This window comes from Chelonoidis abingdonii, chromosome 25, assembly GCF_003597395.2.
Source record: "Chelonoidis abingdonii isolate Lonesome George chromosome 25, CheloAbing_2.0, whole genome shotgun sequence".
Lineage (NCBI taxonomy): Eukaryota > Metazoa > Chordata > Testudines > Testudinidae > Chelonoidis > Chelonoidis abingdonii.
This window is the reverse complement of record NC_133793.1, coordinates 1,144,277-1,288,455: the sequence shown is the minus strand read 5'-3', so window position 1 is coordinate 1,288,455 and position 144,179 is coordinate 1,144,277. Positions and strand designations below refer to the sequence as shown.

At 48.6% G+C, this 144,179-nt stretch overlaps 1 protein-coding gene across 1 annotated transcript; it reads right to left on the bottom strand.

Annotated features, from left to right (window-relative positions):
* Positions 1-37,922: 37,922 nt before the first annotated feature.
* Positions 37,923-138,126, bottom strand: EPHA10 (EPH receptor A10). The gene is made up of 17 exons (XM_032796273.2): positions 138,021-138,126; positions 121,648-121,712; positions 118,860-119,529; positions 85,335-85,490; positions 83,769-84,110; positions 70,893-71,017; positions 66,860-67,022; positions 63,231-63,339; positions 60,612-60,667; positions 57,742-57,867; positions 53,839-54,024; positions 46,080-46,141; positions 45,724-45,927; positions 42,876-43,025; positions 42,041-42,234; positions 40,179-40,343; positions 37,923-39,406 (listed from the first exon to the last, which is right to left on the bottom strand). The coding sequence occupies exons 3-17, from the start codon at positions 119,461-119,463 to the stop codon at positions 39,292-39,294; spliced, it is 2,757 nt and encodes a 918-aa protein (XP_032652164.1). The 5' UTR covers positions 119,464-119,529; positions 121,648-121,712; positions 138,021-138,126; the 3' UTR covers positions 37,923-39,291.
* Between the last annotated feature and the right edge of the window lie 6,053 nt (positions 138,127-144,179).

The following is a 144,179-nucleotide window of genomic DNA, read 5'->3' as shown; positions in this document are numbered from 1 at the left end:
TTCGTTAACTTATGCCTTTCAGCAGCATTTCTCAAACCAGGGGTCCCAACCCAAAAGGGGATCTCAAGGATATTGTAGGTGGTTGTGAAAGCAGCGGCTGCTGGCCGGGCACCAAGCTCTGAAGGCAGAGCCGCCACCAGCAGCAGTGCAGAAGTAAGGGTGCCATGGTGTGGTATTAAGTTTCAGAGGGGGAGCTGTGTTAATCTGTATCAGTAAAGACAACGAGGAGTCCTTGTGGCACCTTAGAGACTAACAAACTTATTTGGGCATAAGCTTTTGTGGGCTATAACCACTTCATCAGATGCATGGAGTGGAAACTACAGGAGCAGGTATAAATACACAGCACATGAAAAGATGGGAGTTGCCTTACCAAGTGGGGGGTCAGTGCTAACAAGGCCAATTGAATCATAGTGGATGTAGCCCATTCCCAACAGCTACAAGAAGGTAAATTAGGCCTGAATTAAGACTGGGAGTGGCTGGGTCACTACAAAAAATTATTTTCCCTCTGTGGATACTCACACCATCTCATCAGCTGCTGGGAATGGGCCACATCCACTTGTCCATATGGAGAACTTCATCTGTGTCTGTCTGTTGTGACAAAGTTCCTCCTTTACCTTGGTGGGTCCTGCGCTTATTGACGGATTTGCTTACCTCAGTGATCTTCCCCTCTTGTGCAACCCACAGTCTGGGTCAGCTCCTCCTGTGTCTGATCAGGAGTTGAGAGGTTTGGGGGAAACCCAGGCCCACCCTCTACTCCGGGTTCCAGCCCAGGGTCCTGTGGATTGCAGCTGTCTATAGTGCCTCCTGTAACAGCTGCATGCACAGCTACAAACTCCTGGGCTAATTCCTAATGGCCTCCTCCAAAACACACCTTCTTTATCCCTCACCACAGGACCTTCCTCCTGGGTCTGATAACATTGTACTCCTCGAATCTCAACAGTTCTCCGCTCACTGCTCTCAAGCTCCTCACACACGCTCCTTCTCCTCTAGCTCCTCCGCTACCTGACTGGAGTGAAGCTCCTTTCAAACCCAGGTGCCCTGATTAGCCTGCCTTGATTGGGCTGAATGGTGTTCTAATTACAAGTATCTATCTCTAACTGCCGTCTAGAAAAGATCTAATTGGGCTTCCAGTGGCCTTGATTAACCTGGAGCAACTGCCATTTGGTTACCAGGGTCCTAGGGATTTGTTTAGCCTGGGGCTAACACACCTGTTTCTCAGTACTTTACTGTAGCCATCTGGCCTTGCCCCATCACACTGTCCTTTCCTGCAGCTGATATGACTGAAGAGAAAAGAAAGACCCTGTCGTCTTTGCAGCAAGGAAGCAGAGCTGTGGAGGAGTTCAGTTTACTGATTTGCAAATGTCATTTGATTTCCATAGCAAAGTGAATGATGTAGTGGAGCACAGGTTGCCAGCTGGGAAAAGCCCATTGTATCTGATTCTGAACAGTCTAATATTGCGCCATCCCTGCCCTGCAAATGTAGCCAGGGGAGACCTGCCCCTCAGTGTTTGCAGGGTTCAGGCAGCCTGACAGGAGAACTAACCATCTTCATGGGGAAGCAGCACTGCGAGTAAGAGCCCAAAGCAGACAACAGGCCGAGCACGGGCCAAAAGGGATGGTGAAGCAGTTGTGCAGGGGCGTTAGGTGGGCCAGTGGGACATGGGAGGGGAATAAAGGGTCTGGGATTCAGGTGTTGCCAACGGCTAAGGAAGAGAAGAGGTGGCTTCAGGAAAGCGCTGCCTTGTCATTCTGTCAGGACATGTGAGGAGGGCGGAGTGGATGCTTGTGCACTGATGTGATGTCCCATGGCTAATGTATGAGCATAACGCTGCCAGGGAGGGCTACTCTTCTCTCGCAGGTTCCATTCTCAGCTAGTTTAGTGCCTTCCAGGAACAAAACGTGCTTAGCTGGGTTATAGCCTCCAGCAGCACCTCAGCAGGGGATGAGCACGTCCCACTACAGAACGGCTGCTGTGTCATGGGAGCCATTTCTTCTCCCCCCTTTTCCCAGAACACGGTCACCTTTCCTTTCCCGGGGGGATGGTGCAAGCTGAGCGGCTGGCGACAAGCACCGCTGCCTGCAAATAGGTGATATTTCTGATATATTGACTCGTAAATTGGTGCCTGGTATAAACTCTGCCCAGGGGTTAAATGCTTCCTTGTTCCTGGATCAGTTAGATTCCAGCAAACATTTTGCTCTCCCTTGGCAAGCTGCTAACCTCATCAGACAGTTATAACAATGCTTCCTGGCCCGACTGGAATGCGGAGATACAGTGAGGTGGAGTTCAGGGGGTCAGTTGATAGAGCACTGAAGCATGGCGCTCATATGGCTGACTTCATAAAAGTGTGAATAAATGAAGTCTTCTGTTCACCCAAGAAGAGAAGCGAGTGTGTGGGTGGTATGTGTGTGTACAGGATTGCATACACAGACCTACAGCATTTCAAAAGCCTGTACGGCTGGCAGGGTGGCAGAACCTACCCACCTGCCTGGCTTTGAGTGGGTTCCCTTCCCTTGGAGGCACTCAAAGCTTTGTGGAAGGGAAGGGTTTGGTGCAGGAGGCTGCGTGAGACCCTCTCATGGTCCGTGCAGCACTCAGCTAGCATTCACACAAAGCTTTCCATGGTGGTGCTGCAGAGGCCCTCAGACAAGAGCCTCACTGCATGTTTGAAGTCTTCTAGTAACAGCACCTCCCTGTTTGCCCTCCACCTCCTTTCCCACTCATCGGTTCTCCCACTGCCTGAGCCCTGCCATCCGCTGGCCTGCTGGGAAGTGAGTTTGTTAATATTACAGTAGCATCTAAAGGCTCCAACGAGGATTGGGACCCTACTTCACTAGGGGTGGCACATACATATAGTGCCTGACCTGAAGAGTTTACGTAGGAACATTGCAACTGTCCAGCTGAATTGCTCCTGGGGTCCCATCTCCAGCAGTGACTGGCACCACCTGCTTCAGAGGAAGGGGCAAGAAAAGCTGCAGTTGGCACTTATGGGATAATCTGCCCCAGGGAAGTTTGCTCTCAACTCCTAATGTTTAGCGATTGGCTTATGCCCTGAAGCATGAGATTTTCTCTCCGTTCCAAAATTCTCTATCAGCACTCAGTATTCTAACTGGATAGTCTCATCTACAGAGATATTCAGTCCCTCTTTGAATCTTACTAAGGTCTTGGTCTCAGCAGCTTCATGTGGCAATGAGTTCCACAGTCCAGTTATGAGTTGTGTGAAAAACTATTGCCTTTCATCAGTTTTGAATTTGTCATTTTTCAGTCTTGTGGACTGTCCCCTTGTTCTTGTGCTGTGGGACAAGGACAACAGAAGCTCCTGATCTCTCATCTCTAGACCAGCCACTATTTGATAAACTTTTATCATGGCTCCTCTTGTCCAGCTCCTTTCTCAGGTAACTATCCCAGTCTTTTCAGTCTCTCTTCATATGAGAATTCTTCCAGGTCTTTAGTCATTCTAACCTAAATAGACAAAGAGTGGTTCTCCACATTTTACAGAAGGAGAATTGAAGCACAGAGAGTGAGTCCAGGGACACAGAGTGAGGCTTTTGCAGAGCTGGAGAAGGACCCAGATCTTTTGAAGCCCTGGGAAGTAGCTTAAGCCCATGGCAGCATTCTTCTCCCAGAAGATACATTAGGACATTGTAAGTAATACAGGAGCCAGAGCTTAAATCCATCTGTGCTTGAAGTGAAGCTGTGGGTATAGTAACTGTATCTGTTAGCTCTGATAGTGTATGGAAGTGAGAATGGATACTGACGGGTTGTAATTGATGGGGTGAGCTTTGAAATGAGCACACACCAAGTGGTGAGCATGGGGATGCTGTACTCTGCAGAGGTGTGTCATAACTTCTGTGCCCACCTTGTAATGAACTGGATGATAAATAGCATGCAAGGTTATTATGGGGACTGTGTGCACACAGTAATAAATAGAGTTTAATGAATTCAATGTTGTTATAATGAATGCAGGGATAATGTCATGAACGTGTGTGTGCTGTGGGGATTAGGACACTGGAGTGATGAATATTGTCTATGCACCATGATAAAAAGCCTGTCTCCAATATATAGGTCCAGAAACTACTTGAAGGCTGAGAGCAGCTTATTAAAAACGAGGAGTGGAAATTGTCAGGGATCTATTTAGAATCCCTTGGAAGTTAAGACAAGCACTAGAAATGAAACTGCTGTGCTTTGGGGTGAAAAGCTGGGTGTGCCTGGGTGTGGGATAGGAGGGCTAGGGCTGGGGCTGGCACTCTGCAGGGAGAATGGCAACAGAGCCCTTGTTTAAGCCTAGCAGGTGGTTTCCAATATTGTACGAAGCCAGCTGAGTGCAGGCTGCTTTCTGGTTATTTACTCCTTCCAATCACACAGGAACGAGGGGTCACCAAATGAAATTAACAGGCAGCAGTTTTAAAACAAACAAACAGGAGTATTTCTTCACACAACGCAGAGTCAGCCTGTGGAACTCCTTTCCAGAGGATGTTGTGAAGGCCAAGACTACAACCAGATTCAAAAAAGAACTAGATAAATTAATGGAGGATATGTCCATCAATGGCTATTAGCCAGGATGAGCAGTGATGGTGTCCCTAGTCTCTGTTTGCCAGAAGCTGGGAATGGGTGACAGGGGATGGATCACTTGGTGATTCCTTGTTCTGTTCATTCCCTCTGGGGCACCTGGCATTGGCCATTGTCGGAAGGCAGGATACTGGGATAGATGGACCTTTGGTCTGACCCAGTATGGCGGATCTTATGTTCTTATATCTTAGCCCTGGCAAAAAGCCCTTGTCACAGTCACAGGGATAGCTGCACCTCTACCCTGCTCAGGGTTTTCTGAGCTCTTCCCCTTAGATGATAGGCCCCTGCCTTTCCTGCCACGTGATTCCCCCACTCTGGGACCTGGCTACTGCACCCTGTGTCCGCCAGCTGCTCAGTGCCCTGCAGGTGCGGCTGGGTTCTGGGCCCCTGTGTCTTCTGCCCCCAGAAAGCTAGCGCCGGTGGCAGTGAGCAATGGGCCCTTAGAGAAAAGTGTGGTCCTTACCTACCGCCCTATAAAGGAAAACTCATTAGGCCTCGCCTCTTGAGCCACTGCAATGGGTTCTTGTGTCTGAGTGTCTGCTCACAGCTTGCACTCGCAATAAAACATCTTATAAACCCTCCAAGGTTCACTGGCTTTGTCCTTCCTGGTCAAACCCACTCTAATGGCTGGCAGGAGACTGTGCCAGGGGGCCTCAGAGCTGGGAGGTCTGGCATTGTCCCTTAGCCCAAGGGGGCTGGTAGGTGACCACTGAACTCTCTTTCCTGCCAGGACCACTCCAGATGCTTCATTTAAACACCTGTGTACGGAAAGGAGGCCAGAGGCAGGCCCACATACAGTATCACACTATCGCAGCCGGCTCCACGTTGCTCATGCCCTGCCCTTCAGAGATAAACTGTCTCCTCCAGAGATGCAGACTGGCCTGCTTTGAAACATACCAAATGAATCGCTGGCTTCAGGAGCCATGGGATCAATGAGAACCAAAGGAATCACTCTCACCCAGCTGGATTCTTTGCTCTTTTCCAAGCTCAGTTTTTGGTAGGAGTTTTTTGCAACTCTGGAGAGAGAGAGTTGGACACTCCAGTTCCCTTCTTGAATAAAATGGGGCAGGTCACCCAGCATCAGCGGCTCCCCAGAATACAATTCAAAGCCCTAACTGCACCCAGGTTCCAACTGACCCAGACAAACAGCTTTGTGCCATCCAGCAGCTGTTTTGCTGACGTCCCTGAAGCCGAATGCCCCGATTGTGTCATTTTACCTCAGTTCATTTCCCATATCTCTGAGCAGTTTGTGTCTGTGTGATGAAGCAGTTGGATGTTGTAAGCACTAATAAACGCACTCTCGGATTTCTTTGGGGGGCAAATTGGCTTCCTCAGAACAGGGTCTAAGTTTTACTTTTATCCTGCATAATAAAGGAAAGAATCCCCGAGCCCCTTTGAAAATTGATGATCTTTGCTTCTGCCTCTTTATATTTTATTCTCTTTCATTAGATCAAATTAATTTTTCTTTTAATCCTGGCCAATATGCCGTGTGGAATATACACTAAATTATGCTAACAGATTCCTGCCATAGGTAAACAGAGGAAACTAATTATCTATTGTTATGTTGTGGAAAAGAACACACACACACACACCCCTGGCGTGTCACACTTGGTCTCAGTTAGGGTTGTGCTGGCTGGATTGGCAGAAATAATGCCAAGGTCAGTTCCGTTCATGTTAGATCACTTGGTCGCACTTCCACTGGCCCAACCTCCAGAAGGTAACAGGCATAGCAGGAGGTTTGCCAGCTTTAGTGGAGAGGAGCTGCCTGGTGCAGGACAGCAGATGCTCCTGTGTCCAGGACTGAGCCCAACAAAGGCACAGTCTGTCTCCCAGTCGGTGGGATCCAGGCAAGGCTTGGTGAGCTGAGAATACAGCCACAAAGGATCAGCAGGGCTCTTCCCTCTTCAGCAGGCAGTTGAAACCAGCACACATGTAGGGAGCGAGTTTCTGGTAAATGGGTAGTGTCCATAGAAAGAGGGACCGACGGTGCTGGTTAGAGCTAGGCAGAGCGCAGGACGGGGCTGCCTACACTTCCCACTTGCAGCTCTGCTGGTGCACCTCATTCCTGACCAGTTCTCCCAGTACAGTGCTCAAGACAGATACCCCACAGCACCGACTTGGCACCTGCTGCTATGCTGGGCCTAGGCTTTCTGAGAGGGGCCATTTGTGCTGATGAGTAATCGAACTGCTGTCGAGCTTTGTGCTCTGAGCAAGCCTCCAACTTGTGTTTCTTTTCCTGGTAACAAAAGTGTGTGGTTAAATCACGTGTTATTCAGAACATATAAGAGCTCTCTCTGGACTTGGTCCCCTTTCTTACTCTCACATCCGAATGGTCATTTCCTTTATCATAACCTGACAGGGAACCTAGCTTGATTGCAATAGCCTTTCGCCTCACAGATCTTTCTATCTGACATTTTGCTGGACTTTCATTCTTTGTCCCACTCTGGAAGCAGCTGGTGGGCCCCAGGGATATGTGGATTATTATTTAATGTGCGTTACTATGGTAATGGCTAAGGACCAGCCAAGAATGGGGCCCCAATGCACTGGGCATTGTGCAAACAGAGTAGAAGACAGTCTTTGCCCTGAAGAATAAATAACAGCCCTCTGGGGTGTGGCTAAGATGTGCATTCCCCAGGTACTAGCTAGTCCCCTCAGGATTCTTGTAAATGCAATATATAATCTTCATCCTTCAAAGATTCACTGCATGTTAATGAGTCACATTTCAGAAATGTCGTCCCCGCCAGATTTCTACTAGACCTGATCTAACTACTAGCTGTAGCCCACTCGTCCCTCTCTTTTTCTCACGGGTGAATTTGTTTGCTGTAGGGAATGATTCTTACCAATGTAGCAGGCAGATGGGTGTGCCATGCTGCCATGGCTATTACATATCCAGGTGGTGTGACTGGTCACCCAAGTCACGTGGTATGGCATCTGTTCCCTGATTGGGTGTTGTAACTTTGATTAAACAGAAGCCTTGGGCGGTGGCTCCCCTCCGGGGAGGTGGGAAGCATGTGACGGAGCTGCAGGCCTAGGGCATGGTAACCCTTCCTTGTCCCTTTGCACTGGGCGAGGGCTCCATCTGGCATTTATATGGGGCTCCATGCAGATTTACAGAGTGCTGGGCTCTTTCCCGAGGGCGAGAGAGGGACAGGCGTAAACCGGATTCACTGGCTGTCTAGTGGAGTTTGCTCTCGGCTTGCTTTGGGGACATTCTCTCCAAGTTCCTGCTGTGCTTGCTGAGACCAGGTCCCTGGCTCTGCTGCTTTCTCCAGGCACTTGGAAATCAAAACTTTGATTTTGACTATTTCCCTGGCCGGTCACTGAATCTCGCCATGCTGTTTGCTATGGCAGTATCGCTGAAAACCAAGTTTCTGTGGCAAAGCTCTTCCTTCTAAGCAGTGTGTAACCACACATGGCCGATGCCTCCAAGACATTGGAGTTAATTGTGTTCTGTCAATATCCTGGGGCATGTCAGCTGTGTCAGATTTAAAGCCAGGATGTGTGGGGGTGGGAATGCACCTCCATTACTCACCCCGGCTGAATGAGGTTTCAGTCTTATTATCTCCTGAACTAGCCACTGCCTGGAATGTTCTGATTCAAGCCATTTGAAAACATGACAACATTCTCAGGACAATGGGTGGCTAATTTCATGAAGCCAGAATGCATTAGCTACATGCTGCATAAAGCGAGGAAAATGCAATTAACGCATTCCCGAGGACAGATGTTGTCCTACATAGGGGACACTGCAATGAAGACGTCTGCAGAAGCCTAATGAAAATAAATGATAAATTTGAAATATTCCTCCAATCAATAATGGCTCCTAAGCTGCCCCCACTTCTCCCCCATCCTCAGACACCTACGTCTAATGACAGTCACTTTGACCAGCTGCATTGTGTGATTTATACAACAGAGGGCTTGGGATGATTCAGAATAGCTGAACAGCTCTTTGGAAATGAATATGGAACGTAACAATAAAATATAAGAACAGGAAGGTTTGCACAGAGCTCTGTTCTTGCTACCACCTCCCCAGCAGTCTTCCATTCCTCTGTCCCCACTCTTCCCCACTTCCTAGCTGAGATCACCATCACAGCAACATTTGCCTTGTAACTGTGCAGAGAGCGTCATCCTGGATGTGCTAAAGTCCTGCCTGATGCGTTACTCACAACAGGCCAAGTCTCCACTAGCTGGAGCAAGACAGGATCCCTCCTGTGCCCCCATGGCTGAGCAAAGTCCCTGAAAGACTGGACTAAATGAGCTGAGCTGTGTTTCCAGCCTGGGACTACCCCAGGACTCCACCCCACCACCGAGCCTGCCTCCCTTGCTCACGCAGGATGGATGGGACTCGTGTGTTGGGGGTGGAATCAGGTCTGAGACATGGAGAAATGGGGACGCGGCAGCAAGCCTGCTCCTGAACATCCCTTTACACAGTTATTACGACTAACATACAAACAGTGACCATATGGTGAGAGCAGCTGGGCTGAGACTCGGGAGATCTGGGGTCTGTCCTTGCCTCTGCTGCAGATCTCTCGGGGTGACAGGCTGAATGCTTCCTACCCCAAGGGGCAGAGGGGAGGAGGCTATAACCTGGGGACAATTGTAAGGTCAGGTGGGTGCCTAGCTATTCCCCCTTGCCAGCAGCCAGCAGTAGACCAGCTCTCCGCGCTGTCCCACTCCAGCTGTGTTTTGGAGATTACATGGTGCCAGAGCCTTGTACATCTGTCCAGAGGGGAGTCACCTGGCTGGTGAATGACAGCTGGATGCCGGCAAGGGGCCAAGGTGCAATCGGGAAGTTTGGTAGGACCAAGCGCTGCTCAGATCTATTTCCAGTGCTTCTCAGCCGCAGTCCATCCAGGACTCTGTTCTTTTTCATTAGAGCTGATGAAAAAATGGGGGCAGCTGCAGGGGTTGTCCAAGTTCCCTTTGGAAACCATGAGCAGCCTATTTCCGCACATCAGGGGGCGGGACATGGGAACCCTCCCCAGAGGGGCTGAGAGGTTGCTTAGTTTGCATGAAGCCCAGTCAGTCTGGGCCTCTGGCAATAGGAGGAATCAATGAAGAAGTGGAGCTGAAGTGTGATGTCTGTGCAGGCCAGTTTCCATTTCAGAGCTTTTTGGCAGTGGTTCTCAAACTAGGGCCACCGCTTGTTCAGGGAAAGCCCCTGGCGGGCTGGGCTGGTTTGTTTACCTGCTGCCTCTGCAGGTCCGGCCGATCTCAGCTCCCACTGGCTGCGGTTTGCCATCCCAGGTCAATGGGAGCTGCAGGAAGTGGCGCAGGACAAGGTACGTGCTGGCTGCCCTTCCTGCAGCCCCCACTGGCCTCAAGCGGTGAACCGCGGCCAGTGGGAGCCACGATCGGCTGGACCTGCAGATGCGGCAGGTAAACAAACTGCCTTGGCCCACCAGGGGCTTTCCCTGAAGAAGTGGTGGCCCTAGTTTGAGAACTGCTGCTCTATGGGATAACATGATGCTGAAGGCAGCAGAAGGCACATTAGGGTGAAGTTCACACTGAGTGAGTCCGAATCAGGGGAGTTTCTCCCAGGGCCTGTTTTGCTGAAGGAATAAGGGTGCTGAGCTTTGGTGCTGCCTGTAGGCTGTAGTCTCAGGTATTACTGCCAACTGGCCCTGCAGATTGTCTGTTACCATCATGAACAATGAGGAGACCCCACAGCTGCGAGATCTGTGCATGTGCAGCATGGAGGCATGAGGTGTATGTGTGCTGAAGATTCAGGCTCCTTGAAACAAGTGTTGCCTGTTTGGGGTGATGTCATGGAGGGTTATGGTAACCCCCACTCTGCAGTCTATGTTGATCAACTACCCCCTTGGAATGACATCTGCTGGTGGCATCTCTGTGGATGCCGGTGGCTGTAAGACAGGAATGGCGGATGCGCCCTGGTTGTCTGATCATTGCGAGGGCTAATGGAGGCCTGACGCTGACTCTCAGGTTGCTCAGTGTGAATGTGTTGGGGTGAAATCCTCATGCTCCCTTGCAAAGCTTGAGTAACTGGACTTTGTGCAGCAGACTGGAGGTGGAACATAAACCTCCCTCCCAACCAGCCCAGCTGTTATCATAGTCCACAGAGACGCTGTGAGCCGTCTGGGCCAGCCACTGTCATTTATTATACGGGTGTATCTGTATGTATCTAGCACAATGGGGCTCTGCTTTGGCTGAGGTCTCCGGCTGCTGCCTTGCCATAGGCAAGGATGGCCCTAATGAGCATGGCCTGCTGCCTTCCTGTGCTTGTGGAGGAGACTGATGAAGTTGTAACTGTGTCCTGACCTAACCTGACAGCAGTTAAGTTCCCGCAGGCCTTGGGGGGTCGGCCCCAAGCTCAGTGCGGTGGCTCTGTGCCTTCCTCATATACCTGGGGCTGTAAGTGGAGCCTCTGCCATTGTACAGTGGCAAGAAGTAGCATGTTAAGCAGAAGCTGTGCTGCAAGAGGTGAGAAATTTCTGACCTACATGTTCTCAGCGGGTATAAACCAGAAACTCGATCCCAGCCAAGACTGCTCTGCTAATGTGCGCAACTGCAAAGCTGGCTCCTGTTCTAACTCTCCTTCCAACACATGCCACAACTATGACTTCCCTTAGTTCAAATGTCCAGACAGGACTGTAGCTCATTTCCAGTTGAGCTTTGAGACACCAGCCATATACAGCCAGCTCAGCCCCAGTGAGCAGTCAGCTGAAATGACATTTACCACATAGAGTTGATTGCATGAGCGTCTCGGTGACAGCTGTGATCAGAGCAAAAGGCCATGCAACAAAATCCATCCTGGTGACACATCACTTTAGGATATTTCCCCTGTGATTAAAGTGCAATTATCTCTTTATTTTCTGCATGTGCTGAGGACTGAGCCAGTCTGATTACATCCCCCACTGATAGGGCTGAAAAATCAGCACCATGGACAGATCAGACACTTCCAATCAACCCTTCTATCTCTGTGCAAGGTGGGGAAATGTTCCTCTCCACCAGTTTGATAAGAAACAGTAACTTCTCTCTCTCTGAAATTATATTTTTATGGCTTTCTTCTCTAACTAAACTGCATCCTGCTTTAAAATAAAATCCCATATGCTGCTGTCTTGTAACCAGTGCTCCTGTTTTTAAGATGAAATCAGAAAAGAACACAGTAATCCCTCAGTGCAGGTAGATATCAATGCATGGGAGTTATACGGCGTGCCTGCTTACTGTGTGTAATATTCAAAGCTCTCATACTTTCCCTGTGATTTTTTTCCCTTTTAATTCCCTGTTCCTCACTGACAAGAGAAGTCTGACAATTTTTATCTGAGCCTATACATCCCTCTTTATCCTTTTTCATCCTTTGGCATTGCTTTAAAAGCCACCATGTACTAATCCACTGCAGACCCACATCAAAATACATTCTTTTCCACACTGACACCACTAATAAATGTCAAGCAGATAGACAGCACCTCATCCAGTGTTTATTCCATGAATCTCTGTGCTGAAATTGCACTGAGTACAGTTGAGCCTGTATATATTTATCCAGTGAGCAAGACTTCTTAGATGAGAAGTGAGATGTAGGAAAATTCCTCCTTTGCATTACGATGTGCCTGATATAAACAGCTGAATGATTCATAATCAATAGACTGCTTACAAAACACAACCCTATTACAAATTCACCCGTGCCCAAAGGGGCTGCTATGCTGGGTGGTGCAGTCTCTATTTGTTTTCATAGATTTAGCTCATGGAAACCTAAGCCATTTAGTTCTAGGAAATTTCCTGTGATGTCGCATTAGTAATCTTGGCCCAAATTAATTTATTTTAATTTTTGCTACTCTGCAATAGTATGACACCCAGCCAAGACTCTGGTCACCCTTTAAAATACACAAAGAAATAAACAGGTCATCGGTTACTCCAGCTCACGTAAAGCAGCTACAATATGGATATAACAAAGTGACAAACTCCCACCTGCTCACAAACTCAGCCTATAACAGTCGGTGGGGAAAGCAAGTGAACCAGAAATCGATGCCTGTTTGCAGAGGAGTGTTGTGTGGATCTTACTATTTATCCTTTTCTTGGTCTTCCGCCCCCAAGTGCCTGTAGTCTAAGGATCTCAATTCCCGCTGCCCTTCAATGGGATGTGGGGGTTTTACGCATACTTTCCTCCCCCAACATCCATACACCATCCCTCCCTCCTTTCACAGCACACACCAGCTCTCCCCAACCCCCTGCAGCACAAGCACCTCTCTCCTCTTTGTCCCAGCACAGCAAGGGTTGAATGTTAATGAAAACCTGACTGTCCTGGCCAATCCCTCCTAAAGAGGGTTACCGAGAAATCACTTGTGCACAGTTTCCCAGAGCCAGGGAGCAAGAGTCTATCCAGAAACAGCAAACAGCTGAGAAGTCCCTTGGTGCCTTCTCCTGGGTACGAAGGTCAGGAATGTCTAGCTCACTACGACAGACTAACAGGGCAGGGCTGTGCTCTGCTTGAGCCCAGGCAGGATTCAGTGCTGCTGCTTGCTTGGGTCCAGGAGCCAGCATCCTTCCCAGGAGCAGCACAGAATTTGTGTGTAACTAAAGCCCTCTGCAGCCATGGTGCTCACAGTGCAGCTATCACAGAGCAACAGCCCAGGAGATCTAAGTTACTGGCCATCAGCTAAGCCTACTCCCCCCTCTGCAGAGCATCTCCAACATGTTTAGCCATTGCAGAGCTCATTTCATACCTCTTCCATTAAGTGAATGAGCTGTAATGGAGCTCCCTGCTCCTGTATGTTGGCCGGGCAGCGCCGGTGTGTAATGCTGTGGGATCGTACAACTGTCATTCACAGTGATCTGTGTCTGTTTAAAACCACATGCTCAGCTCAGGACATTTATTTCTCAAGAATCACCCAGCTGAGACCCAGCGCAGCCTGGCAGCGCCACCCTCTCCTCCGAGAGTGGAGTTCTAGCACCTCATTCGCACCCTCCCTGATCCCAAGACTGGGCTGTCGGTATCATAGCAAGAGGCTACGCCTGTGCCCCTGGCATGAGCAGGCCAAGCCTGGCCAGGTTCTAGTGGGAGAGGGAAGAATGCCCAGAACGTGCCTGGCAATCCAGCCCCCAGCAAATGCTGAGTGTGCGTCCATCTGGGGAGGGGCACCAGAAGCTGCCTGCTGAAGAAGCAGCTCAGTTCCATCTGCCAGGCCTGGCAGAGGGTCCTGGGGTGGGTGTGCAAAGCAGGGCCTGCTGCTCGGGGAGAGCGCCAGGGTTGGCCTGCCTCACAGGGATATTGGGCAGTGCCTGAGGCTGTTACCCAGCACCCACCCTGGCAGGTCCTGCCTGTTCTCAGCAGGAAAAGACCTTCTGCCAACAGCTGTCGCCCTGCCACATAAGAACAGGGAGAGGCCATCTGCTGTCTTGTCGTAATCCCTCCACCCAGCGCACTCCTTCCAGCCTCACCCCTGCAGAGGTAAAGCCAGGTGCCTCCTCAGCTCCTTTGCTAGGATTTAGTCTTTGCAGTATGCTGGGGCGAGAGGCCACGTTGCACTCTGCCCTGTGCGGACACCTAATCAGAGCCAGTCCCTGCCCCAAAGAGCTCACAGGCTAAGGGGTAGGGCAGACAAGGGTGGGAGAAAGTATTTCACCCCATTTCATGCAGGGGAAAGCGACAAGGCTGTGGTCACACAGGGAGTCCATGGCAGAGCTGAGACTATATGCCAGTTCTCCGGAGCCACCAGCCAGTGCCGCCTCCAGAAGGCCAAACTGCCTTTCACGGCTGGCTCTCCCGTCTATTCGCCCTCCCTGGCAAGGTGGCAGCATCGCTCCTTAGCAGGGTGACATCCAGCTGAATTCAGTTGCCACGTCCACTGGGCAGACCCAAGCGGTTGCAAAGATCCTTTCTCACAATGGGCCCTGAGCTCCAGCTCCAAGCCCCCACCAAGCTCCTGCATGTTGGGTCAGGCCTGTGTTAACCAAGCCTTGCCCTGGTGGAGGGTGACGCCTGGGGAAGTGGGTGTGGGAGCCTGGGGGAGAGGCAGCAGCTGTCACTTGGTGCATGTCTGGGTGAGCATGAAAGTTCTGCCTCCGAGTCTGCTCAAGCTCCTGTCGGCATCTACAAATATATTCCGGAATCCAGCCTCCCCATCCCCAGACTAGAACTGTCTTTCCCCGCCTTGGCTGTATGAAAACCACCTCCGTCTGTATTCCAAGCCCTTTGATGCTGCTGGCTCAGCAGCCACACTGAAAATGAAGATGCTGTTAAACTTTGCCCTCCTGTCCCCTTCTCCATAGCAATCTGGGACGTGCTGCCATTTGATGCAAGTTCTGATCACGCTCTGTGCAAACATAGCCTGCAATTTGTTCCAGCTTGGAAATTACTACGTAATTGTAGGGGGGGCGGAGAGAGCAGGACTAGGGTATGGCTACACTGCAATAAAAGACCTTTGGCTGGCCCAGGTCAGCTGACTCAGGCTAGCAGGGCCCCCACGAGCGGGGAGGGTCCCAGAGTCATGGCTCTGAACATCTCCATTGCCCCACAAGCCTGGGCCAGCCTCAGCTGTGCAGCAAGTCTGGTATCACGGTGCAGCTGTACCCTTAAGTGCAAAGATTAAACAAGCAGGCGGTCTTTTTTTTTTTTTAGAATGACTTCATGCACGCTGATTCGGGTGGGTATTGTTTAAAAATAAATTGTCATTCAAAAATGTTGTTTTTCAATGCTGACTGTTAAATTATTCATCAAATCTCCCCTCGTTAATTATCTTGTTTTACAGGAGACAACAACAGCAAAATGCACTAAAGCCTCATTTAGTTCTTCATTCATGGTTAAAATACCATGAACAATTTACTCTCCCATTTAAACACGTTTTATAGAATGCAGGGATTTTACCCAGTAGCTGTACTGTAATATTCATGTGCAAGTGCAAAGAATGATCTTTCCACGTCTGTCTCTAATTCACCACCTTCGCCTTGCATCGCCCTTTTTTGTGACTAAAATGAAATGTATAAAAACAAACTAAAGCTCCCAAGACATGAAATGCCAGAGCCTGTGTCACTGCGCAATGCTAATGCTGAGGAATCCAGCAGCTAAAGTGAAGGGGTCTTGAAGCCAGGAGCAAAGTGCTCCTCAGGATTGAGCGCACATGACCAGACATCCCCAGGTACTGAGCACCCTCACCTCCTGCTGGCTTACAAAAACCAGACCCCTAATTTCCCTTGCAACCTTTATTCAGCCATATTGCTTATATGTAGGGCCAGATTCTCAGCTGCTGTAAATTGGTATATCTCCATTGAAGTTAATGGAGCTGTACTGATTTTCACCAGCTAAAGATCTGGTAAATTTTCTAGTCCTCTTTTACTCATTGTACTTTAATGTACAATACTGACTCTTTGTTATGTTAAGCGATGCCATATTCATGCAGAGTGCCCAGTGTGGCACAGCCCGTGTCATGACAGGCACCCCAGCAAAGGCAGCACTGTGTATATGGATTGGACTGGGGTTTTTCCATTGTCTTTGTAACACGTACTTGGGTAGCGATGTCTTTCCCTCCCTTCTGCAGCCCCACCCATGTTATAAATAGCAATGGAAAACATCCACTTCTGCAAGTTGCTGGCAAAAGTAATTTGCATTAAATGGCCATTGTGTGGCAGACTATAAATTGACAGTGATGGGTCTGTTCAGAGAAGAAAGTTTATTTTCGGAAGTTTGATTCATTATGGCCGCATCACATTTTGACAGAATGTGATGTGACATTTGACACATCACATTTCCATGCAAGACAATGTAACGATTTAATGTACAACTCCGCTTTATACAGCAACACAATGGGTCAACATCTGAAAACAAATTAAAGAGCTGAGGGCCACCCCAAGCTTACCAGGCAATGCAATTAATACATCCTAAAGATGAAAATGTAACAGGCCCTTGGAAAACTTTCTTTCTTCTTTGCAGACAAATGCAGCAGTTCTCATGGCACTTTAGAAAACAAGATTCAGACATCATCAATTTAGACATAACCCTGAGGACCTGGCCCAAGTGCAGACATTAAACATACCATTATGTATCTTAACAGAAAATGGAAAACTTTCAGGAAGCTATAAAACTGCTATGTATCAAATAGTCTGCCCCACTGAGACTGCTGTCCTCAGGGTACCCGTGGCTCGGCTAATAAATTCCGGCCTGCTGGAAAGCGGTAGAGTGGACCAGTTGCCAGGCACTGGACTGGACTCAGGAGATCTGAAGTGCAGCTCTGCCACTGCTTGGCTTTGTGGCTCTGGGTGAGTCTGTTCTCTCTGATCCTTTGCCTGTCTTATTGGCTAGACAGGCAAATCTCACACTATGTGACGGTGGAAGGACCTTCAGTTGGTGGGTGAAATTATTAATTCTGGGTACCAAGGAGAGAGATTCAAACCGTACCCTTGTGCACCCCTGGAACTCCAGGATCTCTCTTGGGCAGTGGAGTGGGGTTGTTTTCTTATTGTTTTGCCAAAAGCTATTTTAATGCGAGCAACTGCATTTCCTGATGCTGATTGATAGACAGTGGAGATCAAAGAGATCTTCCCAAACGGCAGGTATTAGGCTAGTCCCTTCCACTTAGGCATGACATTTTGCCACGTGTTTCTAACACAATGAGTGAAGTGTACGGGCTACACCACTGCAAGGGCCATTCTGCATTCCGGGCAATTCCAGCACCAATGTCCCTCGCTGGTAATGTCAGGACTGAGACTTCCAAGGCTACAAATGAGAAGGGCTCAGGACGTGTCTTGTGTGGCTGAGGAAAGCTGGGGAGTTGCATAACATGCTTCAGCCTCCCGAAACGGCCAGGTCTGATCTGGGTCATGTGAGTTCCTCTCCCAGCAAGGCACATGCTGAATCAGTCCTGCCATGTTTTCATTCATGGAGATGCTCGGGGATGCCAAAGCCACAGCTGCTGTTTGAAACGACTCCAGCTTACTGTGCCACGTTGGAGGGGCTTCCCGCAGTGTAGAGGCTAGCGTTGCCTGGCCACAGGATATGGTGGGAAATTGAACATGGAATTATTATCTGACAGGACTAGGACTTCAGCAGATCTGATGTCTTTGTTACCAGTCCCTTGAGCCACAGCTGGAAGATCATCAGAGCTCCTGTAACTTGTCAAGTTAACGACCTTCTTCACATACATGTGTGTTTGCAACCTGATGACTTTAGACTATAGCTCATGGGCTTTTATTACCCAAATTCCTCTTTTTGCCAGTGTACTTGGGATGGTGCCATTGTGCAGTTACTGGAGAGGGAGTGAGCAAACGTGTGTGACCCTGCTGCACCTGTATCACACAAACCCCAGTGACCTGAAAGAAGAGAGTGGTCCCATCCTGGCTGCCAGCCTGAGCCTCACCTCTGCAGGGCAAGGTTAGAGCAGCAATAAATTAATTAGCACAACTAAACCAATAGCAGGCACAATGTGATAGCTGTCCAGAGTCAGTTCTCACTCACAGTATTACACACACAATCGCATCCTCCCTTAGGGCTGGCGCTTCACCCCAACAGGAACTTCTAGGTGTGTGAACAAACTCCTGACCCACACTCCATGCAGTCAGGGTAGCTGGTAGGTCAGGGGCCCCACATATCTGCTGAGTGACAGACTATAGCCTGGAAGAGCCGACATTCAAGTTCAGACTGTACTATACAGGCATATCGACTTCTGAGTGAGGTAACAAAGGCAGCTGCATCATAGCCTGAGCATCACTAATATCAAGTATGCACATGCACAAAACACACAAAGAAATTGCTTCAGAGCTCCTGGTTATGAGTTCATGCAGAGGGAATAACTCTGTTGCTCTTGCTCACATGAGCCATTGTAATAAATTCAACTTCTCCCCACAGAAACTGCATTATATCTTCACTTAATTTAACTCTGTCCAGAAACAGGCAAAATGAATGCAATCTGGGTCCCAGAGTCTATTCTTCTCAGGAGATGTACAATATTGCCAATTTACATACCACTTATCCTGGGAAGTTTATATTTACAGCCTCCAATGGCTATTTATTCAGAGGTGCAATTGCCATGGCTCCAGAGCACCTAAATCTCACAAAAAGCATTTTCATTGCCCCATCAATCTCGCCTCTTCCTGAGGTTTAATAGGATTCGCTTAAAAATATTTAACAGAATAAAAACACCAGGACTGAATATCATTCCCCGCACCGCCTTGAAATACAAACCACAAGCATATCTCAGCACTGGACCTGCAGCTCCGGCTGCCCTTTGCTTCGCACAGTTAGCTCCTCTGGCCCTGGGTCTTTGGAATCCATTACCTCGAGACAGGTGTGAGTCTCTCATCAATTACTGCCCAGCTGTCCTGGTGATGCTGAGCACCTGCCCCTCTTCGCCTCCTCCAGCAGTGAATGCAAGGGCTCTGCATCTATCAGGGGCTCATCCATCCCCCCTCCTGCCATGCACAATAACCTCTACTCATGGGTGGGTTTGATCTGAACATTTGGCTGCACAGGGGAGGGTTCTCTGGATAACCAGGGCATGGTTGGCAGTAGCTGGGCCCAATGCCTGAGTGAGGGGCTGGCACTCAAGGGCAGATGCTGGCTGCTGCAGAACTGCTCTGGAGCTGAATAGCTGATAGATCAGGTAGCAGCAGCTGGGTTTTGGTAGGTCCCAGTAAAAGCAGCTGCTGATGCAAATGGCAGCCTCTGCGCCACTCTTTACCGCCACGCTTGGCTTAGCTCTGGCTTTTACCATCTCAGAGAAACTGCCAAAGTGCAGTGTCGGCTTCTTGTGCGCTGGCCTGTGTGCACTGCACTGGGGTTTGAGTCCCAGAAGGGGATATGCATGCACTGTGCTTTGGGGATAGGGGGTGATACTATGGGCACATGCTGCAGGGCTGCCTCATACAGAGCCCAGCGTTCAGGGGAATCCTTGGAGGCTCGTCACCCCTCCTGAGCAACTGCGGCTTTGAGGTTTTGCCAAGCTGTGGTGAGTGACACAGCATCAATGAGCCAGTTGCCTGACAGTTCCTGAGTATCACTCAGTATTAGGGGGCTGTTTGGTCCCCATTCCGCGGGGGAGGCAGCCTGCTATCGAACGCCAGGCACCAGGCTCCAATGAGGAAAGCAGCAACAGGAGTGGGCATCATTAAAGCAAAAGATTATTCCAAGCAAAACCTGAACTGCCTGGTTGTAAATTCATCCTGGAAACGTGCAGTATTGCGAAGCGGTGACTCCATAACGTATGATCTGCGATTCTAACTCAGATACGAGACCGCCACTTTAGTTCAAGCCCATTATGGAATTTAAATACTGTGCAACTTAATGGAGACATTTATGATTGTACATAAAGCAGTGAACTGCTCTCCTGTTATGCCATACGGGGACTGTAATTGCATTTGGCTGTGTGCTGTCTGGCCATAAAACCCCTGGAAGATGAGGTTTATCTTCGGAGCATGCTGAGCAGGATGTCTACCCAGCCAGCCCCAGGCTGTGTAAGGGCTGCACTCCGCCACGCATGAGCTACCGCTCCCCTCACGCCGCACTGAAAGATCAGGCAAGCCCAAAAACATTGATACTTGTGTTTAAATCAGGCTGCACCACTGAAAAACAGCCTTTAACTGCTCATCACAGGATACCAGCTTTGCAATCCTGAGTCGGCATTTTTAATGCCATGTGGTGATTGTGATGGTGATGTGTGTGTGTAGCAGCCTGAGAGGTTGGAAAAGTGCAGGAAACTGCAACAAGCTTCCCCTCCCACAACTGCCCTTCAGCCCTGGCTGGCCCCCTCTGCCCTCATCCTTCAAAAGCCAAGGCAGCCAGGCCACACACAGCAGGAATAAACCCAGGAGTGGGCTGGTCTGTCACAGAGGCTGGGCCAGCCAGGTCCTCTCATTGGTGCATCCACACCAGCTGCAAGTGAGCTGAGCCTGCAGGGACCCCCACTTCCTGCAGGGCTAGTGCCAGCATCTCCCCAGAGCTGCACACACCAGCTGACAGCACCACCCTTGTGACCCGGGGGTAAATAGTTCATGGCCCATTTGTCCAATGTAACTTAGTGTCAAACTGCCCCCACCACCCCTGAGCCCGATGCCTCACTGCTCACTGGATTCCCTCAGGTGCCGCAGGCCCCTGGCCCTCCATGGAACCGCTTGTGTCTAATGCCAGGTTTATGCGCTGTGCCAGGTGATGACGCTGGCCAAGCCCAGCTCTCGCTGGCGAATGGTCCATTCCAGTGTGGCGTGGCTGCATCCCAGCCCCCGAGGAGTCTAGCTCAAGCTCCCATGCCCTAATGTTTTCCTCCAGTGGAGCTGCAGGTGCTCCTACGAATCCAAGAACAGCCATATGGGGTCAGCCCAATGGTCCAGCTAGGCCAGTATCCCGTCTTCCGCTTTGGGATCATAAACCTATTTCATTGCAACGCTGAGAACAGCAATACCTCGATCCCTTTAAAGCCCTGGGCCCTCGTGCTCTGTGAGCTGGGCTGCAGAGGGAAGGAGCTCACTGATGGAATGTCTCCACTGCTCCCCCTCCATTCAGCAGTTGCTTTGGCTGGTGGTTCAATGTGCCATATGACAATGGGTTTTATACTAGAGCCCATGAGGTGGCTAGAAATTGGCCCCCCTCTTCTCCCAGGGGTGCTGCTGCCCTTGTGACCAGACAGTGCATGGGAGTGAGTTGCTGTGTCAAAGGCACAGGCCCCTGGGCAAGGGGCCCAGTCGTTAGGGTTGGAACCGAGTGTGCTATGGGGGTGAGAATGGAGAGGAGGTGGAGGATGCTGCTATGTAGCGCACTGGCATGAACACAGACTCCAAGCCTGCTGCAGCATTAGCTACCTCTGCCCCTCTGCGTGCGCAGCCAGCACGAAGCCGAGGGGCACAGGGCCTCTTTTTGCCTTTGTTAAGAATGTCCGAGCCTGAAAAAAACCCAGCCAAGTGGGGGTTGGACATGGTGAGCTGGGGAAAGGGCACAGCTTGGCCGGTGGAGAGAAGGGGCAGGACTAGGCTATAGAGAAAGCAGCAGACAGTAAAGCCTGCAAGGCCAGTGTCTTTGCCACGCTAAGGAAAGCCGCTGCTTCCCCCAAAGGCTTTGATCCAGGGAGAGGCTGGGTCAGTTTCTTGGGGGCGTAGGGCTCACATCTCCCCAGGTGACTATTCCCCTGGGATGTGCCCAGGCGGGCCAGGCCCTGGCTGTCGGCCCTGCTGTTTGCGGCTCCAGTGCTGGTTCTGCAGCGTTGCATTGAGCTCCTGGCAGGACTGAGCCCTAACAGTCTGGGCTTGTTAATAAATCAGAGGCTCCTAAAGGTCATTTTTAATTATGTTCCGTAAATTAGATGCTGCTTTTTAAAAATTTGGATTGACGAGCTGTCTTATCTCTGCTTTTATTAAAACCTATAAATAACCCACTGTGCCTCTCCTCTGCTCCCCTTGTCACCGCAGATATATTGCTGGCTTCCACATGCGTCTTTATTACAGCTCAGTGCACCAGCCATCTGGCGAGCTGGGTGCACCCCAGCGCCACTGCACCACCCCAGGGATCCTGTGCTCCTGGCAGCGCCACTGGGCTCATTATGCAGCAGATTGTTGTAATTCAACAAAAAAATAAGGTCTGGAACAAACAGAAACACGGTCCTCGAGCTGTATCTGTGTAACAGAGCCCATGGCACCACGCCTGCCAGCTGCATGACCCGCCATCCCTCCCCCGGTGCCATCAAATGCAGCCTCAATCCCATACTGCAGCTGGCTTTTGTTTACACCCATTCACAGCCACTCCGCTGCCCTGCCCTGGCGGCTGTGTGTGCTAGTGATAAAGGCCTCCCTTTGTTGGATGTGGAAGATGCTTTTCAAGCTCATTGTGATAAAACCTCATTTCTAATTGTGCAGTTAAATAGCTCCTGTGCTCGAAGGGCATCTCCCGCTGCCAGGCTTATTGTCAACCATCGGTAGGAAATGGCAAGACCCCCAAGGCTCCCTCTGCCCTGCAAGGGTTGATAGCGCAGATGCCCGGCACACCAGCTCCCCTGCAAAGGCCACCTGCCCTGCTACGCACATTGCAGACATCAGATGAGCCCCAGAGAGTCACTTCAGATTTGGCCTCCACTGGCTGCTTCATCCAGGAAGGCCAAGGGCCCCCACTCCCCCTCGCCCAGCCAGCAGAGATCCAGGCTGTGCACAGAGTCAGCAGGGCAGGGAGATGCAGCAGCTTGGGCCTGATGCTAACACCACAGAGCTATGTGTTAATCAGGAACACGGTGGCTCCCAAATGACACTGCTTCAGGGACGTTGCTTTGTTCGCTCAAAGAGGACCCATCTGTAGTGAGAGCTGCAGGGGTCTTTTTTTTTTTAAACCTACTCCCTGCTTCCCGTCATGCCAGGCGTTCGATCACTGGTCTGGGAGCAGCCATGCTGTTGGCCTGGGCATTCGCCAGGTGTGTGTTGTCAATGCAGACGGCCTGGTCCCTCTTTGCAGTGTCACAATGGAAGCAGAGAGCACGAAGCTTCATTCATTAGCCAAATGCAGTTAGCAGCTTGAAAGCTGGCCGTAAAAAAAGCTCTGAAGTACTAGCCACTGCCCCCAATCCCAGAGCCACAGAGCAGGGGCAAAGGGTGGGGGGGCTGGAAAGCAGCTGGCTAGGATCCAGCGAGTGATGCGCTTGCTTCATTAGCATGGAGATGCTGGGAGATTAATACGAATAGGAAAGACGCAGCCATTTCCCTGACACTTGCATTGACAAATCGCTGATTAGGATGATGGATGATGCAGGATCTTCATGATAATTAGCGATTGTTCATATTTAAATGTTACGCTCCCTCCAGACCTGGGCTCATTAATAGTCTGCGGAATCACGTCTCCTTCTATCCTGTCCCCGTATGGGGCCACTTCCCAGGGTCCAACTCGAGTGACCTTTGTGTGGAACTCTTCCTTGTCCCCCCCACAAACCCTGAGTGCAGCCAAGGAGCCGCGGCGACAGCTCTTCCAGCGACGGCAGGCGTAGCCCTCCTGCAGTGCCTTGTAAAACGCAGCCTGCCCTCCCTGCACTCTCCTGCCATGGCCCCACAGAGCCGAGACGGGGCAGTAATCCGACCGGCCCCACTGCTGCCTTCCAGGAGCCAGGGGCCAGTCTGTCCACACTCATCATTCCTCATTTCCAAGGGTCTCTGCTACTCAAACAGGCCTAGGCATGTGGTGTTGCAGCAAGATTAGGAGGAAGAAGCCCATTTCCTGTACTTCCGGGGGGAGGGGGGTGTTCCGATGGGGAGACCAGCTGAATTCCTTCTTCGGGAGCAGGTGTATCTCCCCCTCTCCCCCCGCCACCCCTTTTGTCAGCCTTGGCCTCTGTTCTAAGGCCATTCCTGCCTCCCCCAGCAAACCCGCCCATGGTTCTGGGCAGCTGGCAGCAAGCTCTGTGCCCTGCTAGTGTTTAAACATGAATGTTCCCCAGCAGCGGTGACTTAGCCACACTGCCAGGTATAGAGCAACGATAGCAGCCAAGAGCCTGGGACAGTCCCACCGACAGACCACGTCCAGCCTGGGCAGAGCGCGGTACCTGCGTGTGCCGCCCGAGAGCAACGGAGCTGGGCATCCAGAGGCTACTGCAACAAATGCAATTCAACAGAACGGTGTAAAGGAAATCCGATGGTTTGCCCTTCCTCCACTTTGCAGATCTTCAGCCTGGCTGTTGTTGTCTCATGCTCAAAGCATTTGCATTTGCCTGGGCATTTAATCTTGACTGATCAGAAATCTCAGAGGCTGCAACCACAGTATTTCTCTTCCTCATTGTTTGTCATTTTTCTGAGGACGTTTCTACTGTATCTTTAACATTTTCAGGTAGCTTGTTTTTTGTCCCGGTTTCCTGTGAATTCCAGGACTTGACAGGGAAACCGAGTTAGGAAATCGATGCATCTGGAATAAATAAAACTGTTGCAGAGGGAAGAACCACAGAACACACTTTTACAATATTTAATAACAACAACTATAATAATTCCACCTTTGGGAAGTGAAATTCCAAACTCCCTTCTGTTGCCAGGTGTCAAACAGACTGTCCCTGCGAACAATGGTCCAGTTCCTCAGCATGCTCTGCTGGTGTCAGGAGGTCAGTACAGCCACTGAAAAGCTGTGTCTCACTTGAAGACACCTTTTTCTGGACACTAGAACGTGATTTAGTCAAGCTGCTGTGTGTGACAATGAAATCATTACAGTCTGGTTTACTCCTCCGCACAAACCATGGAGGTGGTGCATCAGAGTCTGTACAGGGGGAGAACTGAGGCACAGGGAGGTTAAGGGACTTGCCCAAGGTCACACAGTGAATCTGTGGCAGAACTGGGACTTGAACCCACTTCACCAGAACCCCAGGCCACAGCACAAGACCAGCCTGCATCTCTCTGCTTAGACTGGAACTTGTCCTTCCACAGCCAAGCCACATGCCCACAAGGACACTGGTTCCAGCCTTTGCTCCAGGTGGAAGAGGTGACAGACATTTATTTCCCCTTACTGCAGGGAACCCCCATTTCTGCTCCTGCAGCACAGCCCACTCTGACTGAGAGAGGCCTCCTCTTCCTGCCTTTCTCTGCATGGACCATTCAGCAAAGCCCAGCACATGAGCACACACGGAGCGCCATCCCAGCAAATTACTCTGCTTGTTCAGACAATCAGATTGCACAGTCCATTTGCAGGAGTGGCAGGGGAAGCACGACTTACCCATATAATCGCCCATGGCTCATTACAGGTCTTGTACTAAGGCAGCGTGCTGTGGAACGGGTCAAATACCGGTCATGGGACAGGCCCAGCAAGTCCAGAAACTTAGGCAAATATCCCTGTTTGTTGCAATTGGCCAATTAACAAGCTGGAACTTCAAAGACAGGGCAGTTCATCTCCAGCTAATGGGTTAATAGATTCTCACTGTGAAAATATCACAGCGCCTTTCTGGACAATGATTATTAATGAGGCCATAAAGCCAGTGATAATGGCTCAGGTAATTGCTAGTAACTTACTGTGAGCGCTGATTAGGAACTGGAGCTGAGGGTTTCTCATTGCGAGGAAGTTATGGCAAGGGAGAGGCCGGCCTGGCTCCTCTCTCTGCCTCCCTGGCCACAGTCTCAGCATCCAATTAGTGAGAGGAGTTCACACCCCTCCACACAGAGCAACCCCGAGGGTCAGTGGCAATAACGCTGGGCAATGCCCTTCCAGAGGAGAGCTCCTGGCAGGTTCACCTGGGTACCCTGGTCAGCAGCCCTAGCTGAGCGTGTTGGGCCCTCATCCCCGCGCAAGCCGACTCCACAAAGGAGTGAGCAGAGGGCAATAGTCGCAGGGCTCTCGGGGCACTTCATGGAGTTTCAGGCAGAAGGGACCATTAGCCCAACCACTCTGATCTCCTGCACAGCCACCCAGTCACCCCTGCGCTGAGCCCAGTGACTCGTCTCTGACTAATGCATCTTGCAGAAAGGAAGCCAGACCTGTCAGGAGCTGGTGGCAGAGGCCTAGTGTCTCCCTGCCCTGGGAGGCCCCAACCTGGCTGACCAGCTCTGCTCCCCAGCCAGTCTGCTGCTTTGCTGCAGCCACTTTTCCAGTTTGTTTGGGCCAATCGCTGACATTGCCCAGTTCTGCTGCAGTCCAAAGGGCTCCCTTTGTCCAGCAGCTTTGATCCTAGCTGCAGTGTAACACTCGGGGAAGCTTACAACAGCTTTCTCATTTGATGGTGGTGGTTTATTTTTTTAAGCAAATCTGTTAAAGAGGGAAGCTGGTTGCCCAATGACTTGCATTTCGGAGACCGTAAAAGGCAAGAAATCTGGGACTTTCCTTCGTTTTCCTTTAAACACACAAAACTACAGAGCTGATTCCAGCTAGCAGCAAGAACAGCACATCTGGAAGGAGAATCCATTGCCCTCAGTGCTGGGCATGGCCAGATGCTGCAGGGCCAGCCATTCATTTTGCTCAGCAACACTCAATATATATATCGAAAAATCCTCCCAGAGCAGGTGGCACTTGTAAACTGCCAAGTCCTTCCCCTGACTAACCTGTGGTTCACCTTGTATTTTACTGTCATCTCTGCCATAACAGCTTATTGATCCCTCGCCTCATCACCAGAGAAATATATATTCCAGTTACAGTTACACCTGTCAGTGCAGGGCTAAGAGAGGTCGTAGCAGCAAACTAGGGGGGATGGCCCTTCCACGTTCCATTTATCTCCTTGCTAGGGCCGCGTGAGATCTGGGGGAGGGGGACAGCTACTGGCTGCTAAGTGGACAGGCCCAAACTTTTGACCTTCAGCATGGCTGCTCCCCAGCCTGGTCTCATCTGGATCATTATCACTCTTTGTGACAGCAGAACAAGGAGGTGCAAGAGCCTGTGTCTGCCTTTTGCACCACGTGGGGGGCTGCCAGAGGTCAGTGCTTTGCTCGGGGAGCAAGTCCCTATTCCCTTCTGCCTGACTAGCCCCTGAGACGTAGCCGCCGCTGTATGGGGCCAGACTCATGCTAAGCAGCTGTTCTTACGGCCGCAGTTCTGTTCAGAACACTGTCACAGTGGCATTCAGCAGTCCTGTTCAGAGCATCCCATTCTCTCTTACTCAGGTCACCAGGCCAAGTGCTGGAGCAGCTAATAAGGTTTAAGCTCCATTCCCTCAAGCAGAGCAGTTGGTAAAACCAGCTAATCCCAGCACGCCAAGGGAAAGGTTCCATCCTTGCCCCCCGCTGGAGGTCAGTGAAGCTCAGCGAGCACCGGCAGTGATTGCACTGGGAATGCCTCCATGAGAGAGTGCAGGGGGAGGAGCCCCACTGCTAACCTCTGTCACTGCAGCTCTCTGCAGCTTCCGGTGCAGGGTATCCCCATGGCTTCTGCCAGCATGAAGGCTGCAGCGAATGCCAGGGAGCAGAGCTAGCCATTCCCTCTCGTGTCATGCTACCAGGGTCTGGTTCCCTAGCAGGAGCCCCTTCCCAGGGCATCCATCAGAGATGATGGATGGCATGGGCACTGTGTGACATGGTTTTCTGCCTGCCCCAGGCCCCATCAACATGGTATCTGGGCACCTTGCTCTCCATGACTAATTTAGCTGCGCTATTTCTAAAGCTCTCATCACTGGAATACTGAAGCACCATGCCGGCTTCCCACGCATTCTTACTTCCAATAAAATCCATGCTCAATGGGGACCCCATTCTGAACAAATCTTTCCCAAACCCCTCTCGTCTGGCCTTCAAGCAACCCCCCAGCCTTGCCAAGCTCCCCACAGACACAGACCCGACAAATCAAAGCAGCACCAGACCCTGTCAGGACAACAGCTGTAAAACTGGCAGCCATCTCTGCACTGCTGTGACAGTCAACACAGCATTACAGTTCCAAGGATCCTACACAACATGTGGGTACCTCATGCAGTGCACTAAGTGCCCCAATAACAATAACAGGGGTGAAACTAGCTAGTTCCTGCGCTCTTGAGCACACTCACACAGGAAAATGGTAAAAGATAAAAACACCCTATCCCCTGTGGGCGAACACTTTTCACTACGTGATCACACCACATTGGCCCTCTCAGTCCTCCTCAAAGGAAACCTGCACAACCCCTTCCACAGAGGAGCCTGGGAACTCACATTCCTAACTATCCTAGACACCAAAAAGCCTGGTCTCAGCAGAGACACTAATTTTATGGCTCATTACAATAATTTGTAACCTACTAACCCTCCTTTGTCCTGTGACTGCAGAGGTGTTAATGGCCCAGTTCACTTTAACTGGTCTCCTGCAACCGTAACCCTTTATGCATAACAATATGTTCCACCTCTTATAGGGCTGTGTCACCCTGATTACCTCTCCTAGAGCTCTGGAAAGCTTGTCTTTGCCACCAACAGAAGTTGGTCCAGTTAAAGATTTTATTAAAGTTCATGTTTAAAATTAAATATACACAAGTTAAGAGGGAAGCTACTGTACATCAGGGGTCAGGCTTGAGTTACGGGGGATTACAGGTATTGGTTACAAGGTTCACTAGGTACAGACATATCACATAACCAGCCTAGACCCAGATTGGGGCGCGGGAGTTTTTAACGCGTCAGTGGATAAGTGCCACCCACGGAATGTATTTATTACATCTCCCCCACCTTGTCTCATTACTTCCCATGGCAGGTAATCACCCTCTGGTGAAGGAATATGCCAAGGTCAACTCATGTCACATCCACCCAGTCTGGAGCATGGACCTACCCACATGGATGCTGGCACAGCTTCATGAATGCAATGGGATTTGGGGGGATATTTTGGCAATTTTTGTTGTCAGAAGGGGGTGGAGGTGCAAGGAAGTTTGAGAACCCCTGGGATAGATCTTTCTGGGAGGATCCAGCCAGACTATCAAAGGCAAACCTGAATGTAGCAGTTGTAGCTCCAGCACACAGTGGTTTTCCTTTGGTGGGCTGGACAGCTACAATTAGCCAGGATGTTTGCTGTGTTTGTTGCAGATATTTTCCAGAGGGTAATTTCCTCCTGGGAGAGGTTGGTACCATGCTAAGAACGTTGATGCATATGCAAGACATACGCATGGTAATGGCGGGGGCTGTGATGCTGTCTTCTGTTGCGCTGCAGGATCTCTTCTAGGAGAAGTGAGTTGATACAGGGGTTTTGGTGTGTTATACAGAAAATATTTGCAGACCAGTCAGCTGCATCAGCCTAGGGGGTGGGAGGGAAGAACACCAAAGTCAATGCCAGCTTATATAACCAGTCCCTGCAGTGGGGCCAGTTATAAAACTGTGAACAGCTATAAGGAGAAAGCGTCCAACGCGAGTAGAGCGGAGAGACATTGACACTGTTCAATACAACAGCTTAATCCTATAAGCCAGAAAACCAGCCTCCACTTTAGCCAATTCAGGGAACTGCTCAAGTGTGGCTCCGTGAGATGGAGATCCAATAGCTGTGGAACTACTGCCTGGACTGCAGAGGTGAAAGAGCCCATTTCATACCATTAATTAATGCCAGCTAATTAGACAGGTGGTGGGCTGAAACAACTCACTTCTTGGCAATTTTCCTTTCTTCACACGAAACACTAAGTTAGAAGCAAGGTTTGTCAGGCAACAGATGGGAGCTGGTCTCGTGGGTTTACAGCTCCACACTCTGCCTCAGGCAATCTGAGTTCAAGTCCCAGCTCTGCCACAGACTCTCTGGGTGACCATGGGCAAGTCTCTTAATCTCTCTGTGCCTCAGCTCACTGTGTGCAGTAGAAGCAATGGTACGTCCCACTGTGTGCCAGGGGTGTTGGGAGGTCCAAACTATGCATGTTTGTGATGTTGAAAGTGTCACATGATCTTTTAGGAGGGATATATCTTGGGCAGCTCTGGCTCAAGCCTCCCCTCGCCGCACCCAAGGAGAGAGAAACCAGCAGAAGTTCAGTGTTTAGGCTCCTCCTCCTGCTGATCCCCAGAAGACGGCAAAGGTCAGTCATTGGTTTGTATTTCTGGGCAGCGGTCAGTTGTGTTGTCACCTGAACAATTTTTTTAAACCTTAGTTTTGTCTCCAATTAGCCCCAGCGCCTCCCTTGCTAACCTTTCCTTTCAGGCTGACCTTTCCCTCACGTGCAGGGAGGCAGCCGCTAATGATTTTAGTTATTTCCGCGTGCTGCCACATGCAGCCAGTGGAGGGCTGGTCCCAATATGACAAGATTTCAATTACAACAGACCTGATTTACAAAGGCACCATCTTCACCACGCAGCTGGCAAGCTCCCTCGGAGAGGCTGCGGTGTAGCAAAAGCGCTTCCTCACCCAGTGATTAATGAGTCGCACGCCCATCTGTGCAGGACAGGCATGAACTTAAGCTCCTCAGTCCATGTTTAAAGGAGTCAGGCCCCACCTGTGCAGCCTGCCCCTTCCAGAGCAGGGCAGCCTCTAGGACAGTGGCAGCTCTAAGTGTTATGTGGGCAGCATGCACACAATATATATACTACCCTGAGGATGTCACACGAGCCGCAGCTGAGCGCAAGTGGCCCTCAGGCAAAGATCCTGGTTCCATGGTCTATACTCGCTCCCCTCTCCTGGCTGCACACAGACTCGCGCTTTCTGCAGGATCCTAGAGAGCAGACCAGTGAGTCCCTTGGCACAGAGGAGAGGAGAACTGATGGAGCCGACGCTTCTCTGCTAGAGAGGTGAACAGTAGGCCCCTACTCCTGCAAACAAGCATACACGTGACTTAAGCACCTCCTTAGTCCTGCTGAAGTCAGGAGTAAAGTGCTGGTAGAACTGGGGCCTTATTTCCCAGCTGGAGAGGCGAGTGCGCTGTCCCCTTGACTTGCTAAAGCCTCAGATGATTTCTTTACAGTGCCCATACAATTTGCTGAGACAGCTCCTGGTGGAGGCTGGCTGAATTAATTGGTAGACTGTGGGGAGCATAGAGGAGTTCACCCATTTTAGCTTCCGTTCAGCTTCCTTCTAGCAGCTGTCACTACTGTCAGGATGCTGAAAAGGGGATTTTGTTTCTGTAGATTAGCATTAATATTCAAGCCCCTTGAGAGAGGAAATTGGGGTTGACGAAGAGTCACACTAAATCGGTTATTTCTAAAGGCCTGTTTCTGTGCTGAGTTTGCATTTAATGTGCTGGCTGTACACTGCTTTCATTTACTCAGTAAAACAATTATCGGCTTTACACACAGCACTGTACAGTGGCTTTCCCTCTACCTCAGCAACATGCATAATAGACAGTTTGCATTTGTACTGACAGTGAGATTGCACTGCTGATAGCTCCAAGGTTACCTGCTCTTTGGAATAATGTTGAAGGATCCTTCACTTCCTGAACAACTTCTGGAAACAGGCAGATGGAGACAGCTCTTCACCCAAGGAAGTACCCAGGATGGATTGCTGAAGTGGAACACCAGGCGGGCTTCCGCCTTACCCGCCATCTCTGCAGCAGGAGGGGAGGTTCTCCTTTCAGCATGCACACTACTTAATATACCATTGACACATGTCACACCTTGCCAGAGCTTAAACTACTAATTGGCTGATAATTGCCATCTGTGCTAATTGGTGCATTTCACTGGAACACCTGAAATAAACCCACACAGACAAGTCCTGGCACAGCTGGCATTGGGTTTCACATATGCATATAGTATCTCTTTATTGCAACCTTCAAACATGAGTCAATACATACAAAATTAACAAAAATGTCAATAGAGCTTTATTAATTATATTATTATTATTCCAAAACGATAGTGATTCCTGTAGATGCCTGACTAGAATTCAAACAGTGAAATGTACAGTGTCCCTTATGTTCTTATATTACATTTGTTTGAAACTTATAAAAATATATATTGACTTTTCCAGTATGTATTTACAATATATAACAACATGTGGTTAATGAATATCAAAAAACCTAAACTGCTGAACCAACTTGATTCCAATTTTGGTTTGGGGGCGGGGGGGGGCGGGATTTAATACTGTGCTAGTTTGAACAAACACACTCTTGTTAAATTAAAGAATGGAGCTAATGTGTACGGAGTGCCTTTAAGCTCAGCACTTTGGACCATCCTCATTTCAGGCTGTCCCCTCCCTCAGGTCGCATGGGTACCGATGCTATTGACTATGATGCTAGTTTTCCTACCTTAAAACCTCCCCTCACTATCCCACAGCAGAGAGACACCAGCTTGCTCAGCCCCATTTTAGTTTGGGATCATGGGAACTGTGGTAGTGTCCAGAGACCCTGATCAGATTAGGGCTACGTTGTGCAGGGCACAACCCACACAGGTAAGTCCTTCAGGTCAGGGCCTGCCTACCTGAAGACAAGATGCAAGAAGCAGGTTTAACAAACAATGAGAGAGACAAGGAGGAGACCAGCTCCGACTGGCACAGCCGGGAATGCCGGTGCCAGATGGCAGCCTGTCCACACATGGGCTCCCAATGCAGCTAACGCTGGCGGAGCTGAACAGCAGGGACACTTTACAATTATCCCCCCCACAGGGACATCCAAAGAGCCACAGGCAAAATGCCTGCACCCTGGCAGAGTCGCATTTCCAATGGAGAGGTATTCGTTGGGGATTATACGGAAAATCCCTTAAATGTTGCTCCCTGCTAGTGGCTTGAGGTGGCAGTTATGCTACCAGGGGCAAGAAGTGGAAAAATGAGTGTGAGAAAGCCAATAATATGTGCAGACACCTAGCATGAGATGGGGATGACACGCTCAGGTCTGCTCCACACACTTCCTGAGCCCCTGGCCCTGGCAGCCATGCGGGTACAGAATCCTCGCTGGAAGGGAGCCAGAGACTAAGCAACACAAGGAAAAGCCAAAGTGCAAGAATAATGGCCTCACATTGAGCCTTCCGCTGAGACATGAATTAAAGTTTATCCTTTGTACGTTGACAGAATTAAGTCCTCTCGATAGCATCGCCCTGCGTTAGCAGCACGCCGAGAACAGCTTTTCCTGTTGAGTGCTTTTTGCTCCAGCTTTTGTTCCAATCGTCATCACCCAAGGAAAATCCTTTGTCACAGCGTTGTTAGCAGATTAGTGCAGAGGCACCTGAAGGACCTTTGCACGAATTTGAACAGACAGTCTGGAAGGTGGGCAGATGGACACCTCCCCACCCCCGAAGAGATATTGTTTCACTGGAGCATGCGGGGACAGAGGAAGCAATTGCTGATAAGCCTCTTTAAAAAGGGAATTGAAGCTGCAGCTCAAGGCCAGTTGTTTGCACTAAAAATATAATTGACCTGTGAGTCCAGAGTCATTTTTGGTTACTTTGGTCCCAGGGTCTTTCCAAGGGCACCTCTTGCATGAGAAAACGCAGGTTCTGCAGGCATGATGGGTGCAGAAAATCCATCCCTGGGAGCATGCCTATTGGCCATTTGGGCATGTGCTGAACCAGGACACCTACCACCAACCTCCTCACTTACCCGACAAGGAACTCACCAAGGAGTGATAACCTGGGGGTTTTCAGCACCTTCCTGCAGGGAAATGCCGGTTCTCACTGGCCACCATGTCGCTTGCCAAAGCAGGTGTTGACAAGGTCTCGATGCCCGACGAGGTCACAGAACCTTTGTGTGTTAAGCTCTTTGGGTCGCTTTGCTCTGCAGAAGGACATCTGGGATCTAATGGGTGTTCTGTTTGTTTCATGCTTGCAGCCAGAGCCCTGGCTGAGGAAGAGCTCCCAGCCTTTGGCCACTGGGTGCTCAGCTGTTTATATACAGGATAACGGCCCCGTACCTAGAGGTACAGAACTGTGGCCTGGCTTAGGGCAGCGAGGCCAATGGGACAAGCTAAAGAACTCCAGTTTGGGTTCAGTGGCTTTTCCCACTCCTGGAGCAGAGGAGGGAAAGGGAGACCAGAGCACAATCCTACTTGGGTGTGGATTCTGACACACACACACACACACACTCGGTGCCTTGGCTGCATTAACGTCTACAATCTAATCCTGTTGTAATTGCATTTATTAGCTCCAGTAAAGCCTGCTGATTACCAAAAAGTGTTCTTTATTCTCCTCTGAATAGGTCCGATTACACTAATGCTCCCATGGGAAAGAGGGAGAACTGTGGCAGGAGCATTAAACCTTCCTTACGGCCCAAGTGATCAGGGTATCCCTGTGACTAACAGGAGGAAAGTTGGTTCCCACTGTGCCAAAGGTTGGATGGGAAAGAGAATAAATTCCCTTGGATGAGCAGCTGACAAACAGTGTTGCTAATTCGTTGAATTATAAGGCATTGAACACAGCCCTAAAGGTTAGCTACTGACGGGACAGACGTTAATATTCAAATAGAACAATAGTCTATAACTAGGGCCCTACCAAATTCACAGCCATGAAAAACGCATCATGGACTGTGAAATCTGGCCTTCTGTGGGCTTTTACCCTATATGTTACAGATTTCCCGGGGGAGACCAGCATTTCTCAAACTGGGGGTCCTGACCCAAAGGAGAGCTATAGGGGGGGTGTCACACAGTTATTTTAGGGGGGGGTCACAGTATTGCCACCCTTACTTCTACACTGCCTTCAGAGCTGGGTGGCAGGAGAGTGGTGGCTGTTGGCCGGGCACCCAGCTCTGTAGGCAGCGCCCCACTAGCAGCAGAGCAGAAGTAAGGGTGGCAATACCATACCATACCATACCATACCAGCCTTATTTCTGTGCTGCTGCTGGCAGCAGCTTTGCCTTCAGAGCTGGGCTCCCAGCCAGCAGCCACCGCTCTCCATCTGCTCAGCTCTGAGGGCAGCGCCCTGCCAACAGCAGTGCAGAAGTAAGGGTGGCAATACCACAACCCCCCATACAATAACCTTGAGACCCCGACCCCATAACTCCTTTTTTGGTCAGGACCCCTACAATTAAAACTCTGACATTTCAGATTTAAATAGCTGAAATCATGAAATTTATGATTTTTAAAATCGTATGACCATGAAATTCATCAAAATGGACAGTGAATTTGGTAGGGCCCTATCTATGTCTTCCATTCATCTTGTTTAATAGCTGCACTGTTGATGAGGGAGCCCAATTAAAGAAGTTTATTGTTCAGATCCTCAAGTCATGATGACTTTGAATTAATTAGATTCTTCCTTAATCGGCCTACTGCCACCTACCTATTAGCTAATGAGTTCCTGGAGCCTCTGAGGTTAGTAAGGGTGCCAATTTAGGTGTGTCAGGGCTTCTCTAAAAACAGGAATCTGAATCATTCCTAGGCAACAGGGAACGATGCTTAATCTTCTGGGACGGGAACCTCCCATTTCAGCCTCAGTTCTGTGAGGACTCAAGAAACTTTAGCATCCCACAAGCAGCAGCAGTGCTTGGATTTCCCAGCCTTTTATCCTCCGCAGCCAAGCTGCTAGGTAGTCTGCCAGTCGGTCAGTCAGTCCGCCCATCTGGCAGCATGGTGTTCTATTGGCTATAAACACAGGACACATCTAGCTCAGGGGGGCCACACCACTCCTTGGTTAGACAGTGGAATAAGGATATGTTCCAGAATACAAGTCATCTGGCTTCAAGAGCTGCCAGTTATAGAGACATGGATTCCAAGGCCAGAAGGGACCATTGTAATCACCAAGTCTGACCTCCTGCATGGCCCAGGCCAGAAAACTGCCCAAAATAATCCCAACAGTGAATCTTTTAAACAAACATCCAATTGGTTTAAAAATGGCCAGTGCTGGAGAATCCACCACAACCCTCGATACCATGTTCCAATGGTTCATTACTCTCATGGGTCCTTATTCACACTTTAGTTCCAGTCTGAATTTGTTTAGTTTCAACTTCCAGCCCTTGGGCTCATGCTGACCTTCCTCTGCCAGCCTGGTAGATTTTAAGGCCAAAGGGAACATTATGCTCACCTAGTCTGGCCTCCTGCACAACACAGGCCAGAGAACCTCACTCAGCGATTCCTGCATCTAACCCAACCATTTATGCTCCAGTTCAACCCCATCTTTTGGAATGAGATCCAGCTTTGATTTAAAGACTCCAAGTGATGAAGAATTTACAACTCTTGGCAATCTGCTCCTACGGCTGCTTAGAGTCACTGCTAAAAATCTGCCATTGATTTCCACTTTGAACTTTGCTGACTTCAATTTCTAGACATTAGATCTTGTTATGCCTTTGTCTGCTAGATTCGAGTCCTCAGGTAGCTTTTCCCTGTGCAGGTACTTATAGCTCAGGAACAAATCACCTGTTAACATTTTCTTCAATATGCTAAAGAAGTTGAGCTCCTTTAGACTCCTGTTGTACGGCGTGTTTTCCTGACCTTAATTCATTTGTGTAGCTGTACTCAGGGCCCTTTCCAATTTTTCAACACCTATTTAAAGAGTAGACCCCAGAGCTGGACATAGTTATTCCAGCAACAGTCTCCATAGCCTCTCTCCACACCACCCAGAGCGCAGGTGACCCTTAGAAATGATCACAGCCAAAAGGTTACAGATACTGGGAACCCAAGGGAAGATTTCAAATGCAATGAAATGATCAGGAATCAAGTTGGTTTAATTTCTTAGCTGGAGGACTACAGTACACCTTCTCTGTAGATAAAATGTAAACACAAAGAGCAAACAAATTGCACTTGATCCTTAGGATCTGGCATTTCTACCAAATGAAGGTTTCAGTTCACAATTATTATTTGTCTGGGTAGGAAACAACAGGAGGTTGACCAAGTGGGCTGGAATTAGATGAACCCTGAAGACAAATTCTTTCCATTAAAAGTTAACCAGGTGACATTGGGGCAGGTGTATTTTTTTTAACTGAAGAAGTGACAAGGAGAAGAGAGTTTATCTACCTCAGGGAGAGTTCCTGACCCCAGAAATTCCCCCAAGAAATGGTGTGTTGAAAGGCATGTTGATTTCTGCATGCTCTGTTGATTTGTAGCACAAATTACAGGTCCAGTTCTGCACGGGGCAATATTTCTTAACTCTTGCTTTGCAGACAATTTGTGCTCTGGTTACTCCATTGTTCCTCACCTTTACTACCAGGAATTGCTTAAATTTGTTTCAAAAGCCTGCAAAGAAAGGAGGCAACTTCCTTAAGGTCAGCTCACACAGTCTGAGCTGCCGGGATTCAGGATCCTTTGACATGAGAGTTCGGCTGTGACATTGCCTGAAAGCTTCTATACGGGCAGGAACATTACAAAGAGCTTTAGCTGGGACCTCTGTTGTATTTAAAATACACACCCTCTTGGTGCCACATCTAGAGGGTCTAACGTAGTGACATGCTGAACACTATCTGTACACCCATCCCCAGGACCATACAACTGTCCCTCTGTGGAACAAAACAGATAAATCCAGCCTGATGACACAAGGAGGCAGTACAAAAATAACCAAGAAAGCAAGCCACCCAAGTCCCACGTAACTGTCAGAGAGTCACAAAACGTGCACACATCCTTCCCCAGTTTACAGGCAGTGGTTGTGAGATGTTATCTGAGAAAATCCCCTCACGAGAAGAATGTTCCCATTTGGTTTGAGAATGGAACAAAAACAACATAAAGTTGAATAAAACTAAATCCTGCCAATGAAACCACTGGACTCCCGGACTCCGGAATCCGAACAGATCACAGCACCTCAGCCAAAACAGAATTTTACTCAAGTATGGACAATTAAAAAAGCCCACCATCGAGTAAACCTTTCTGAATAAAAGAGTTAGATCCCCAACGTAACAGGCTCTGCACGGGTCACCACGCCAGTGAGAGAAGTTAAAACATACTATTGCCTCTTTGTTTCATCACCTCTATGAGAGCAGAAGGAAGGATGCCCAGGCAGGGGGTAAATACTGTGCCAACATTACAGGGTATATGAGGAGTTAAGGTCCTATATTTAGTTTCAATTTAGTTTTCTATCCCTAGGGTGCAGTCTAGTAGGCACATCTGAATCACAATGCAAACAGATTTCTAAATGTGCTTTGAACACTTTCCACTGCATTAATTTCCTTTGTAAATCTTTGTCTTTCCTCATCAATAATTCACTTGTAATGCTTATAGATGATAATCAAAGGCCTACAAAACTCTGTACATCTAACTGAATCTAGGCTGCAAAAATCCATTTAATTAACTAAATCTGTGATTTAGGGTCTGATCCCTGACTGAAGACAAAGCGTGTGTTTGATGTAAAAAACAGGCCCAGTCCTGCATTAGTTGCACAACAAAACAAGGTGCAGATACAGCCTCCCTTGTCTGGATTTCAAGATAGTTTCAGAGATCCCATTGGTTCATTGATTCCGTTCTGATACCCAATTCCACCCTTTGGCCAGAATATCCTGTCCTGGGATCTAATCTGGCAACGCCACCACTGAAATTACCTCAAACTGACACCCCGACTGTGGCTAATCAAACCAAGCCCCAAGCAGTGTACAACGTTCTCACCCCAGGCAGCGCACATGGCCCAACCCTTTCTGGTGCGACAGCACCGCACGTCTCACACCCAGCGACAAGCTTTGGGATGCACCTTCTGGCTCTGACATAGTGTGATACTGATCCGTGATGTGAAACATTAATACTGTGCTACAGCTGAACACAGTGATTCTGACCAGCCATTTCTAGTCCTGCTCCAGAGAACAGGAACTGGGACAGTCTCTGGCGGAGAAATGGAGGCTACTCACCTATAACAAGAGTTGTTCTTTCGGAGGCTGTGGGCACATCCCAGGAGCGGGAATGGACAGAGTCCAGTCGAAGAAGAACAGATACATGCCATATTCTTCTCAATAACTCCAGACTGACTCCCTAATTTTATCTGTCCCATTTCTGACAGAATTTGTGGACTTTTTCCTGCCACTTTGATTTGAATTAGTTATTTTTCACACACTTTTTGTGACTTAATGAGGTAACTCTTGGAATGGAATGGCTCACGCTGGGGAGAAGTGGGAATTCGGAATCTCCTCTGGAAGGACAGGAATGGATGGGCCGGGCCAAGTCACCTTTCAAAGCTGGGCCATTAGAGCGCGTTGTGCTCTGGGCTCTATAAAACAGAAGGTACTCGTGGGGTCAGTAAAACACATCAGCTTGTATAAAAAATACCTATGGATTTATCAGTAGAACGCTAGATACTAAAAACACTGTCAAATCCAGTTTAAAACCAGTACACAAGCATCCAGTCCACCCTGTTAACCTAGGTACCATGTGAAACGGCATCATTGGAGCTTGACTCTCATCCTACAAAACATTGCTGGGGAAAAACACAACCAACCAAGCACACTGCACTAAAGTTGCTGTTGGGAGAACCCCAGGACAGGAAACGCCAGCTCCTGGACTCCCTCACTACTCTGGAATGACTGGTTTGCAGCAGACCTATACTTCCTACCTCCCACTCACACAGCTGCTTCTGGTAAAGTCTCAGAGATTTGATCCAGTTTAGGGCCAGCTCCCAGCCCTGCTGCACCACTGTCCCCAGGGAGTTTTAAGTCAGTGATCTGAAAGTGTCCGTCCCTGCTGGGCTCACACCTGCACGCCTCGACCATGCATCTGTATCACCTGGGCTCGCAGGGTCTGGATCCCACTCAGGATGATTTTCTGATGTTCCACTGAGGTGATTCCCAGACTCAGGACATCTCTGGAAAACAAGCCCCACAGCAGAGGTGAGTTCACGGCATCAGGCCCCCAAGGCCACCAGCAAATGGTGGAAATGGAGATTTTTAGACTAAAATGCAACTGTGGCTCAAGGGTACAGCTCGTGTGGACACGAAGCCTCATGCAATTCTCTTTGGAGCAGCCCACACATGGAGTCCCAGCCAAAGGAGACAGCAACTCAGAGACAGGGACTGTTCAGTGCCCATGGCTGACCGCAGCATGCTGGGCACTTCACAGGCAACAGATACTCTCTGCCCTGCAGATTTTGGATGGGGTCCCGCACTGTAATCTCCACTGGATGCAACAGAAAGGCTGGACCAGTGACAGGAGTGACGAGGAGAGAAGCCAAACCCAAAGAAAGGAGGCTGGAGGAGAAGGGTCACAGGGAGATCAGGAGCTCACCTGGGGCTGTGCTACCTGCATTATCTGGGAATAGGACTATTTATCTGAAGCTTTATGAACTCCAGGTATGATCTGAGCTGTGCTGGGAGAGGTAGCCGGCCAGCCACTCACCCAGAAATACTATAATTGGCCTCCGGTTTTCCAGCTTTAAAATCTAAACAGGTCAAACAAAGGACAGGGAGAGACACAAACACATGCAGCTCCAACCTCTCCTGGAGTGTATTCTCCCGGGGGTCAGATGCTCCATGCATATCTCTTGCTCACATGTAATAGCAGCTGCCTGGTATTTCAGAGCAGGCTATTTTAAGCTGCAGCTATTCTCTTAGTTTATTCCTAGAACACTCTGCACTTACTGGACCATCATCCTTGCCACAGATTCCAGGTAGCAGTACCCCGCAGCGGTGAAGTTATCTTTGTATCTGCCCATCTCTATGGCTTCCAACCACTCACCCACAGAGCTGAAAGATGGGAAGGCTGAGAAAGTGCATTCAGTCAGGGGGATGGATGGATTGTGAGGCCTGCCAACTCAAACAGCAAACGAGCAGTTAGATCACACCAAAGCAAGGTTAAGCTCCCATCCATAGGACGGAATCTGGCAGCTACCTCTCTAGCAGGCATGAAAGTGGACTGGGCCCATGCAAGTTTTCAGGGAACAACTGAGGCAAGGCACATGGAAATTTAACCTGAGCACAGGCCATGTAAGGAAGGGGAGAACTGAGGGATGGTGGCTATTTGGCTCCTTAATCCTACCCACTCTGTGAGGATCTGGGATCACAGAATGTTCTACGGTTCCATCAGGAGCTGTCTGACTGTGATCCTGGGTTACTGGGCACTTCACCTTCTTCCCAAGTGATCCAACAGCAGAGAAGGCTCAGTCTGCCTGGAGCAGGTCTCGCCCCTCCACCAAGAACTGGAGCAGAACAGGTCACTCCAAAGTCCCCGATGGCCTGCAGCTCCGTCAGCGTAGCCACGCAGCACCACCACCAATGGCTTATGAAGTACTTCAGTCACATAGCACGGCATGACACAGACAGACCCCAACGTGCAGTGTCTCACTGACAAGCTGGAAGAGGAGCTGCTCTTAAACCTCTGTTTCCTCATCTGAAGGGTTCTGCTTTTAGTCAACTTCAGTTGCAGAATCCTCCTCCAGCCAGAGCTCCCAGACCCACATGCGGGGGCTGAGGAGAGAGTGTGTCTGACCCATCAGTGCTGTATTAGCTGGAGGCAGAGAGGTGGGGAGAGGTTTGGTTCTGCAGCAGAGGCAGCTTGGGAGAAAACATCAAACAATGAGGGCGTGGCCAGAGGATCCTCACAAGAGTGCATTTACTGGATCCCACTTCCTGCGATACCTCTCTCTGCGCTGGCATGCAGGGTACCGCACAGATCGATGGAGGGTGGGGGGGACAGACACCTTGGGGGCCCCCTGGGAATCCTGCCACCCACCCTGTGCAGCGAGGTTGTACTAGTTCTGTGCATCCAGGGCCCTGTGTTCCCAGAGGAGCAGGAGGGTAGAACTGGGGCCATGTCGCTCTCCAAGGGTCTGGCTGCACGGCAGTTAAAAACCCTCAGCTGGCTGGTGCCAGCTGGCTCGGGCTAAGTGGCTGTTAATTGCGCTGTAGAAGTTCAGGCTGCAGCCCAGGCTCCAGGACCCTGCGAGGTGGGAGCATCCCAGAGCCCAGGCTGCAGCCCGAGCCACCAAATGTCTACACCACAATTAAATAGCCCGTTAGCCCAAGCCCGCTGGCACAGGTCAGTCATGGGGGTCCAATTGCAATGTAGACATACCCCTTGGGGACCACGCTGGACCCAAGGCTTGGCAGGTTCATATTACTGGTGTTAGCCCGGTGAGATCCACACAGTGGTCTGTGAACTCAGCTTCAACTGACCAGGAATACCTCAATCCAGCCAGATCCCATGAGGCAGACTGCACTCAGAGGGCCCAATCCTTCAACTGACCAGGAATACCTCAATCCAGCCAGATCCCATGAGGCAGACTGCACTCAGAGGGCCCAATCCTGATCTCAGGTACAGCCGCGCACGTCTGGGAATTATTGCAATGACTTAGTAGGAGTGCCTCTGGATTTGCTTCAGCGTAAGTGAGTTCAGCATCTGGTGTCACCCAGGAGTGAGTGGTCTGGTGTGGCCTATGGGATACATACGAAGGCAAACGTTCTAGAATTAAAGAGAAAGATCAGTGACACAGGCAGATTTTCACCTGGTGCAAGTGGAGGTGGTACATTTCAGTGGCTCTGGGTTTTGAAGCATCTTGCTTAGGATATTGTGGATGTGTGAGAACTTGGGCCTCTCATTTCGCTCCTTCTGCCAACAATCCAGCATGAGCTGGTGAAGCGGGGGCTGGCAATTCATCGGGGGAGGCAGCCGGAACCCATCCTCGATGGCCTTTATCACCTGAAATCCCACATGGGGCAGGAAGAGAAGAGCTACAAAGGAGTCACTGAAAAGCAGCAGAGCAGTCCCTGTCTGTCAGCACTACTGGAGTACGACATTCCCTTTGCTTTGAGAGAGCCGAGCCAAATCATTCAGAGGAAAACATTTTTCACCACAAATTTGGGTCAACGGAAACATTTAATGAATTCGTGTTGAAATTGCCAAATTGTTTGGTTTTGATTGGGAAAAACACTCTGAAAAAAAATCAAAAGGTTTTATTTTGAAAATTTTAAAACAAAATCTATCGATTCAAAATTATTTATTTTGTTTCAAAATTTCTTTCCATGTCATTAAAAATTTTTAAAGGGTAATCAGAGTCAAAAAGTCAATGAAAAGTTTTGTTTCAGGCTGAAGAGAAACGTCTTGTTTAACCCGAAACAATTGTTTTTAAACTTTTTGGGTTATTTGCATGGCTCTGCTCTTATAGGTCAAAAATTAGACAAATGTCCCCCTGCACTACATTAACCCAAGATGCAAATACGGAGCCACTCAAGCGACATGCATGGCTTGCAATTCCCGAATACCCGTCATTGAAACATGGGCATGTATCAAGTGCTGCTGTCTCCGTAGGGTCAGAGTACGGTGGCTGCAAAGCAACTCACATCCTGGTTGGACATGTCCCAGTAGGGTCTCTCCCCGTAAGACATCACCTCCCACATCACGATGCCAAAGCTCCACACGTCACTGGCAGAACTGAAGCGATGGTACTGGATGGCTTCGGGGGCTGACCACAGGACCAGGCTCTTCCCACTCTGGCCAGGCAGAAGAAAGGAAGACATGAGGTTCTCCGCAGCAGAAGGATGAGGGACACGTTCACACAGGCTCACTAATGCCTCCGATCAGCACGCGTCCCACCTGTGTTGCGAAGCAGTTAGTGACGCAGGCCTTGGCACCATGGGCAGTTCTAATGGGAGGGGAAAACTCTGCACTGAATTCTTTAACACTGGAACAAGCACCAGTGCTAGTCTGCAGGGCAGGGCAAGTCCTGAAACATTAACATGGGAGGTACAGTCCCCCGAAGGAGCTGATGGCATTTTATCCATTAATATTGAATGAAAACACTGTCAGAACCCGACAAACACACTGCCACTCCCTCCCACCTCACCTCTCTTGTAACTAGCAAATGCCTCTGCAGCATCTGCAGAACTCTTCCGGCTGCACGTGGGACAGCAGGCGTTGGGATCCTCTGGGTGAATACTAATTAACTGCTAGGGACAGAGACGGACTCCAGCAATCACACACCCTGCTTGTTACAAAGAGGGGACCCTGGCACTTCCGCAGGTCTCTCCAGCCTTTCCTCATCCGGGGCATATCTGGCCCCTGTCTCTCGTTAGCGCCAACAAGGTTTCCATCCATAACATCTGGGACTCAGAGTCTCAGCTATAGCTCCAAGCGACATGCTTTCCCCTCCAATTCCACAGAGACTCCAAGTCAGGCTCTCCCCTGGCCTGCCACTCGATCGAGCTGGAGGGACGCATTGAACACTCCACCAGCATCAGACACTCAGACTGCGAGGCTCCCCGCACAGGCCATCGGGGCAGGAGAGTCACACCCTCCATCCAAGGGCTGGCTGAAGCCAGTGTGTCAGCAGCCACTAGTGCTTTGTGTGACCAGAATACTGCCTGGGACAGTACGTGTTCTTTGGAGTGAAGAATCCATCATCATTTTTAAATACTAATGGTTAATGGGATGATATAATGGGGTTGGCTCACGTATGCTGGCTATGGGACAGCAAACGAAACCATTTCTATTGCTTTTCAGTTAAAAATACTGTACATTGATTTCTTCACTGGCAAGTGAAAGGCTCTAAATTGGACTGTGAGTGAATTAGTGAGAGCAGAGCTATACTGCCAGGCTGAAGATGTGCTCGTGGGGAAGTGTGCGTCATTCCCCAAAACCTGTAATGTGACTCCCTAACAGAGTCTGCAGGACAGTTTCCCCCTCCAAGTGCCACGTTTGGGGTGCGGGCAGGGCCAGCTCTAGGTTTTTTGCCTCCCCAAGCAAAAAAAACCCAACAAACCTCCGAGAGCTCAGCTGCCGCAATGCTGCCCCTACAGTTGTGCCACCCCAAGCACGTGCTTTGTTTGCTGGTGCCTAGAGCCGGCCCTGGGTGCGGATGTGTTTCTGGGGGAATGTAATGGGATCTCAAGCCCCATCTCTGTATGGCTCTGAGTGTGTGTGTTCAGGAAGCCTATTGGCTGGGAATGCTGAATAGGCACGTGTGTGAATCAGACAGGTCTTAAATTCCTAACTGAAAACCATGAATTTCATTACAAGTGATAAAACACACATATAACTAACCACCAGGCTGTGCGAGCTGCTTACAGTTCACACACACACACACACACACACACACACACACACACACACGATGAGAGGGGAAGAATTTACGTTGCACTGATTCAGATTCATAGGTAGTTTATGCAGAAAGCCTTAGCATTTCACTGCCATTTACTTTTATCTCCAGCTGAAAAGAAAATTCTTTTACATGCAAATACTGGATTCACGTATCAGGAAGAGACCAGGCAACCAGAAAACATACTGCTTCTGCAGCAGGTTCGCTGCATCTGGTATTAACTAGAGCTGTGAAACTCAGCTACCTTCAGATTTTGATCCCTACTCAACATTCAGATCAGGCCTGCAAACCTCCTGGGCGATGCTGAGCCTAGTTTTAGGTTATCCTTATTGCGGCTTTGCAGCAAAACCAGGAGAGATCCGGTTTTGCAAAGATTCAGCATGAGAATATGGCCATTCTGCCCAAGGTTTGCTCTTTGCTTTGGGAAACATTGGAACCAGAAGCCAAAGCTAAAGGAAACTTTCTCACAAACCTGTGAAGTGGAACCAGATTGGTTTATGGCTACAGCAGTAACCCCAGCTGCTGGGAGAAGGATCTTAGAGCTCTCTCAGGGGCAAGGCAGTGCAAGAAGACACTCCCTACCATGAGAGAACTGTGCTCCTGTTCTGATGGGTGGCAGCAGAACCTGCACAAGGAGCCTCATGCCCTTGGCTCTGTCGTGGAAGGGGCTTTCGGCTTCTCAGAGGGATCTGGATGTGTTCTTTTCTCTATCAGGTTTTTGAAGGAAATGTGGTTCTGTCACCTGCCAGGTCCACAGAAGGAGGCTTCTCCATTCTTATGTTTCCAGAACCTCCATGATTCGTACTTTGTACGAGGAAATTCTTTCTGAACCTATGTCAGAAAGTTTTGCCTCTCAAACTCTACACTGCACTAACATATCAGTCCATTTCCAAGCACAAGAGATGGTCTAATAACCACGTTACCCTGGCAGCTCATCTTTGTATTCGTCAGTGACTGTCCCTGACATTCCATCTCATGCACCTTCAAACCCAACCCTCCCTGCTCCACTTCCCCCCTCCAATGACCCCCAAAGTTAGCAAGTATCCAGCTCTGTCACAGCACAGCTACCGCACTGACAGTCCCCCACAGCTTACCATGGTGGTGAAGATGGTCTCCATTTTATCTTCCTGGGACTGTCTGAAGCCTGATATTTTGCAAACCAGGTTGCTATTCACGAGGACTTTGTGGGCAGCAAGGCTTTTATGTACGTAACCCATCTCGGTCAGGTACTTCATGCCAGAGGCAATCCCATGTAACATACCCGTCAGCTGGGTGGCTGTGAACTGGCCCTCGTGTTTCTGCAAGGCAGGAGTAGGGAAGGCTGCATTTCAGGGAGGTTCAGCTTGGGCTCATGTCGCACAAACAGCTCGTGCTGTGACTCTTCAGTTAGGAAAATGGCAGCACTGCTAGCCAAGGTCTGAAGGGGTAACCAACACCCAGGTACACTCACCCTGAGAAACGAGTCCAGCACTCCGTTCCCCATGTATTCCATCACAGTCATCATGGTGTTTCCTGGGCGCACAGACAGAGAAGGAGTATTTAGCTAACCTTGGTTTTTATCGAGCACAGTTCTGCACAGATATAAATACGTACACCCAGCAAAGCCTCCAGACCCAAAGATGCCCAGTCCAGACCTCAATGCTTTGTCCCTTGAAAGATCATTTTCTGCTTGCTTTTCACATGAGAGATTTGGGTTTTGTCTGCTCTGCCGGTCGTGGGAATCTGTGCATAACTAGAAAGTTAGTCAGGCAGCCACATTCAAAGGACAGGACCCCTGAGCAAAGGAGGGGAGCTGGGGAAGGGATTTCTACTCACCCTTTAGAACCAGCTTTTTAAAAACCTCAAACTCAAATGCCTGATAAACCGTGGAGAGAAAATCTCTCCTGAAGATTCAGCAACCCCACCTCCTGCTGCCAAAGTGGAGTACTCCCAGAGCTGAGCTGCTGGCTGCTCACCGGGCAGGAAGCTGAAGGTTTTGGTCCTGTGGGAGAGGGGGCTGTACCAAGGGACAGTCTACATCCCTACATTAGGGAGGGGGCTAATCTTCTCAGCTGGAGACTAACTGGAGCAGTCAGAGCAAGAGGGGAGGGTGCTCAGAAGACAAATGCAGAACAAACACAAACTTAGCTTGTTGCAAAAAAATGTGAATCAATGTGACAAAGAAGGTGAAGAGAAGAAAATTTTCAGTGGCTTAAAAACCAATGCTGGGAATCTGGGTAACGAGAACAAGGAGCTGGAAATTCTCTCTGATGAGAAGAAACTTGATAAAATTGATATTCCCGACTGGGCAGACTGTCCATGAGGGGAATGTTAAAATCACTGGTTACACCCTACTCAGGACTCTATATGTCAGACAGGACCAGTTTTAGAGTAAGTGACGACTCAGGGTCTCAGGACCACAAATGCATATGACTCAATGTGTTAAGTAACAAAGTCCAGGGTGGGGTACTGGTGAGTTAGACACCAACTCAAACCAGAGAGCAGGAGGAGTTAGTTACTCCTGAAGCACTTACCAACAATGTGTGGAAAATAAAACTGTGGTGTTATGGGAGACTTCAACTCCCAATCCAGGCGAGAAAGGGTTAAAAGCCCAGTCAGTCATAGTCACCTCACCTGGGTGGTAATTAGGTAGTTACTCCTCAGACAGAGGTCAGAGGGGTGGGACTAAGGACGGATCAGGTGATAACAGTCACCTGGGCCTTCTGCATAATCTGAGCCTGCAGCCAAGGGAGAGAAGCCATGGGGAGCTGCTGGCTCTTGTGATAGGCCAAAGGGCCAGAGATGCTGGAGGCTAGCGGCCTCAGGAGGAGGCAGGCTGGGCAAGACAGGACTTGATACCAGAGCCAGGGAAAGGCAGTGGAACCCCAGGGCCCAGGGGGCAGGTTGATTCTTTGGGATTTGGTCTGCACCTGGGCCTTGTGTTTGGACCAGCCACTTCTCAGCCAGAGGGCTGAGTGGCACAAAGACCGACAGACTGCAGGGGCACCGGAGAGGAAACCCCTGCAGCACGGTACCCTGAGACAAGTGGGCCTGCTGGCCGGGAGTACGCATTGTTACTGGGAATCATATGCTGGAGGTCTCAAGCAGGCAGCAGTAAAACATCACACAGAAGGTATTCACCCAATGCAAGGCACCTCTAATTTGGACCTTACTATGGTGGAAGTTACTGGGAGTTAGTGCTTGCCTAGGGGCCAGTGAAGATGACCCCATTTAATTCAATACAGGCAAACAGAGGACAGTCCCAACTAGGAATACAGAACGTTTGGGAGTTCGTTGAGAAGAGTTTATTACATGGCCTAAAAGCCACAATTCCACAATCAAGAAAGAGGAGAACTCTGGGCAAAAGTCCATCCTGGCTCGGGAGCTGAAGTGAAGGCAGCAATTAGAAATAAATTAGCAATATATATGGAAAGGGAAAAGGGGGAAACAGAAAGCAATCAATATGAATGAGTGTAGGAAATCGATAAGAAAAGCTAAAGACATCAGAGGAGAATCCCTGGCAGGCAAGGCTCAGGACAATCAGGAGGAGTTAGCAATGCTATAGGCCTATTATTAAAAATAGATGATAAAACTGTAAATAATGATTCCTAAAAGGGAGAAGTGTCAAATGAATTTTTCTGTTCTATATTTTGAAAGAAGTAGGATCACATGCTCATATCACATGAGAACAATGAAGTACTTTCCAGTCCATTGGTAGCTAAAGACAGCGTTTTAATACAGCCAAATGCAAAGTTATCCCTCTAGGAACCAGGCATTCATGCATCCCTATGGAATGGGGTTTGGCATCCTGGAAAGCAGCAACTCTGAAGAGGATTTAGGGGTTACAGTGGACAAGCAACTCAACAGGAGTTCCTAGTGCAATGCTGGGGCAAAAAGGGCTAATGGAATCCTTGGCTGAAGAGTGAGAAGGAGCAGGGAGGTGATTTTATCTCTGAATATATCACAGGTGAGACCAGTACTGGAGTCATGTGTCCACTTCTGGTGTCCACATTTTAAAAAGGATGTTGAAAAAGTGGACAGAATGCAAAGAAGAGCCACAGAATTATTTATGGGCTGGAGAAAATGCCTGACAGTTAGAGACTAAAAGAACTGAATCTCCTCAGTTTATCCACACGATGATTGAGAAGAGACTTGATTTCTATTACAAGGACCCTCAGGGGGAGAAAATAACAGGCACTGAAGGAATCTTTCATCTAGTGGAGGAAGGCAGAACGAGACCCAATGGGTGACTAATTCACATTAGAAATCAGGCATGTTTTTAACAGTGATGGTGATTAACCAAAGGAACAAACTACCAAGAGAAGTGGTGGCTTCTCCCTCTCTTATCTTCAGATCAAGACTAGATGCCTTTCTGGAAGTAATCCAGATCAGTACAGGTGCAACTGGGTGAAATTTACTGGCTTGTGATATATAGGATGTCAGACTAGATGACGGAATGGTCCCTTTTGGATATAAACTCTACAAATTTATGAAAGGTCCTGCTTCAGGTCTCTAGATCCTCCAGTGCAGGGACTCTCAATCTTTCCAGATGACTGTACCCTTTGCAGGATCTGATTTGTCTTGCGTACCCCAAGTTTCACCTCACTTCAAAACTACTTACAAAGTCAGACATAGAAATACAAAGTGTCCCAGTACACTATTACTGAAAAATTTCTCTCTCTCTGATTTTATCATATAATTATAAAATAAGTCAACTGGAATATAAATATTGTACTTACTTTTCAGAATAGAGTATATGGAGTAGAATAAACAAATCATTGTCTATATGAAATTTTAGTTTGTACTGACTTCGCTAGTGCTTTTTATGTAGCCTGTTGTAAAACTAGGAAATATCTAGATGAGCTGATGTTCCCCCGGAAGACCTCTGTGTACCCCTGTGTGGTAATTCAGCCTCCCAGTCCCAGACCTGAACTTTAGCGTCCACAGTCTGGTCCTGTCCCAAACCTGGACTTTTGCGTCCAAAAGTCTGGGGGCTTACCTGAAACTCCCCCAAGCTCACTACCAGCTTGGGTATTTGGGCTGCCACCAGGTCAGGTAGGTAATTTACTTTAGGGGGCCTGACCTCCCCCTTTCCTCTCTCTGGTGTCCCCAACCCTCCCTGGGTGGGACCTCCAGATTCCAAATCCCTTGGATGCTAAAAGCAGGGGAAAAAATCCCTTCTCCCCTCCTTCCCCGCCTTGCACAGAAACCGGTTTCTCTACTTCCCAAGCGATAAGCGTTCTCTACCCTCAGGACAATTGAGATGCAAAATGCCACCAGCTTGGCTTTGCCTTCCCCCGTGTCTGCTCTCGTAGCAGTAACAGGAAAAAAACTTCAACCACAAGAGAACAGAGATGATTCTTTGTCTCTTGCCCCGTAGCCTGCTCCTTCCCTGAAAGCAATAGGAAAATAGCTCACAGCCTGGCTTTTCCCTTCCCTTTGCCTCCCTAGGAAAAGAAACTTCCACACGTTTTAAAAGAAAAAGTTTATATAAAAATAGAAAGAAAATATAAAACAATAATCTTGCATTAAGAAACTCAATACAGGCTCTTGCTTATAAGAAGATATGAAAAAACAGTCTGATTTAAAGATAGCCCAATTAAACCAGTCCAACAAATCAACATACAGGTAAATACACCACAAAGATCATCATAGCCGAATTACTTTGCGTTCCCTGGGTACTTACAGATGTTTAGAAGAAACTTTAAGATAAGATGGAGTTAGGAGGAAACCTTGTTTACTCACAGCTGAGCAAACAACAAAGACCCCTGGTATACAAATTCCCGCCCCTGACTTTAAACAATCCAGTTCTCTGATTGGTCCTCTGGTCAGGTGTTTGGTTACCCTTTCCAGGTAAAAGAAACTTAACCCTTACCTTACCTATCCATTTATGACACCCTGGTTGAGAACCACTGCTGCAGTGGGACCTCCAAAAAACAAGACAGACATGACTTCATACTCCTGATATTTCTCCGGTAAAAAGACAGAAAAAGAAACCTTAAAATAAATAAATAGCAATAATCCTGGCCTCCTTCCAGTATCATCGGCAGCTGAAAAAAGCACAAACACATTTCTTTTCCCCCTTTCAACAAGCTCCCAGCCATCCTTCAGATTTTACATCCACAGACTTCAACTTTCTGCTATGAGAACAATGAATTAGGGCTTTCAAAAGCATGGCTTACTATACAATTCCTATGGTGAAATGCTTCATGAATATCAAGTAGCTGTGGGAATGATGGGAACACACAGCTCATGTGGGTTTTTGAGGTGATCAGATCCTGAGATGTCTCCAGAGTCACAACTAGATGATTCATTTATTTTGAAACAAGATCACATCTGCCAAACAGAAAAGGAGGGAACTACACAGAAAAAGGGCCGTTAATAGTGAGGAGGGTGCAATTGCTCAGGGCGAGAGACATGCTGAGGGGTGGTGATCAGTGCATGTGACCCTTCTGTTATCTTCAGCGAGGAGGCCTTGCACATCTGGTAGCCGGGAAGGACTTTACCGCCCACTGCTCAGCTTTTATCTTATGCTAGCGGAGGAGCTTTTCTTTGGGCTTGAGGGGAATGCCAAGCAAAGCTGGGGCGTTGCTAGACTGAGGCCTGGCTGATCTGCTGTGCCCGCTCATGGATGGCTTCCTTTCCCAGAGATGGTTGCTCTCACACAGGAATTATTATCATTTGTATTGTGGTAGCACCTATGAGCACAGTTCATGGACCAGGATCCAATTGTGCTAGGGCCTGTACAAACTGAACAAAAAGACAACCCACCCCCGCCAAAGAGTTTATAATCCAAGAGTAAGACAAGAGGCAACAGACGGATGCAGACAGACGGGAACAATGAGGCAGTAGGGGCCAGGGCATCTGCATGCCAGCTGCCTTAGGGTGACCAGACAGCAAATGTGAAAAATCGGGACAAGGGTGGGGGTAATAAGAATTCTCTATCACAAACATATAATGAAAGCAACTAATTAGTGTTTCTGATTACCTAACTATCAGTGGTGGAGCTGTTCATCTAAATGGCATAATTCACACACCCACAAAACCAGCACACACTTAGTATTTTGACGAAGACATTAGTAAAAGGTAGGAAATGGAATGGATATAATTAGGGGTACTTAAGCACTTGACCATCAGAGGATAGATTTCTGTGCATCTGTACTGCACACAGCGGCTTAAACTCTAAGGGCCTGATTCTCTCATATCTTCGACCCCAATCCTGCAGTTTGCTTTGCCTGCATGGACGCAAGCGCAAGACTGGCATCTCAGAGGGAGACATGGATCTCACCCCAAGGAATGCAGTCAGCATAAGGGGCCCTGGCTCTTGATTTGGGGAGGAATATTAAATACTATTGCTAGGAACACTTTCAGTAGAAAAGTATGTGAGTGAGGGTAGCTGGATCGGGCCCTATGTTAAAACAGAAGCTGATCCCCTGTGTTATAAATAGCATGGTTAACAACATGCGTGTTCATGTTTCTCCATATTTAACTACACCTTCCTCAGATTGACAGAGAACACCCACTCCCCCCAGCAACAGACAGCAACCACACGCTCATCTGTTTGCTGACAAAACTCTCATTTTAATTTGCTTTTATGAAAAGAGTTGGGTTTTGCTGATAACCCAGTTTGACTCCCTGGCTTTATTAATCTAGCTGAAAAAATTTGATTAAACAGCATCAGAACCATAAAATAATAAAAACCAACACAAGCAAACATTTGGCTTCCAGAGGGCGACTGTCCAGCACCAGATAATCACATTGCTAAACAACTGCTCGAGCATATTACCAGATTAGTTCAAAGGCGAGACTCCTGCAAACTCCATGGTGGGTAATTAAGAAAAAATCAGCATTGCTTTCTATTGCTTTTAAATTACCAAGTAAATGAGGCCACATTGTTGCCACAAAAATCAGATCAGGGAGCGTATCGCTTCATTTTGCTGGGCACTAATAACTGTGTAATAATGCTGGAATCACTTTGTATCTATCGGTCAGAGTAAGTGCCATGCAGTTGCAGACTGGCTGTCTGTGCACATCCCCCTTACGCTGCCCAACTTGCATCGTTATCAGCCCATAAACACTCTGAGTTACACAAGACTTGGAATTGTGTCGTAACCTGAAGCAAACATGTCATTATTGCTGTGTGTGGAGAGGGTGTTTTTACAGCCGTCTCGTATGTGTGTTAAACATAAAGTCTCATCATGTAACGCACATCTCTCTGGTCCAGAACATCTCCACGTAGTGATTCCACAGCCGGCGAGCTGGAGCCTGGGCACTTGGTCTCCATTGTAGCTCTGACAGACTCCTGGTCTGTGGCACTATTTTGTCCTCAACATTTCCTATTGTTATTACCATTAGCTGTAGCCAAAACACCGGCAGCCACCGGCATTCTCACCACCACGTCATGCAGGCCTACTCTGAGCAGGGGATACAAGTCAGCAGCCAAGCACTCCCAGCATTGCTACCACAGTGGTGATCAGCTGGTGAGAGTGTGTTTGGAAACAGCTGGCAGAAAAGTCTAGTGTAGGCACAGTCTGTGTTGTCTAGTCCTCGCCCCTCCCCATGCCTCAGTTTCCCTATGACAATATACACCTGCCTTTATGGAGGGCTTCAGGTGCCCTGGATGAAGGGGTCTGTGTGACCATTCACTGTATGTTCTTGCCTTCACTCTGAGAATCGCACACTGTTAAAACTGCAAGGATAGTGAGTGAAGCCACTACAACGAAGCATAAAGCTGCCAGTATTCTGGGGTTCAGCCCTCTCTCTGAGAGAGGGGACAGGAATAAAAACTTTTCAAGCTGAAAGTGAGGGGGTGGATGCATGGTGAGTGATCCTAGTGCATTAGGCTTTCCGTGCATGAGGACTGGATTCAGATCTAGCTCTAGGATCTAGTCATAATGGGTTTGGCGAGTGCCGTCCTAGATTAATTGGCCCTGTCATTAAAAAACCCCCAAACCACGCACAATTTGGAACAGAAAGGAAGTCACGTGGGATTGTGCCAGAGACCTAGGACCAAATAAGAAGATGGTGGTGCCGTTTGGGGTTGAAGTGGGTGGCAGAGCTACTGTTCAGAAGGGGAAGGTTCACACAAATGCCTTGCTTGAACCCAGATTAGCTCAAACCAATGCTGTGGGTGCAGTGCATGCCAGGAGCACTAGGTATACCACACAGCTGGGTCTGTTTGGAATGCAATGAGTTTGCATCCCATGACATGCAGAGTTAATGAGCCCCACCTCTGGTGATGACGCCCTCCAGGCGGATGATGTTGGAGTGATCGAACTGGCCCATGGTGCTAGCCTCTGCCAGGAAGGTGCGTTTCTGCTTGTCTGAGCAGCCAGCTCGAAGGGTCTGGATGGCAACCGGGAGCTCTCTCTTGCTGGGAAGTTTCAAGCATCCCCGGCAGACTTCTCCAAACTCTCCTGTGCCATAGGAGAGATGGGAATTAGAGTGTTTCCAGCTAAAGGAGCGCAGCCATTTAGCGTACCTGTGGTTAGACATTTGAGAGAGTTAACATCCCAAGAGAACGCCACACGGGACTATTTTCATACTGTCATTCTAGGAGCTGTGCTAGCTGCTCTCTCGGTCACTCACAGGCCCTGAAAATGGGAACTATTGCTACATTGATTTTATTTATGGCTTTCTCAGATCTTCAAATCTCACTGCGCAGAACAGCGCTGCACAGATCTGCTGCTGCGCAATGGGACAAGGAGCAGTGCTGCTCTTGTAGAAAATCAGCTCCCCTTCTAGTAGCGTTTCCTCATGCCCCACATCCCCGAGCAGGACCTCTGCCTCTGGACCTGCAAACACTGTGATCTGGGAGCACAGAAGCGGGTCCTGGGGTGCGGGAAGCCGGTGTCTGAGTACCTGGCTAATCAGGCAGATGGGCTCTGCTCTGACATAGCAGGGAACTGTACGGCCAGAAATGCTCAGGGGAAATATCCACCCACAACACAGGAAGGTGGATTAAGGTGCCTTTAAAAATTCTCACCCTAGCCTCAGTTTACCATCTTCTCCCACTTCTGGGGGGCATCGTGACTAGCTGTGAACACACAGACTTTGAAACACTTCAGTGCCAGCTAGCAGGTGCAGTAACACATGATGCAATTTGCTCCCTTTGGCTGCTTAGGCCATTCCCCTGATGCACCAACCAAGTGCACACTGCACTTTTGAAGTGCTTCCCATGAATGGAAGATTATCTCCCAGAGATCGAGACAGTCCTCACTGGGCTCTGACTCTCTCCACTCCCAAACCTCCTGCCCACAGGAAGTGTAGTCAGGGCCACGCATTGTTCATCAGCACTTGAGACAGAACTTTCTGCTCCTCTCAGTCACAAATGCGGCAGCACAAAGTGATAAATTTTAATGAGAAAAGACCAACTTTGGTTTTACAGGGAAAGCCAATGGATATGAAGAGCTTTATTGATCTGAGAGACAGGTATCCAGTAGGTAACACGGGAGACTAATACGGAACATTCTACATTCCTCCTATTGAAAAAACCTACCCTCCTTGGATTACCTTTTCATTAATGATCTATTGCTAAAAGTTCAGAATCACTGGGCCAGTTTCTCTGCTCAGATGGCTGCGAAGACTCCTGTGCTCTCCACTGTGTATTTCCATGTTAATATTTAAGCTGCTACTTAAGCTACTCCCCTGCAACTGTCGTGTTTTTGGTTTTTTTGTTTTTGGATTTTTGTTTTTGGTTTTTTTGTTACAGAGCTTCTCTTTGGGAAGATGACACCCAGCATACCAGCATACCAGGGCCTCCACAGATCTCGCTTGCATTAGCAATTAAAGCTGCAGGGATTTTAATTTGCTTTGACGTTTTAGGCTGTAAAGTCGATGAAAATCAATAAAACATTGAGTTAGCATATTCATAAATAGTTTTTATGCTGCTGTCAACCTGCTAAGAAGCAGATAATTGTTGACGTTCTCTATGAGATGCTAGTCACATCACTGTACACTCTGCCTGAGGAAAATAAACGGGGACACTAAATCAAGCTCACGTACAAAATACTAACGAACCGCACTCTGTTTCTCCCTGCTACGAGCACACAGAACTGACCAGGACACAGTGAGACTGAAAATCCCTAATGAAGCCGGTAGCAGGAAATATGGAAATGGCTTTAAAAACCCTGATGAGGCTCCCAGAATCCTATAAAGAGCCAAGCAGGTAACAATGGGCTGCTGAGATTCATTCCTACCCTGGTACCTGCTGCGGTCCCCTCAGTGCACATAGCAGCAATTCACAGGCACCCCAGCCCTTGTCCTCTTGGTTCAAGGGAGCAGGTGAAAATCACAATCCTTTTAGTCATTCCCAGGGATCTTGTGCGTCTGCCTTGGCTGTGCCTCCTTCCTTTACAATCACTGACGGGTTTGACTGCTGCTGCAGGCTGGGACTCAGTTCTCCTCCGAGGGCGCCACTCTCCACCTTCCTCCCAGGCCTGTCTCAGGTGAGATCCTCCTCTCCGGCAGGAGGAGTGGAGTTGAACAATCCAGAGCCCAAGTGGGATGCACTGTGAGTTCTTGCATTTCTCCTCATTCCCCAGAACTCAGCGAGTAGTCACGCAAGACAAGGCAGCGAGGGCTATGGGGCAAGTGAGGTGTTTACACTTGCTGCTCTTCCTACAGCTGGCGAGGTCCTGTCATGACCACCATCCAAGTGTGTGGCACAGTTCAACTCTCTCCACCCTAGTCAGTACCAGGTATCTGTTTCCTAGCACATGGCAGCTCCCACAGAAACCTCACCATGGAAAGAAAACTGAGGGTTGTATTTATACACCGGCAATAATGCAAGGAGACACCATATTACAGAGCCAGGAGATGTGGTCGATCTCAGCTAAGTAGCGCTGTGAACAGGTTGATATGGCTCAGTCTCCTGGGTGGCGGAGGAGCACCTTGGAACACATTTGCAGGGAAAAGGTCTGGGTTAAAAGCTTGTTTAAGCAGGTCCCCATGCCCCAGAGGCTGACACTGCTTATTTCGGACAGGAGCCTATTCACAAATGACTTGTCTAAAACTCACGAACTGCATTAGGTGGAGAAGTAGCACTTCTGGAACCAGCTCCTTACAGCTGCACAGAACAACGACCTGACACAACCCTGAATGCAAAGCATCAGACTTGTGACCCAGAACCCAGATCCACACCTCAGCCAGCCTTTTCTGCACACCCCAGTAACATCCACAGCCTCCTTGAGTCCCTGCAGGCAGCTGAGATACAAGGGTTTGGAGGATCATTTTGTCATCTAGAAAAGGCTCAAGTGACATTTGATCTCTCCATTCAGTGCTTATACAGCCCCATGCCTGTGGTGTCTGAGCACCAGTCTCTTGTCTCTCACAGTCAGCAGTAGGAACTCTAGTCCTGGGGGGGACAGGCAGGGTTTCAGAGTTTTTGTGTCTGTTTCATACTCTCCGCCCTGCTGGCTCCCTAGGAGGGGCCAGAAAGCGACTGACAGCTCAGCCAGTCGGACACACGTCTGCTTTTTAAAACAGAAAACTCTTGGCTGCTGACGCAACGTACTGCTCACAAAATGGATTTACAGTTTTGTTTAAGTTCCCGCTAATGGCAAGAGCTGCACTAGGGCTCCGTGCCCAGCAAACCCCGAGGCCAGACTGGGGATTACACAGAATTGGGCCACACTCCCTCACCTGGGCGTGCAGAAGGGTTTTGGGGTGGAGAGCGATGTCACTCGGAACGCAGGCCCCCCAGCACCTGCCAGAGCACTAGTGAGCTCTCACTGCACTCCCACTGACTCCTAGCTGGGGGCAGGCTGAGGTCCTGAGGACAGGTGCCAGCAGCACTTGCTGGGCTACAGGGCAGAGGCTGGGGAAGAACTGAGCTGGGAGGTAGGCTGTGACCTGCTCCACCTAGAAATCCTGCCTCCGCCTTGGATTGCAGCACGGAGCCCTGGGAACCCTGCTGGGAATTACCCCTTTGGGGTGAAAGAGGAGCTAGAAACCCTCCCTCCCTGTGAGGCTGTAAATCCACACCCAACGCCCGTCGGATGGGCTGAGGACACTGTCTCCTATTCAGATTGATGGCTGTGTCCCTGGGGCACAGGGTCCTCGGCCCAGCAGGAATGCCTCTCTGCAGAGCACACCAGGAACCACGCTGCAGCGTCTCAAACAAGAATACTTGCCTGTTCCAATGATCCGCTCGATTTTGATACTCGAGTTGTCGAGCTCTTTGGCAAAGAGGTGCACGGCCTGTGTGGGGTCTTCACAGGTGTCAGGGTCAATGTACGTCCTCCTGGTTGGTATCTTAACTACAGCAAAGAGGGGGAATAAATAGAGTGTGTGAGAAGAAAACCCTGTGTCACCTCCGTGAAGCTCTGCTCAGCCAGGACCCCACTGAGAAAGGCAGCAGAGTGTGAACTGGCAGGACCTTTGCCCCTCTCTCTACCTGCCAGCACTGTGAAACCCCCTTCCAGGTCCCCCTCTCCCCTCGCCATCTCCAGCCCATCCCACTCCTGCTGCTGCTCTTTGTTCCCCGGGCTTTGAGCGGTGCTTTGGGGCTCATGACACGAATTGGGCCCACACTGAGAGGCCCTGCACAGCTAATCCACGCCCAGAGATTTCCTTCCGGACACCATGTCCCCTTTTAGGATCTGAGAGAGCAGCTCAGAGAAAGCCGGTCACAGTCACCCCAGAGCTGGTGTTCACATCTCAGCTGAACACTAAGTGCTCCACGTAAATATCGAAAAACCCAATATTCTGTAGCACCCAGAGCACCAGGACAGAGGCCTCTGCAGGGGGTGGGAGCAGCAGCAGGAGCCGGACTCAGAACTGGAGCAACAGCATCCATCTGGATTTAATTTAACTCAAAAACATTGCTGTTAAACAGGCAATTAGCTCTTCAGCTTAACAAAGTTCGACAATAACTTCCCTAGGACCCTACAAACCTGTATCCTCTAGCTGTGCCACCTGAGGACTCTTGCGGAGCCACCCTCCTGTCCGCATAGCAAGGTGATGTGGAAAAGAACATGCGGCTCTACAATCTACAGTATGCACCGCTGCTCCCAGCCCTCCCGCACTGGGGAGATCTTTGCAAGGCGCTGCTCTTTAGCTCACAACCCCAAACTACATTTGGCAAAGAGACTGTCCTCTCCTCCCTGTACACTGTTAATGAAGTGAAGTGAGGCAGGCAGCTGTTCCTGTCATCTAGGGAAACAATCACTGAAGCCAGGGACCAGGCTTCCATTCCCCAGGACACACTATCCATTCAGGCTACAGCATATTGCCACAGTATGATTCTGAATCACCAGCAGTATCACTGCTCCGATAGACAGAGCACCTCTCCTCATTGCTTTAGCCCCAGAGCACCTCTCGAGATACAGCCAGCTCCAGCTACAGGTCAGGTTTGCTCTCGGTGGGGGTTGGCTGGTCAGAACTGCCATCAGGACAGGCCTGGGAGCATAGTTGGGAGTGCTCTCTCCGGGTCTGGACACAGAAGGAGCTTTGCTTCCAGCATCAGGACTGATGGAGCAAACGTGCTGCCTCTCCCCTGATCTGCCACGGCAGGAACCTCCTGCCTCTTGGGACTGACACACGGCATTAGCTAAAACCGCTGAGAAACTTGGCCCTGTCAGTTTGCTACCAAGTTCCTACAGGGAGAAAGGGAATCGTCCCCTCTGCTCATTCTCACACAGCCCAGCTCCAACAGGGATGATGCCTCTGAACCCAAGGAGCAGCCCCTCGAGTCTAAGCAGATCTGCCTCCCAGGTTAACCCTCCCCTATCTGACCGGCTCGACGTCCAAGTCCCCCAGCAGGCATCATTATAACCACAAGCTGTTCCAGGTCCCGATGATCAGCAGCATGGATTGCAAAGCCTCCCCCACAGGCCGCTACCATCTGCTAAATTGTAACTGACTGCCGGACCAAGCCCAGGAGAACAAAGTGCAGTGAGAGTGACCCAGCTACAAGGAACATTGCACAGCGCGGGTGGGGACTGTAGCAGCCCCGTGTGGGTTTCCTGTAAACCTTCCTTTCAAATTCCCAGAACAAATAACAAAGACAGGAGCATGTTGGCTCTGCTGCTCCTGGGGCCCCTGCTCCCAACACAACAGCACTGAGTGCCCTGACCTCAGGGGTTTGTCTTGCTCAACCCAGAGGGGCAAAGACCTGCTGAGTTTCTGCATTTCGGGAACAGGCAGAGGGCTGCGCCTGCTGCATGTGGTGCTCCCACTGGGCAATCAAACCAGCAGCGAAGGCCAAGCCCACGTCTACTGAGCACAAATTCCAAAGAGTAAATATAATGCACGCGGTTCCTCTGGCGTCCTGCCTGTGCATAACGGCACCTGAGGTTGGGATCAGGGCACCAGGAGCAGCCTCCTCCCTACCCAGATCACTAACAGGCAGCCTAAGAAACTCCAGCTGCTGCCCTTCATCACCCCCTGCTTTGTATGGAAAACTCTCAGCAGGCTTCGGAGCACGGCTCAGCAATAATCACAGATTCTGAAAAGCAGATGACAGCAGCAAAGGCTTGTCTGAAAAGCGTACAGACTCTGCTGCCTCTCAGATGCTGCAGGGAGCAGAAGAGTAGGTGTGTGCTTAACCGGCATATGCCAGGAATCAAATACACTCATCAGTTCTGACATTTGCATTTCCTTTGACAACAGTTGTCTGTAAAATTATCACTGCTTGATAATCAAGAGATGCCCCAGAAAAACTCCCGCTCTCCCGTAGCTGTATGTGAAAAGCTGACAGAATAATTCATACGCCCTCGAGAAAGCTGAAAGCATCTCCATTTCCTGTCGCATGTCAGTGACCTCCCTGAGCAGCCAGTGCTCTGTGCACAGGAAGGACGGCCACTGGCTTACGAAGCTGTCAAGCCAGCTGTCTCCGGAGAGCCTTGCTGTGCTGAGCTGGCCTTCTCTGGGCTAACACGGGATGACAGCACTTCAAAAGGAAGGATTCTGGGCTGCTCTGCAGAGAGCAGGGTTGTTAATGACAGTAAATCCACAGCTCCCCACACAATCAGACACAGCCCAGTGGCCTGACATCACTTACAATGGAAGTACAGCTCCTCGTCTCCGTCCTGGCTGGCTTTGCTGTACCCACACTGTCTGCAATGAGAAGCAATAGTCACATTAGGCCTCAAGTGTGACTCTCCCACTGGATACAAAGCCTCAAATACCAGGGCCCGAGAGTGCTGTCCAACCCCCCAGAATACACCAGCACAAGGAGCCAAAGGCCAGGGCCAAGCAAACCTGTACGCTTAACCGCTGTGGTCTCTGTGATCCCAAGCCCGGCAGGAGAGAATTGCAGAGACAGGGGCTGGATGTGGAGTTGCAGCTTCAGCAGTGGGTGTGGAAAAGCCTAGGGGTTACTCTGCAGACGAGCAAATGACGGGGGCAAACCATGCAGAGTGGGCACTGGCTGATCTGGGGCTGGGGTGGAAGCCAACAAAGGGCAGGTCAAATCTGGAGCCGCAACACAAAGGCAAATTCCGACCTCCCAGGGATAATGACAGAGCAGTGTCTTCAGGTCATTTCCAGCACACTTGAGCTGATGGGCACCGGACACCTGACACACTGAGAGCATTTGCTAGCCCAGTCATGTGGATAACTCAGATGTCCACATCCCGTGACAGGTGCAGATAAGCCCTGCTGCAGGCAGGATATTTGCTCGCTTGTCCCCACCCCTGTAATCTCAGCCTGACACCACCCTTTTTTTAGGAAAGATGCTAGTCAAAAGCCATGGGATGGATGGACTCGCCCCAATGTGGCAAGCAACAAAATCACCAGAATTTCAGACGTGGCAATAGCAGTGCGACAGTCAGATCCCTGCTCTGACCTTCAGGGTCTCCTGTTAGCACAGACACAAAGCCAGCTCCTATGGACCGCCAGTCATCACCTAACCCCTCCCTGCTGCCCAGGGCAGAGCTGTGCTCCCTGGGCTGATGCTGCACTGGCTGCGGGCAGTGGCAAAAGTCCTGCTGGTGTCCAAGGGAGCAGGGCCCCAGTGAGGACCGAGCCAGAGCGTGAGGCTGCCCCAGATGCCATTTGGTTAATAAAGCAACTTCCCACCTCAGCCCCCCACTGACAGCAGCTCCACGCCAGAGGGAGGAAGGAACTGCCCCAACTCTAAAGCAGGGGCCCAGAGCCTTGCACCAGGGCTGCCTGCGCGTGCAAATGGTGCAACTCTAAACAGAGGAAACAAGCCTCCCCTCCCTTGGAGCTGCTCCTCTGCCACCCCAGGCATTCAGGGGAAACGGTCGCTATGGGGAGCTGAGTGAACTCTCGCTGCCTGTGTGAACCTGGCATTCTGTGCACTGGAGGTCAGCCTGCCACTCCGGCCCCGCCCCCGCCCCTGCCGCTCCAACAAGGGGCACAGGGACCTGACAGTGACCTGCTCCCACCCCAGCCCTGTCGTTACACAACACTCAAGTCTTCACTTGTAATTTTTTATTATTCTATTTATTTAAATTAGTCTCATTTGGGGCTAATTTAATCTTTTAATTTAAAAATTACAGATTGTTCCACTGACCCAGCTGTCAGACGAATACTGATGCGTCTCTGAACCCTTTCCCTTGTTCCTGCAGCCCTGGCAGGAGGAATGGAGATCGGAGCGAGTGGCTCCAAAGATAGCACAATTATCTGCTTCATATACTTTCCCATGCCGTGTGGAACTCCAGCTGTCTGGGTTTCACCCGTTCTCAAACTCCAGAGCTAGACTCAGCCAAAGCAAAAACCTGAGCCTTAGAAAAGCCCCAGATCGGGAAGATTGACAGAAATACAGATATTAAAAATGCTAAACTAACTTAAGGGAATTTCTATCCTTGATTTACCAGTTGGAAAAGTGAAGCATTTCACGCTGTTTGGAGATGTCCCAGCATGACCCACTGGTGACACATGCCCCGAACCACAGAGGATGTGAGCCTGGCACAGTTCCAAGACACGGCCGGGAGCACAGAGACTCTTGTGCTCTCTCTGAAGGTCTCCAGTTGGCCAGCATGGTGGCCACATTGCAAACAGTGCAGAGAATCCTGGGGGTTTAGTTGTTATCAACTGGAGCCAACAAATTCTCCCAGATTCCCCCCACTCAGGCCCATTTTCACAGTCACGTCACTAGTTCGCCGAGCACCACAATGGCTGCAGACGCACAGCTCAGGTTAAGCTTTTCCCACTGTCCGTTCCACAAAACCCTCTGGCCTCAGGAAAGTGACTCACGTGTGTGACAACAGCACAGCCTGGGCCAGGTCAGACTCAGGAGAGCTTGTAACACTGGCCAGCCAGTCCCTGGGGGAGCTCTGAATGCCACCAGCCGCTTCTGCCATGGGCAGAGTCATACATGAGTTGCCAAAGCATTTTTCAGCTACCAAACCCTGTAACCCCACTTGATCCCCGGCACAAACACCAGCTAGTCCAAGTCTGGAACAGGAAGGTGACATTCACAGCTCTAGGCCGAGTGTTGTCCCTCTGGATGAGCAGATTTGACCCTAAGGCAGACAAACACGCAACCCACAGGGCAAAACTTGGCTGTTACAGAGATCTGTCTCTTTTCCCGTGTTCCCCAACCCTCAGCTGCAGCATTAGGAGCATTAGCCACACTAAGCCAGCAAGCCGCCCCCAGAAATCCTTGGTCTATTGCCATATGCACAATAGAAGAGGTGCGAAGTCTGCTCACCTCCTCCAGATCATCACACCAATCACCATGGAAACCAGCACAATCAGCCCAGCAATTGCAACCACCACGATGATGATGATAGGGTTCTGCTCGCTGGGAGCCACAGTCACTGCCAAGGAGGGAAGCGAAACAGGGGTTAGGCCTGTATTCCCCTCTGCACGTACCTGGCACCATGGTTACAACTCCAGATCAGCCTGCCTTGGCTTGTGCTGCATTCCTGCACCATCTCTAGCACCAGGGTCAGGGGCCTGGCAATGTCATGGTGTGCGCCAGAGCGCCACACTGCAGGGTGCTCCTGCACCAGACAGCACTTCCTGCATCACTGGCAGTGTACAATAGGCCCCTCGTGTTTAAACACAACTGGAAAAGGGAACAAAAAACTCTGGGTATTTCTAGGGCAAAACACAAGAGAGAGACTGAGGTAGGTGAAAAATCGTTCAGGCTTTTCTGCATCATAAAGCACCAAGACAAGGAACAGAGCCTCCCCTTGCACATTCCCTGCAATGCAGGCACGTTGCCCTAGGCCAGTGGTTCTCAACCTGGGGACGCATAGCTCAGGGGGTACGCAAAGGTCTTCCAGGAGGTACAGCAACTCATCTGGATAGTTACCTACCTTTATAGCAGGCTACAGAAAAAGCACTAGCAAAGTCAGTACAAACTAAATTTCGTACAAAGTCACCATTCTTCAGTCACCGTGTGCTGTGATGTGTCTGTATTTTTATATCTGATTTTGTAAGCAAGTAGGTTTCAAGTGAGATGAAACTTGGGGGTACACAAGAAAATCAGACTCCAGAAAGGGGTACAGTAGTTTAGAAAGGTTGAGAGCCCACTGCACTGGACTAAGCCAGCAGTTTGCAGATGTTACATGGTCTGAAAACTTTGTCTAAGCCACAACCTTGCCCTGATGGCTGAAGCTGAGAAAAGATTTCCACCAGGATGCATTCAAAATGCCAGAAGTGACTTTCATGCTGACCCCGTGTTAGCAGCACACGACTGTCGGATGTCAGGCCAGGTCTGGGAGCCAGGGGAGGCTCTAGCTCTTTTGCCGCCCCAAGCACGGCAGGCAGGCTGTCTTCGGCGGCTTGCCTGAGGGAGGTCCCCGGTCCCACGGCTTCGGCGTGCCCGCCACCGAATTGCCGTTGGAGCCGCAAGACCGGGGACCTCCTGCAGGCGCGTTGCCAAAGGCAGCCTGACTGCTGCTCTCGCAGGGACTAGCAGGGCGCCCCCCACGGCTTGCCGCCCCAGGCACCCGCTTGGTGTGTTGGCGCCTGCAGCCGCCGCTGCTGGGAGCAGGGGTCACAGCAGCTGCTTGTGGAAAGGTAGCAAGGGGAGCTCAACATGCTATTTTCATAGGGTCAGCAGTACTAGGGCTGTTTTTTAACTCCGATTTCACAAGGCGAGTGGCAACTTGTTTCCAAAGCAAACACAGCTAGACAAAAACTAGAGGATTTGCCACACCCTGGTAAGGCTGTAAACACACTTGGGTCTCAAATCTTGCCATGCTCTCTTGGAGCATCTCCCTGTCCCACAGCTCAGCCCCTCCTCCTGCTAAACCAGCTCAGGTTCCTCCAGCAAAGAAACTTTCTCTGCAGGTCCGAGCTGCTGCTTATTGTTATTTCTCCAATTCACGTGCTGAGGCTGTTCTGGCAGCCAGGGCCAATGCGAGCAGAGTGAAGGGCAGTGTTGACAGGGTGAGCAGAGGAACCTCTAGCTCTCAGCCTTAGCGGACTCCTCATTCCGTTAGCCGATGTTAAGGAAATAGTTCTGTTTATGGGGGTGTCATGAAGTCCCCAGGCGATGCTCTGGAACTGCTCCCCACAAAGCCAGTCAGGACTTTGGGGAGCCTCCTCTCCCTTGGAGCAGACTTGTTCAGGGCAAGAAGCTCACACGGCTTCACCTCCTGGGTCTCTCCTGGGGTGTTTTCAGCATCCTCTGCCCCTCCGTGCGCTTCCCACAGCGAGTTCCGCCCAGGTGGGGGTCCTGGGGAAGCCATAGGTCCTGCACCCCCCACTTCGCAGTCAGATGTGACTCTCAGCCAGCCAGTAACACAGAGGTTTATTCGATGATAGAAAAACAGGGTCTTAAAACAGAGCTTGTAGATACAGCGAACCGGACCCCTCGGCCAGGTCCATTCTGGGGGCAGTGAGCCGACCCCAGGTCTGCATTCACTCCTCGTCCCCGCCAGGCATCCAGACTAACATACCCCCTCCAGCCCCTCCTCTCTGCCAGCTCCTTTCCCGGGCCAGGAGGTCACCTGACCTCTTTGTCTCCAACACCTTCAGCGTGGCACCTTGCAGAGACGAGCCCAGGCCGATCAGTTGCTAGGAGACAGAGTTGCCAGGCATTTAGGTGCACTGGCCCTTTGCTCTGCCAGATACTTAAGAACTGCCATGGGGACACTGAGGCACCAACACAGTATTCAGAGAAAACATTAAGAACATTCCAGTTCGTCACATCGGGAGACACCTGAAAATTTATAGCATACAAATGATCTCCCTCACTAGTTCAATACGTGCCTCTCCTGCGCTGGCGAACAGAGGTCTGAGATAGCGACATTCGAGAGACAACTTTTACTGGATTCAATTCATTCTGAAAACGTCTCCGTGTGGTTAATGGATGCAATTTAAAGCCCTGTTAAACACAATCTATAAAACTTCATACTGATCCAGCCATCCCTGGACTTCCATTTCCAGCCAGGGTGGGTTATTAAACTGAAACCTACCGTCTCCCCCACCCCCTCCTTTAGACAGTGAAATAAGATGTTCTTGACAACAGGTTTGCATGGAAGCTGTAAAAAGTAAAACCCCAACAAAATCCAGTGAAGCCGATTCAGCTAGTCAGCAAAGTGACAAACACCCTAAGCGCTTCATGGAGCAGGGCCCTAGCAGAGCAACCGTCTCTGATCTGGACACAGGCTCGAGACCAGCTCTGCTTCCATGTGAAATGATCTGAAGGACCCTGGTTTTGTTTCCACTGGACAATAGTGAAACTGACCCCTCTCTTCTGTGGCACTAGGTGAAGACCACCTGGCTCAGAGGATTGAAAGACAGGTAAAGTGCCCTCCGCAGTTCAGCAGGCAGTGACCTACAGCTGTTCCCATCTGACAGCTGTTTAGTGGCCCCTGTGTAATGGAACTGGGGGGATCCATCCAGATGTCAATGTCACAAAAACCAAGTCACAATTGGCCCTACTGGGCACCCTCCTTGGCAGGCTCAGTAGAACCCCCAGAGATGTCCGGTTAATTCTCCCCTCCTACTGCCTAGAGGCTCCCTCTAGGGCAGGGCAGAAGCAAGTAGGTGGGTACCCTTGTCAATGCTGCACTTGCTCTGTTAGACAATCTGAGGACATCAGCCTGCACGGCTGTCAAGCCAGCACCCTCATTAGCACTACCTCAATCTCTGACATCGGAAGGAAACGGGTAGCTAGGAATGAAGGAATAGGCCCTCACTCAACAGAAGGGCCCGCTCCCTCCCTAGGGGACAGGCCCACACCCAGAACAGACTCTGCTGCTTGAAGTCAGTTGAGTCTCAGGCATGAACTGTGAGCCATAGAGCTGCTCCAGTTCAGAGTGACGCACCTGACGTGTGTTCTGCGTTCGATACGCACCTCACCGGCCTGCTAGCACTTACGTTCCCTCAAGGTTTCCACTTCGATGCCAGGACTGTAGTTTCCATAACCCTGGGCTGACGCCGTCCGGACCTGGAAGACGTAGCGCGTGCCAGGCCTGAGGTTACTGACTGTCACGGCTGTCGACGCGGTCTTCACAGTCGAGTAACTTTGATCTCTTTGATCCTATGAAATAATGAAACACAGGAGATTTAAGGAGATTGACAACTGTCCTCTAGCTGATCTGTGGAGCAGCTGTCTTATCGCTGTGCCTCTGGGTCCCAGCAGGGCTGACTAGACCATTAGTGAAAATGAAATGTTTTCTAGACGCCTCATTAATAGAAATTACATTGAAAAGTTACAAGAAAGGTGAACAAACACGGCTAGGCCTAGCAGACATGACAGGTGAGAGGCTGGGGAACAGGTGTTATAAAAGGGGTGATATACCAGCTTCCTTGGCTGTCCTCTCCCATTCACCTCTTTACCTTTTCTTTCACCCCACCTTGCACGCTGGGAAAGTGCACACCAAGCCCCTCCCCCTCTACTTCCAAGGAGGTCCTGAGCGTGGCTGTACAGATAGGACATGATTAATAATCGCCATAGAGCAGAAAGTAGTTCCACCAGGCGGGGCTGAGAATAAACAGCTAAGCAAGCCTGGCATTCCAGCCAGAAAAGGGTGCTGGGTGCATCACTCAGATGCCAGCCAGGGCACTCCTGTCCCCCTACCGCCCTTGCAGCCCCAGTTACCATCTCCAAAGAACCCGAGAGATGGGCAGAGAGTGGTCGCGGATGTACCTTGGGCAGCCCTGTCTGGCTATGGAAGGACATTCGGAGGGGTTGCATGGCATGTCCTGGGGGAAGCACTGAGTACACAATCAAGCCAGCAACAGGGCCCAGCTCCTCGAGGGGACTAGGGTGCACAATGGCGCTGCCTCAAAGCAGGCCTGGGAAGTCACTGGAATTGCTGGCCAAAGATGCCGGCATTCCAAAGGGATATCAGAGGAGAAGAGTCCAAAGGGAGAGGCAGGCTGGAAGGTGCTAAATGATCCCCAAATGCATCAGGGCAGATTGGGGGGGATGAGTTGCCTGAGAGGCCAAGGAGTCCCATGCTCAGTACCCTGGATGGGAAGGGGAGCTGCTTGAACAGAGAGGCTCTTGGAGGAATCATGGGAAAAGGAAGGGGCAGGCTGAGTGAGAGCAGAGGCAGGTTAGGGCAGAGGCAAATTGGTGCATCCTGGCAGCAGCCTGGCCATCTTTTTAAGCTCCCCCGTAACAAAGGGGCCTTTCAGGCTGGGACCGGGGACAGTGGGTGAGAATGTGTAATTGGGTCCCCAGAGAGGGGTTGATTTAAACTAAACAGGGGCTGCTGCATGTCCCTGGCAGGGGCCGGGGGTGCTACGAACCATTTCCAAGGAGAGAAGAAGGGACCTTCAGCCTTGGGCTGAGGCTGAGCAATGAGCAGGTTCTCAGTGAACGGCACCGAGATGGGGCTATCCAAAGAGGGCTCTGATTGCAGCCGGGCCAGAGCCCAGGAGGACCCTGAAAAGCAGTGAGCAGGGTGGAGGTGCGAGGGCCAGAGACAGCGCCTGTACTCACTGCACTACTCAGGAGGAGGATGCGTCCGCCAGCTGGAATCTGATTACCTGCCATCACCAGGCCGGCTGGAGAGGGCCTTCTCCGCAAACTGCAGCCAGCTCTGAATGATGGGCAGTGCTACAGGCAGGTGGGCTCGGGAGACCTGGGTTACCCAGACCAACAAGGCCTCTGTGCACCAGCTCACCACCTCTGTGCCAGAATCTCATCACACTCCAGCTGGGCCATCAGCTGACAGCCAGCAGCGCCGCTGGACAGCTAGATTGAAGCCCTTCCTCCCGACTGTACAGTGTGGCCTAGCGCTTGGCACACAAACCAGGTTTCCTGGAGAGAACGGAGCATTTTAAACTGCTCCAGCAAACAGCATCGGGGGGAATCACTCAGCCACGGCACCAACTACAGCAAAGACATGTCCACTTAGAAACATCTTAGCTGAGCTAGTCTGGAGCTGCCCCCGCCCTGCAATGCCTCACTCACGCAGCCTCTCCTGGATGGACCCGGACGTCACACAGCATTAGCATAACGAGTCCACTGGGGGCTCCATGTTCTACTCTTTGGCCAGAGGGAAATAGTTACTTGTTCTCATTCTGGCTAATGCGAAGGCAGCACCCTGGATGTTTGCAAACAGTCTAACTTGATTTCTTTGTTATTAACCAGTGCCGTGATGGGGGGGTGGTATTAAACCCGCTTTTCCAGGAGCGGCGCCAGGGTTTTTGGCGCCCTAGGCGGGGGTCCTTCCGCACTCCTGGTCTTCGGGGAACTTCGGTGGCGGGTCCCGGAGCGAGTGAAAGACCCGCCACAGAACTGCCGCCAAAGACCCGGAGCACGGAAGGACCTCCTGCTGCCAAATTGCCGCCCCTCCAAATCCTAGAGCCCTAGGTAGGTCGCCTAAATGGAAGCGCCAACCCTGGGCTTTTCCCAGGCATGTTTGACTGGAGCAGCTCTGCTGGACCAGCCTGGAATGCAGAGGGCAGAGCTCTTCCCAGATGCAGGCTGTTCTTGGCACCAGCAGTGGGCAGTTTCTCAAGACTAAATAAACGTGTATTGGCACACTTGGAGTAATCAGAGCTGGCAGGCACATTCTCTAGTGATTCCAGGCCCAGGAATGTGATTCACCTACCCAGCTAGCTCTGCATTTCTGCCTTGTTATGACTGAGATGGACAGAACCTTTAAAGCAGCAGCTGACAAATGTCAGAGTGGGAAGCTGTGCCCCTGCATGGCAGCCCAGAACAGAAACGCTCTGACGTAGCATTTCCTAAGGCAATAGGTCTCAGTGGGGCAGAATGGCCGTTCAGAGGGCTTTGCTGTATTCCTTGTCCCGAGAAATCACAAAGAACTTAAAGACAAACTTTCCGTGGGCTCCAGAGATACAGCCTCTACATGCCTGCAGCAGGCACATGTTGCCACAGTCCAGGTGCGTTCTCCATTGGGAATCTCAAAGTCCCAGGCCCCTGGGTATATTCATGCTTCTCCCAAGCGGAGCCTCATGTTAGGAAAGCTCCTCACAAACAAATTTGACAAGCCTCCACTCTCCTGAATCCAATCACTTGCACAGCACCACCAGAGAAGGAGCTTATGCTTAACAAACCACTCAAACCATTTAGACATAAGAAGCATCCCATAGGTTCTGGGACTAGAGGTGCTGGGGTGCTGCTGCACCCCCTGGCTTGAAGTGATTTTCATCATATATAGGGTTGCCAACTTTCTAATTGGACAAAACCGAACACCGTAGCCCTGCCCCTGCCCCTTTCTCGAGGCCCTGCCCCTACTCACAACCGAACACCGTAGCCCTGCCCCTGCCCCTTTCTCAAGGCCCTGCTGGTAATAGTCAGTCCTGAACTCACTGAAGTTTTAAGGTCATTCAGTATTTTGTGATACAGCAGTGCCAAAAATATCAGCCTCATCCTGCTGCAGTTCTGGGAATGCCCCTCATCCAAAGGGACTAAGCACATATATCTAACTTAGCAGGTTGCAAGCTCACAAGTCTCAGAATTCTAATGCACTTAAGGAAAAGCTATTAAAAACCTCTAAAAATGATCAAGTTCTATTCTTTCTCCCTGGAGGTTTATCTATTAGGACTCGCAGTGCTGATGCAACCTGGCTTCACAGGTGGAGACAGAAAAAAAACAATTAAAATAAACTCTAAAAATAGCTAAAATAATTTAAAGCGTGTATAACCAGATTGTGTAGTGGTGATTTAGAGAATGCGGAACTTGTAAGTAGCAGGAGCAACCCAAACTCATGCCAGTAAAGTGATCACACACACAGACACACACACTTTCCATTATTGAGGATTTCCAAAGCAAGTGGGTCACAGCAAATGTTACAGGGGAGGCATGCAGACAGCATCGGTAAGGACAGCTCTATGTATCACAAATCTGGCTGGGAAGCAGGGGAACCTCTCATTTGGAGTTTTTGGCATGTCACTGAAAAGATGGGAAACAAATCTCCAAAGGATCTACCTTTTCATAGTACTTGATTTCGTACTCAGTGTTACTGGCACTAGGGAAGCCCGGTTCCTGCCATGACAAGGAAATGCTCTTCTGTTCAATTTTATCTGTGCGGATGTCAGCGACAAGAGCTGGTGCTGAAAAAGCAGAGAGAAGAAACAAGCAGATCACTAATGCCATCACCCCACAAGGCTGGGCTCCCCCATCACTCACCCCAGAAAAACAGCACCCCAATTATAGTGTCTGACCATGCAGCCGTGCCATGCAGAGACATCTCACGGAGACTTCCATGCGCAGAGCTGCGGCAGAATTGGGCCCTTGAGGAACAGTATCATCAACCCATTTCTATGCCTGGTCACAGCAGCAAAATACAAATGTGCCCCAGTAACAGATCACTTATGAATGCATGTCAGAAATACTCTCTTCTTCTGCAGCACAAAGGGCACGTCAGCTCTTGGGCTGACACAGAGTTTCACAGACAAACCCTTTGACACAATAGGTTTGACTCCACATTAGCCTAAGTTGTGTTGCAATAAAGGGCTAGTGGGCATCTGCACGACACACACATCATGCACAGAACCACCTTGTTTTTCTCTCTGTGCTGAGACAAGATGCTGGAAGAGCAGAGAGAAAATCTCACTCTTCTGCCATAAAACCAGGGTGTTGAGCGCAGCAAGATCCTGCTGCCCAGCTCGCAAGCACCTGCTTTGTGGCCAAGACGTGAGACAGCAGAGGACGACTGGGTTTTATTTGGGCAATAAGACCCTGGAGTACAAGTCCTCTAGGACTACTGACCAGCCATGAGGAGACAGGGGTCCAGGGTTAGTCACAAGACACCAGCCAGTCACTGCTGCCCAGGTAATTCCACTCCACTGTATCCTATTCTGATAAGAGAGGCCCTGAGCTGGCTCCTTTAGAAGAGAAGTTTCCACAGGGCACTTAAAAGGCATGAAATAAACTCAACTGCACCTGTCTTCTTAGTGGCCTTCCCTGTCTGCAATTTTACAAACCCTGGGGCTCTGTCCTGCATGAAATGTGCAGGAACTCTCAGGATTCAGAGTATAAACATGGAGCAGAGGAAATCAGCTCTTGATATAATTTTCAGTCAGCCAGTCACATCCCCTGGGGCTTGCTTAGATCCTGGCCTGGCTGCCTGTATTTACAATGCTATAGGTCAAGAACTGATGAAACAGGCAGAAATACATGGGGGAGTTGAATTTGTAACCTTAGTTGTTTTGTTAATTTCATTCATCTGTTCAGTTTTGGTTAAAACTACTGCCCCTGTCAGGGGTGGCCTGGCAGAACCCAGGAAAGGTCATCCGAAGGTAAGTTCAAAGGGTAACATTTTTAAATAAAGCAACTTTGTTACAGCCAAAATCTTTTGCATTAAAAGGGAAGGAAACTGCTTCAACTTCTGGCAACTGATTTAAAACATGAAGCAGCAAAAACTACAGGGCTCTGGGACCCTCTTTGCTGCTGCATTTAATTGTTTTGTAGCTTACGCACAGGGATCTGTCCAGTCAATTAGTCCAGGCAACACAAACAGGCTCTTTGCTTAAAAAAGGACCTTGTTAAATGTGGAACTCAAGCACCCTGAGCCAGATTCCCCCAGTTGCACTAAGGAGGTCTCCAGCCAGCCAGCTTAGCTTAGCTGTGGACTTGCATTGACCATCCATACTAGGAGCGGTTCTCCTCCCAGCTCTGTATCTTAGTTCCAGCATTCCCGTCTTGCTACACACATACCCCCGCATTGACTGTCACCAGAAATTCTGCACGTGTATGGAAAGCAGGGTATTGAAGTAGTGTTCTGCTGTGCAGAGCTGGGAGGGAAACCTCGCCTGAGCCCATTGGGTTAGCTGAGCACTGTTTTTTGCCAGCAGATAAATCAGTGGCTAGTCAGTCTGCGCTGGGCTGTTTAGTCATCTGCAGGAGGGAGATTGAGTGGGGCTGGGGTTTATAGCACACAACTTCCTGGGACCTTCTGCCTGTCAGAGTTTGTGAACTCTCACCACAGTCACACAGTGTTATGGGGCTGCATGGTCACAGGTGAAAATGAGTCTCCTGGGGCCTCTAGAAGACACTGGTCTATCAGAAAATCACTCCATAACTGGCAGCTTCCAGCACTGGAATAACATGGGGTGCAGTGCAGCACACCCAGGAGTGAGGTGCATCCCAGACTCAGGAGCCCATAGTCGCACATTCAAAACAGATACCAGTGGGGACACAGATCCATTTGCACAAACTCCTGAAAGTATTTTGTTTCCCTAGATACTTGTACCGCAGTTCAGCCCCACAGGGTAACAGCACCTGGTTTTCATCTCCGGTAGTGAGGGGTTTTTAGGCCTTTTCACTTTCCCTTTGAAAATCTGGCCCACAAAATACAGACAGTATAAATTAACTCCTAGCTTGGTTTCCTTGAAGTGACTGTTATGGCCAGAGGAATTACAAAGCTCCCCCAGAAGCTGGTTGTTAGGAGGGAGGTCTGTGGGAGGCCTGGGGTTCTTTTCCAGAAGAGTATGCCTTGCAGTTGAAGGGAACATGGCTGGAACCGTCTGCGCTAGCAGTATTTACTGGAGACATGCACCCATTCACTGGGGCAACAGCCAGGGCTGCATTACTGCCATGGGGACGCAGGCAAGAGCAAGTGTCTTGCCATTTACTATGATGAGCAACAAGCTGGATTTCAAAGCTTCCGAAGAGAAAGCTCCAGTCATTTGGGAAAGAAGTGCAAAACTCACCAATATACAGAACATCAGCTGTTACAGGTTGTTGCTAAGCTTAGAGCAAACTCTCTGGCAAGCTACGAGAGCAGGAAGGTATTTTCAGCTACAGCCCATTGGCATCTCTTCACTGCAAGCCTTTTGGGAAGGCTGAGGGATGCTTTGTAATGTAGAGTAGATGAAGGAGACCAGAGTTCAGCTGTTTATTACCCCATTAGCCTCCTGTTGTGCTGTTAATAGGCAGGAACCGGCCCCCTGGGCAGACAATTGCAATGCTTCAGACTCCAAGGGAAGTGAGACTAATAGCAACACTCCCATTACATAGCTTCGCACTAGAAGAGGAAATCTGAGCAGAGCCCGGGGTCAGGCCCTTCCAACCCATCAGACAATAAAGAGAAATCAAATCTCCGCCTGGACATAACTCAGTATAGCATGGCCTGGCATTCACTGAATGTCAGACATGGGGCAGAGTTTGACACGCAGACAGCTTCCCTCCAGTCATCACCCAGGAGCACAGAACTGCTGCTCAAGTCACACGAAAATCAGGCCCTTTATTTGGCTGGATAGTCCTGTGTGACAATCTGACTCTAAGGATAATTTCACTAAAATTGGTGCTTCTTGATTATTGCACAGGCTCAGAGGAGAGCTAAGCCCCTGTTTACTGGCTGGGTGTCGCTCCAAAGTGCAGAGTACTTAATTCCCTACAGAAAAGGAGCCAGCAACAGCAGTGACTGCCAGTCTGGCAAGCCCCTAGCAGGGTCTAGCAGAAGGCAAGTCACTCAAAAATCATTGGCAGGGCAAAAAAGAGGCTTTCCTGCCCCAGGACCAGTGCCTGGTTCAACACCACTTCAGATGAGGAGAGAGAGGCTGGCACCCAGCACAACTGGCACAGGAGCACAGAGCCAGCTGGAATTCACTCTACCCAGGCAGAGCAAAATCCCAACGGGGGATAAAAACTGTTGGTTTGTTTCAAATGCAGCTTCACCGTGTGACACCTGAAGTAGCAAGCAGGGTAATAGGTAACGAAAGCCCCAGCCCAGGATTCCAGAACCAAGTGCCCAGCCTTCCTCCCCACATTGTTTACATTTAGTTCTCCCACTCGTGTTAACCCGCCTGGGAGCCAAAGCAAACTGAGCCATGTGGAGCTGGGACCAGTTGGTAAGCATGAAAGCAGCCAACCTGTGCTAACCCTGGGCCCCTCCCCTGGGAGCTCAGCCTTTGCCCCAGCACTCAAGGCAGGGAGAAGGGAACGACTTGTCCGCCTCCCTCTGCTGCACGAATTTCCTCTCCCCGGTGCCTGCTTCTTGCACTGCTGCCAGCTGCCCCTCCTCACCCACCACCCGCTAAATCAACCCTTTGTGCCCTCCGGGAGGCATGTCACCTGTACTCCCCAGGCGTGTTGTGTGTGGCATGCCAGAGCGTTAACTGTCCTGTACTCTTCTGCTGTATGGGAGATACCAGCAGTGTTTGCCAGGTGCCAGCAGGATTGGACAGCGCTGTCAGAGTGTCACAAGGAGCTGGGTCAGGGACGGGACACCCGCTGAGGCACATGCTGTGGGATAGAGGCCTCACACTCAAGCCTCGCCTCCCCACTGACGTGTTTTTTGCTGATTTATCAGGAACAGGGGAATGGGCTGGAGAACCCCAGGGAATGCCGACCACTTTGCTAGATAGATTTTTACTGCTGAACTGTCTGTGGCACACTGGATATTCAAATGTCCACTGAAGCCCCTTTTTTGTCCCAGATTAATGAGAAGCCTCGACTCTCCCCTGCAGTTGACCATGCCAATTACAGCCTGTCACATCTCTCCCGTGAGGCGGCACCGATTGCTCTGACACCGATTGTTTTCTGTTGTTGGCGTGTTCCTCCTAATACAAAGTCCCTTTCGCAGTAGCTTGTTGGGCTGCCAAGACCTCCCTCTTTCCCCAGCCAGAGGTTGTTCATTCTAAGATCTAGGTCCTGGGAATGCCCAAGGAGCAGAGCATCGCATTTCACCCCCTTGAGCCGCAAGGCAAGAGCAGAGGAGAGACTTTACATTGACTGATTTATCCTCTGAAATGAGCTTCTTTGAGGAACTTTTGATCTGCTGGTGGCTGTTCACAACCAATTCCCCACTGGGAACACTGCTTGCACCTGTCCCCTTTCTGCTTCTGGAGCAATGGAGAGGCTGAACCATGGCCCCGAATGAGGGACACAAACTCTTTGATGTTCCTTTTCCCCAATCCTCAGTGGTCACCAGAGAACAGCAGCGATAATCAGTCTCCGTGGTCAGACCCCAAAGGAGGGAATTTGCTATTTCCCTAGTCTCGGTTTGCTTCCATTTTCCGGCACGCCCACTGAACTGGGCATTTACATTCCCTCACTCACAGTCAGAGGGAGCATCCATGTCTGGGAGGCTGGAGCAAGGGATTGTGAGTCAAGTCTCCTGTGTTCTAGACCAACTCGACCACCAACAGTGTGGGTGGCCTTTGGCAAGACACTTCATCTTTGTTCCCCAGCGTCCTCCTCTGGAAAGCAGAGACCAGGATCTTCCTGTCTCACAGCAGGAGCGCTGTGAATTTTAATGACTGAACTGGCATCTTACGTTGCCCTTCTGTAGCATCCTTCCTCTGGAGAGTCCCAGCATTGTTATATACATCAGCACACCTAGGATTTCTCCTGCTCCAGAGCCGTCCCCGACCCCATGGGTCATTGACAGGAAATGGGAGCCTGGGGCAGGTCATAAAGAGATGCAAAAGGGTACCCTGTTTTCACGGATTCTGTCTGTCTTCCTAGGTCACTTTGCAGGGATTCAGGGTCAGTTTTGGCTTCCTCATTTATATCCTGCCAGGTCATTCAAACACAGATCTCTAATCATTAAAGCCCAGGCAGATTTTATTTTTTGTTAATCAGAACAAGTGTCTCTCACAACCCATCCATTAGCTGGCCCAGGGGATGGCTGGGCTGAGCCGACAGCCTGAAAGGAACCTTGTTGAGGAAAAGCTGCCTAGGAAATTAGCTAGTTCTGTGTTGTCTTCCTTCTCCCCCAGATTTTGGAAGCTTGCTAGAGCCTGACTATCCTACAGGGAATTCCGGTCAGAGGAACAAGATCCTGGAAAGCAAACTTAAGTAGCTGTGAAATGTATTTATTACGCAGCTCATTAATCTTGCTGAGAAAAGTCCTGCTGATGAATTATTCATGTTGACTGGCTGCTGGTCCTTTCAGCCTCTATTTAAACAACTGGCACAGGCCAGACCAGGTGCCACCAGCAAAAGCAAGCCAGAGAGCGGCTGTTTGCACGTGTGCACACTCTCTTTGCACAGGTCACTTGTCTTTTACTTCTAATCTGACTAGATGTTGTTCTTTGACATTTTAAGAACTAATTCTCCAAGTAAACACACTAGCTCTGGGCACTGACCTTTAGGAGGATATTGAATTATCCATATATGAAAAGGGTGGAGCAAGTTCACTCTAGCAATGAAGACAGAGGATAACAAAGGTTATTAATGTTTCAGAACGTATTGACAGATGGTGCAGAACAGGCCTGAATCCCTAGGTGGGAGCAGCAGGAATGAATGCAGAGGTTGGAATCCATCTCCAGGCCCAGCATTACAAGGCACAGTTTGGGACTTTCACAGACACCAGGATTAGCTTCATCATTCCCGCAGCTCAGCTGAGACCAGAGACAAAGGTTGGTCTATTACTGAAGCCAAATATGTGGGTCATCTTGAGCTCTCAACTTTTGGCAAGTCTTTTTCCTATATGAAAGCCCCTGTGTAGTGCTGCGGGGGGGAAGGGATTCTGCTGGGTTTGAAATTAATGCCCCAGTGAGAGCATGAAGCCGGAGAAGCACACCTGCGACAGCTCTGCAGGTGGATGTCCAGGTGTGGTCTGAAGCAGCGCCGGTGCCTGCATTACCATTGCAGCTAACTCTGCATCCTGTCTGGTCCGTCAGGTAATCACAACAACAGGCAGAGGACAGCTCTGAAGAAGTGGGGGTTTTTACCCATGAAAGTTTATGCCCAAATAAATCTGTCTTTAAGGTGCCACCGGACACGTTGTTGTTTTTGAGGATGCAGACTAACTCGGCTACTCCCTAATACTGGATTCCGTCTGTCATTCCTGCAACATGCGCCTTGCTGGCATTCCCTTTACCCCAGAGTCTCAGGTACGGAGCTGTATTTGAAAACTTCAGGTGTCAGCAGTAAAGGGTCCCATCCCACCAAAGCAGGGCCGGCGCTTCCATTTAGGTGACCTAGGCGGTCGCCTAGGGCACCAGGATTTGCAAGGGCTGCAGACTGCTCCGGGGGACCTCCCGCAGGCGTCCCTGCGGACGGTCCACTGGTCCCGTAACTCCGGTGGAGCATCCGCAGGCACGCCTGTGGCAGGTCCACTGGAGCCGCGGGACCAGCGGACCGTCCGCAGGGACACCTGCGGGAGGCCCACCAGAGCCGCGGGACCAGCGGACCGTCCGCAGGGACATCTGCGGGAGGCCCACCGGAGCCGCGGGATCGGCGAGCCGGCCCTGCACCTAGGGCATCAAAAACCCTGGCGCCGCTCCTGCACCAAAGACACTAAAAGCTATGGTTTCAGGAATAACACGAATGGCACAAAGCCTGCTGCCCCCTTGTGGTAGTTGAGAACAATAGTTAATGTGAGAGGATTAGTGCCGCTTCTGTACTTCCTTATACCACACCTTGCCGATTACACCTGGCTGCCATTTTCCTCAGAGCCATCTTCTGTGATGGCAAAAATTCAAGTGCAATATTTGCTAAGGGATGAGGGTGGGAGAGGAGAAACTATTTTTACATGCAAAGAGTCTTTCAACAATAGAGAAAAAACAGAAATATTCTAGATGAAACTATGACAATTTTTTGCCCACCTTGCAAAGACACCACACACACACACACACACACACACAGTTTCAGCTGCAGTAATTGGAACGGTAATTGCCCACCAATAGCTTTAGTGGCTATTGCATGCCTGTAGTATTTTTAGAGCGACAAGGAGGGTGAGGTAATCGCTTTTATTGGCCCAACTTCTGCTGATGAGAGAGACAAGCTTTCTATTGATACAGAGCTCTCCTTCAGATCTGAGAAAGGACTCACAGCTAAATACAAGATCAAACAGATAGTTTAGCATAAGAAGTTAGCACATATGCTAAGGGACCCCTCAATGGCAAACAACCCGTTAACCTACAGTCACAGGACAAAAGATCTTTGTGTTTTGTAAGAGGTCAAGTTTTGCTGACTTCTGGAGAGCAGCCTGCTCTTTGAACTGTGGTGTTGCTGTCCTAACTTGGGCAGGAGGCCTAGATAGACCCATCACGTCTTGAAAATTGGGCATATTCCTAGCAGTGACCAACAGCAGTTCTGCTCCTGGGCCTTCTCCTTCCAAACAAGCTGGGAAAAGTCATATTGTCTTTGTTAACAATCAGAGCCACCCACACAATTCCACCTCTGTAGGGCCTCTAATCATGGCTGCTGTTAATAAACCCTAGTCATTGCTAATCATAGTTAAGTTTTTTTCTGGTAACAGTGATCTGCTTCAGACCAGTGTGTGGGGCTTCTTCATTCATGCCATATGGTAGATACCAGCTAAAAAGTAAAGCCCCAGATGCATTAAAAAGGAATTAAAAAATCATACTGCTACAGAGTAATTCATGTTGTGAATAAAATGTTTCTTATTAATATTTTAAACTCCCTACCATTGCCTCTATTCTGAAAAGCAAACATTACATTATTCACCATTCTGCCTGATTTTATAAACTCCATCTCACTGTGCGTGGCTTTGTTCCTCTTAATTAACAAACAAACCAGCAGAAAAGGCATAAAAATAGGTGTACTCACTGCAGCCATCTGCTGAGAAAACAACTGCATCTGAAATATGGATTCTAGCTGATGTCTAAAGATGTCCTAAATACCCGGGGAGGGCTCCTGCCTCCTGTCCGCCCAGGAGACCTGGGGGAGGCTGAGATCCACACTCGTTGCAATGTGTCTCACCAATCCATTCCCCAGAGGGATTGGAGATGGAGGCTTTGCAAAGACATTTAGACGTGATCCACCAAGGAATCAGAATAACTATTTCTGGGGCTTAGTCTCCTCTCCGTGCATATGGGCAACTCTTGTGGTGTTACTGGGAGTGGAAGCGGGGGCTCAGAAAGGAGAGAATAGGGAAACAGAGGAGATCTGTGGGGGTGCCAGACAAATCCCCTCTCTCCATCATAATCAGAGAGGCAAACTAGTCTGCGTCCTGGGGAAGGTGCCACATGGGTGGCTATATGGCAGAAGAAAGAGCTTTGGGATCTCTCTTCCAAGTTCACCAACTCACCTGGGAAGAAGTCAAAGCAACATGGAAACACATTCTGCCTGTTTGCTGCCAAGTCAGGACAGAGTCTTTTTCCAGTGGCAGCACGAATCTGTGACTCAGTGACCTGTGAGTGGCTCAAACACACTTTCCTCCCACCCTTGCCTCTCAGAGAGCTCCCCTAACAAGCTCGCCTGCAGCCACAGCATTTCCCTGGGGGCCAATCTGACTTTTCTACTTTCGAATCAAGACCTCTGCCTGCCTGACTCCCTGGACCTATGGAGTTAACACGAGCTCAGGCGCTAAAAGCTTTTGACCAAGCTAGGACTCTCCACTGACCAGAGGTGGTCTCCTATGTGGAAGGATGGGTCCATGTTAGCCTTGCATCTAGACTGCACCGTCATAGAAATTACTGAGTGAGGAAAGTAAAAGCAGCAATGTGAGCAAAAACATTTGATCAAATGGTGCGGAAATTATTCATAACAAGATCAAAGTTTAATCTCTCAAGATTAAATTGTTAGCCAATTTCTATGGCGAGGGACATGGAGATGGCTCATCTCCATTAACTGTGACTGGGGAATGGATTTTCATGCAAATTAACACCAACAGAGGGAGAGACAAGGACACAAAGAGCCCTTTCCGGCTTGCCTTGGGGAGGTTTAAATCATAGAGGGAGACCTGCAGAAATGTAACGGGATTGCAGCAATGGGAACAAGCCCCTCTCCACCAGGGAAGGGCTCTGGCAGACAGAAAGGCTCCTCCATTCTGCTCGGGTCAGGAAATTAAAGGTGTGAGCCCCTGGGGGAAGGAAGACATTTGACAATGGCAAATTGTGCCCTGAAACGTGGCCTGGAGAAAACAATGTAACCAACAATTCTAACACTCTCCTATTCATGTGGGACAGCCAGCCCCTGAATCACTCTCTGTTAAGGAGTTTCACATAGCTGGGTTGCAAGAACTGATTCCCTGAAGACATTTTTGTGATCCATAAATTCAAACTGTAACTTAATCACGCAATGGATTCACAGCTCCATGGAGCTCAGAGCCTCACTGTCAGAATAGCGACTGTTGTGTAGCTCTGAAATAGCACAGGACAAGGAGAGCTAAGGGCTAAGGACTCTCCTGTGGGCCCAGAGCTATTCGATTGTGTGGGGCCCCCGTCTACAAGTCTTTTTCCTAATTTAAAACAAAATTATCACAATTATGGCATTTAGGCTATTAACGCTATACTAAACTTGCCTTCTAATTAACAAAGCCATTCTGTGGTTACATTTCAGTCATAAAATATGTAGACTATAGTTAAGTTAATTCAAAATATCCTGCTTCTTCCCTTAGAGCAGCTGTTATATTAGTTTCTTTCTGGGAGGGAGTTTGGTGCAGGAGGGGATGCTGACCTGCGGCAGGGGTGCAGGAGGCGGTGCGAGGTGCAGGCTCCGTCCAGGAGGCACTTACCACAGGTGGCTCCTGGCCGACAGCACAGCAGGGCTCTTGGCCAGTTCCCTGGGAGCAGGGGAAGCACGCGGAGCCACCTCCCCAGCCACTAGTGGCCACAGAGACATGCCAGCAGCCAGCCATTTCCAGGAGCAGCATGGGACCATGGCATGCAGGCAGCCTGCCTGAGCCCTGCTGCGCTGGGGCCCCCTTAGCCCAGGGCTCTGGGCTGTAGCCCCTAAACCCCTTCCAACCCTGTCTGCAGCAGAGGAATGACTGTCCATTTTCACTGCTGAGCAATGGACTTTTCTAAACCCAGCAAGCATCTGTTCTCTGTATTCTAGCAATGAAAACCCAACCTGAGTGTCACAGATCTGCCTTCATCTTTTCCCAGCTATCTTCTGTGGCAAGGCACCTTCTCAGTCTCTCCAGCCTCTGCTGCTTTCAGCCCTGGTGAGACAGGCCTGGGTAACGTGGTCCCCCTGGGACACAGGGGAAGTCTGCTCCCCGTATCTCCACAAGTCCTGTTTAGAGTATTTTTCTCCCTTGTGGGAGAGAGTACTGACTGCCTCCCCTCCTGGTGAGGCTCACTGTCTTGCTGCTCCTGGCAGCAGGGCTCCTTTTTTCTCTCTCTTTCTCCCTCCCTCCCCCCAAGGAAGGGTTTAAAAAGGTCTCAGGCAGCCCTAAGTTGGAATCAGCTGATCCTAATCAACCTCAGGTAGCTCCCCCTCAGCTGATTCTAATTGCTACCTTGGTATCCCTTTCTCAGCTGAACCTGATTGACCTGTAATTGCCTCCCAGTTGATAGGGAGGAGGGCCTTTTAACCCTCTGGGACTGACTCCTACTCCTACCCCTCCCTTGCCGCTGTCTGTCCTGAGTTTATCACACTTCCTAAGCACTTGTATGGTCCTCATCACTGCTGTAGTATCTGCGTGACCCTGAGTATCCATAAGGCAGGGTGAAGGTGAGAGGTCGGGGGGGAGGGGGAAGCATTGCCAAGTCCTCCCATGGGGGAAATCCACTGGCCAAGCTGTATGTGAGCAATCACCTCCTCCCAGCAGAAAAAGCTATGGAAACACCAGCTGAGCAGTAAAAACCTCTCCGGCTCGCTCAGCCATCTTTGAAAAACTCCTAACAGCTCGTGAGAGCAAGTAGACAAATGAGAGGGTCTCCGACTTCCTGGTGAAGGTGCCAGGAAATGGACTAGGACAGGAACATGGCCAGCACATTTGGGAATGCAGGGAACTGTGACATGACTACTTAGCCCTGTGCACTGTATCCTCCCAGCCCAGTGCTCTCAGCGAGTGCCTATGAGTCAGCAGTTCTTTCAGAGACTCCGGAAACTTCTGCTCCCTCAGCTAGCACCAACCCAGACCCTGAGGGCTTGGCATGGAGTGCAGGCTGCAGCAGAAAGAGCTGCAGTGTCGGACAGGCCAGTTCCAGGGGCAGATGTTACTGGGGAGACATCATCCAACCATGCATTCCCAGGAGCTCTGTCGAGAACGTCACGCCCTAGCACTGTGTCCTCGGAGCATGTCTGGGATTCCAGAAACAGTTGCTCTGGATCACGCTCCTGCATATCAGGCCCAGTGGCTCCTGTATTCATCACTTGCTTCAAGAGGAGCAGTGAACATGACCCACCCCCCTTCTGTAAAGATGGGGAAAGTGACAGCTGCTGCAGGTGCTAACCTGACTGTTCCTGCCCGGGGGCCCTGGGGCTCAGTACTGCAGAACTGCTCAGAAAACCTTGGGCTTTCCAGGAGAGCACTAAGTTAATCTAAGCCAATGAACTTCATTTTAGGGCTGTGCCACTGCAATGCTGGACAATACTCCACAGGCCACAGAGTTAGCTGCACGCCTCACTGGCCAGAGCGGCACTGCATGTAGCCAGGCAGCTCCCATTAGAGTCAGCAGAAAGCTGGGGGGTCACTGGGGCTGAGGGGAGCCAGCGTGGCATCTTAGCGCTGTCTAGCAGGCTGAGCCATACCCTTCCAGTAACCCAACTGGGCGGCTCTGTTTGCTTAGCCCTTACAGGGGCAGGGCACTGCTGGTTTCACTAGTTACTTGTATTAAAGAATAGCTGCCTACAGAGCCGTGCCCAACTCTGTGTGTGCGCCCAGCTCTGCATGCACCCAGTTCTGCACGCGCCCAGCCATCCCACCAGCTGTCAGGTGCAGTTCATAGAAACTGAGGGGAGTTAGAGCCAGTGGCTGTGGTCTTGGCAATCAAGGGCTAAGACTAGAACCTTATTCATAGTGCAAGTGGGTGGGGGCAGGTTCAGAGGCTGCACCCTGCAGGGGTCATTCACTGGATGTGGGCAGGGGGTGGTGGGCTCTCCACACCTCTCCCCTTCTACTCCTTTGGGATTCTTGCATCACAAAGTGCAAGTCCTAGACGCTCAGAGGGAGGAGCGGGTAAAGCAGCAAGTGCAGCTAGGCGTGGCCCGTACCTCTGAGGCTGGTGGAGATGTTCACTTCCGCGTACTGCGGCTTTGACAAGGCCCTGAAATCAGAGACACCATTGACAGCTGCCACACGGATAGTGTAGTTAACATGTGGTAGCAAGTTCACCAGGGTAACGGTCCTGTCCACCAATCCCGTCTGCTGGGGCACAAAGCCAACGCTGCTGCCACATTGCTCGCACTGCCGCACGAGAGCCGCCGAGCAGCGGTCACAGAGGAGATTATAGGTGACGTCAGTCCGGCCACCCAGGTCGGCTGGTGCACTCCATTCCAGGACCAGCGTGGACTGCTTCAGGCTGTAGATGAGATTCCTTGGAGCAGATGGGGGACCTGCAAGCAGAAGAGTGAGTGTTTCACTGCATGTGCACTGGTTGCAACCTCCAGCAGCACCAGTGAGAGGCCGTCACAGTTATAACCACACTGGCACCGCCCCTGGGATTCAGGGGAAGTTACAGAATGGCAGAGGAAAAGCTGGATCCAAGAAAGCCTATTTCTAGGGCAGTCATCCAATAACACAAGGAGTCACGCAGCCTCAGCCCCGTGCAATGCGTGCTGCTCGTGCAGCATGGAGAGTGTCCACACTTTAAAGGAAGCTCTGAGCAAGGCAGAACGGGATTAAAGATCAGTCTCCCTGCAGTCTGGGTGTATCTCTACACTGCAGAAAAAGGCGTGTTCTTAACTCAAGTTAGGTAATCCGCATTAGCTAACTCAAACTGCTGTGTTAGCCGTCTTTTAACTTGCATTAGCAGCTTAAATGAATGCCTGTAGGGCAACATGGGGTTGAACTCAAGCTGCTAACTGGAGTGAAAAGCCAAGATGCCGTAACTTCACTATTTTAACCCAGATTAAGGACACGGTGCAGTGTCCTTGCGGTGCAGACAGACCCTTAGTGTCCGATACCTGCAGACTCTTGACACATGCCAGCTCCTCACACTGCTCCGAGCTTGAGACTTGGCTTTCCTTGTTTCAGACGGTGAAATAGTTTAGAGCCAAGCCATCTGGCTCTGCAGCGAGGCCAAGAATAAGACACATCTCACTCGGGCTGCTGTCAGTCACCCCACGAAGGCTACTGCTTATTATTATATAAGCAATTCTAAAGTGCCCATCACCATAGTATCTATTAATTAAATTTAATTAACTGAATGCCATTTAATTAAAAACATGTGCCGTGCTAGACTGTGTCTATCCAAGCATGCCCTAGTTTTATTGGGGTAGCCGGCAATCCTTACTGGCATGTTCAGAGCCTCAGATTTCAGGCCTTGTAATCTCTGGCTGTGAGCTCCCTGCGGTAGGGCCTGGCTTTTCCTGGCTGGTCGGAGAGCACCAAGCTCCTTGTGGGTGCTACTGAAATACCCAGAATAACTCCCGGTGATGCTAATGCCCTGGGACACAGCTACAGAGGCCAAGCAGCTCTGCCTGGGTGTTGGTGGCCTTGCCATCCGGGTGGGGGGCCTGTCATAGGCCTGGCCAGCCCCAGGGCAGCGGCAGCTCTGGCTGGCTCCTCTCTCTCCCTTCTATTTCGCGAACCACGGATGTTGCTGGAGAGAGACGTACGGGTGCAGGAGGCAGATGGCGGGTCTGACGGGGACCGGGAGTAGTTCTTCTGGCACGTGCAGAATGTGGAGGCTTCTCGATGTGTGAAGCTGTGTTCGGGGCAGGGAGAGCAGAGAGGGAGTCGGGAGGACAGCTTATAAAATCCAGTAGGGCAAGCTGTGAAGAGATGGACAGACTGTTATGGCAAGCCGAGTTCTGGCAGCACAAGCAAACAGAGAAGTTGTTAGTGACCAGCCTTCTCCAAGTCCCGAGGCCCCCTTTGCTTTGGATCTCAGTGTTCAGAGACCTTTCCGCAGAGTCAAGGAAAGAGTTGGGCAGTTGCCAGATTTTAGCTCCAGCAGGTTGGAGAGGCCTGAGGAGAGCAGTGGGGGGCTCTCCGTGCGGACAAGGAGGAGGCAGGCGATGAATAATGCATGGCCCAGGAGGGACAGGGAAAGTTCCAGAGAGGACACAGACGCAGCAGCAGGATTTGGCCACAGTCTGAATGGGAGGGAGGTACTGAAAAAGGGAAGTACCAACAATGACAGAGCATTTACACTAAGGCCCCTTCACACTGCCAGAACGGTGTCGAGAGACTTAGTGTAAATGAGGATCAAGCCGTAAAGCTGCAAGCCTGGGCAAATAGGAGGAGTGTGGTTTTATCAACACAGGAGATGGATTGTGGGCAGTGAGGTGGTGTCAGTGATATAGTCATCGATACTGAATGATATGAATAGAAACTTACAAACTAATACACTTTTGGTTCCCATGTATTCTCTGTAAATTACCTTTGAGGGTCAACTAAACAAGTAATTAATTTCAATGGTGACCCTAAAAGCATTTGGGAAGAGAGAAGCCTGAAAACAAATGTGTGAGAGTCATGGTGCAATCAGCCGGACAGACTTGGATAGACATGCTTTCCTCCATGGCTTATGGAGCAGGAGATCCAACCAGGACCCCTTGCCCTCTGTCTGTTGTGGGAGCCACCTCCAGCTGAGCCAATAGGGGCTGCAATGAGGTTGACTCAGCTGGAATTCAAGCTGAACATATGAGCAGAACATAACTTTCAGGACCACACTTTGCTTGCTTCTCCTTCCTCTCATTTGTGAGGTGCTGCTGTTTGCTATGCCTGCATCAGCCCTTCATCAGCTTCCTGAATATTTAAACTTAATCACTTTTAAACTTCCCAGCTGCACAGTTCCACAAAACATCCACATCTTATTGTTGTTAAGGAGTTCACTGCTGAGATTGTTCCTTTTACAAGAGATTAGTGCAGGGCACTCCGGTTCATTAATTTTTTACCGTGATATAATACTGGCAGCTACACTTGTGGTCTTAGGACAAAGTACCAGATATATAGGATCAGCTGTGGATGACATTTATTCATAGGACAATGGAATGCTCAGGCAACACAAAGTTAAAGGAAGATTTTCATCTATTGCAAAGTCTTTTTGGAATTCACATCACCCTGCAAGTCAAATCAAGGTGCGGCATGAAGCATTTTATTAATCCTTCCTCTTCCTTGAGAGCAAAGTTGAGCTAACCATTCTCTGGTATTCTCTATGCTCCCTGGAGTCTGGCACATGTATGGACTGCTGCCTGGCAGAGTTGAGGTCTCTCATGCAACTGAGAGTTTTTTTTTTAATGTTACATAAATAGCCTTTCAGGAGTTGCCTCAAACCCACATTTGTTTTATGTCCTGATCCCTGCAATGTCCTGTCTCAGGTCTAGGTACATCTGCACCAAGGGAAGAGGAGAAGCATGCTCAGTAGCCATAGCCTTGCAGTGTCAAATCAGAGCACATGTCCATGAGACCTCCTCCAAGAGTGCTTTACCCGATACCAGCCAAGCAAACCAAGAGCATCAGGGGAAAGAAAAAATGGAGCAGGCTTTGCCAACGAGCTTCCCCAAATGTGGCCAGTAACAACAACAAAATGCTTTCACAGCTTAGACTGCAAGTCCCTCTCAGCACAGGAGAGAATTCGAGCTCAGCGCTTTCCCAAGGCCAATGCACCATGTTCCCAGAGATCTGTAACTCAGGCAGAGTTGCCCACTCTTCTTTGTCACGCGGTAAGAGACATCTTCTCTTAAACTGCTGGCAGAAACTGAAACATTGCATAATGTCAGTATTGCAGGCGCTGCACTGAGCTGCTGCCTGTTCTCAGCTCTATACAGCAGAGGAACTTTGTTGTAGTGAGTATCGATAGCATCTTGTGCAGCTTTCAACCTTAAAACAAGGATTGTTTCCCTATTTGCAAAAGGCCAGTGAATCTGCTCTTGTCTCTGAAAACCCAGATTAAATAGGATTCTTGCACAATGTTACTGCCATGCAAAAAACTAACAACTGCCTGGCCGTTGTCAACACTACTTCTCTATGAGATGCAAGCCAAGCCTCCCAAGCCCAGTCAGGTCAGCTCAGAATTCTCAGAAGCAAAAATAGAGCGACTGGGAGAAATTGTCACTGAAGCAGCTGTTCTCTCCTTGTCGTCCTTCCTGGCACTCACCAGAATTCTGGGGAAGCTGCAGGATGATGCACTGAAATAGGAAACCAGGGTCTGCAGTTGCCAACAACTGCCTCCCACAGCTCCCAATTCATAAAAAAACACGGGTCCTTAATCATGGTGAGGAAGCCAAAATAGGATTGGATCCTGCTCTTATTCTCTCAGCTGGGATCGATTTAAGAATGCACAATACCATATATTTTTGGCAGTCTTTGTTTTAAGCAAACCTTGCAAAAAGCTCAAGTCCAGTGTTTTCCCCTCTACTGGATTTGTCCCTTCCTGTTTGTTCACTTCTTGCTGCAAGAGAGAGTGGTGCTCAATTTGCAAGGAGGCCATATTCCTATGGGATTTGCCATGATGATGATGATGATGAAGAATTTCCTTGAATGTCTCCTTGTTGTGTTAGGGAGAACAAAATCCCCCAACCTCCTATCTTCTCCAGACCATTCAATATGCCATAGACTTTTATCAAATCCTCTCGTCTCCTTTCTAAGGACAACAACCCCAAACTTTTCAACGTCTCTTTCTAAAAGAATTTTTCCAGGCCTCCTAACCATTTCTGGAATCCTTCTCCAACCTTCTCCCGCGCCCCAAATTATGCACTATCCTTCCTGAGAGGGGGTGACCAATGATGCACAAATATTTCACATGAGGACACACCATCGATTTACATAATGTCATCACCATCGTTATTGTCGTCTGCACCCCACTCCGGGCCTCCAGGTGCTTCCACAATATAAATGTTAAATAATGGTAATGACCCGATAATCTATGACCAAACTCGTGGTGCTGAGCATACCAAACTACCTGCCTCCCTCCTAGTCCCTCACTGATGCCCATGCAAGCGACCACTCACATTCTTTACTCTCTGCATTGACAGCAAGCACACTTGTTCCCATCTTGTTAAAACACCGTGCGTGCTCAAAATAGTAGCAAAACAAGCATCATTGATTTGTGCTGTAGGTTGGCAGATAGATAACCTGGCAGATGCACCCGTGGGAAGGTTCGCTTTTACATACACAGCTGCTACATTTCTGTGAAGGGAGGAGTGGAGATGGTTCTATCAAAGGAAGAAAGTGACATCAACTTTCATGCCTGACCTTTTCTGGAAGGAGAGCAGGTGCTAGTGGGGATGCAGCGTTCAGACGCACATGGCAAAGCTGCTCAGATTATGGTAGGACATCTGTGTCTTCCCCTGCCCAACAGAACTGCCGCATCCTCTCCATTTCACAGCACACGTTAGTAACTGAGAGCCTCAAACAATTAATTTATCCTCCATTTCCTTGTAAGGTAGGAAAGTATTAACCATGTTTTAAAGATAGGGAAATGGAGGTGACTGGCTGACGGTCACACAGGAAGAATGGCAGAAGCAGGAATTGAACTCAGGTCTCTGGAGTCCCATTCCAGTGTCTGCACAACCAGGCCCCTAGAGCAGAGACTGCTCTAGACCCACAGATGGGATTCCAGCTCTTCCATGCAAGTACAATAGCATGAGATAGTGACTTAAACACAAGCAACGTGAAGCCATTGCCAGTGCACACAAAGCTACACCGAAAAATCCTTAGGCTGGGCAAGTGAAACTGCTCAGCAGTGGCACCTGTGGTAACTGGAGCACTGTGACCTGCAGAATGAGAACCACCCTCACCCCAGGTCTCCCGGGGACACAGACACACTCGAAGGTCAAGGGTCTGCACCATGCCCCATCATGACCTGGCTGAGTGATGGAGTCCAGTTGTTAATTAAGTGGTGGCAGAGGGATTTAATTTGATGCCAACATAGTATCTGAGATGGAAATTCTAGGACTCCTGCAGCCTAATGGCTAACAGTGCAGTGCAGGACTCAGCTACTGTCAGTGTCTGCTCTCCTGCCCACGTTCCCATCTGCGGCTCACAATCCTATCGGGGCAGACGTCAGCGTAGCGCAGCTCCTCTCAGCATGGAATTGCATCGGCAGTAACGTGGCTCCTAGGGGAAAGACAATTCTCCACGAGAACAGGAGGACGGGCTGGGATATTGCTACTGGCATCTTATAACTCGGCCAAGAGATTAAAGAGATTCAATCTCAGCCACTCTTACTAAGGGGAAAATCTACAGCCAGTTTTCTGTTGCCATCTTGCTGTAAGAACCACGGAGACACGGCTAGATTTAAATAAGTAGAAACCCGCCCGGGGTAAGTAATAGCAGGGGCTGTGATCCTGCTGCTGCAGTGGTTCTCAACTTGTTTATCATCAGGGCCCGCATATGTGGCCCATGACGTGTTGTGCGGGCCACATCCAATACTACCTGTATGGCCCTGAGGATGTCACATGGGCCCCAGCTTTGTGCTGATTGGGCTGCAGGTCGAGAACCACTGGGCTGTTGGGTTCACTGAGTTAAATTGTACACAAAGGTCCGTTGTAGAAGTAAATTTTATTTGCAGAGAGGGGTCCCGGTCAGAAATCCTCCCATTCTGCCCGGATTCCACAGCCGTTTCCTTGCTACAGCTGTCACATGTAAATGTTTGCAGCTCTATTACACTGGTAAAGTCAGGACCCTTCCTTGATAGGGCTTGGCTAGCTGCAACGGAGCAGTATACCTCCCCTCCTCTCCCAGGTTTACGCGGAGTATCTGTCTAGCTCTGTATAATGCAGAAGCAGCAGCTGCAAAGCGCTTTTTAAATTATGCAATGGATTTAAATCAGACAAATGTGAGCATGAGCATGTTACAACCCACTAAAACTGACCCAGCAAATCAGTAGAGTCCAATGAAAATCAATAATCCATTCTCTGTGGCCTTACCATTCACCTGACTACCAGAAACATGCTTATTGTTTTGCAAAGAGGAGTGGGGCAGGGACTTGAGTAAATGTGGCAGCTTAGCATAAAATAAAGAAAGAGGATAAGCACAGAGGGGAGATTAAATACGAGGTTGAAGCCACTTCCTATTATGGATTTAGGAATGAAACCTAATGCTAATACTAAAAGAAGGACACACTCCTCTATATGCTTCCTCTCTGCCCGACAGCAGTGGTACATGTCTGCTCCTCCACACCGTCCTTCAGAAGGGGTAGGCTGATATTGTAGAGAAAAGGGACCTGTGAATGGAAATCAGCAATTGCTCCAGCACGCAGCAGGGCTGGGAGAGGACTCCCCTTCTGGGTGAATTTCAGCACAAGCACTTGGAAGATCACAACTGTCTGCAGCTGGAAGGGGAGGGAGGCTGGATTTCTTAGCCCATCTGCATGATATCTCTGCTTATAAAAACCAAGAGCTTCTTCTGTGGCTCGTGCTAGTAGCTCTTTCCTTGAAACTGGGAGCGAAGCCTCTGGCCACTACCCCCCACCCAGAATGCTGTGCTGCCTTGTGTGTTGTCCAGTCAAAATCTGGAACTCCCCGTATTGAACGTGAGCTTCATCTTTCCAAGCCGCAGGACAGAGGAGGATGTTCTGAACATTTCCTCCATGGAGCCGTTTTCAGATGTAATCACACTGAGGTACTTTGTGAGGGGAGCTCCGTCTCCTTGCAAGGCACTTTAAAGCATTTGTAAAAGGCTAAATGGTTATGGATACTACCAGGGCTCAGAACTTCACAAAACAACATCATGTAGCCAATCCAGCACTCGGACAGTAGAGACATTCTCTGTGGAAATGGAAAGCACCGAATTCATGGCAAGGTCAATCAGAATAATAAGAGAAGAACTGAGAAATGAAGTCAGTTATGTCAATCTCTCCCATCAGCAAATAACAGCGAAACATGCTCTGCCCTCGTCAAAAAATAACTGACCGTGCTGGCAAACTCTCAGCACACACCCCAGTCTGGAGGGGGCAGCTTGCATTGCACGTGGCACGAGCCGCAAGATTCATGTCACAAAAGAGCCCTCAGCAGGAGGGATCTGACTGAAAGGAAGTTTAGCTACTTTAGCTCACAGGATGTCAAATTATTTGTGAAGTTCCAAATTTCAGTGCAACTGCCAGCTTTCTGCACCCCCCAAGAAGCTGTCAGAGCAGAAGTTGGGGTATTTACCACCCGCTGCCACTGCAGTAGCAGGGCTCCAGCGCGGGACAGAAACCTCCACAGATTTGGAAGGAGGCATTCTCAGAAGTTGCATTCAGCTTCGCCGAGCATTCAGAGAACGGCTTTTAAACAAACTGTGATCACTGCCAACTCATCTCCCTGCTAGATCTGCATCCAACACCGCTGTGACATCACAAGCACTGATGGGAGGGGCAGACAGGCAGGGACTCGGAGCTCTGATTTGCTGCAATTACGGAGAACCCAGCTTGAGTTTCAGATTATTAAAGTGGCAAAGTTACTTGGTTTAGAGAAATGGGGGGGAGGGAGTGAAAGACCCCAGGGTGACTGTAGGTGACTCAGACTGCAGGGACTGCTCACGTACAGGCTTCCTAAGCATTCGTGTGGTGGGAAGTCTGGACCCACCCCCATCTGAGTGGTGAACACAAGAGCAGACCAGTATTCCATCTAGTGCCTCTCTCCCGCAACCACCTCACCCCTTCTCAATCTCTCCACTGGCTCCCTTTCTCATGCCACCAAAAATCCATGCTTACTGGTCTCACTTTTACACCACTGCTCTTGCTCCTTCCTATTTACCTCCCCTTGTCGCTTAGCAAGACATCTTCTTTGGGCCACCGCCCTGAGCCCTTCATCCGCCTGTTTGTCAGCTTCTCAACAAGTGGCACTGGACCGTCTGCGCCTTTGAGCGCTTCATATGGAATGCTAACCCTAAACCGATGCAGAAAGCCACGTTCCTCTTCTCAAGACCCTTCTCTGCAAAGGTACCTACAAGAGATTTTCCAGACTTTATTACCCCGTTATTTCCCCTGTTCTAGCTCCTCCACAAACAAGGCAGAGCAGCAGGAGACGCCCCAGGGCCACATAAAAATGTTTTTCCACAAAGTCAAGCAGCAGCCCACACCAAAGAAAGAGCATCATTATGGGACACATACACACATTTCTCTGCAAAATGCAACTCACTGGTCTCACACAAACACCATTTTTCTGGCTTTGGGGCCTGATCCGCATGTGGGAATCCCACTGAAGTTTCCATTCACAAGTCATTCACAGGACAGGACAGCAGGGGGGACCCCTGTAACCCGAGCCTGGCCTGAAAGTGGCCAGATCCTGCTTTCTGGCCCTGGGGTGGGGAAAGTTATGCCAGAGCTAGATCACTCAGTCCCTTAGAGTCTTGAACAGAAATACACTCAAATCCAACTCACTTTTTCTAGCCAAAGCTAAGGACGCCTGTTGCATCACATGGCAATGACACATTCATAGAAGGTAGAAAGCTGCCCACTGATGTGCAGCAGTTCAGATCCAAGCGTAAAGCTTTACAGCTCAAATGCCCTAACAGAAGCTGAATTTGTAATTAAACACGTTTTCTTCTATTCTTTCTTCTCTCCCCTTTTTGCTCTTGTGTGAGGCTCAGATACATTACATCTAGGGGGTTTGTTTAGCTGTAAGTGTAGGAGGAAACAGATTGCTTTTTCCTAATCATGTTTCCATAACAGCCTGAGGACACTGTCCCAATCCTCAGACCAGTAAGCAATTTCTGGAGCAGTTGCCACACTGGCTTTTCACCTTCTACTTGAGCTTCTATGATAAATTATCTCCCGCTTGGGATTTTCCCACATTCACTATGGCTGCGCAGCCAAATTTTGGTCATGAGTTTGTTTCTTCTAGATAACTGTCTTTGCAAAAATCAGACTCCCCCTTTCTGGAATTCTTCATTTCCCTTAACAATGGTTCTTCTGCTGCTCAATATGGTCTCCTTTACCTTTGTTTTGTTATATACCTCTCCAACATTTAATTTCTGAACTTTTTGACAGATCTATTTTTCTCATTGTCTCAACTTACTTTGTTCACCTACAAACCCTACAGCCATCTCTAAAGCAGAGAGGCAAAAAACCTGAAGGACACAGTATGCATTAGCACTATTGAACTCGTTCATGTTGTTTAATTCATAGCTATAGTGGAAGTGTTGTATGCTTGCCAGCACGAATCAATAACGCCTGCGGTTTCTCTCCCAAACGCCTATCCGATCATTTATAATTAACACAACAGCTCAGTAGTCTTCTAAAATCAATTCCTTTCATTTTTTTTTGAGAAACTGTATTTGTCAAAGTTTGTACACATTTAATGTGTGTTAATTTTCTGTGCTGAGATGTTTAATAGCATGCATTCATGAAAAGACCATAAAGGAGAGATGACAGGACAAACCCACCAAAACTAGTGATTCAGACCAGTATGTTTATGAGCTGTTATTGGTCACGTGTACACGTCCTCACAAGTTAAACCTGGAACCTTCAATCCCCTCACATCCTCCCAGTCAGAGCCAGCAGCCCAGCCTCCTTCAAACAGGTCCCTGGTCCCAGAGGAGCTATTTAGCTGGAGAGAGAATGCAAACAAATCTGGATTAACCTGGTCTAACCACTCCAAGTGCCACACACATCATCAAACACCCCATTACTGCATTCGGCAGTAGGAGTGAGGGGGTTACAGGTTCATTCTGAGGCTTGTTGCTAATCTGTTCTCAGTGGAACATGGATGACCACTTGGTGGTGGGTGTTTCTTGCAGGGAAAACACTGAAGGGCAGGGGCAAATGAGGAGTGGGTTGTGGTACATTTTAGGTTCCTCTCAACCTCTGCTCAGAAACTAGTCCCTTCAACTCTCTGCTCATTTAACAGGGATCACCCAAAGCTCTAGGTATTACACACAAATTAACACACCACAGGGTAGATCCCGAGAGACTGTAGAAAGACCCCTTTGAAGCACATCAGCACACAACATTGCAGGAGAAAGTTCTTTGTTGCCCGTGGGTGAGGGACAAGGCAGAACTTAGCACTAAACCAATTTTCTCCTTAGAATCCATCAGTTGCATAGGATGGAGGTTTAGAAGGGAGGAGAACTGGCTTTCACAGAGGATAATTGTGCTGCTGTGTCGAGGCCTCGTGATGAATCACACACACCAAGTGCCTTCAAAGTCCCTATTCCAAAGCCAGCTCCTGTCACACGGTGATAAAACAGTGACATCATTTCCCCTAAGGCAAGAGCATTTGCTGCAAATTTCAACTCTGTCGTATAGATAAAATGATGTATCAAGCTGACATCTATTCATACAAAGAGAAATGTCACTGTCCCAGCTGGAGTAGCGCTGCTGCCTATTAATCCAATAGCCACAAACAACGTGAGCTGGAATTAATTTGCTCTTCGCCAAAGAGTAGAAATAAAAATCAATATTTATCTGGGTGTGGCTCCCTACAATGACGTTTGAAAGCTCCATAGTCAGCTATTTTGTAGCGCTCCAGTCTGCTCTGTAGCATTGGGTGCCAATGATGCAGGATGAACAGACATCAGGGCTCTGGCCCTTCCCCCCTGCCAATGAACCCTCCCCACCCATCACTGTGCCCCCGTAACTGAGGGGTGGGCAGACGCAGGGCAGCACGCAAGTTCAAGAAGGAAGAACCCACATTCACACCACCTCTGGGACATTCAGCACTGCACAATTCGCCAGGCACTTTCTGGAGACAGCCTCCTCCCTCTGAATCAGAAGTTGCTGGCCGCTCCTGGGAGGCAGGCCATGGAACCAGGTAGACTACATGTATGATCTGGTGAGGCAAGACTAATGAGAGCGAAGGGACAATGAAAAACCAGGGGAACTGCTCTGGAGACCACTAAGGAGAACGGGAGCCATCATCCCCACCCTCAAAGAATTGCTGGGGGCGGGCACCCCGTCCGCTGTTCTAACTTGCTGTCTTGAACCAAGTGACCTTGTCTCTCTTCTGACAAGGTGCAAGTTATATCCAGCAGATTCACACATGAAAATAATTCAGTGCAGTGGCACCCAAAGAGTGCTGGACTTTGCGGAGACGCAGGAGGTCAAAACCCCTGCCCTGCAGAGCTTCCAAAGGGAAAGAGAAAACAGGGGGCAGGGTGGTGCCTGGTACATAGCTCAGTTCCCCACTTTAATTTAGCACATATACTAGAGCTCCTGCTGCCCTGCTACGAGCCAAGAACGCCTGGCAGGTTGCTTGGGGGGCTGAGGTAGATGTAGCTTTCAGGAAGGGTTTGAATGCCAAGAAGGCTGGACAGACAAGCTCAGAAAGGGCATAAGAGTGGGGTGGACGAAAATAAAGACATTGTTGTGAGAGAAGCAACAGGCAGAGTATGGACACTGACACACTGGTGCTCTACCATAACCCCCCTTTCCCTGCCCCCTGCAGTGGGAGTGCTGAGCTCAGAGAACGGGATTGCAGCTTTAGTGCATCTCCTTCCACGAGTCTCACTTTGCCAACTCTGCCTCTGCTCAGAAGGCTTCTTTTCCGTCCCTGTCCATGACTGATTAGAATGCCCAAGCCTCATCATTCAGGTTCTGGGGAGAGACGGGCAGAACCGGCTGACACTGTATGATAGCTAAGATTTGTCTCCCCTCTCCAAAATGCTCAGACCCCACCTTTCAAGATGGTAGTTACCTTTGTGTGCGAGTTCATGTCAGACTAAACATGGTGTGTCACAACAAGGAAACCTCGAAGCAAAGCCCCCAAGCTGGAGGAGACAGAGCATCTCAGTGTGTTGCCAAGTTAACCCCGCACCACCCTCCCCGAGTGGAGGCAGAGTCAGACAGCTGCTGGCGCTGCCCAGGGGAAACGGCAGTCAAGCCGAAGGCTGCAGGACCCACATTCAGTCCCACTCCTTTGGGAAGAGGAATTCCAACTCTGCCTATAGCTTGTGAGGTGCCGGGGGAAGACGAGACAGAGCAGAGAGGTGGATGTCCAGAACATGAACGTTTTTCTGTGTTAAAGGAACTCTGCAGTGGCTTTGGCTACGTTCAAGCTGTTCCACGCAAGCTTTTGCTTCACTATAACTAGATTGATTTAGACAAAAAGAGTTAAAGTGGCCTGGTCCCTGAGCCCCTTTATGCTGCTCTAACTGCATCCACGCTGGGAGGTCAGGCTGCTTTAACTGTAAACTGTATCAGCCGAGCAATGGGTAAGGCAACATAAACATCTGCCCACAGACAAGCCCTCAGAGACAGACAGGAGATACCAGAAGAGAAGAGCAGAAACGTCTGTTGGCCAGTTAGCAAATTGGATTTTACCCAGCATTGCACGAGATCCTCTTTGGTGCCTTGCCCCCTTCTCAGCTGTAACAGCTAGATCATGCAATATCTTTGGGGACCATCTTGTATTACGTTTATGTATCACCATGGGCCAGAGATCGTACGCAACTCCAGAGGGAGGGTTCCCACAGCTCCTCCAGGAACCAAACACCAGGGAGCAGGGCGTGTGTGATTAAGATTTATCACTCAGGTTGTAAACACCTCCCCGTGGGGAGACCTGCCTAAACTGGGTCATGTGGGGTTTTCACAGGCCAACAGACAAAGATCTTTCTGGTATGTGGGCTTTGTTCTCCCTAGCTGCAGAAAAATCATTCCTGTGCTACCAGACTTCCACCCTTCTGCTCCACTGAGGAGCCGAAGTGAAGAACTCACTCACTTCACCCACCTGGAAAGAAAGGGGGGGGGAAGGGGAGGAAAAACAATCCTGGAGACAAGGGCAAAGTCTCTGGTGTCCATTGTATACGATCACAGATTTTGCTGTCACTAAATGAAATGCCAGGATGAAACCTTTTATAAGAGAAAACCGTGGATGAACCATTGAACTGGATTTGGTCTAGTACATCAGCAGGTAGGAGAGGGAGGGGTGTGAGCAACAGGCCCCCAGAGTGAGCCAGGGATTAAGTGCATAATCTATTCCCCTACAAAGGGCAAGGATGAAAGATGAATCACACAGAGAGGGGCAGCCGTTAAACAGCCTCTTTTCCCTATAGAAGAATCAGTCTTCATGTTTCTTAGTGAAGATCCTATTCTAGCTCACTTCTCCAAGTAGCATTCTTGGCCTTAAGGTGTCTAGTCATCTGAAAACCCAGCACACTCTACCAGTGATTCCACAAATCCCCTTCCAGTCTGTGGCTAACCGATACCTGCTCCTCCAGTGTGAGGCAAATGGAGCGATTACTCAGAACTATGGCACAATCACCCCACACATTGTTAGTGACTTCTCATTACAAAGGACCGAACAGCTGTTTACAGATTGTCTTATGTATTTTACACATACCGGATCTGCAGGTCCCTAGGTGGAACCTTGCATGTGAACTACACAGATGCTACTTCCACGTTTCCTGTTGGGTGACTGAAGTAATGTGAAAGCAGTTACAGCTGCACGCCAGCCCCCTTCCTGATGTCAGTGAAGAAAAGGGTCCCAGTACACAGGTCTACAGCAAACTGGACATTCGAAGTACTGTATAAATATCAATCTCACTTGTCTCTGCACCTGCAATTTGTGTCGCCTCCAGTGGTATGAACTACAAAACTGCTCTCTCTGCAATTTCTCTCCGGAGTTCTTCCCAGGGATTTTAGTTACCACTGATGCCCCCTGTACCAGGCTGACTCTTGGCCTCTCATCCATCTGATTGCCATTATTAAGCTTAACTTACTGTTATGTTTCAAACATTGTATCAGACTATCAGGGAGGACGTGTGCTTCTTAACACACAGAGATGGATGAAAAGAGAACCTTTGTCAAGGAAGAGCTACACGTGCTCTGTGTAGGCATATCGTAGATTCCCAAGCCCCATGGCAGGCGCGGGGAGATGGAGCAGAATATCAAAGTACTAAAAGGTGGGAGAAATTCACCCACAATCTCATGCCAGGTAGATCAGAGGACATTCCCACTGCTAATACATGCACATTACCACTGGGTGATCATCTGGATCTGGGAAAATTTCCCCATTTTCGGCACTCACTACACATTCAAGCCAAGACCCACCTGTACCAAAGTGGTCTCTATCTTTGGGTTCTCACCTTGAGATATGCAAGGTCTGGTTTTAGAAGACTGTTAATGCTCAGCACCTCTGGAAATCTGCTCCTTGCTGACTCCAATTTACTTTAAGTAAATTTAAGCCCAAGATCTTCGAGGAACTAATCCCCGGACAAAGCAAAAGGCTCCTCCTCCGTCCTGTGAGCATAGCAGAGGTTTTCTTATGCTCCTCCAGCACTATACGAGGTGCTGCAGATTTCATGTCATTAAGTTTCAAACTCTAAAGATTACATTTAAATATCATTAAGGGAGTCCGGGCGAGAAGCGCAGCAGCTTAGCCCTCGGCAGCAAACCTGGCTCTGATGTAGAAACAGGCCAACTAATTTCCAGCCAAAGCTTCTCTGGAGTGCAAAGTGCTGGTGCTCAGAACGGGCCAGAGTCAGTTTCCCAAAGAAGCACCATGCCCTGCCCCTCACCCCAAAGAGGGCAGAATAGCCCTGATACCCCCAAAGAGATGCTTGGAGGATGGGAGCTGGCCATGTACCCCTCTCCTTCCCATAGGAACTGCTGAAGAGGTGGCAGTGTTCATTTCCCATCTATTTCTGACTGGGGGTAAGGGACTGTCTCTCTCTCTCTCTCTCACACACATACACACACACGCAAACACCCCTTGCTGGCACCAGAGAGCCAAGGTGGCCCATGGAACACACGACCTGTGGGTCGAGGAAAACTCAGCCAGTCTGGATAACTGTGCACACGTTGAATGCTGAGCCTGGAGTTTGCCGTTGCCAGCTCGCTGCCGGGATGGGAGTGTCTGAATCACAGTGCTGAGGCCAATGCAGCCATGACCCCTGTGAGCATCAGGTCATCACACTGAAGCTGTCGATCGTTCGGGTTTCCCTCCATTACCACCAAGGTGTATCAGTTACTGACAAAGGCAGTGAATGCCAGAAAGCTGCCACTTCCCTTCATTCACCTGGCCCCGGGGAAGGTTTTGCCAGCTGGCCTGTAAAATGCTATTGCCACGTGTGTGCTGGCCTTCCTCACAAGTTCCATTAGCTTCCATCTGAACTGTCTTTCTCTAGCACATCTATTGCCCCCCACCCCCCGTACTGACTATTTGAATCCTTCCAGACTAGGTGTCTGGCAATTGGCCGCAGTGCCGAGGAGATCACGGAAGAGAGTCATTTCAGGAGGGAAGGAGAAGCCCGGTCTAATGAGCTGGAATAACCAGAGAAGAATTTCTTGCCAGCATTAAGCAGGGAACGTGCAGCCCAGTCTACAGTTCTGGGACTCAGATAGCATCCAGCCCCCATTGAGTTTGCCTGGACCAATCCCCACCCTGCCAATCTGATTGAAGTGGCCATCTGAAGCTAGTCGTACACCAGCCCCTTCACAGCTCCCAACACTTGCAGAATGGGGGGGGGGGGGCATGCTGGGAGCCCTGGAGATACCCCTCAGCAGAGCCATCAAGGGAAAATGTGTCTGTTCCCCTGGTTTGAAACACCTGTGGTGCATGCAGGCAGGAGCACCAGCCAGCGCTCTGGAGAGAGAGCCCTGCTAGTGCTCACACTCTTGGGATACAGCAAAAAGTAGAGGAGTCTAATGACATTTATTTTATTGCCCACAAGGAAGCAAGTTCCTGTGGACCCTCCTCACCCCCCAAAAGTCCTGGACTTGTCTCCGAACAAGCCTGGCCTCGCACTGCAGACAGTGAACTCCAGCAGGAGGATTAACCAACACACACTGACTCTGCAGACAGCGTCAGCTTCATCCTGCCGCTTTGGGTGGGTTTGAATGAACACGTTTGCAGTAAGGATGGAAAGAGGTGTCGTCCCTACAGAGCCCTGACTGCTCCCTGCTCAGGCTCTCTGAGGCTCACCGTGACAGCTCCAAATTAGCAGCAGGTTCCACTCCACTCCTACAGTGAATAGAGAGTGTGACCGAAATAAGGACCACACTCATGGATAGACAGCTGCTCGGATGCCGAGACGCCCTCAGGTTAATTTGGCAGCACTGTGACAGTCATGCGAAGAAACCCTGGGGTGGAGGGCAACAGCAGCAACCCCTACCCCTCCCAAATAGCAAGTACAGACCGAGTCCTGCGCAGCTCCGAACCCTGCCAGGCAGTGCACAGAAGGGCCATTCCCTCCACTGCACACCTGGTGATGTACAGATTTGGGTCACAGCACTCAGACAGTAATTCACAACACCAGGCAGCAGAGGTAGCTGCCCCTGGATATGCCCAGCTATGGGGCAGATTTCTGGGCAGTACACGGGTCTGCTCTTGCAAATCTGTTTTTTTCTGGTACTGCAAGAAAAAGCTTAAATGCAGCAGAACACAATCCTGCTGCTTAGCGTACCATGTGGCTGCTCAAGACACAAACTGGCCCAGCCCCTGACCACATGAGAACAAACTGTTCCACTCTCTACACCTACCTATGAAGAGAAAAAAATTATTCTTCAGCTAAAAGTAATTTCAGGTGAGATAGATTGCTCAAGTGCATTTTCATTAGGGATGTGATCTCTTGTATTTTATTCCTGGGCTACACACACCAATTACATCAAGATGAGAAATACCAGGAGAGTGTGCAGGACACTTATCCTGATGGAGACGCAGCTAATACCAGTGTGTCACACCTGCTATCATTACTGGAAATTTACTTCGAGGAAAATTGGAAGAGAAGCCTTCATGTCATCGCTCTCTACGCAGACTCATTCAGAAGTCTGACAAACCCCAGCTCCTAATCCCCGGCTGGGTCTACGCTAGGGAATATCTCTTTTTCAGCAATCAATGCCCAGCACCCGGTATGGTTAGCCCAGTGCTGACCCATAAGTGTAGCTTGCACTGATGGAGCTAAATGGCATTTATGCCGCTTGAAATTGCCCCTCCCTGATATTTCTGGAAAAAAAAAACAAACCCATCGGGTATTTGTTCCTCAAAACTGTTGCAGTCAATCAATGACTTAATGCAGCAGGTCTTACTTTAAAACAAGGGTCTGCTCCTTTGAAACTGCCTTTTGAATGCTCCAGCAGCCATGCTGCCTGTTCGAGAGGAAAACTCAGGTTGCTCAGGAAAAATAATCTTCATGTTTCCTGTCCAGACTTTTGCCCCTGCACCGCAGATCAAAGCTGAGCTGCTGTTCAGTACTAGGGGCACCTCTCATGAATCACCACCAGCCCTCTTGTAACTAAGTAAGTGGCACCTGACTTCTGCAAGGAAGAGGTGGAGAGACAGGCAGAGACTGGAGGGCTCAGTTAGTTAAGGACACACCAATCTCTACAGAGCAATTTCTTCTGCTCAGATAGGCTTGTTATTGAATGTCTTATTTATATGCTGCTCCAGCACCTACCGTGGGAACCCCCTTGAAGAGGCTGAGCAGGGCAGGGGTAGGGAAATTCTACAGGCTTCTCCCCCTCCCCTATACAGGAGGTCAGACTAGGATCACGATAGTCCCTTTGGGCCTTGGAATCTATGATAAAGTGTAAGTGGTACAGCTCATGAGCTGGGGAAAAAGTGTAGTCAACAATTCTCATTGTCTCACAGAGGAGCTCTCCTGTCTTCCCCATACATGCTGGGTTTGCAATCTTCCCTTGTCTTATTGCAAAAACTGACATCAATATTTTGCAGACGGTGAGCAATACTGGTACAGAGCCCCGCTGTGAGGAAGAAAAGAAAATCTTGTACAATCTCCGTGCCTGTGGAAGAGGGACAAAGTCTGTGGGAAAGAGAGAGATCAATACTAGCACTGGATCAGTTCTTCAAAGGACAGTCATGCTCTTCCCTTTTAAACTCCTGTTATCTTGGCACCTTACTGTTAAAATGGATCTTTCAAACTGTGCCACTTTGGAACAGGAGGGAAATCAAAGGTAGTTTTTCTTCTGTTAGAGAACTGGTTTTCAACAATACTTTTCAATGTCTACAGTCTAAGGTGTTCTCAGTATCTTTGAAACCCTTAGCAAAACACTGCAATATATTTTTTGCCCTTCTTAAATAATTTTAAGTACACAAGTGAAATAAACTATGTGCAGATGCCAGAATTTTGTGCATCTCTTGAAATATTAATAAGCTCTTACTAGGAGAAATTAAATTCAGTGATTTTATCTAAAGGAAAATTAAATACCCCAAGTATTATCAGTATGGCAGCGCTGAAATATCCCATGATGTGAAGTTCACAAAAATATTCACTTGAATTCAGTGCAGAGTGACCAGACAGCAAGTATGAAAAATCATGACGGGGGGGGGGGGAATAGGAGCCTATATAAGAAATGGACCCAAAAATGGGGACTGTCCCTATAAAATCGGGACATCTGGTCACCTTAATTCAGTGCAATCCCCAGTACTGAACCAAAACCTTATAAACATTTCTCTTTATGTAGAGCTTTCCCTGAGGCCACATAAAAGCAGAGACATCAACAGAAGTCAACTGTAGTTTACCGTTTATCTGTTTCAATTTCATAACATAATTCACCAAGTTACAGGTCAGTCCATACATTGCACGGGAATATCCCCAGCCTACTCCCGATAACAACCTGGAACCTACTTGCCTTCCCGTGTTCCCCTGGCTAAGAGTGTAATACTTATCACCTGCCCTGCCTTTCAGCAGAACAATCAATATGTCCATCTAGGAGACAAATATCTATAACCTTAAGCTTAACAGGAATTTTGCAAACAAGTTATGATTCTTGTAATTTTCTGAATAGTTGATGCTAAAATTAAGAGTCACTGAGTAATTTGTGTCTAGCTCTGCCAGGATTTCCAGGGCCCTAATTATGTCAGACACACCATAACATTGCGATAGAATATGCAGGACAATAAAATATCCCCAAGCCTGATAAGCACGCCAAAAAGGAATGTACAGCAGAAACCTCTATCATAAGGAAAGGCACAGGAGAAAGTATGTGTGGGAGAGAGAGGCATCTGTTACGGGATAGGGTAGACTCAAACTGTAGGTTGTTAAACAGATGAGGGAGGGCTTCAGTAAGACAGAAGTTCTCAATGCAGTGTAAAGAGTTGTTTTGCTTTGGTTGCAAAAGCACTGCCACTACACTATGCTAATATGCAGAACCTGAATAGGGAAAGTGGCCTGTCTGCTTTTACTGTCCAAGTTGCTAAAGATGCCAAAACAAAGTCATGGAGCAAAAAGGAAGTTAGAGTCAATATAAAAGCTCTGAGATTATGTGGACTGAGGTGGCTTTATTTTTAAGCAAAAAAAAATCCTTTACTAGTGTTACTAAATCAATGTATATGTAAAGAATGCCCTTTAAATGCACAGAATTCTATCTGCCAAGGAAATTATGCAAAGCTGTATATTATGAGGGTTACTAGATAAATCACGAAAGCAAAGCCTGGGTGTTCAGTGCAAGTCACCAGAATCCCAAGAGAAAAATAAGTCCTTAAACTATATGCAGTTGATTATGCATAATACTCAGGCATCAGCCAAAAGACAAAATTAACTAAGGAACCTCACACAGGTTTGTAAGCTGAACACATTAAAAAACAAAGTGCTGTACATATGGATCCCTTTCTTTATTGTAATGAAAAAGCAGATTTGAGGCTTCAGAAGACTTTTTGCACTAAAGAGCTACAAGAACCCCATTTTAAATTAAAAAATTCTCTAATTTTCAACTAAAACATTATCTCCTCTCGTGACCTATTGCTTCACTGCAGCCTCCTGCGATGGGCAATGTTTCCATTAAAAATTAGAGAATTTTCAAATTAAAGATGTGACACTAACTATACAGCCCTCACAAAGGCCCCCAACACTATCCTCCACCCCATGCTTTGACACAGTCGGTAAGATCCCAGTTTGGGAAAGCACCTATGTGTTTAAAGTCAGACACATGTTTAAGAGCTTTGCTGGACCAGGCCTAACCACGTCTGGTACCTGGAAGCAATGGACAGATGGGAGGAGGCTGTAGCAGACACATACCTTGGATTACTTAAGGCTTGCACGTACCCATGACACTCTGACCTCTCTCAGGCTGTGGCAATCACACATACTCTACTAGGAAGAGTCATGTGCATGTAGGATGACCAGATGTCCCGATTTCATAGGGACAGTCCCAATTTTGGGGTATTTTTTTTATATAGGCTCCTATTACCCCCCATCCCCATCCCAATTTTTTCACATTTGCTGTCTGGTCCCCCTGTGTGCATGCAGTGCACGGCCTCACTGGACTAAGGAATCAGGTGCTGTCTGGTTTCCATTGGAAGACGACTACAAACACCACACCCTCCCTAGGCGTTCCCATTTCACTTCCCACTCAGAGTCACAGAAGGGCTTCTCCTGGCTTGCCAGCTTTGGTTCTGCATGGCTCTGGACATCTGCTGGTTGCTCTGTAAAGAGGCCTCATTGTTCCTGTTGCCCTTTCACAATAAGAAGTGTGTCTTTTCCTGTTGCTTTAGGTTAGATTTGGGTTTCTGCTCATTCCAATGGCTATAATACCAGCTAGCATTTATTAGAAAAGTGCCCCAACTTCCAAGACTGTTTGGAGGGGAAGTGATCTGCATGGGGCCCCCATCAAATCTAAGGCTCAGATTGTCTTCAACCTTTCTGAAGTCTGCTTTCTTACTTGGCTAATGCAAGTGCCTCTGTTCCCAGCATGGCATGGAGCACGCTAGGATTTAGGTGTTATTATCCTGAGTTACTTGTATTATCACAGTGCCAAGGAACCCGAACACCGACCAAGACCCCACTCTGCTAGGCAATGTACAAACAAAAAGACAGATGTTGCACCAGGCTTCCCATCTAAAGAAGTACTATTCAGACACACGGTCCCAGCCACGTGGAAAGATGCCACAAAAGCACTTTCCCTATTTAGCGAAGATGGAGTCTTTCTTTAAACACCTGTGTTCAAAACCTACACATTTTATATAAATAAAAATATTTCATTTCTGCAGCTCCTGGATCCCCACATCTGCCTCTCTCATCTTGGCTCTAGTGCAGCTTCATTTGTTCCACATTCCAGTAATTCTGACACTCAAGTACAGGCTGAATACTGAGGACAGCGAGAGAATGGTTGATGTGCAATGCAAACAAATAACCCTTAGGATTTACAAGGACACAAGCGCAGTACGCATTTGAGTGCCAATACGGGAAAGACATTGCCAATAACTCACTCAGTGCCAGCAACTGCCTTTTATAAAGCTGATGTTTGCGTTTCCTCTGTATGAAGAAACTTAACTGCCAGCTTCTGGCAGAAGACACTAAATCAAGTCCTGAGTTTAAGGCCCTGGAGGGGAGGCATTGTGATTTACAGGGGCGGCTCCAGGCCCCAGCATGCCAAGCATGTGCTTGGGGCGGCATGCCCCGGGGGGCGCTCTGCCGGCACGTCTGCGGGAGGTCCACCGGAGCCACGGGACCGGTGACCGGCAGAGCACCCTCGGCGGTGTGCCGCCATGCTTGGGGTGGCGAAATGGCTACCGCCGCCCCTGGTGATTTACTTGTTGTTACCTCATCCTCATCTGACCTCTAGGAGCAAGCTATTATAGCACCCACTAACCTCTCAGTGAGGAGCTCACTGTGTCAAGACTCTCACACGTCAAGCAAGCACTGATGCTCAACTCAGTTCCTGCAGCTGTGCCATCTCTTCCATTTCTGCTGAGTCCCCCATCTTAGGGTCTGTGGCAGGAAAACAGTGTCTTTATTTGCTTCTCTATGATGGGTAGCAGGGCCTGAAAGGTCTAATACAGTGGGGACATCGCTCCTTTTTTAAGAGTAACAGACATTCAGGTCTTGTTGAACCTGTCTTAAAAGTCTCCACAGATGACCAGAAAATTAGCAAGGTTAAGATACTGGACAATTCCTGCATGTTGCACTGGTTGAAAGCCCAGTTTTTCTCCCTGTCCCTCTATAAAAGATTTCAACACGAAACATTTCATTCAAAAATTTGACTGTTTTTGCAGGAAGACTTCATTTTGATTCAAATCACTTTTGCGGTTTCAAATCAGTATTCAAAAACAGGAAAAAAATCAAAAGGTTGGATTTGTCTCTTCTCTTTTTGGCATGGAGTGTAACAGAATGAATGAGGCTATGTCTACACTGGCAAGTGAAAGACAAAACTTTTGTTGGTCTGAGGTGTTAAAAACACACACACACACACACGAAAGACAAAAGTTATGTCGACAAGCGCCGCTCGTTGGGGGTGGAAGTTTCTTGTCAGCAGAAGAGCTCTCTTCTGCCGACAAACAGCGGCTACCTGTGCGCCTTTTAGCAGCACAGTTGTAACGGCCAGCCGTGTCGCTACAAACTGCGTAGCGTAGACATAGCGTGAGGAAGAGGTTGGGTTTTCTCTCACTCTTTCTTCCCCCATTAACATTCTGTAACTTCCCCAGCTTTGGACAAGTTAGAGAAAAGCAAAAGGAAAACTGAAACCCTAACTTTGCCACACTGCAATTCTTCCAAAGTTGGGAAAGTTCTGAAAAGCAACAAAATGATAAAATAAAACAAAACCCCACACATGCCCTGGGCATGATACATTTTATTGCACCCAGTGTCAAAATGGCAGGGGGGAGGCAAAGAGGGGAGAAAGATGGAGACACACCAATTATGTGTTTTCAAAAATTAAAATGAAACAAAATTTTGATAGAATCATACAATATCAGAGTTGGAAGGGACCTCAGAGAGGTCACCTAGTCCAACCCCCTGCTCGAAGCAGGACCAATCCCCAAATTTTAATTTCATTTAAAAATTTTCCTTAAAAAAAAGTCTAACAATTTAATTCAAAGTGAGATTTTCTTATTACAGTTCAACAAATCCCCTTTTTGACAGGAAAAAAAAATTTGTCAAAAAATTTCAACCAGCTCTGTATGTAAATAAGGCCGGATTAAACACTGTGAAGGAGATTTGTTTCCCTGTTTAGTTAAAGCTATTTTGTTGTAGCTGCGGGATAACTCATTCTGCAGCTATACACACATGCTTCGATTGATAACACGTGTTAAAAAGCCAGATTTGCACCACATCATGTGGACTTAAACACAAAGATTCAAGTTGACCCACAAACAATTTGAATTGTAGAAAAGTCCTATAGAGGGAAGCTTTCTGTCAAGGGCTCTGCACGCCAACCCTTCAGCTAAAGGGCTCAAGAAGCCAAACGCAGGAAAGAAAAGACTTCTTGCCTGAGATTTCTGCAGTAAAAACCAAAGCAGATACTTCAGGCCTTCTTTATATATCAGTGCAAGAAAGGCCGTGGCCCAATTTAATTGTCCTTTGCAGACCACCATTCTGAGAGTGTGCTGCAGCAGGATCTTCGCTGGTTGAATCACGATGGGGAAAGGTGGGGAGGTATTTGTCAAATGCAACAAGGACTTGGATTTGCAAAGGGATGGTCACTGGGCAGAGATGGTGGCTGCTCAGCAAGAGGCATTTCCCCAAAGGCTGAGGCGGAATGGCAGCATCTGAGAAATAGCTGGGCCATTAACAACTGCCAGCGGAAGAGAAGGAAACACCCAAAGGCTGAAGGTTTCCTTGCTGTGTTTGCAGTCTCAGGCAATAGTCTAGCTGTACAGTGCAGTGTTGGTGCCAGGCTAATAGAGCGACGGGGGGTTGGGGATGCAATAGCTTTTACTGGACCAGCTTCTGTTGGTGAGAGACAAGCTGGCGAGCTACACAGAGTTTGACTTCAGGACCTCAAGAAGAGCTCTGTGTAAAGCTCAAAATCTTCTCTCTCACTAACAGAAGCTGGTCCAATATAGGCTATTCCCTCCCCACCCCCTTATGTCTCTGGATGTTCAGTGTTCGGAGGACGTAAAGAATGGGTGAGGAGCCCCGATAACAAGCCAGGCTTTGCCATTGTAAATCTTGTCTCGTCATTACCAACAACAATTACATGCAGTCAGAGAACATAATTATACTGTGCACACGATTAGATTCAACAGCCAATTCAAGCTATTAATAACATGCCCTGGCCTAATCACACAGCAGAGGTACAATGCCGCCCACTGCTGAATCCCATTGCATAACCAGCACGAAGCTGTTTGTCCCCATTGCACAGCTCTGAGCAAGTGCCAGTGGCACCTGCCATTCTCTGGGACCGTTTGCTTGTAACTGGAATGACGATCGACCTGGGCCTTGTCTCTCATCGGGAACTGCTAACACCACTAGCTGAGCTAGTGTTGTAAAGTCCTTGGAACCCTTCAGGTGGAAGGTGCTAAAAAGGGCACAGTACTGTTACTAATTACAAACACATTGCAAAATATAGGGCCCGTTTCAGCCAGTGAGGAAACCTTCCAAAGACGCACACCATATCTGCGGATTGTTAATTATCTCATTTGCTAATCCCTTCCTCAGATCACCCAGCAGCATTGCTGAAAGCGTCTCAGCTGGAAAAGCAGCCTCCTAGCTCCTGAACAGTTAATGACTTTACCTTCAGTCCCACAGACTCTGGCCAATACTTCAGTTCCCACATAGACAAACATGCCAAGCAGCTCCAAGCTGATAGGAATGCAAGAGAGAGTGATGTGACTGGCCAGAATCCTCCCCCAACACAGGGCACAGCTTTCATTTCCCATCTACAGAATTTAGGAAAAACTTGTGTATACTGCAAAAATCTACACAACTGGTGAAAGTTCTGTATCAGCAACCCCACTAGCTCCACCACATTCCCTTCTCTCCTCCTTGGGCTCCTTTTTAACTAGTTGGAATGTTTCTCAGAAGGGACAAATGGGAGAAGCGTCACATTTACAATACGAGTGTGGACACAGAAGAGCGGCTGACCCATGTGTCTGGGTGGAGGAATGAGGGAGAGTTTGGGGCTAGGTGACCTTTGTATGGGGACTCAAACCGAGTGAGCAGTGTGACATTTGTAGCAGTTTGAGCACAGCAGTCTCAAGCCTGGCAGCAAATGTTCAGATCTGCAGGAAGTTTTGCTCAGCTGTCCCGTCACTCATTTTGTCCATTACTGGGTTATTAGAATTTCCTGTAGGACTTTGTTAATCTAACTTAACAGGGGGCTGTGGGAAGTGAACACTAGATAGAGGCAAGGACACCTCAGCACACACTAGAAAGACAATATGGCAAACCATTAGCTTCAGGGATCAACAGAACACTAGACAGTTACACTGCTCTTCTCCAGAGCAGGAAGATGATGTGGATTTGGAAAGCAAACCATCAGCAGAACGAGTCGTTCGCTCTTCTAAAGGAGACGAGTGGTCAAGCAGAGTCCTGCTATTGCAGCCACTTTTCAGTGAGTGGTAATGGGGAACACAAGACCCTTGGATGGCTTATTTTACAGGACTACAGCCCAGCAGGTACTACAACGCTCCTATTGACAGTCGTGTACACAACCTGAGCAGAGTGTAACAAAGAAAACTAAAGCTGCCCCTGCTCCTGACCAGACTTGCATGGCCTCAATTATAAAGGCACCTTTCAAACTGGGATTAGGTTAGTTACCTGAATATCTCCCTTAAACAAGTGTGGTTATTTATGCTCCACTCCACACTGCACACTAGTGAAAGGGCGAGACCCACTATCACTGAATATGCTTATCTTACCACTGACTGATCCCTGTAGAGGGCACAATCTCCATCACCAGTGGCGGGGGGGGAGGGTCAATGACCAATAGAGAGTAGGGGAGAAACCACGAGACTCCCCTGCCCCCCAAATACAGTGAACATGTCTTACCAGAAAAGTGAAAAAAATCCATATGTAAGAGGTTTTTGTCCCAGTCCAAGTTCATGGGTCAGTAGAGATTTGGGCCATTACTTGCTGTAGATTTATTAGTGAGTAATCAACATCTGCAATTACTCACACAGTGAATTAACATCTCCACTGCTCTGTGCAGTGTCAAGTCTGACTTGCTGCTCAAAAATCCAATCAGCAACTTGGGAAGAGAATGTGCTTCACACCGGTGACCCAACAACAATTTAGATAATGAGCTGATGCGGCCAGTAAGTTGCCAGTATGACTTGTGGGACACGCATGTCCCTCAACAGCAAAACAGAGCGTTTATGTACATTTTCCTCCTCTGCATTAACTATGATAAGCCCAGGACAGAACTCATGACCATCAAGCGTTTGACAGAATGTGTCTCCAGAGCCTGCTCCTTTGTAGTAAGCATGGCTACAGTTACCACAGTAATTCATTCAATATGTTAAACGAATAAAGGGGAAATCACAGGAATCTCTCCCATGAACAGGTTGGCAGCTCACGAGCTGAACCTCCCCTCCCTAAAAGCCCTCTGTAGCACAAAGGTCTCCAAGCCTAGGAAACTGGGGGAGGGATAGCTCAGTGGTTTGAGCATTGGCCTGCTAAACCCAGGGTTGTGAGCTCAGCCCTTGAGGGGGCCATTTAGGGATCTGGGGTGAAAATCTGCCTGGGGATTGGTCCTGCTTTGAGCAGGGGGTTGGACTAGATGACCTCCCGAGGTACTTTCCAATCCTGATGGTCTTCGTAAGGGTGCATTCTATAAGTGATACAAAATATAGTGCAAATTCCCTTATGAAAATATAATATTAGCCCATCACCACTCTGGGATGGTGCCCTGATGTTCTTAAGCACGCATGTCCATTTCTAATTGCCATCTCATTCGTGGTGTTCCTGAGCACTGGGTTAAACCCGACTATATTCCACTAGTGGAAAGCTGTTGGAAAGTTTGGTTAAAATTTAGTACAGTTTCAGGTGTCCAGCAGCAAAATCCACATTTCCATCTCAGTGTGCAGAGTGCAAGATAGTCAATTAGCACACACTCTACTTCTTTGTTATGTTAATATTAAAGCCATTTCCATATTCATGTCCGAGGGTGTGCTCTCCCCATCATTAATACACACTGATGGTCTGTGTCATGGCCATGCTTTCTAAGGGTAGGCTGGGTCTTAGTGTCAAGACTCTCTCTCTAATTAATGTCACCTGAGTATTTGATTTAATTTGACTTGTCAGCATCTCTTAAGGAAAAGACCTAGTGACCTGGGACCAGGAATGACTAAATATAACTCCCTGGCATCAGGAGGAAGAAGTGAACAATAGGGACAGAAGGCACAGTGTAAATGGTGATCACTCGCAATTTAAGTGTTGCTTTCAGTGTACTAAGGATAGAGAAGGGGAAAGAGGGTTAATGAAGGTGGGCACTTGCAGAAAGAAGCATTGCTGCATTTATAGATAATTTAACCCTTCGGCAATGGTTCACATCCAGGCACATTCTATTACACTTACACTTACACACACACACACACGGAAACTTTCCAGACTGATCCACTGCTCACAGGCAGCTTCTTTATAGTGGTGGCTTGTAATGTGGATTGTCCCTTCGCCATCTCGCTGGCTCCTACAACACAGCAAATATAAGACAAGGCTGAACTCTGCAGATATCAGTCCTGCCAGGTTAACCCTGAGGCAGATCAAGGGGTTAGGAGCATGCAGTCCACTTCTGTGCCTGTACCTGTTCTGCACATAAGAAGGGTCATACTGGGTCAGACCAAAGGACCATCTAGCCCAGTATCCTGGCTTCTGACAGTGGCCAAAGCCAGGTACCCCAGAGGGAATGAACAGAACAGGGCAATTTATCAAGTGATCCATCCTGTTGCCCGTTCCCAGCTTCTGGCAAACAGAGGACACTTCTGAGCATGGTTTTGCAACAAGAGACCATCCCGAGCTGTGAAGCTGACCCTTTACACCAGCACTAAATCCACTTTTTTAACAGGATTTTTAAAATCCTGACAAAGCAGTAGAGATTTCACATTCCTCCCAAAATTGGTTTCGGTGCCATTATCCCCATGAGGAAGGTGTCTTAAAGCCTGTGGAATTGCCTGCTAATTAGATCATAGCCTCCTGGGGAAAAAAGATGCTGACTGGCAGGTGATAGAGGCGAAGAAAGAACTAAATACAAAGAGGCTATTTCTCCAGTGCCTGCTGCAAGTCCAGCAGAATACTAACGTGCAGCCAGCTCCCAGCAGGGCTGTCAAAACTGGGCAGAAATAAATTGAAAAGAAAACTTAGCTAGAGTGTGAATTTACGTTTCTGTCAAAGAAAAGTGGCTGACAGCTATTTTTGGAAACTGGTCTTCATCATATTAATTCACCCTCTGGTGAAAGCTGTCTCATTTGCAACAAATCTGGCTGGTAAATATTAACCTTGGGCTTTGTTGAAATTCTCCTTGCAGATACAAAGAGGAGAAGGATGGAGAAGACAAAGCAGAGACAACTTTACAACAAATGTCAGACATAGTTTCTATGTTAGGGCTTTAGTTACACAAAAGATATTGCATACACTGGAAAGTAAATTATATGAAGGGGGCCAGTGCGTGTGTCTCATGATATTAAGGGTAAAAGGACACAGCTGCTGAGGAGCCTGTCAGGAAAAAGGCAGGAGTGGACAAGTCCGATCAGCTGCAGTGTAATAAGACTTAATTCACTCACTATGGGACCACTGAAGCTAGATTTCAAAATCAAGCACAGAGCAGCATCTGGCTTCAGACATACGCTAAACAAGAAGAGTGTTTCAAATGTATTTTGTGGCAGAACCTCATCTTATTTGAGCAGATAATCAACACTCTCTCATTCTACACTAGAGGTGGCTACATTTCAGTGACTGGTGAAGTGATTTAGAATATATGAGAACACATACAACGTTGGTTACCTGCCTTGGGATCCTTTAGGAGGAAAGGAGCTGTATAGAAAGATGAACAGCAAAAAGATCTGGATTTATTACAGCAGTGATCACTGCATGCTAGGAATATTATTAGTCCTTTTTTTAATCTCTGCTGATTACTGTGCTAAAACATGAATGTTCCCTCAGCACAACGATGACTTCAGTACTAGAATACTAGAGAGTTATAATCTAATTAGAGCCCAGCCTTGCAAATTCAAGGAGACATAGAAATCCATTTCCTCTCCACTGAGAAAAGCACATCTTAAAGAGCTTCCTTCTTCACCACATCAAGTTTAAGCTCTGCATCCTCCCCACCCACTCAAAGTCCATGACACCGCCCTACTTATTTTATCCAGCTCTCTTTGTACTGATCCCCATCCCTCCTGCTTTGCCAGAGATGCCAGCTTTAACGTCCAATCTCATAGCACCCAACTAAAGAGGTACAGATCAGCAGGGCAGAAAATAAAACTGACCAGAAGGCTTGATACACTCCCTACAGACCCCAGTGCTCATTTGGTTCACAGGACTCTGATCTGGATGTAGCACATCCTACTTGCAAACAGGGTCAGTGTAGCTCAGGTTTAGAGGTTGCCAGGGAGAACCACAGAGGATGCTATGGTCAGGAGAGGGGGATGACTATTCACATGAGTCTCATTCCGTGCCAACATTTATTTTTTCTTCCTATTTAGAGTTATCAAACACACCCGTCTGTGGGCTCCGTGCACCCAGCCAATTACAAATCTAAAACACTAGACTCCAGTCTTCGCTTTTACTGTGAGCTGGAGAACGGGGCAGATTTTTCAAATGAAAAATTGATTTATTGAGAAAGGCTCCTGGCTTGGCAGCTACCTGGGTCTGCAGTTAACTCAGGAGCCAGTTTCTGTCTTGTCTTCGAGGGCTCATTTTTAAAGCCCAGTCCAGAGCAGGGCTAGCACCACTGGTAAGGGAGAAAGACTCAGCCCTGTGTTTTCATCTGCAAAGGGCAACGCACACTTTCAGATGCATCCAGGTTTAGGTACTTTATCATTTCCTAATTCTGCACTCTCCCTGCAGGGCACAGTGGAGGTGCACTCTCTGTAACAGTGTCAGAGCCGGGGCAGGCATGAAACATTTGGAAGAGGGAGTAATTAGAAGAAACATTAGGGCCTGGCTTATGCAGGGGGAGAGGAGCAGAGGCTGGGGATGGGGATCAGACAGACAGACAGACACTGCTTTGCTCAGCACTCCCCTTTAAGGCTGAATACTGAGAAGATGGTCACTCCAGCAGTGCTGCTCCAATAACTGCATTGCTCTGTCTGACCCACAGCCCTGCTGCAGGGTCTCTTGTTTCCACGTTTTAAAAGACATGGGCTAGATCCAAGCCTGCATTAGTAGGTGCAATGCCAGGCCAGTCAGGCTGCCACTGCTCCCAGCAGGGCTGGATTTGGTCTGGCTTTTTATCATCACCATATAGCTCTGTCCATAGCGACCAGCAGCTCTCGTGGGAAGAGCAGCTGGGAGGCCACAAGAAGCTGCCTGACTTCTGCTGACCTCTTCATGGGGCAGTGCTGGCTCTGACCCAGCTCACTGCCACCTCTATAACCCACTGCCTGGGGCCAAGCAAGCACACAGAACTGGGCTCTCGGCAGCCACGTTTCAGGTGCAGTTATGGCCTCCTGCCTGAAGTGCTCTCCTGGCTTGGCATCCTCTTACTGCACAGCCCCCAGGCAGGTCACAATTACAGCTGGCCAGTCTGCTGGATCCTGCAGTATCTTACTGAGGGTGCAGTTCTCCCTCTCGTGCTTGGCACACACACACACTCCCCGCGTTCAGAGATTTACCAGCCCTGGGTAGCTCACTGCAGACGTGATGCCAGGTGACTGCTGGCCCTGCACATGCTACTTCTTCCCAGCAAATTCTAAACATGAGGTGCAGCCAGAAAGGTGTCAAAGAAGGTCTCGAATGACAAACAGACACAGGCCAGGGAGCTCTGAAGTGGAACATGAGGAAAGGCCTGGCAAAGAGCAGGGCCTCCTAACTGCCAGGCCGCATTACACCAGACAAATGGTCTGTCCCGGGCTTATCCCAGTTTAATGGGGAACTGTCCTTGAACAAAAGAACAGGTACTTCAGGCTGCCAACAAAGAATGAATGAGAGAAGCCCATTAAGATTAGGATTCTGTACCTGTCACCTCATGGAGTAAGGGCCCTGCTCACAGCCCCCGCACCAAATCAGGCACTGACACCCACAGACAAATGGAGCCTCGGAGCAATTCACCGCAAATCAGTCAAGCCACATGTTCCAGACATGGCCCGAGGGAAAGGGGGGTGGGGATGTTCAATAGACAGAGGAGCAGAATAGCCCAGCAGGGTTGCATGATGCCCTCTCCTTGGGGGAGAGAAAAGATCATGGCAAATGCTCTGGCAGACCAGCTCAGTGTGTGAGAGACAGCATTGCACACAGTCTCCCCGAGACGCCGGCCTTCACACAGCCAACACATCAGCATGGTGGCTTGCAATCATCATGATATACTGGGAAAGGACTTTTGCTGCAGGTCCAAGCAGCTCCCACTATTACATGTCAGAGCTGCTGCTCTGGCCGGCAATCACATGGGCTGGAATTGCTTCTCCCTCACTTGTTTGCCATCCCTGAAGTTCCCCAAGCCTCCACTGGAGTCTCTCCCTCACTGGTAGGTAAAAGCACTGCTGTCAGAGATCAGAGTCATGGTTTCACTGGGAAGGAGGCCCTGGAAAACTTTAACCTGGAGTAGGGCCCTTCTCAGAACAGATCTTGGGAGCAAAGCACTGGAGTCAGAGTTGCTGCACAGCCAGTCAATTTTAACATCCACAAAAAGCCATTGTTGTTTGTCTTCAAGTGAAGCTAATTTTTTTGTCCTTGTTGAAGAATTCCTGCGGCCTTGGATGCTTTCATCATAAATCTTTAACATTATTCAATTAGTACATGCTAATGTAAGGTTTAAAGAAATTTCCACTTTTCAAAATTATTTTGATATTTGACCAGACATCAGACGCAGCTCCACAGAGAGTGACTAATGACCTGCTTTCTGTGAATACGGAAAAAAGACCCCAAAACCAAAAACTTAATTATGTCCATTAAATTACTTTAAATAATTCATATTCTCTTAAGAAAAATATTTGAACTCAACATGGAGAAACCTGAAACATTAGCAAGAGCCTTCTGGGACTCGCTTTGTAAATTCCCCACTCCAAACAGATGGGAAGAGCATGGCAAGCTGCCACGCAAGCACTGAACAATACCAAGATTTCAATTCAATAGTTTTATTATGGTCTTCTTAAAGAGGGAATTAAGTGAATCACTACTACCAAGAGCACCATTAAAGGCTTTCCTGCCTTCCGGGGAAGGAGGGAGCAGAGTTAGATGGCCAGCACACTGCATCCTGTAAAGGGAATTTAAGGTTTGCATGGCGCCAAGTATTCATTTAGAGTGACCAGATGTCCCAATTTTATAGGGAGTGTCCCGATTTTGGGGGCTTTTTCTTATATAGGCACCTATTACCCACCACCCCCGTCCCGATTTTTTACACTTGCCCTCTGATCACCCTATATTCATTTGACAACTGAACGGTTATGCTTAGGCAGAGCTCACTCTAACACACGGGTGCATTTCTACCACAGAGAAATGTTAGCACTTCAGGACATATTTATGTCCTTTCTCCTCTTGCCTCTTCATTGAGTGAGTTTTCTGCAGCCCTGCATGGCCTTCCAGAAGCAGAGTGTAGCAGTGGTTTCACTCAATCTGCATTTTGGCAATAGCTACAGAGCCACTGCAATCTTAAAAATAAAGTTACCCTGACAGTCACCGAGATAACCTCGGTTTTAGAATCAAAGAATCACAGGGTTAGATGGGACCACAAGGGTCATCTAGTCTAATCCCCCTGCCACGATAAAGGATTTGTCATGTCTAATTCATCCAAGACAGATGCTAGCCAGCCTCCTTTTGAAAAAAACTTCCAGTGAAGGAGCTTCCACCACTTCCAGAGGCATCTGTTCCATTGTCCTACTGGTTTTACAGGTAGGAAGTTTTTTGTAAAATTTAATCTAAATCTGCCACGCTGTAGTTTGAGCCCATTGCCTCTTGTCCTGCCCTCTGTGGCAAGAAAGCAACTTTTCATGGCAGCCTTTCAAGTAGCTGAAGACTGCTATCATGTTCCCCCTCAATCTCCTCTTTTCCAAACTAAATATAACCAGTTCCTTCCAACTTTGCTTATATGGCTTACTTGTCCCATCCTTAGTTTAGCTGTGGGACCAACCAAAGTCAAAGCAAGCTGACCTGGACAGAAAGAGACAGAGAAAGAGAGAGGTGCCATGATTGGGAAGACAAACCAGACGCAGAAGGACCCTGGAGGCCCGCAGGGAAGACTGACCCCAGCCCAAAGAATGCTCTGGAATAGGGAGGAAACTAAGGCAAACGCATGAGAAGTTTATTACTTTTGTCGAGATCTGTATATTTCTTGTATGATTAAGAGCAATCATGGTAGATTCCTGTGCATTGTATTACACCTATCTCAGGCCCTCGAAATGTTAACCTGTCGGACCAGCATGCTCACATAGATGGAGTTCTGAACAAGGTGTGTTTAAGCTATGGGGGAGTACAATGGGAGGGGGAGTCGGCACTGATCACAGGGGCTGGATCGTTGGACATGGAGGCCCCAGCTCCCAAGAGGGGTAGCTAGACAGAGGATCTGCATGCTCGGACCCCAGACTAAGGGCCGTGCATGAACTTGTTAGGCCTCAAGCACTCAGGATCCGGCAATTGGTTCCCCTTACAGCAATTTGGACAGTGCCCCAGAGGGGACACTTGACTAGGTCTGTGACAAAAGGGTACACAAGAACTTCTTAGCATTTGCACAGATAACACCACTCAAAGCATCCTGCCCTTGAAATTGTTTGAACAGATGCATCTTAGTTACTTTGACATTTTTAACTTGATTTACAGAAGCATTTGCTACAATGCTGGGCTGAGATTCGGTATTGAACAAGAACTAAGAAAAAGACATTAACAAAATAATCCTCTTCCATTCCAAAAGCGTTTCCAAACACTGATTCCAAGGACAGCACCAGCCCCCTGGCTCACTCAGCCCCTTGGTAATGCCGAGTTTCTCTTACCATCATTTTAAAAGACAGAAACTGACGTGAATTTCAGCATCAGACTGACTAAAGTGACACTAGTTACGTAGGGATTATATCCATTTTTACAGCTGTCATTAAACGCAGCCTTGCAAGCTGTAAAGTCACTGAATCATTAAGTTGAGTGTTAAGCATGACAATGGGGATATTACTGTTCTAGAGTCATTTTATGGCACGTACAAAGTTATGGAAAATACCTGAAGCTATTCTGAGCCTTTGGCATGTCTGTTTAGTCAAAGATGCTGCTGAATCAGTCGGCACAGTACAACCACCACCACAAAAACCAATAGACCTTATTCCCTGGTCCCCAATAAAGCTCTGGTTATTGGATTAGTAAATCAGAATGAACTGAAAAAAAAAAGAAAACCCACAACACAAGATTGACAAAATGCAATTCCAGTTGTTTACATTGTGCTCTGATACCAGGGTGCTGGACACAGTCTAACAATGAGATGGACTGATTGGGGCCTCAAATTGAAATAGAGCATGAATGGCCATTTTTACCTTCACACCCATCATCCTTCTCTTCAAAGCCAGCACTACATGTACATTTCCCAATGGGGACTAGCCACTCCCCCTCCGCACTGCAGTGCATCCTGGGAGGACTATCCAGGTCTATTTCAGAATGATTGACGCAGGTGCCCTTAACTTCCACCAGGGTTGCAAATGCTGCTTCTGCCACAGTGTCTGGAAACACTGCCAAGTTCTGCACCGTGGAGAGGCACTTTTTGTAATAAACCCGCACGGAAACCAGAGCCACGCAAGCACCCACGTCCTGGAAGCCCAGGTGGAAGCCTCTCTTGCTCAGGTGCCCAATCTCCCTCAGCTCTGTGTTCAGCTTCATTTTGCGCTCGCCCAAGTCCCCCTGGGTGAAGCTCTCATCTGCAGCAATGGTGTCAATTTTGGTATGCTTGTTCTCACGGATGCTGTGACCCAGATCAGAATCTGATTCAACATAGTAGAGGTTGAAGGTTTCCTTGCATGTGCCAACCACTCCAGGGATGCTGTTACAGTCCCTCAGGGTGAATTTCAGCTCAATGAAGATTCTTTGGCCACCGCGCCTGGCAATCCAGCCTGTCTGCAGCCAGTTGTTTTGATTCGACTCCATGACATTGCAGACCTGGTAGGTACGAATCGGCTTGTAGTTTTCATCTACTCCACTGATTTCTTCCCACTATAAAAAGAACACATGTCTTGACAACTGCCATTTAGTGAGAACCAGTCTTCCAAGTAAAACCCCCTTCGTACTGAGATTATAAATACAGCCACTAAAAACCCCTTAACCTATGCATCATTATAGCAGATATTAAAAAAAAAATGAAGCCCATAGAATACACAAATCCCAACATAGCCACTCTGCCGTGTTTTCCCGTTTCTCAAAATTTAGGAGGGAGAAACACAGCCAGTAACAGAGGATGGACACAGGATTTAATGTCTAAAACAAGATCTAATTTCTAAAAGCCAGAAAAGTCTTGTCTGCAAAGCTAGAGGCAAGGTGCACTATCCCCCAGTTCGTTCCCGCAGGGCCAGAGATGGCTTTCGCTGTATTAGCGACTAACGTCATAGTTAAGCGTATTATCAGGGCCAGTTTTCAATCCCATTTGACTGACCTCTTCTCTCCAAGCACCTACTGAACTGTTCAAAAGGTGGTGACTATCAGTATCTCTGCAACTCCACTAGCTTCAGGTCATAAGCTGTATTTTAGTACAGCACAGCAGCAATTACAGCTCCCCAGTGGGAGCTGTAGACAGCACTGGTTGGGGGGGCAGGGGAGAAAGGAGAGTAAGGAGGGAGGAAGTGTCAGACCAACTTCTCCTCGCCTGTCATTTGGTGGGCAGGAGAAGGAAGGACTCCACCCTCCCTGCCAAGAATGACTCTGGCAATGCTGAGCAACTCAGGTCAGAATGAGGGGCAAAGTCCCCAAGGCCGACTGTCTCTCATGGCTTTACCTTCCTGGACAGGTAGTATTTGCCCTGTCACCCAGATGCATCTCACACTGCCAAATATCAAAAGAAGCTAGAGATGGCTGGGGATGAAGGAGCCGGGTGCCTCAAACCTAACAGGGACAATCTCCGGCCTGAAAGCAGGCCAAGGACATTGATGCTCTCAAGGAACAAGCTCACCCCAAGTGTAAGTGAAGTGGCATTTCCCTGGAGCAGCCAGGGAAGTGTCGATTGATGAGATGGTGATTAGAACACCAGCCCTGAGAAGGAAGTGATCTGAGGGCTGCTCACAGCAAGTCCTTCCACAGGTGGCAGAGTTTGTAGTGAGATAACCAAAGAAATCCCCTAATGAAGTTCCTTCCCAGCCACCCACAGGCTCCAGGCCAGCTGACCCCTGAGCCAAGCTCCAAACATGCAGTGTCACTTCAGAAGAGGGAGTTAAGAACAGCAGGAAACATCTGATTTCACTGATTTGCCCTTTCAGGTGAAAGTGGGCACAGCTACAGACAGAGGCGGCAACACAGCCATTCACTTAGACAAACTACAAATCATGCAGCGGTCTGGAGTCAAGTTCCCCAAGAATTCCAGAGATCCTGCCCTTTTTGCTCATCAGGGAACAGAGTGAATCCCTTAAGGCAACTGGCCTGGAAAGTGAACTAGAGAGAAAAGCTTTAATTGACTTGAGTTCCTTTTCTTAGTACAAGAATGCAAAGTGCATTGTCATGAGCTATGCTCAATTTGCAGTGTTCCTCTGACATAATCAATACACTCACTCAGCTCCTCTCCCCGGCTGTCTGGGATTGACAAACATCACCGTTCACATCAAGGCAGCATTGTGTCAGCTTGTCAAGCCTGCTGTTCACATCACAGAGACATGTCGCTGCTTCTCAGCTCACCTCTGGGATCTGGATTTTAAGCAGAATTTTGTCTCCCATCATTCTAACACTGTTTAGTGGCTGAAGGCAGGTACCTATCTAGACAAGCAATGGCCAAAAGCAAAGGCCCTCCACAGTATAGAGCATTTGACACCCCTGAGGAGATCATCGGGATCAAGAGTTCCGTCTTCATCTCCTTGAAGGGAGAGCACCAGCAAATGCACTTCCACAGGTGGCATTACTCAGCTGCTGAAGCTAGTTCGCTCAAGCCACGAAGCCATTCCCATAAATCCAGACAGCCCGGAATTACCATGCAGAATCAGGAGAGATTTGTGACACGTGTAAGTGGCGAGTACTGCTGGACGCACACCATTGCTCTAAAGCAGAGTTAACCAAGCTGCCCAGGGGTGGGATAGGTGAGATGCTGGAGCTGTATTATAGTGACAAAACTTATCTGCATATGTTTTCACTTACCCCATTCGATGGGTGCGACGTCCAGCCCAATTCGGCCTGGGACTCCTTAGAATCCAGCAAAACAACTGCATGGGAGACAGAGGTGTTAAAAAGTGAATTTATAGAACTCACACCCTCTCAGCCACCCTGATGCACTACACTGAACATCCAGCCTCTGAAATGGCTCGACCATTTGGAGACAGTATTCAGACCACTTCACACTTTTAAAAGGGCACAGTGTGCCTCAGACATACACAGCAGTGACACTGCCATGCTCTAAGGAAACCCTGAAACAGCTTCAAATCCCAGTTTGTCACTAGCTGACATTAGAAACGTAATGACGACAACTGTCACATCTGCAAACTATTTCAAAGGCCATTTTGCCTTCCTTGACCAGCTGAGAGCAGAGTTCCAGGTTCTGCATTTGCCCACTTCTACTGTGCCAACGACAGCAGCAAAACTGCCAGAGGACATGCTGCTTTGGGGGTCTGGAAGGTCAGCAACAATCGCAGGGTAACCACAGAGCCCTGAAATGTGGCAGGTGGGGTGAGAAAGAGGAGGGAACAGACCATCCAATATTTTGTTACAAATGTGTAAGTGAATTGAGAACTGTTAAATTCAATAACTTACTGCTGCTAATGTGGAGTCTTTAATCTCATTTCTAAAACTTCCCTATGTATTGTTGACTAACCAGCTGTGGTAGAGCCACCTCGCCCAGCTTCGGCAGACCGACTCAGCTACACTGAGATTGGATCTATCCGCGACATCTATTTTACAGTGGCAAGAATTCCAGGATACACATTATAGCGCACAATTGCACCTGAGTGGTGAAATGCTGGTGTCATGGCAAAACCCCCACTAACTTCCGTGTGGCACAGCTTTCATCCTAGGGGATTAAAATGCTCAGATACCATGGCGATGGTACTAGTAGAAAAATCTTTAGCTAGCTAAAGACAGCTAAGCACTGGGCTCTAAGTAGTGTCTTGCAACACAGCTCTTCATACTACAATCAAAGTATCAGCAAAGGGACATGACTCACGTGTGTAAGTCTGATCGAGAAATATCATGACATTAGAATAAGTGATTTTCAGTACTAATCCCATGACAACCACTTGACATTAAATACCACACTGAAATTGACTTTAATGCTCGAGATTAGGTCAGGTTAGCTCACCCGGCTCCTTGGAGCAAAGCAGTGTTCCACTTTACAAACATCAAAACCTTTACAACAGCAGAATTGCTGGAAATTCCCCCATTTTCTGATCCAAGTTACTCAAAAGGGGTTGGGCGAGGTCAGTTTCCAACACATTGGGAAGTGGTGCTGCCCTTTCCAAATGCACTGTTGCCATCACCAGGACTGAGACACTAGATATCATTTACACTAAATATAAGAGCAGCAGAGAATCCTGTGGCACCTTATAGACTAACAGACGTTTTGGAGCGTGAGCTTTCGTGGGTGAATACCCACTTCGTCAGACGCACCCGTGGGTGAATACCCACTTCGTCAGACGCACTTCGTCCTGCATCTGACGAAGTGGGTATTCACCCACGAAAGCTCACTCTCCAAAACGTCTGTTAGTCTATAAGGTGCCACAGGATTCTCTGCTGCTTTTACAGATCCAGACTAACACGGCTACCCCTCTGATACTTGACACTAAATATAAACGCCCACTTTGATTCCCAAATGTAACGGCCAAACATCAGAGGTCCCCAGCAGGGACAGATCCTGGAATGGTCAAGATGACCCAACAGGTCTTTTCTACTCTCCGTAGCTGTAATTTCCATGTCGGGGCTATACCAAGTCATTCATTGATTCCAGTGTAGAAATGAACCAAGTATCTTGGCAGAGTACCCCAACAGAGGCAGGATCAAACTCACTCACACCTCTGAAAGTCATAAAGACATCATCTCTCTGTAGTGGGATTCTCTCTAAAACTAACAGGATATAAAGGCTAATCTCCACAGGCTCATGCTAAAAATAATAGGCTGGAATCATCTGTATTTTTATCAAAGTGATAAACATTTCACTAGTGTAAGTGTCGCACATGGGCCTTTTATTGGAAGTAACTATCACCAATAATAATAAAAATGTTCATTTTTAATACCTACTTTGGAATATAGAGACTGTCAAATATTTAAACAGATACAATGAAGATATTAAGGATAACTGCTAGCTCTCAGGAATTTGTGGCTATAACTTCAGTCACAGACAAACAGAGTAGCTGGTTTATTCAGTTAATGGACAATAATTAAAAAAAAATTCATTACTGATTCCCTCATGAGTAAGGCTGTGCGTCCGTCATGGATTCCATGACCTGCGTGACTTCCGCAGCAGCAGGTGCTGGCTCCAGCAACAGTAGTTTGGGTGTGTGGGAGGCTGCTCACGGCTTGGGCAGGTGGTTGGGGTGTGTGGCGGTGCTTACCTGGGAGGGGCTCCCTGGCTCCCACTGGCATGTCCCTGAAGCTCCTAGGCAGAACAGCCCAGGGGGCTCCATGCACTGCCCGCGCCCACAGGCACCACCCCTGTAATGCCTATTGGCTGCAGTTCCCAGCCAATGGGAGCCGCAGAGCTGGTGCTTGTAGCGGGAGCAGCACGCAGAGCCTCCCTGCGACCCCTCCCCCTAGTTGCTACAGGGGCATGCTGGTTGGGGCCAGGTAGGAAACCTGCCAGCCCCATCAACCCTTCCCCCCTCTCAGCAGCAATGGGGATCGTGGGCCAACCCCCCCCCCCCAAGCACCGCTAGCACACACACACCCCCAAGCACCTGTGGTCCCCCAGCCCAAGTTTTAGTTAGGGGTATATAGTAAAAGTCATGGACCGGTTTACTGCCTGTGAAATACCATGACTAAAAAGTAGCCTTACTCATGATTTTGCAAACTGTAAGCTTGGTATAAAGTTTCCCCCAGAGAATAAGGGATTCCCAAGCCAACCTGAGGATGTCGGGGGGGTGGGGGGGCACGAGGCGGAGATTCAGACAAAACACAGCCCATGACCAGCTTGCCTCTCAACATCAGAGAATAACTAGTCTCATCTCTCCCTTCGGTTTCCATAGAATCAAAGAAGTTTTAATTCACATGCAGAATTCCCCCCCACCATCAAGTTTAGTTAAATTGCCAGCCTCTGCTGTGCATTCCTAGCAGATGCTAGTTCTTCCATCAAATGATATTACTGCTGATTTGGCCATTTGCTATGCCCCCTGCCAGACCTACCATATTGTACCACTTCATAAATTCCGCTGATCACCACCAACAGGCCTTAGCGGCATTAGGCTTATCAGTATCTGAGCAGCAAATTGAGAGAAAGGGTTGTTTCTGGACAGCACAATGAGCAATACTTAAAAAAAACCATAATGTGAATGAAGTGAAGTTCAGAGTGAACTGAAAACAAACCTTGGCTCTCTCCAGCCTGGAATCATTCATTTGCAGAGGGGTGTTGGTTACAATGCAGACCATACATTTTACTCCAAAGCACACTCAAATTGGCCACCATCCACTGAGCATAGTTCAGCTAATGCTCTTTTCCTACATTATAGTAGAGCAGATTACAGCGATGCTGAAATTATTTACAGCAACAAAATTCTGACAAAGCCAGTACTTCTCGCAAATAACCTCCCTTCCTGCATTTCATGGTCTGCAGCTTTCATTTCGCGCTGTGAATGTTCAAATGAAGCACCTGTACTTCCAGATCACAACTGAGTTTAGAGGAATTATTATTAACCACACTCATGGGACTATTTACATAATCACCAAATAGTCCAGTAATGGGGCATTCGTTATTTGAAAATCTAGAGCGATGACTAAAAACCCTCAACAAATGAATGACAATTTAACAAACAGACCGCAAGAGCAAGTCACTGGCAGCCAGTTTCTTCCTCTAGGCTTAAGGGTTTCTGATTCAGGGAGGTAGAGGGAAGGAGGAGTACTCAGTTTTCACATCACTTTTTTAGACACACTTCTGCCCTCTCCAGACAGAGCTCTCTGTGGTTAAAAATGAAGGCAGGATATACTCCAGTTATCTCACCATAGCCACAATTCCAGGGGGATTATTAGGCAAAAGATCTAGATTTCATCTGCACATAACCCATGTTAACACATTTTGGCTGCGTGTGTCCCTCTCGGGGTTAGACATGGACAGGTACAAGACTGCTGTTACCTCCAGCTAACAGACACAAACCTGGAGCTCAGGAAGTACATGTTCATGCTTTTAAATCCACAGATCTTGGGTTCACTCCCCACAAACGACCCAGCCAGCAGCTTCATTACATGCCCATAAGGAAGTCTTATAGTATTAGAAGTAAAATGGGTGTGGAGAGAGGTGAATGGAGGATGAAGAGGAAGCCCCACTGGGTCTCCTTCCCTGCCTCAACGGTGTTACTCTGGGCTGCCTTGGATTTAATTGCAACAAAGTTTGACAGACACAGGGGCTAACAAGGAAAACAGTCAATAATGTGGAAGGTTACACAGTTTACACTAACAACTCATTGTCCTCTAGCACCTTTCTACTAAAGACCACTAAAGCATTCTACGCGCAGTAACGAATGAAGCCACACATCATCCCTGGGAGGAGCACATTGTCCTCACGTTACAGATGAAGAAACAGAGGCAAAGAAGGTTGTGAGAAGTGCTATAAGTTGTGTCTGATGAGTATTATTGGACAGACCGAGGTGATGTTTGTACTGACTGGCTGGCTTCAGCTTTGTTTGACCCAAGTGTATTCTTAGCGAGCTTCTTAGTCAGCAAACTTGCTTACAGCGGACGCTGCATAGGACAAAGGGGATGTTTTGACCACAGATATTACATAAACTAAAGGGAGTCATTGGGACAACAGATATGCAAAACATATTGCCAAGATACAATTAGAGAAAAACAGGTAAAAAGTCCCTACACAGAGTAAAGGGTCAAAGTGACCTGGCCAAATTTGCATGATCAATGGTAATAAAGCAATTAGAGAGAGAAATAACAACAGAAAAATAGCAAAGGTAAACAGAAGTTATGCCAATTCAAGTTTACACATGTACTGTATGAGTTACATAAGATATGCAATATTCATGATACTTAACAGTTATTGGAAGAGAACTAATGAATAAGCAATTTGGATGCATATAATACAGGATAGATTATCAGACAGTCAGAGCTTTGTAGGAGAAACCCATTGTGACCCACTGATGCCCTAGGAGAAAATAGCTGGCCATTGTCTTTTTGTGTATATATGTCATTCATTACTTTAACAGTAATCGCAATCCCAAGGCACGCTTCTGTTCAAACAAAGGTCTGAATTAAAAACCTGAGTGTGTCAGACCTCAGTGGGTGTCATGCTCAGCTGACAACAGGAAGAGACTTCTCCTAGGCACATTGTGTTTGTTCTAGAGCCAGGAACAGAAGCTAGATTCTCTCTTTCCTCCACTGCATGCTTCAACCAATAAGCAACGCTGCTGAGTTCCATATTTGCAACACATCATCGTACCTGATAGGCAAATTTGTATGCAGTCCATTTGGCTGTACTGTAACTGAAATGTAATGGAATATGTAATCCCCCCTCCAAGAGACCCACTGATTGATCAGATCTGATATCAGGTAACAGAACGCCATGATTGTATTAGGGAGCCCTCAAAGGAGCAATCAATATTTCACAAAATTAATTACTTGCCCTTTTAAATTATATTTATAAAATCCACTCGTGCTGCCATTTTGAAGAGAGATCCCCTAGGACAGACCATCTCCAAAGACCAAAGAGACATATGTTTCTGCTACTGAAGCTTAATAGAGAAATTAAGCAAATATATGCACATCTGGATAACAGAATAAAAACACATAAAAGAGAGGCCTTAAAAGCTAATGAGATGTTCAAATATTGTTTCCTGGTGCAGTGGCAATAAAGCATGTTTCTCAAAGCACAGCAATGCACTCATTTGCGCCTTGCCAGCACCACAACCTGACAGGAAAGTATTGAGATTTCAGATCTTTCTTTAGCGCTACCACTGCACAGCAGCTAAGAAAGCAGGCACATGCAAATCAGCCTTCAGAGGTGCAGTGGAGTAACAAGTACAGTAAATGTAAGTCCCAGAAATCTCTGCATGGCCCATCTGGGTACAGTCCTCTGTGCTCCTCGGCTTCATCTTCTCTTATACACCACAACTCCATGTCATTAGGAGCCCTGGGGCTCGGGTCAGGAACAAGTGGGAGCTTTCTCAGACCCCAGCATCCCACCCTGTTACTTTAGTTGTTTGAGAGGGGAAAGAGGGTCAGAGAGCAGTACAATCTAGCTTTCACCCAGATGCATGCCTGTCCTTAATACTGTCCCATAGACACTGAGACACTAGCGCTAAAGTGTGCCAAGCAAAAAGACAGGGTGGGAGTCCCAGAAGCCAGCATTCCACATGCTCTAGCCTGCTCATGCTTCCCCTCGCATTAGGCTGCAGCTCCACTTTTCCCACTCGTCCATGAGCTACAGAAAACCCCAAGGTGCAGAAAAATCTCTGTTTTGTTTCAGAGAACATTTAGCTTATCATAGAACATGAAGCTAGTGAGACGGAGATGTCCAGTGTTGTAATATTTGGAAAAACACAAAGGGATGTTTTGGAAAAATCACATTATTCATAAATCATTAGATGCTGAATTCTTGGATTTCTCATTTTCAGGAGAGTTTATTATAGCCTGTCAGCGTGCATGGATTCCAGTGAAGCACAGGGGCCTGCGCTACCAAGATTACCTGCCTTAGTAAGTGAGTCCCATGGGGAGCACTGACTGCACGTGTTTGGCAGAGTGGAAGGTTAGAAGTATCCATATTCATTCCTTCTTCCTGGCCTCCCCACAGGGCAATGGGCCCTCAGAACGGTCTGCTGAAGACTGAATGCTGTCTGTATACCAGTTGATGGCAGTGTCGTTCAGCATGCTCTGCTTGCTAATTCAAGTATCACAGGGTGCACCACATCCACCAGGTACTTTTATAAAGGAGACTAACAGTATCTTCAAGCTGGTTGTTCGAGAAACTGGCCAGCCAGGTTCCCCAAGAGCTCCAGGTATTTCTGACCAACCTACTTTACCAGCTAAAGCATGCAGCATGAGAGAACTCTAGACATAAATTTCACCCCATACTTTGGCTGTGTTATGTACTTTGCAGACCCTACACACAAGCAGCACCTTCCCCAGCACTTAGAACCTGATATTTCATGTCTTAGCCTGAGGCCCTGGGCTGCAGGCCGTAAAGCCTCTGTGTTAATCCAGCCCTGATGGCAGGGTTGCTTGTGATTGGGGGGAGAGCAGGGTTCAGCTGTCCTCGGGATCTCTTCAGGGTCATGCCTTGTGTTCCTAAAAATCTCATGCTTCAGGACTTAGCTGGTTACCTGCAAGGGTCAGGAAGGGATTCCCCCCAACCACACACACCCCAAAATGTACTCTAAGCCAAGCTTTTGTTCTTCTTCAGAGATGGCCCTGGCTGGAGGTAGAACACCGGACAGGTGGGCAGGCAAGCATTCTCTCTCAGATGCTTGCCTGGCTGGTTCTTGCTCACATGCTCAGGGTCTAACGGATTGCTCCAGAAGGAGTTTTCCCCAGGTCAGATTGGTTGCGATCTGGGTTTTTGTTTTTTTATTCTTTCCTCTGCAGCATGGGGTGAGGGTCACTTACCAGGATTATTCAGGTATCTCTCACTTAATCAATTCCCTGCTAATTGCACAGGTCCCGGGTTCTGGTGCACCTCAGTTCCTCCTGTTCTCTGCCTGTGGCACATAACAGTCTAGTCTCCCGTGGGCTGTGATAATTTGGCCTAATTTTGGTTGTTGAGTTTAGCGTGTGGGCGCTGGGTGGTACTGGTGGCCTGAGCCATGCATGAGGTCAGACTAAATGATCTTGGGTCCCTTCTGGCCTCAAAGTCTCTGACCAGCTCAGCACAGAGAAGGCTATGCCATAGCGTTACAGTTGCTATGGCAACAACTCCTACATTTAATCGAGCAGCAGAGTTGTTGAATACTTGCTAACTTTTTGGATTGGCATTCCCTCTCCTAGAATCGCACTCCTTCGGAGGCCAGGAAACAGACGCCCTCATCTCCAGAGCAAGAGCGCTTGAACAAACATTGTTAGCAAGAGACTAGTGGAATCCAATAGAATAAACTGACTTAGCCTCTCAACGATGATAATTAAGCCCCTTAACATGTTGGGCAGCCTCCTGAGGAGACAGTTTATACACCAAGGTCTTCAAGATGTGTGCTTGAACAAAAGCTTCCTTATGACCCAGATATATAAGGAATCTACGGGCAGATGTCTGAGACATTGAAAGGTGAAAGAGAAAAATCCAGAGAGAAGAGTGACACTCAAATTTCTAACTATGCCATGCAAGAATCTTAGGAACGCATGAAGCAAGACTTCAGTCATCAGACCGCTAAGGATTGCCAGAGTTCTCATCCCTCCACAATTCCTGTAACCATACATTAGCATCAATTCGGTCAGCCAAGACAGAGTTCAGGTGTGCTCTGTACACACAGAACCCTATTCACCTAATGCACCACAGGGTTCAGCTCCCCTGGTCACTAGGAGGTTGGCTCCAGTGGCAGCTGTAGGTATTCCGTTTGGGGAGAGCCGGGCCCAGGAGCTCAAACCATCTAATGACAACCCACCTTGAGAGAAAAGTGCTGCAATATTCCTACTAGAAGGCCGATAAAGTAGGTTTACACAGGAACGCTGTTGTCCCAACTTCTTGCGTTTCCAGTCAGTCTCCTGGGAGCACAGTCCATTGGGTGGGTGGCTCATTCGTGGGGTTAGTTGCAACAGAGGTTTTCATCTTCCTTGTGTTTTGCTGAGGGTTAAGAGGACAGTGATTCTCCCCCACTACTGCTGTACAATACTCTCTCCTGCCAAGAAGGAGCCTGAGTTGACCTACAAGCTGTATTAGATTGAATAAAAATAACCCTGCTCTCTGAGGCAGCACATGGGATGGTGACTCTGTTTAATATGTGAAATCAGTGGTGCTGAATAGCCAAGCTCCTACTCTGCAAAAACCGGAGTGTGTTAAAACCTCCATATTGGTGCAATAAACTATGTTTATGATAGACTATCATTTTAAATCGTCAGCCTTGCTGTAAAACTGTGTCTGCTCCCACTAACTTACTCTAGGAAGGACTTGCACCTGCTGGAGGAGGGCACTTTATCACGGTGTAATAGCAATGGCTGAGAGACATCTGAACAGAATAATGAAATCTCCTTTATCAGACGGGCTCCTGGGTCTCTGGTGCCATGAAGCTATCACAGCTCAGGATTCATACACAAAATCTCACTGTCTTGGCTGAGATGGAGCTTTGGTCCAGAGTACAGCTATGCTTGAAGGTGTGGGCTTGGGATAGTGTGTGTAAAGGGTTAACACTGACCATTTCTGGACTGCCAGGCAGTTTTATACGTAGGACATCATGTACACATCTGTTCCAATGTGTCTAAAAAAATAGGCAAAATACATAGTCAAGGTCAGCTTAGCTCTGTCCATAATCCGGGAGAACTCTGTGCAGCATTATACAGAGCACACCTGAACCCTGGCCGAGTTCCTGGCAGTTCTTAGGAACCTAATGATTGAAGTGCTACAGAGTTCCTTAGAATTCATGCACGTTACAGTTCGACACTTGAGTGTCACTCTTCTCTCTCTATTTTTCTCTTCTGTCTTTCAGTGTCTGCACATTCCTCATATATCTGGGTAATACGGAGGCTCTTGTTGAAACACATCTTGAAGACACAGGCATATAAACTCTCTTGATAATCATCATCCAGAGACTAAGAATCAGTTTATTCTGTTGGATTCCACTCATCCCTTGCTTACAACATTCATTCATGCTCTTTTTCTCTCAAGGCAAGTGGTTCTGTCTCCTGGACTTCTAAGGAGTCTGGCGAAATGATAGGGCAAGCCAAGAAGCGAATACTGATTCCCACCAAGTACATATCACCCCAGAAAAGAAACAGACGACACCCAGAAAGACAGGCAGGTGTCTAGAAATTAAATTAGCACGTTGGGCAAAATTCTTTCATCTTCCAGTTCATTGTGAAAGTTCAGTAGCTTTCCAACAATGGGCAGGAGTGCAGGGATACCACCATATGACATACATGGCCCCGTGTACACTATGGCACACTAGGGTCGAAATCCTGCAGCAAAGCTCCCTAGGCTCCATGGCACTGTGGTGCCAAGTTCTGCAGATGAGTTAAACATGGTATTTATTGCATTAAATATGAAAGCAATCCCACAGCACAGTCAGCGTAGGACTCTTTGATTTATAGACTCTAAGGCAAGAAAGGAGCATTATGATCAATTCATCAGCGAGCTTCTCAGACCTGAAGAGGAGCTCTGCATAAGCTCGCAAGCTTGTCTCTCTCACCAACAGAGGCTGGTCCAGTAAAAGCTATTCCCTCCCCCGTCTCTCTAATATACTGGGACCGACAAAGTTACACCACCACTGCATTTCAGTCATTCTTTGGTCTCCCTACCCATAAGGCTGAGAAATGTAAACAAAGTTTCAAATTCCTCAGGCTCCTATAGGAAAAGCAAAAGGTTGAAGCCGACTAACAGGCGAGGTTAATGCAACCCACGTCAGGAAATAATAGGTGCAATCGGTGGGATTACTTGGAATGAAAAAGCTGCAGCCACCAGAGGGCGTCACTAGAGTGAAGCAGAGCTAAAAACATGCAAGGCTGGTGGACAGTAAACTGCGTTATTCCAAGGGGCTGCACCTGCCCTAATTACAGAGAGACGAAGACAGGCAGAGGAGCCTTCTCAAATGAGCCAGATTGTTCAGTCAAATGATCTTGGCTGAAAACCAGTGCTGCAACTTGATGTTGGGGGTCATTTTAATTGCAGATCGAGGCTGAAATCACGCTTTGTTAATATGAACATTGCAACCACACGACCACCAGATTCAGCTGGGCTTTCAGCACGTTTCCATCCACGTACCGTAACCTTTCTTGATGGACGGTGTTCAGACTCTGATGCTTCCACCGCACTCTCAGAGGGATATGGTGGCAAGGACCACTCTGTAAGATTTGGGGCACCAATATAGTGTTTTGGGCATGGATGAATTGTGAAAGGGGCAAGAGGAAAGAGAGAGGGCTATAACAGAGACATTGTGATGTACTAAAACCACCAGGATATTTTTAACTTCAGAGAGGCAGAATTCACTCTGAGCAGATTCTACCATGCAACCAGGATCAAGGTTTACTGCACAGAACAGAAAGAGGGTCAGATTAGGGCTCAATTTTTTTTCATCCACTGAACGAGAGAAGTTGCAGCCAACTTTATCCTCTATGGTCCTAGAAGAAACAGAGCAACCCAATGCAGGAATATTCTCAATAATGTAGAGACTGCTTCTCAGTCTGAGAAACTTCTACATAGCCCAGGATTAGGATTCAACTCCTGCATGTGAAAGTCCCACTGCATTTTAGTTACAAAAGGAGTGTATTTCACCTACAACAGCAGGAGAGCCCAGGTTGCTCTTACAGTAAGAACTCAATATTTCCATTCAAGCAAACCACACTATAGGCACAGATTGCACAAGATTTTTGTGTCAAATCTGAATGCCACAGAATAAGTAGCAGACTGAAGACTATTGCACAGCAGACCAGGTCGTGCCTTTAAAAGCAAAATCTTTCGGATCCAAATGGTTGCATATAACTTAGTCCTAAATGTTATCTTGCCTAGAGTGTCAGATCTTAGATTCACTGTCCAGCCACCCACGCTAAGACCCTCTGCTGTGAAGGGAACGGCACAGACTCTCAGAGGAGTCCTGGCTCCTCTCCCCCACAGGAGTCTGTAAATGCAGCGAGCACATGCGAGATTGAACAGAGAGATCAATCAGTGATAAATCAAACCACTACTCATCACTGAAACCATGCAAGTGGAAAGCACAGGCCAATATGAGCAAAGAGCTCTCTATGTTAGGGGAAAAGCAGAGTCCAACGTAACCAGAAAGCAAGAGGCAGAATGGGGAAAGAAACCAAGCTTGCCATGCCATTTCTAGACAGAACATTGATTACAACACTCAGCATCTTCTAAGACTTGGGCCACTTCACACCACAGCGCAACACTGAGCACCATCTTCATGGTGTGAATGGGAATGTCAGCAACAGTAGTGACCCTGGTGTATTTTAACTACAGCTCTTCAGAAATTCAAAGGCTGTTAAATTAAGCTTCACTGGGCTCATCTGGAAAAAGCATGTGAATTCCTAGCCATTTATTTGCCTACTTTATTTGAATGAAAACTATTGCAGAAAGCCGATCAATATGCTACAGCCAGATTGAATTCAACGGTTTTGAGTGTGAAAGCAAAGCAGGAGGGTGGTAGAGGGGTGAGAGACATGAGACTAGAACGAAGTCAGCCTGAGTTTTCCTCCTAGGACAATTTTAAGCACCTCCAGAGGGCAAGTTCAGAGAGCTGCTGTATAACCAACTGAAAAGAAAGGGAACTTGCCAGCAAGAATTTCCAGGTGATCATAGCACTTAGACAGAACCACACCTTTCAATACAGCTTCAACATGCATCCTGTTATTTATACTGTTAACCATTAATGCAGCACCAGAGCTTTGCACAGCATTTTCCAGGGATTGCCAGAGAGGGTCACTGCCCCCAGGAGCTCTCTTTCTAAAGAAGAGAAGCATAGAACATAGCAGTGATAGATACAGGGAGAAGGTACGAAGCTTAAAATATAAGCCAGTTATTAGTATTACAATAGCGGTAAGAGCCCCTGCTGTGCAGGGCACTGCACAAGCGTAGAGTGGGGGAGAGTTTACCATTGAAGCAGACAAGAGCAAGGAAGGATCATCATCACTCTTTACAGAGATGGAACTGAGGTAAGCAAATCTGATCTGCTCACAGCTTTGAAGCAGAGACTAAAGCCTTGGCTACACTGGCGTTTTACAGCGCTGCAACTTTCTTGCTCAGGGGTGTGAAAAAAACACCCCTCTGAGTGCTGCAACATACAGCGCTGTAAACCCTCAGTGTAAACAGTGCCCCAGCACTGGGAGCGTGGCTCCCAGCACTGCAAGCTACACCCGACAAGGAGGTGGTTTACGTGCAGCGCTGGGAGAGCTCTCTCCCAGCGCTGGCGCTGCGACCATACTCACACTTCAAAGCGCTGCGTTTCAAGTGTAGCCATAGCCTGAGCTAGGAGGAGGAGAAGACAGTCCAGGAGGGGAGGTCAGTGATGACGAGCATGGAGGGAGCGAGGGTCTTTCCAGGCATAGGGAGCATCATGACCTAAAAGTATGAAAAGGGGCAGTAGCTGAGGTGGGCAGTGACAGGGAACACCTAAGGGCAGAGGGATTAGAGAGAAGGCTGAAGCCTCAGGATAAATTTAGAACAGCAAGCACAGTCCCAAGCTACAGGAATTCACTTTCCTTCCCCCTTTCCAATCTCAGGGTTGTGTATTTAGATCAGATGTTGTCCCATCCCAGAGGTGGACACACTCAATCTCTCGGCAAAGTTCCAGTGAGATCCACTGTCTGTCTGTCTACAGATAAATACGCACCTGGGTAAGTGACCAGATGAGGTCTCGCACACAATATCCGTGGGACATTTTTTGTAAGCCAAAAGTCAGGTAGCTTCCAGGAAACCCATAATGAAGGATGCTCTGAAGTGTAGGATTCCAGAGTACCCACACTGCACTGGCAATGGAAACAGAAGCAGCAGTTCACACTTTTCAACACAAAACAAAACAAAACAAAACAAAACAGTGTCATGCAGTTAATGCAACAGCAGGCATGTGACACCTAGACATACAGGAAATTAGCAGCCACAAATGGTATTTCAAGCCGAAACAAACTACACTTGACCAGACTTTATTACTAGGATCTCCTCTGGGTTAATTCAAGAAAGGAAAAGGAATTGAATCTAGAGTTTCCATTCCAAAGAATATTCTACTCATGTAACCAGGAGAATTTCAGGACTCTAAATTAACTTCTGCATACCACAGAAAAGCAGAACTGTTTTCCAACTACACACAAGCATAGCATAGAGGAAAAAAACTCCAGTCAAGCAACAACATATTGGGGAACTTGCATTAGCTACCGGAATTATGAATTTTTATCACATAGGGCCTAAATCATAAATCGTGTTCTCACTTAGTGCATTATTCACCGATAGTACAGGGATGCACTGGTTACAGCACTAATTACAAGTTCTATACCAGTACCTCATGTTAGTTCACCTGGATGACAATTGTGCCTAAGGTACACAATCTACATAGTTTAGTTTACCAGATTACCCACAACGTCAGCCAGTCTGCCTTGGAATTTAGAGTTAGTAGTGACTCTGCTGTTCACATCACCAGTCGTCCATCTTCTACTCTCTCCTTAAATCATGGGATTACAACCCAGCAAACACAGTAAGAATTAATCAGACAAGGACGGAAGCTTTCGATTCTTTGGTCCTGGAAACCATAAAACTGCTGTCCAAATCTTTAAGCTACACACTTTTCCCAGCTAAATTAGACACTTACAGGTCCAGGGACAGAGGAAGTGAAAATCCACTGATTTGGCCAGACTACACCATAACCTTTTCTGATCTCTGGCTGTAGGGAATATCTAAGCTGCCTCTATGTTGTTCTGTTCTTCAGGCCAGACCTGAGGAAGAGTTCTGTGTAGGTGCAAAACCTTGTCTCTCTCACCAGTAGAAGTCGGTCCAATAAAAGGTACTACCTCACCCACCTGGTCTCTCTGTGTTATTCTGTCAATTAAGAAAGGAATGATAACTGCACAGCCTAATGAAACTCATCTACCTTTGCATGTTCTATTGCCCCCACAATAGCACAAGTACAATACTAAAAATTCACATCTTTACAACGACAAATTGACAGCTCTACCATGATTTTGCTTTATGTATGTTCTCTCTAGATACTGATCTATTCCCCCATAAATTTAGAACCAGGAGGAGTTCACACAGCCAGAATAATAGTCTGTGGAGGTTTTGGATCTTGGAGGCAGACTAGGAAACATGTGCATCCTCCCAGCTGCTGATTTTTTGAGCAATCTGCTTGCTTTTCCCCATTCTGCCTTTTTTCTTCACATACCAGACAAAACTAGCACAAAGAACCAGGGGCTCCTTGTAAAGCTACAAGTGCCAAAGAGAATTATATGTGCAAGGAATCTCCAGGCACAAGATAGAAAGGGACCAGGCACGGAGACTAGAGGGAAGGGGTGAGCAACCAGAGTCCAGGACAGATGCCCCACAGAAGGGAAGACTTCCTGCAGACTTCACTCCCCTGATCTCAGCCTCCAGCTACCCTCCTCTCTGCTGAGGGGAAGGGGAAGGGACAAGGAGGATGAGGACTAGCTGCTGTTTACAGGGACACTCAGGAAATGCAATTTACAATAACAACTATTTAAAAACATGCGGGAAACACTATTTATATGCAGATGGCAGAAACTCTTTAATTCATCACATCCCCATCTCCTGATGCACAAACTGTTCCCCTCTCTTCAATGAACCTGTTCTGGCAAAGGACCCTACTAGGGAGGCTGGGAGTAGGGTGACCAGATAACAAAGGTGAAAAATCTGGACGGGGGCGGTAATAGACATCTATATAAGAAAAAGCCCCAAATATCAGGACTGTCCCTATAAAATCGGCACATCTGGTCTCCCTAGCTAGGAGGAACCACATGGGGCACAGGGAGCTTAAAGATGTTCCCGTCAGTGCCCAGCTCATGGCTCAGTGACAATCAGACACCCTCCCTCCATCAGTCCTCCCGCCCACAGAGATACTTGCTGTCACGTCCCTACCTCCTCCCATGGCCCCTTCCCCACCCAGCCTGCACACTGCCCCTACTCAACTGCCCCTCCACATTGCCACTGTCCAACCCCCTGCTGCCCCATCCACCTTGCCTAGCCCCCCATCCGCCCTATTACCTCCAGTCTCGCACGCCCATCCACCTGCCCCGCCCCAGGCACTTGGCCCCCTCCCCTGCCCCAGGCTCCGCCCCTTACTACCGGCCCATCACCCCCTACACTTCCCTCCCTGCCGCAAAGAATTCCCAACTCCTGCCGTCGCGGCTTCACTTAACACCCCCACCTATCCTCCCGGCCAATCCCCCCCTAATCCCTCAGGTCCCCTAAGCCTGGCCCCGCCACCGTGCCAGCCGCCAGAGGCCCCATTCCAGCCCTGCCCCGGCCCCCCTCCTACTACCCTCCATCCCCCTGCCCAGCTCAGCGCCCATCCACCCTGCCCCAGCCCCACCACTGCCCCTCCTGCGCCCCCCGGCACCCAGCCTGACTACCCCCCATCCCCCCTACCCAGCCCCATCCATCCCCTGCCCCCTACTACCCCCCCCATCCCCACTACCCCAGCCCAGCACTGCCCCCCCGCCGACCCCTATACCCCCCATCCCCCCTGCCCCAACACACCCCAACGAGCACTGCGATCCCCGGCCGGGCTCACCCTCCTCGCCGGCGGCCCCGAGCAGCAGCAGCCAGCAGCAGCAGCGGCGGCGGCACGAGGAAGCCGCCTCCGCCCGTCTCCATGGTGCTGCCGGACTCCGCGCGGCTCCGGCTGCCTTGCCTCATCCGGCCGCCCCCCCGCCTCCCTGGGCCCGGCCGCCGAGCCCGCGCCCGTCGGAACCCGCCCCGCGCACCCGGCAGCCGGGCCAATCGGGGCCGGGGGCGGGAGAGGGGAGAGAGGAGCGGGAGGGGGCGTGGCGAGGGACAGCACCGGCCAATCACAGCGACAAGTCCGCTGGAAGGGCGGGGCGAGGATGGGGAGCAGCCACTCACGACGGGGGGCGCGGCAGGGGCAAAGCGATTGGGGGCGAGGCCGCACACCAGGGAGGGGCGGGGCGGGGGGGGCGAGGAGCACAATAGTCACGCAGAGGGAGGGGCGTGGCCAAGGGAGCATCAAGGGGGCGGTGCGAAGAGCAGTGGCTCAGCATGCGGGGGCGGGGCCCCTGTCAGCCAATTACAAGTGAGGGGGCGGAGCCGAGGGTGGGGCACACGCGGTCTGGGTTAAACTTCATTTGGGGCTCGTCAATATGCAGGGTCGCCTCGGCTGGGCAGGCGCTGGGAGTGCGGGGGGCCCTGGGATTGGGGGGCGCCGGGAGCACTGGGGGCTGGTCCTGGTCGGTTCTGGGATGGGGGAGCTGGACGTACTGGGGCTTTGAGCTTGCGGGAACTGGGGGCTCTGGGGTTAACAGAGTTGAGTGCTGGTGGACTTGGCTTGGTTAGGGGGAGCTGGGGGGCTCTGGGATGGGGGGCAGCTGGGAGGCCTCTGGAATTGTGGGCAGCTGGGAGTGCTGGGGGGGAGGCTCTGGGATTGGGTTGAGGGAGCTGGGGGCTCAGGGATCTGTAGTGGAATTTGGAGCCTGGGGCTCAGAGTTGCTGGGGTGTGTAGCCACTTCACAGGGCTGAGGATTTAGGGGGCTCTAGGCTGCCAGGTTCTGGGCAGGGGGAGCAGCTCACAGCAGCTCAGTGCCAAGTCCACAGCCCTTGCTGTAAGTTGGGGAGGTGTCATTGTGCTGTTCAGAGTGCTACAACTGCAATATCTCTGAAAAATGTGAGCTCCTCCTATTCATGCTGATGAGTTTGTGATTCTGAAGCCTAATGACTACATCTCAGGGTCCTAGAAACATAGACGGAGAATTGTGCATACAGAACGGGCTTGCAGCTGCCTGCCTAATTCATATGCACAGTTCCTTCAGTCCCACTCACACATAGGTGAACATTTAAAAAAAGGGCAGAAATATCGGTGGTCTTAAAAACCTAATTACTATGTCAGGGTCATAGTTTGCCCTCAATCTCATTGGCAAATCTACTGTGGAGGGTACTATATGTCCTTGTAGTCAAAGTGCATCAACCCTAATTAAAATGTAATTTGGCCCTCTCCACTGAATGAGCTCAGTTCCCTGGTGCAGTTAATGAAAAATTAGTAAATGGGTAATCTGCAAAAAGTGCTGTGTCAGGATTTTATTTTGCAAAATCAAACCCAGAAGCAGGGAGGAGAGTTGAATCTTTTCTCCATTCATCCAAAACTCAGAGTAGCTCCAGTTTTTGTCTATCTTTGCTTTTGAAGAATAAACAGAAGCAGGTCTAGAAAATCAAATTAATCATGAAAAGCTAGGCAGTATTTGTTAATAAATAGTAAGTCTCTTAGGTTTCCAATAGTAAACCATAAAGAGAACACTACTCTTGTATCATCCTAGAGTGAGACTCACTAAAATCCCCAGATATCAGACAGAATGTTGATTGGCTTCTCAGCCTGTTACCAATCAGACTCAGTTCTGCGTGTCATAATAAATTGGATTCATTTGATATGGCAATTGCAGTCATATTAAAATATGCCTTGAGGCCTAGTTACAGAACACTGTATTCCTAATATTACTAATAAATATGCCTAATGAAATCTGTGGTGTTAGTGCTGGTGTGTAAATGCGGAGCTGCTCTTTATGTAACCCTGCTAATAAGCAGTGCAAGTGTTTGAATATTTATTTTAAGTCAATAGGCCTTCATGCAAGATCTGGGGTCTGACGCTGCACAGCTCTTTGCAGGATCAGCACCTAAATGTGCAAAATCTTATGACATGTTATACTTTTGTTAAATCCTCATGTTATACTTTCCTTGATTGAAATCAGTTCTCTTCCAACCCAAACAGTGTTTTTTGAAAATGTATATATAGCTAAATTAAGAGGGTGAGATACAGGTGTTTTGGATTATGTTCAATTTACAGTTCCATCAAGACTATGCAAGTAGAAAAGCTCTCTGTGCTGTCTGAATAGACTGGACCAGTGTGGTGCATGTCAGAGGTGGTGGGGCACAAAGGAGTAGCTGGGGGGATGTAGTACCGTAGCAGAGCTAGTTTTCCCCATGCTGCCCCTCTAACATGGTGAGTTTAAAGGGGGCTGTGACTAGGATTTTCTTGAAGCAGGACTTGGCTTTCAAAAGTGGGAAACAATGGATTCGTTTCACTCATCCCCCACAAAGTCAAAAACATTCAAGGCTATTTTTCCTAGTATTTTTCTATTATAATCACATAAATCTTTTCAATGTCCCCTGATCCCCAAAGAAAATGCACAAATTTTCTATGAGCATGTTGCAAATTCTCATGGAGACTCTACAGGAAGCAGTAGTTTCTGATGATTTGAGTGAGTGATGGGTCCCTCTCCGAATCCTGGCTCACTAGCACTGAAACACACAACCTCAGAGGCCCTATAGAAACAGTGACTGCATTGCATTGTTTCCTATTAATTTCTTTGCAGTATAATTTGAGATTTTTTTTTCCCCTGGAGAACATTATAGACTAAATTACAACATATTTCAGGTGAATTGAAATCATGATGTAAAAGGAAAAGACATGTAGATTTCCGTGTAAAGTTTGCTCATGTACAGGGCTTCTCTACTGAAAGGTCATTTCTAACAGTGAGAGTGACCTTTCTAGAGGGTGCTGCTGAAGGAAATTTGAAATGCAACACGTGTATTACATGTAGGATGACCAGACAGCAAGTGTGAAAAATTGGGACAGGGTGGGGTGGTAATTGGAACCTATATAAGAAAAAGACCCCAAAATCAGGACTGTCTCTATACAATCGGGACATCTGGTCACCCTAATTACATGGGGCCAGCAAGGAAAGGGTTAACACTCTCTGAGCCGGGGGAAGAGCAGGACTGCATGCACTGAGCACAGTGATTGGGAGCTGTGGAGAATTAGAGCCTTCCCCCAGCACATTACAAAAGGGAAGTGCAGCGCTAGCTCTGCTTGTTCCTTGGTGTTCTCTTCCCTTGGGGGAAAGGGTGAGCTCAGAGCGTGGCTTTGGAAGGTCTGTTGCCTTGTTTGGTTATGATTTGAGGATGCTCAGTGGAGCTCGGGTGACCAGATGTCCTGATTTTATAGGGACAGTCCTGATATTTGGAGCTTTTTCTTACAATAGGCACCTATTACCCCCATCCCGATCTTTCACACTTGCTGTCTGGTCACCGTAAGTGGAGCTCACGCACACCAGGGCTACAGGCTGTTTGTGTGTTTTATATGAGATTGATGTAACCCTCCCAAGCCCAGGAACCCTTTAATCTGAGACCTGCATAATATAAAGACTAAGGTGTTTGTGTCCTTAATTACTTAGCAACATTTACTTCCTTATGGATTTGTTCAGTCAAATGTAACCCCCCTGACAGCTAGTTTGGGATGCAAATGTTGAGCCCCTGAGTGACGCAGTGTGGCTGGGAGATACTGCTTCCTGAGCAGACCTTCACAAAGCAGAGATGTGTAGCTAGATAGTGGGCTGAACTCTGCTGTTCTGACTCCCTGCTGCTTGTAGATCATCTTCTCTGATTAGATCAGTCCTTTCAAAGCGAGGATTTAACCAGCAAAGAGGAAGTGAGGAACCCAAGCCTGGCTTGGCAGGTGCGAGGGGAAGTAGTAGTGAGACACCCCACCAGCTGCTGTCTCTGGGTATATCAGGCTGAAAGCCAGTGCTGATTCACTACATTGTACCTCTGTGCCTGTGATAGAAACTTGGCTCAGCTGAAGCTCAGATGTGAGGCAGGTGGTGAAGCAGCAGCAGAACTTTGCCTAAACTGGGTTCAGAGAAAAATAAAAATGCCCAGTCAAAAGCTGATGGGGAAGGAGGCAGGTGGGGATGAGGGGCAGCATTCTGTGCCAACAACAATTCACTCAGTGTAAATAGTTCTAAAATGTTAGGCACTGAAGCCTAGATCCTGCAATGACTCCCACAGTGAAGCCTGCTGCCAGTCAAACTCAAAGGTACACATCCTATAGCAAGATGAATTGGATCTGGTAATTGCAGCTACGTGCATGCCTTGTGGTCCAGTTACTGGGCACCCTGTTCCTGAAATGAATGGGACTGCTCATGTGAATGGAGCTAACCCTGTGTGTGCATCTTTGCAGGATTGGAACCTAAGTCCTGAACAGAGTCTATCTGCAGGTTTAAAACTGCAAGCCCATTATTTCTGTAACATGATCAGTAAGACCCTCAGTCTCCAAAACAAATTAAAAACCACAGCACATTTGCTTGTGAAGGGTGTTGGACATGTTGCACCCGGTATAAATCCACCAGCAGCCTGAGGCACCTGGTCAGCTAACGAGTCCACTGCTGTCATGACCATTCTACTGAAATGAGGGAAACATTTTTCAAGCACAAAGAGGATTAGCCATTAGATTCAAGGAGTATAAATCTCTCTAGTGTTTCCATTTGATTTCCACACCTGTCAGCTCTAACCTCCATCTCCAAAGCACCAGAGTCCCCTACCAATCCCTCCATTCAGCCTTAAACATTTCTGTCCAGACATGGAGTTTGACAGATCTGAGGAGGGGGAGTGCTGTATTGTGATACTTCACATACCCAGCTGAGTGAAAAATGGCCCTGTAGGATATTTCAGGCCCAAATAGACAGTTATGGTATCTCTCGTCGTCCCTCAGCCTCTCTGCAGCTATTGTTGCTACCTTTGTTCTATGCTGAGGTTAAGCCACAAGAAAATCGTTGCTTTTCTTTCCACAGTTTGGGCAGAACTCTGACGGGGCTTGCAATTTACCCCACTTCAGAAGCATGCTTAGGTCCTGAAGGACAACAGGCAAGGCAAAAAGTCTTTAAAAAATCCCAGCTGTGTCTGAAGGTGTGAGGCCTTTATCAGGTGATGAAGGGCATGGAGTTCATAGGACCAGAGTTCTCCCTCTATCACACTGCTGCTCAGGGAAGCAAAAGACAGCATTTATTTATAACCTTCCTCAAGTGGAAACCAGCAAAAGTGACCCATCACTACATGAGATTTTTCAAGCCACCCAGGAACAAAGTGAGATTTAGTTGTCATTAAAGACTCATAACAGCATAACAATTTCATGCTGTGTTAACTTCTAGGTTTTCTTTCGCATATAAATTTTTAAGGAGTAAAATAGAAAAACCCAGGCAGTTGACCTTTAATCGTAGTTATTTGTGTGATCAGTCAAGTGTGGGAAAAAGCTAGTTTGTGCTTGAAAGATGCCCTTTAAAACAAGATTGCTCTAATATGACACATGACTCACATGATGTAATATATAGGATCTCACTTAGCAGCTTCTGGGGCACGACAGCCTGCCATTTAATATTCATGCACGGGCTCATGCTTCTGGTACAATGAAAGGTATTAATGTCATGTACCAAATCAATACAGACCACTGGGATAGTTTCATTCACAACAAGAAGACCCAGGGGATCCATATGCATTCATTTCATTTCACAGCCTAACAAGTGGAGTGTATTTCAAATGTGTGGGAAGGTTTTGATGTTCGGGGTATTGTTTTTTCCAGTCACACTCACATCATACTAATCAAATATAAACTTTTCCATTTGGCTACAACATTATTCCAGGCATCTGTAAAGACTTAATGTTAGAACAGCCAGAGGTGTTTTAATTATGTTTCTGGAGCATCATGGTGTGCTGGGGAATTGAGCTCATGAGTTTTTCTTTGGCCAGATGGCTGGAGTAAAGGTGCTGATGGGAGCACAGAGATGCTTTTATAAACAGAGATTCTTAGGTTTGAGTGGGAAAAGCTCTTAGAAAAGAATTCCTGGGTTTTATGCTCACTCCTGTTATACACATACACAGCTCTGCCACCTTT

Excerpts from the sequence above, each read along its gene's own strand:
- EPHA10 (XM_032796273.2), bottom strand. The coding sequence starts at position 119,463 with ATGGAGTCGAATCAAAACAACTGGCTGCAGACAGGCTGGATTGCCAGG. Across the intron at positions 42,235-42,875 it reads GGGACATGTCCAACCAGGAT|GTGATAAAGGCCATCGAGGA; the intron begins GTGAGTTGCTTT and ends GTGGGATTTCAG. Across the intron at positions 39,407-40,178 it reads GTGGCAAGGATGATGGTCCA|AGATGTCCTGAGTCTGGGAA; the intron begins GTAAGTGCAGAG and ends CTTGTTTTCCAG.